This window comes from Theropithecus gelada, chromosome 10 (genome assembly GCF_003255815.1).
Source record: "Theropithecus gelada isolate Dixy chromosome 10, Tgel_1.0, whole genome shotgun sequence".
In the NCBI taxonomy this organism is placed as follows: Eukaryota; Metazoa; Chordata; class Mammalia; order Primates; family Cercopithecidae; genus Theropithecus; species Theropithecus gelada.
In genome coordinates, this window is record NC_037678.1 from 51589937 (window position 1) to 51700460 (window position 110524).

The 110524-nt window shown below is 44.4% G+C and overlaps 5 protein-coding genes and 1 pseudogene across 13 annotated transcripts in view; 2 read left to right on the forward strand and 4 right to left on the reverse strand.

The window, feature by feature from the left end:
- Positions 1 to 16734: 16734 nt before the first annotated feature.
- MOCS3 (molybdenum cofactor synthesis 3) lies at positions 16735 to 19935 on the reverse strand. The gene has a single exon (XM_025399562.1). The coding sequence runs from the start codon at positions 19866 to 19868 to the stop codon at positions 18372 to 18374; it is 1497 nt and encodes a 498-aa protein (XP_025255347.1). The 5' UTR covers positions 19869 to 19935; the 3' UTR covers positions 16735 to 18371.
- Positions 19936 to 20036: 101 nt separating this feature from the next.
- DPM1 (dolichyl-phosphate mannosyltransferase subunit 1, catalytic) lies at positions 20037 to 39484 on the forward strand. 4 transcript variants are annotated; one of them, XM_025398340.1, is made up of 10 exons: positions 20037 to 20234; positions 23250 to 23349; positions 27144 to 27177; positions 28875 to 28951; positions 29037 to 29062; positions 32257 to 32352; positions 33084 to 33164; positions 33360 to 33428; positions 37746 to 37860; positions 39107 to 39484. In XM_025398340.1, the coding sequence occupies exons 1-10, from the start codon at positions 20074 to 20076 to the stop codon at positions 39209 to 39211; spliced, it is 864 nt and encodes a 287-aa protein (XP_025254125.1). In that variant the 5' UTR covers positions 20037 to 20073; the 3' UTR covers positions 39212 to 39484. The 4 variants fall into 4 exon arrangements, with proteins under 4 accessions (XP_025254125.1, XP_025254124.1, XP_025254126.1 ...); XM_025398339.1 differs by having other exon boundaries at positions 20041 to 20234; positions 33084 to 33188; XM_025398341.1 differs by lacking the exon at positions 33084 to 33164 and having other exon boundaries at positions 20041 to 20234.
- LOC112632595 (circumsporozoite protein-like) lies at positions 29646 to 43497 on the reverse strand. The gene is made up of 2 exons (XM_025398343.1): positions 42886 to 43497; positions 29646 to 30410 (listed from the first exon to the last, which is right to left on the reverse strand). The coding sequence occupies exon 1, from the start codon at positions 43429 to 43431 to the stop codon at positions 42982 to 42984; it is 450 nt and encodes a 149-aa protein (XP_025254128.1). The 5' UTR covers positions 43432 to 43497; the 3' UTR covers positions 29646 to 30410; positions 42886 to 42981.
- Positions 43116 to 85881, forward strand: ADNP (activity dependent neuroprotector homeobox). 5 transcript variants are annotated; one of them, XM_025398336.1, is made up of 6 exons: positions 43116 to 43503; positions 45536 to 45710; positions 70281 to 70366; positions 71143 to 71255; positions 73028 to 73120; positions 80423 to 85881. In XM_025398336.1, exons 4-6 carry the CDS (start codon positions 71148 to 71150, stop codon positions 83531 to 83533), a joined length of 3312 nt encoding a protein of 1103 aa, XP_025254121.1. In that variant the 5' UTR covers positions 43116 to 43503; positions 45536 to 45710; positions 70281 to 70366; positions 71143 to 71147; the 3' UTR covers positions 83534 to 85881. The 5 variants fall into 5 exon arrangements, with proteins under 5 accessions (XP_025254121.1, XP_025254120.1, XP_025254123.1 ...); XM_025398335.1 differs by lacking the exon at positions 70281 to 70366; XM_025398338.1 differs by lacking the exon at positions 45536 to 45710.
- Positions 60246 to 62665, reverse strand: LOC112632465 (annotated as a pseudogene).
- A 12127-nt stretch (positions 85882 to 98008) lies between the features above and the next one.
- Positions 98009 to 110524, reverse strand: part of BCAS4 (breast carcinoma amplified sequence 4) — an 89755-nt gene continuing 77239 nt past the window's right edge. For both annotated transcript variants that reach the window (XM_025399711.1, XM_025399710.1), the window contains one exon: positions 98009 to 98704. In XM_025399711.1, the coding sequence (XP_025255496.1) occupies positions 98582 to 98704 (123 nt within the window). In that variant the 3' untranslated portion in view covers positions 98009 to 98581. The remainder of the gene's footprint in view (positions 98705 to 110524) is intronic.

Here is a 110524-nt window from a genome sequence, read left to right on the forward strand (position 1 = left end):
AGGGGGAGGGGGGAGGGGGAGGGGGAGGAGGGGGAGGAGAGAAGAAGAAGGAGGAGGAGGAGAGGAAAAGGGGAAGGAGGAAGAGGAGGAGGAGGAAAAGGAAGAGGAGGGGAGAAAGAGGAGAAGGAGGAAGAGGAGAAGGAGGAGGAAAAAGAAAAGAAAAGAAAAAAGAAAAAGAGAGGGGTCAAGAACAATTCCAAGATTTGTGGCCTCAGCACCTGAGAGGATGGAGGTGCCACTTTCAGAGCAGGGGATGGCCGTAGGAAGAGCGGGTTTGGGAAGGTGGGCTCAGGGCAAGTTTAATGTATCAAACCAAAATTCTTTGGACTCATAAAGATCAAGATGATCCCAAAATGATTATTCACAGAAACCCAAACATCAGCCCAGCACCAGGGGAAACTGCTCAAGTGGTCTGCAAGCAGAAAGGGAGAAATTTTAAATGGGTGTGCAGAAACTCATGCCGGAATGAAAGAAGAGATTAAAAACCAAGCTGCTAGAGAAGAGAAAAGAATGTGCCCCAAGGACAAGAGTATTGCTGGAGGAAGGTAGCGCAGGGAGCCCTCCCTCCCCGCACGGAGTCCGGGACAAGCACAAAACCTCCTTGCTTAATCAGCTCCCACTTCTGGTGCCATTAAACCACAAAACCAGAAAGGAGGCGTCTTCTACTCCGCAGCTTCTAATGAATGCCCTTGGGAAGGATCCCAATCAATAAGGAGTTGGGAACAAAAAGGGCAAAGTCCCTTAAACAGCCCAGAGTGTCTCAAAGCCTGACAGTCTCCGCTCGGCAGAAACAGTCTCAATGGCAGCTGCCTTGAACGGATGTCTCTCACATCGTCCAGCGCCCGCCCTCAGAGGTGACTAACGGTCCCGTTAAAGCCTGAAGACAAGCATCTTACATTGTTCGGATTAGCCCCCGCTCCTAGCGACAGCAGGAACAGTTTCTGGACAGTTTTAAATAAAAACAAGAGGGCCTGGTGCCAGGGGAAGTGAGAACTGCAATCCCTGTCAACTGTCACTTTTCCCGACAGTGATGTGGAATGAATGGGTGGCAGCAGATGCGGCTCCTCAGACCCACTGACCTGGGGCAGAGAAGCCCAGAGGGGAGCTGGACATATCGTCAGAGGTTCCAAGATGGGACTGACCAGGAGGTGTGTGGGTGCCACAAATCCCAGGGACAAAGAAAGATGGTCCTTCTGGGAGTGTGAGGATAAATATGGGCAAAGTTAGCAGAGTCCTCCCTTGGGGCCAGAAGCCTCTAGAATTGCATTTCTGTATGGGGACATCTTTTGTTTCTAGCTGCGCAGAGTCTGCCTTGACTTCTTCTGCACATACAACCTGGATTTTAGTGTGGAGAACTATGTTAATCATGTCTTTTTATTATGTATTTTTGCTGCTTTGACATCTTGGGACCTTGTTGACCCAGAAAGGACATTTCCTCCCATGATTAGCCAGTTCCTAGAGATAGTACACAATTGGACTGTGAGCATGTATTTCAAATACAAACCAACCAATCCAGAGCCCGCACCCGAAGCACCTCCTCTACTGGGCTGTCACACTCCTAGCACTGTCTGCCTGCCCTAAGGTCACTAACACCCCGAGCCACCGGACAACGAGGGACCAACCCAACACCCCCAGAGCTCACTGAAATTATTCAGATGAGCTGATCCTAAGCCTGCCTACCCTGCGTCATCTATTCCTTCCCACAACCACAGCAGGAAGCTTTCTGCCCCTGTTTTTCCCTGGAAACCTCTGCCTCCTGACCAACCATGATACTTCCAGGTGTGACTTCTCCATGGTGTATCATGCCCCATCCCCTTGGGATCTGTGTATACAACACTCTTTTCTTTCTTTCTTTTTTTCTTTTTTTTTTTTTGAAGACAGGGTCTCACTTTGTTGCCCAGGCTGGAGTGCAGTGCAGTGGTGCAATCACAGCTCACTGCAGCCTCAACCTCCCAGGCTTAAGTGATCCTCCTACCTCGGCCTCCCGAGTATCTCAGATTCCAGGTGTGCACCACCATGCTTGGCTGATTTTTTTTTTTTCCAAGAGGCAGGGTCTTGCTATATTGTCCAGGCTGCTCTCAAACTCCTGGTTTCAAGCAATCTTCCCACCTTGGCCACAATATTTTCAGTAACAGGCATCTCCTGATCTGTTGGTCTCCTAATTTCTAAATAATAATAAAACCTACATTTTAAAACAAGAACCCCCTCTCCCCAACTTGCAGTCCATAGGACTGGATCGTGCTGACCCCATTTACCCAACCCCCAGTCCAGATCCAGGGGTGGGCATGTGGCTGAGGCCTGGCCAATCAGAATACCCCAGCCCTGCTCGCTAGTTTGCCCAGTGAGAACCCATCCTGGGCCCATAGTTAGACCAGCTGGGAAAGGGTGGCTGCCAGGATGGGCTCCACTCTGCCCCGCTCTCAGCTTCATTCTCAAGCAGGCGCTCCCGGGGGGGCAGCCCACAGGCCCACTTGACTGAACAGCAACATAGTCAACTGGTGTTGTTTCTCCTGCTGTGCTGAGCTGCTCAGGTGCAGGAATAGACTGGGAAGTTGGGTTTCATCAAGTCTGGGGTTTTGCCAAGAAACAAGGGCACAGAGTGAGCAAGGAAGGGATCCCAGCGGTGGGTGATGAAATCTCAGCTGGAATAGAGGAAAGTGAAAGCATGAGCAGGGTGCGGTGTGCAGGAAGTGGGATCAGGGATTGTAATGGGAATGGGCAGGGTGCAGTGTGCGGGAGGTGGGATTGGGGATTGTAATGGGCAGGGTGCAGTGTGCGGGAGGTGGGATTGGGGATTGTAATGGGCAGGGTGCAGTGTGCAGGTGGTGGGATTGGGGACTGTAATGGGAATGGGCAGGGTGCAGTGTGCGGGAGGTGGGATCGGGGATTGTAATGGGAATGGGCAGGGTGCAGTGTGCAGGAGGTGGGATCGGGGATTGTATTGGGCAGGGTGCAGTGTGCAGGAGGTGGGATCAGGGATTGTAATGGGCAGGGTGCAGTGTGCAGGAGGTGGGATTGGGGACTGTAATGGGAATGGGCAGGGTGCAGTGTGCGGGAGGTGGGATCGGGGATTGTAATGGGAATGGGCAGGGTGCAGTGTGCGGGAGGTGGGATCGGGGATTGTATTGGGCAGGGTGCAGTGTGCAGGAGGTGGGATCGGGGATTGTAATGGGCAGGGTGCAGTGTGCAGGCAGTGGGGTGGGGGATTGTAATGGGCAGGTGGTGGGATCAGGGATTGTAATGGGCAGGGAATTACAATGGGAAGGGAAAGTCTAGTGTGCAGGTGGTGGGATCGGGGATTGTAATGGGAATGGGCAGGGTGCAGTGTGCAGGCGGTGGGATCAGGGATTGTAATGGGCAGGGTGCAATGTGCAGGCAGTGGGATTGGGGCAGCAACGTCTTAGGTCAAGATGTTGCTGGAATGAATGCTATGGAGGGAATTCATTGAAAGGCTACGGGGTGGGCACAGTGGCTCACACCTGTAATCCCAGCACTTTGGGAAACCAAGGTGGGTGGATCACCTGAAGCCAGACATTCAAGACCAGCCTGACCACCACGGTGAAACCCTGTCTCTACTAAAAATACACAAATTAGCCAGACACGCTGGCAGGCACTTGTAATCCCAGCTACTCGGGAGGCTGAGGCAGAAGAATCACTTGAACCCAGGAGGCGGGGGTTGCAGTGAGCAGAGATTGGGCTATTGCACTCCAGCCTGGAAGACAAGAGCAAAACTCTAGTTCAAATAAAAAGAAAAAAAAAAAAGGCTAGAGACAGGTAGATCCAGGCTTGAGGACCCTGAAGCTTAATACTGCAAAGACCCCCTCTGGGAAAAAGATTACAAAACTATGAATATAAGATTGAGGGAGGCTAAGGCAGGAAGATCATTTGAGCCAGGAGTTAGAGGCTCCAGCCTGGATGACAGAGCAAGACCCTGTCTTAAGAAAAAAAACTCAGTCCTGAATGTGATCCTGCTGCTAGATCTAATTACCAGTTTATAGGAAATACAGAGGACAGAAGAACATGTTAAGCTACACAATGGAGCTGCAAAATCCAGACTGTGGGAAACGCTACAGGACAAACAGCCACATTTCTTCAATAAACATACGTCAAGGGAAAAGAAAAAATAGAAGGGAAAGTCTAGAGATTAAAAGATACATAAAAGACAAAAAAAGTTTAAAAAATAAAGATATACAGAAGATGTATCAATCAATTGGAATGTGTGGACTTTAAATACTCATTCAAACAAACAAGGGTTTTTTGGGTTTTTTTAATCTTAATATGGAGTCAATTGGAAATTTGAGCGCTGACAGGATATTTAATGTCATTAAAAAATTATTGTAGGCCAGGCTCAGTGGCTCACACCTGTAATTCCAGCACTTTGGGAGGCCAAAATGGGAGGACTACTTTAGCCCAGGAGTCTGAGACCAGCCTGGGGAACATGGCAAGACCCCTTCTCTATGAGAAATACAAAAATTAGCCAGGCATGATGGCATTTACCAGCTACTTAGCAGGCTGAGGCAGGAGGATCTCTTGAGCTGGAGAGGTTGGCTGGAGAGGTTGAGGTTGCAGTGAGCCGTGTTCACACCACTGCACTCCAGAGTGAGAAACAGAAGGAGAAGCTGTCTCAAAAAATAATAAGTATTATTCTTCATTTTTAAGGTAGGTGCAGGAATTGCATTGTGATAGTTGCTTTTTTTTTTTTTTTTTTTTTAAGAGTCTTGCTCTGTAGCCCAGTGTGGAATGCAGTGGTGTGATCATGGCTCACCGCAGCCTTGGCGTCCTGGACTCAAGCAATTCTCCTGCCTCAGCCTCCAAAGTAACTGGGACCACAGGTGTGCACCACCATGCTCAGTTAATTTTTAAAATTTTTTGTAGGGGGAGGATCTTGCTGTGTTGCCCATGCTGGTCTCCAACTCCTGGGCTCAAGCAGTCCTCCCACCTCAGCTTCCTAATGTGCTGGGATTATAGATGTAAGCCATGGCACCCATAGATAGTTGCTTTTTAAAAAAAAAAAAAAATCCTGGCCAGGTGCAGTGGCTCATCCCTGTAATCCCAGCACTTTGGGAGGCCAAGGTGAGCAAATCACCTGAGTTCAGGAGTTCAAGACCAGCCTGGCCAACATGGTGAAACTCCGTCTCCACTAAAAATACAAAAAATTAGCCTGGCGTGGTGCCAGACGCCTGTAATCCCAGTTACTCGGGAGGCTGAAGCAGGAGAATCACCTGAACCTGGGAGGCGGAGGTTGCAGTGAGTTGAGACTGCGCCACTGCACTCCAACCTGGGCAAAAAGAGCGAAACTGCATCTCAAAAGAACAAAAAATCCTTGTTTTAGAAATATTTATGGGTAAAATTATGTGGCAGTCAGAATTTTAAGATGATTTACAATTGCCCGTGCCCTTGTGTGGGTGAGAATAAATAAATAAATAAATAAATACATAAATAAAAGCAGGGCAGTAGAAAGGCTCATTAAGCCAAAGATGAATTAAGATCTTTCCCTAGGAAAAATATCAGCATCTTAGAAGATAGCTGGACCAATAGGAAGAGGCAAATAAGCCAAAAGACCAAAATCTTAAAGGACAACAGATTACACCCAGGTCTCTTGGCTCCTACAGAGTTATCTGAAAAATGGAGAACACCTGACTGCTACTGGGACCCAGGGAAATCTACCAGAGGAGAAAAGGTCAGATCTTGACAGACTGGAGCAGCCTCTGAAGATGGAGGCAAGATATGGAAAACTCTAAAAGCTGCAGAGAGAGCTCAAATAAAGAGCCAGAAGAGAGCTGCACCCTGGAGCTAGCTCAGTTCTGATTGGAGAGAATATCACAGTAAAATATCAAAATTATTATTGGATGATTTCCAAGTGACGATTTTTCAGATGAGGACACAGGACTTGCCTGTGTCCAAAGAGAACAGGCTTGAAAACCTTATGCAACCCCAGCTCTAATGATAGGTTCAGTAAAGATAAGACAAATCAAAGAGGAACCACAGACTGAGTCGAAGCCTAGTTCAGAAGCGGGTCTGATGGGCTAGGCACAGTGGCTCGTGTCTGTAATCCCAGCACTTTAGGAGGTCAAGGCAAACAGATCACTTGAGCTCAAGAGTTCAAGACAAGTCTGAGCAACATGACAAAAGCCCATCTCTACAAAAACTACAAAAATTAGTCGAGTGTGTTGACACAAGCCTGTGGTCCCAGCTACTCAGGAGGCTGAGGCAGGAGGTTAAGGCAGGAGATTGAGCCTGGGAGGTTGAGGCTGCAGCGAGCTGTGATTATGCCATTGCACTGCAACCTGCAAGACAGAATGAGACCCTGTCTCTAAAGACATTTATTTATTTTATTTTATTTTTTTTTCAGACGGAGTCTCACTCTGTTGCCCAGACTGCAGTGCAGTGGCGTGATCTCGGCTCACTGCAAGCTCTGCCTTCTGGGTTCACACCATTCTCCTGCCTCAGCCTCCAGAGCAGCTGGGACTACAGGCACCCGCCACCACACCCGGCTAATTTTTTCAATTTTTAGTAGAGACAGGGTTTCACCATGTTAGCCAGGATGGTCTTGATCTCCTGACCTCGTGATCCGCCCACCTCAGCCTCCCAAAGTGCTGGGATTACAGGCGTGAGCCACCGTGCCCAGCCAAGAAATTACAAAAATTTAAAAAGTAACCTGTTCGTGGGAGATTTCTCCCAATTCAGGGGTCAGGCAATTACAGGCCCCCACCCATTTTTTAAAATAAAGTTTTATTGGAACACAGCCATGCCCATTTGTCTAAGTATCGTCTATGGCCATTTTCACAGTGTAGCCATTGAGTTGTGTCGTTGCAGCAGAGATCATATGGCTCACAAAGTTGAAAATATTTTTTTTCTGGCCCTTTACAGAACAAGCACCCTGACCCCTGTTCCAACTGGATTTACATTCATGGATTGTGGATGTGTGGACACGAAACACAGGCTGCCTTGCATCCTGATGAAGCTGGAACCAGTATTATTTTCTGCTTTTATCTTTAGCAATCATAACATGGGCCTGGATTATACCAGGAGGTGGGTTGTGGGTGTATCATTTTGCCTGTGTTTGGGGAACAGGGTCTTCTCAGGGCTGAAACTGGCTTATTTAGAAAAAGCCGTGGGTACTGGGCTGGGGCTGCTATTTCCTCCTTGCATGATCTCTCTTTCAACCTTTAAGAAGGCTCCTGGAGACTCATTCGGCCTTTGAGATCCTAAAGGAATCACACCTGTTTAGGGTAAACAGCTCAGGTTGCAGCTACTGAAGGATCCTCTACCTGGCATCATAATGAGACTCCACATGGCTAAGACTGAACAGACAAGAAATTAGGGAAGATGAATTTGGACTCTAATTGTATTGGTCTTACAATACATAAGGGTAAGGGGGGCCGGGTATGGTGGCTCACGCCTGTAATCCCAGCACTTTGGGAGGCCGAGGCAGGCAGATCACGTGAGGTCAGGAGTTCGAGACCAGCCTCCCAACATGGTGAAACCCCATCTCTACTAAAAATACAAAAAAAATAAGCCAGTCGTGGTGGCACATGCCTGTAATCCCAACACTTGGGAGGCCGAGGTAGGAGAATCGCTTGAACCCAGGGGGCAGAGGATGCAGTGAGCTGAGATCACGCCATTGCACTCCAGCCTGGGCAAGAAGAGCAGAACTCTGTCTCAAAAAAAAAAGGGGGGGGCAAGGGGATTTTAGTTCAGCCTTTAATTCCTTTGGAGTACCTTCAGTTACAAGGAATCTGGATATTAATTTGTCCCAGGGAATATAATGAAGACTTTATATTCAAATATGAAATATACTGTTGGTTTTTATTATGAGAGTATATTTAATCTCATTACTAAACCTCTGATGAGTCACACTGGACAACAAAGCTGCACATAATTTGAGATGAGAAAGAAAGAGGGAATTAATTGTCAGTAAAGAGCAGCCTTTGGGTTGAATGAATAAGCATGCCTTTCCAAGCCCACGGCTGGGCCACTCCGTCTAGGAGCTTCCGCAAGGAGCACTGACTGGTATTGGAGTTCAAGAAGGCAAGGCCAGGAATGGCTTCAGAGACCACTATTACCCCATGGAGGCAACCCTCCCTTGGGTGTCCATAGGCCTAATAGCTATACCTAATGGGTCAAGAGAACCAAAGCTGGAAGGGAGAGTGTGGAAGGAGGACACCTATTTCCCATTCTTCCTATTTCCTTGGAGAGGCACTTCCATTAAAACAGCAGCACTCAACTCCAATATGGCTGCACACTGGGCTCATCTGGAATCATGGGGCCACCTGATTTAGCAGCAATAAATATAAGACACCCAGTAAAATGTGCATTTCAGGTAAACAGCAAATAAATTTTTAATATAAGTATCTCCCATGCAAGTTTTGGGACATACTTGCATCGAGGAAAAAAAAAAGGTGTTGTTTATCTGAAATGCACATTTAACTGGGCATTCTAAGGTTTATCTGACAACCTTGGCAGGGGGGACTCTTTAGAAAAAAAAAATAGCAATGTGGCCAGGTACAGTGGCTCATACCTGTTATCCCACTACTTTGGGAGGCCAAGGCAGGAGGGTGGCTTGAGCCTAGGAGTTCGAGACCAGCTTGGGCAGTATAGTGAGACCTCATCTCTACAAAAAACAATTTTTTTAAATTAGCTGAGCATGGTCGGAGGTGCCTGTAGTCTCAGCTACTCGGGAGGCTGCTGTGGGAGAACTGCTTGAACCCAGGAGGTCGAGGCTGCAATGAGCTATGATTGTGCCACTGCTCAATCTAGCATGGGCAACCAAGGGAGACAGTGTCTCAAAGAATAAAAAATAAATAAGTAAATTTTTAAATACCAATGTTTGACCCCTGAGATTCTGGCTTCATTGGGCTGGAATGCTGCCTGAGCAACAGGACTATTCAAAGCGCCCCCAAGTGGCGGGGCGCGGTGGCTCATGCCTGTAATCCCAGCAGGCTGAGGCGGGTGGATCACCAGAGGTCAGGAGTTTGAGACCAGCCTGGCCAACATGGTGAAGCCCCGTCTCTACTAAAAAGACAAAAATTAGCCGAGGATGGTGGCACAGGCCTGTAATCCCAGCTACCTGGGAGGCTGAGGCAGGAGAATTGCTTGAACCCGGGAGGTGGAGATTGCAGTCAGCCCAGATAGCATTACTGCACTCCAGCCTGGGCGACAAAAGTGAAACTCTATCTCAAAAAAACAAAAAAACAAAAAAAAAAGCGCCCCAAGCCATTTTGCTCTGCAGCTGAGGTGGAGTGGAGAGCGCTGCCCCAGAGTAAGTCCTGGCGTCTCTCTGCTTTGCTCCACCTTCCCATGCCCATTCAGGAAGAACGACTATGTGGCCAGCTGGTGAGTTTGAAGGAACTGGGCATGTGTGCTCTGCCTTGCCTCTTTCCTCTTTTTAAGATTGGCCTGGGGGTGGGGGTTGTCTGCTGAGCAGCCGGGCAGCTCTGTCCCTCTGGTGGTCCTGCAGGCTGGGACAGTATGTGTGTGGGAAAGGGTGGGACAGCATGTTAGCAAGACTGGCCATACCTAAGCATAGTCCCCAAATATTAGGTTGGTGCAAAAGTAATCGTGGTTCTTTCCATTACTTGTTTTTTGTTTTGTTTTGTTTTGTTTGTTTTTGACACAGAGTCTCATTCTGTCACCTAGGCCAGAATACAGTGGTGCCATCTCAGCTCACTGCAACCTCCGCCTCCTGGGTTGAAGAGATTCTCGTGCTTCAGCCTCCTGAGTATCTGGGATTATAGGCGCCTACCACTACGCCCCAGCTAATTTTTGTATTTTTAGTAGAGACAGGGTTTCACCATGTTGGCTAGGCAGGTCTTGAACTCCTGGCCTCAAGTGATCCACCTGCCTTGGCCTCCCAAAGTGCTAGGATTACAGGCATGCGCTACCACACCTGGCCCATGTTTTTGCCATTACTTTTAATGACAAAACCACAATTACTTTTGCACCAACCTAATAGCTTTCTTACTCATAAAGGTAGAATTTTCATCATTGTCTTCCTAACTCAAGCATCTTTCTCACTTGGTTCTGAACCCTCAGTATGAAAAAAACGGATGCGAAGCAGTGGCCCTTGAAAACCCCAACATCTGCTACCTCCTTTCCCTTTTTGTGGCTTGGCTAATTCGCTCACATTCTTCACGTCTCAGCTCAAAGGTCCCTTTCTCCAAGAGGCCTTCCCCAGACAAAGAAAGTCCCCTGGCAGTATGTACGCTTTCATAAAACCCTCAGAATTTTTTTTTTCTTTCTGGCCTACATTGAAACTGTCACTGACAAAAGAAGAATATCTCAACCTCAACACAATTGATGTTGGGGGTCCAGATAATTCTTTGTGGTGGGGGCTGTCCTGGACATTGTAGGATGTTTAGCAGCATCCCTGGCCTCTCCCTGCTGGATGCCAGTAGCACCTCCCCTCCCCCACCCCAGTTGTGACAATCAAAATGTCTCCAGACGTGGCGGAGTGCCCCACACTATATTATTGTGTTCCAGGTCAGCTGCATGAGTGCATGGCGTATGCAGTCACAGGGCCCCGTGCTCAGAGGGCCTTGTGCTTGGTTGAATGCTCTGCTGCTGTTGTGATATTCTTTTTGTTTGGTTGTTTTTGGTGCAAATCTAATTTTAGTAAAGCAGCCTCGATGACACCTTGATTTTAGGACTTCCGACTTCCAGAACCATAAGACAATAAATGAGTGTTGTGGCATATCATTTTCAATTGCGTGACACTTTATTAGCTGGCAATGAAATTATTAATCGTTTTTGAACAGGGAACCTACAAATTATCTTGCTAGTTCTCACTGTATACCTCATTTTTTTAACGCTACTCTCCTCATTTCAAAGCAACGATGGCGGCTTTGGAAGAGCAAAGAATGTGTCTACCTTATTCACAGTGCTGTCTTCCAGGTGCTGGCGAAGGGAGGGTGCTCAAAAATATCTGAGGAAGGCGGGGAGTGATGGAGAAATTCAATTTAGGGCCTGCAGCTACCCCTGGCTGAGAAATAGAAGGAAAGAATCACCTCGGTCCACTGGCGTAAGCTGCTCTATTCATCAGCTAAGGCTGCAGGAACATTCTTCCAAACTCCTCAAGCGTGTCAAACGGCAAGTGTCCCCTGTGTGGTCTGTGGGCCTCTCCTTCAGCTCTCCATATGCCATGTCAGCTAGGCCGAGCAGAAATCCCCAGATGTAATAAGATAAGACCGGGTGAGAGCCTTAACACTGAATTTCTGAGCTCGGCTCATTCAAGGCAGCCTTTCACTTTGCATTAATTCTGGCCAATTTAGCTTGTCCTCTCATCTGAAAATCAGTCTACCAAGATGCAATTCTCATAGCCAGGGGAGCTAAGGTCAGCTAGGCAAGTATCTCTAACAGCAGGAAAATGCCATTTATAGTAAAGCCATTTACAGTGGGGACCCAAATTTCAAACTAAATAATGAAGGGGAAAAAAATGTTTGATTGGGGCTGCATCTTGAAAACTGACACTAAAATTTCTAAGAACAAGCTTATTTCCTTTCACGGCTTCTCTAAGTTCACAGTTTGTAGGGCTTCCCGGGGGATGGGGTGGGGGATGGGAAAGAGCACGAGGAAGGCTCTGCGTTCCCCTATCATTATGTTTCTTGGTCTGGGAGGGAGATGGTGACAAAAGTGTGTTCAAGTTATGAAAATTTATCAAGCAGTACATTTAGAATTTGTGCATTTTTCTTTTTAAAAAATAGAGGCAGGGTCTCAGTATGTTGCTCAGGCTAGTCTCCAACTCCTGGGCTCAAGTGATCCCCTCATCTTGGCCTCCCAAAGTGCTGGGATTACAGGTGTGAGTCACCACAGCCAGCCAGGATTTGTGCATTTTTCTATATATAATTTCTTCAATTAAAGATTTTTTATAATGGTTCCAAATTTCAGGAACCTTGAATTACTCGCTTAATTCAAGAAGAAAGAAAAAGAAGAAGAAGAAGAGGGAGACAGGAGAATGACAGAGTTTGTGACGGAGAGTTGGACTGACGGCATCACGAGGGAGTCAGGGGTTGAAAGTGACATACCATTGGCTTCGATGATGGAGGAAGGGTCGAGAGCCGATGAAGGCAGGCAGCCTCTAGAAGCTGGAAAAGGCCAGGAACGAATCCTCTCCCAGAGCCTCCAGAAAAAAAGCAGCCCTGATCACACCTTGATTTTAGGACTTCTGACTTCCAGGACGGTAACAGGATAAACCTGGGTCAAGCCACTTCGTTTGTGGTAACTTGTTACGGCAGCAATACGAAACTGACATACTTAGGTGCCATCACTTTTCATCTGTGCCTAACTGATCCCCTGCCTTTGTCCTTGCCCCATAATCTCCCTTTTTCACAGAGGCGCTGTAAGAATCTTGGTAATATAGAAACAGGGTCCCAGCACATTCTCCTCTTTTTTCGTTTTTTTATTTTTTTTGAGATGGAGTTTCGATCTTTTGACCAGGCTGGAGTGAAGTGGTGCAATATTGGCTCACTGCAACCTCTGCTCCCCGGGTTCAAGCAATTCTCCTGCCTCAGCCTCCTGAGTAGCTGGGATTACAGGCGTGCACCACTACTGCCCAGCTAATTTTTGTACTTTTAGTAGAGATGGAGTTTCACCATGTTGGCCAGGCTGGTCCCAAACTCTTGACCGCAGGTGATCCACCCACCTCGGCCTCCCAAAGTACTAGGATTACAGGTGTGAGCCATCGTGCCTAGCCACATCCTCCTTCTTAAAACCTCCTTCTTAAAACCTCCCATGGGTTTCCATGATCCTTAGAATAAGATTCAGACTCCTTAACATAGCCCACGATGCTTTGCACCTTCTGGCCCCGGCCTCCCTCTTCCCATTCATTGTGCTCTGGCCTTAGCTGGCTTCTATGTGTCTTCCAACTCGAGATGCTCTTTCCAGCCTCAGAACCCTTGCACTTGCTGTTCCCCTTGCCTGAATGCTCTTCCCAGCTCATCTCGTGGCTCCTGCCATCTCCTTCAAGCTTCTTGGCTGAAATGGCCCCTTGCCAGCGGTCTTCTCTGGCTACCATCCCAGCCCCCAGCCATTACTCCTTCTTGCAAATCACAATGTGTGATTGTATAACTGGTTATCTGTCCTCTTTCTCTTCTACTAGGATGTAAGGTTGTGTGGACAGATGCCCAGTCTGTCTTGTTCATGGTTGTGTCCCTCTGTGACAGGCATCGGTACCTGACCATTTGTAATAAGCACTAAATATTTCATTTTTTTTTTTTTTTTTTTTTTTTTTATGAGAAGGAGACTTGCGCTGTGTCACCCAGGCTGGAGTGCGGTGGCGCGATCTTGGCTCACTGCAAGCTCCGCCTCCCAGGTTCACGCCATTCTCCTGCCTCAGCCTCCGAGTAGCTGGGACTACAGGCGCCCGCCACCACGCCTGGCTAGTTTTTTGTATTTTTAGTAGAGACGGGGTTTCACCATGTTAGCCAGGATGGTCTCCATCTCCTGACCTCATGATCCACCCGCCTCGGCCTCCCAAAGTGCTGGGATTACAGGCTTGAGCCACCGCGCCCGGCCACTAAATATTTCTTAAATGAACCCGTTGTGTTTCCTTGGCATGACCGAAATGACTTCCCCATTGCATGTCCTCTACTTATAATAAGCACTCAGGTTCTAGTTCTGATAGAACAGAAGCAAATAAATGGGAAACTTGGGCCTCTGTGCAAGGTCAGGGTTGTCAAGCCGACAGACATGGGCAGACATTTCTCTACAGAGCAACGGGCATGAGGATAAAATAAATAGCAGCTGTTGATTAATTAAATAGTCCTAAGCTGAGGCTGCAGTGAGCCAAGATCACACCAATGCACTCCAGCCTGGGAGAGAGAGAGAGAGAGACTCTGTCACCAAAAAAAAAAAAAAGCAGCAGAAACACAACACCTAGATAACTCACAACTTGCTGTTTTTTAAATTGTGAATAATTGAACTAAAGATTGGAAACCAGAGTCAGTGTCAGTCCACAGTACTTCATAATAAACTATCCTATTTTTCACCCAAATTCTGGGCTTGCTTTTTGTTTGCTTGTTTGAGACGGAATTTCACTCTTGTTGCCCAGGCTGGAGGGCAATGGCACAATCTCAGCTCACTGCAACCTCCGCCTCCTAGGTTCAAGTGATTCTCCTGCGTCAGCTTCCTGGGTAGCTGGGATTACAGGCGTGCACCACCACACTTGGCTAATTTTGTATTTTTAGTAGAAATGGGGTTTCTCCATGTTGGCCAGGCTGGTCTCGAACTCCTGACCTCAGGTGATCCACCCACCTCGGAACACTGCCTGTGTAATACACCAGTGTCACACAGAGGATTCCCCAAGATTTCACTCTGGAGTTCCACACCTAGAAAGAAGGAGGCATACCAAATGTCTCAGAGTACATTTCTATTGTATCTGGAATACACTTCTGTGATTGTCAGAACATAGATTGCTTTCTATGCCCTGACAGGGCATGAACACGTATGAAGCAATTACAAAGTTTTGCTTAGAGTCAGTAAAGGATGACACTTAGGGAATGGGCTCTTCAACCAGAGCATCTGGATTCGAATCCCAAATAACACAGTACACGCTCAAAATATTAGCTATTATTGTATTTAGAATAAAAACCAAACTATTATGGTCTACAATGTTTATGATGTTCTCTGCTTCTCAAACCTCACCCTGTCCCACTCTCCCTAATTGTTCGCAACCCAACTTGCCTCTGCAGTTTCTTGAATGGAACACTCCAAGTTTATTTGCCTTGGGGTCTTTACAGTTATTTTTCTCCCAGTATAGAATCGTTTCTTCAGATCTTTTGTAACTGGCTCTCTCTCACCTTTCAGGTTTTGGGTTTAATGTCATCTCTGAGGCCTTCCATAATTAAGCTATTCAAAACAGATCCCCTCCCCCACCCTAACGTGTCACTGTTTCATTTCTTTTATGGCACTTATCAGTAATTTACTTGATTTATCTCTATTTAAATATAAACTCCTCTACAACAGGAAACCTTTTGCTCATTTTTATTCCAGAACCTAGAATAACAAGTACACTGAAGGCATCTGATGTTTGTTATGAAAAAGAAAAAAAAAATCAAGTTCAGGCTGGGCATAGTGCCTCACACCCGTAATCCCAAACACTTTGGGAGGCTGAGGTAGGAGGGCTGCTCGAGCCCAGGAGTTTGAGATCTGCCTCGGCAACATACTGAGACCCCCATAGCTACAAATTTTTTTTTTTTTTTTTTTTTGAGACGGAGTCTCGCTCTGTCACCCAGGCTGGAGTGCAGTGGCCGGATCTCAGCTCACTGCAAGCTCCGCCTCCCGGGTTTATGCCATTCTCCTGCCTCAGCCTTCCGAGTAGCTGGGACTACAGGCGCCCGCCACCTCGCCCGGCTAGTTTTTTTGTATTTTTTAGTAGAGACGGGGTTTCACCGTATTAGCCAGGATAGTCTCGATCTCCTGACCTCGTGATCCACCCGTCTCGGCCTCCCAAAGTGCTGGGATTACAGGCTTGAGCCACCGTGCCCTGCAGCTACAAAAAATTTTAAATTAAGAAATGGCTAGGCATGGTGGCACACACCTGTAATCCAAGCTACTTGAGAGGCAGAGGTGGGAGGATCACTTGAACCCAGGAGGTTGAGGCTGCAGTGAGCCGTGATCACGACACTACACTCCAGCTTGGACGACGAAGCAAGACTTTGTCTCAAAAAAAAATTGCGTTCAAATCCTATCTCACCATAAAAACCTAGCTACAATCCCCAGAGAAAACCAAATTTCAAATATTAACATATGCCAGGCGCAGTGACTCACGACTGTAATCCTAGCACTTTGGGAGGCTAAGGTGCACAGATCACCTGAGGTCAGGAGTTCAAGACCAGCCAGGCCAACATGGCGAAACCCCATCTCTACTAAAAATAGAAAAATTAGCCAGGTGTGGTGGCAGGTGCCTGTAATCCCAGCTACTCGGGAGGCTGAGGCATGAGAATCACTTGAACACGGGAGGTGGAGGCTTCAGCAAGCCGAGATTGTGACACTGCACTCCGGCCTGGGGGATAGAGCAAGACTCTGACTCTGTCTCAAAAAAAAAAAAAAACAAAAAAAAACAAAAACCTGAAATATATCTGGGTTGTATACTGGGTAGTTGTTATATTCTTAACAGCCCATCTTTTGAAAAATATTTCACTATTTGGGAAAATCCCACATCAGGAGTTCTATCTTCCTATTGTAGATATCAAAACACAAATTCCCAGCCTCTCTTGCAGCTAAGATGTAGGCATGTAATTAGACTCTGCCTACCAGACACCATCATAAGGTTTCACTCAGAAAATAATATAGTGACTCTGCTTCTTGACACATGGACTGTGGCTGAAGTGTTGGGCTTTCTGGGACAGCAGGGGGGCCACGTCAAGTGAAACTGGTGAGACTGTAGTGGCAGTTTCCTCCGGTACTTGATAAAGTAGTAAAACATAGACACTATTCTCCTAAGGCCAGTTTTGTGCATGATTTCGGGCATCATTCCTAGAAGTATAGGCTTGAATCTATCCCCAAAATTCTCAAAGCACCTCCTATCACTTTAGTAAATCCTTTTCCCACTTAGTCAATCAGCTCTTGCCTGTCCCCAGTGACAACCAGGTTTATAGGAACTACAACTGTCTATAACTTTAGGACAACAGTCTTTAGAATATGAAATCATTTCTGTGTCTCGCTATTTGTTTCCTGATATGTATCAGAATCAGTTGTCCCTGGAAGGAAATGAAAAACACAGGCCAGCCATCTTCGTTCTCCACTCCAGGTCTCAGTCATTTACTTCCATAAGTTGTTGGGAGGAACAGTCATAAGAGACCTGCTTCATCTTTATAAAAGAAGGGCATACCATACTTTAGGTATACCTGTTCAAAGAATTAGTTACAATGTTTCACAGTTAAAAAGTGATCACTAATTTTGAATTTGTTAAATACCACCCTCTTAAAACAAGATTCCATATCACAAATTGCAAACTGGTAAGTAAATCTGGTCTGCAGAGGGTTTTTCTGGTCTATGATGCATTTAAGCTTTTAAAAAAAAAAAAAAAAAGGTTAACAGAGATACAAAGATTTTGTAGTTATATCTGTGATTTCTGCCATTCTTTAAAAACAACAGCAGCAGCAACTGATGATTATGAGCCTGCACGCAGCAGGCAGTGAAGGAACAGGCCCCCTTTTGACAGGCCATCAGTTCAACCGGCCACTGATAGGCACTCACAAATCAAATTTTTACTTATAATGTTGTTGTCTATATTGAAAGTTGGGGAGACTACCTACTATTTTATGAAAATGTTAAGTAAACAAACACAAAAACACATTTTACATTAGTATAAAATGGTGGAATAAAAAAAGATTAAATCAAAAGAGAAAAGGCAAATTAAAGGGGGAGAGGCAAAGGGTTGGGACTTCGACTTGGAGATTCCAAAGCAAGTCAAACCATAGTATGCAATTTACACAATGTTATATGTGTGCAACATAAGGTGGACCGTGAAACCAACTTTAAGAAAACAGTAGCAATTTATAAGAGGCACTGACAGACTACAAAGGTGGTTTCCTTTATTTTGGTAAACTTTAAAGATCTATGGTGGGCGTGGTGCTTCACGCCTGTAATCCCAGCACTTTGGGAGGCCAAGGCAGGCGGATCACGAGATCAGGGGTTCGAGACCAGCCTGACAAACCTGGTGAAACCCCTCTGTACTAAAAATACAAAAATTAGCCAGGCGTGGTGGCGTGCGCCTGTAATCCCAGCTACTCAGGAGGCTGAGGCAGGAGAATCGCTTGAACCTGGGAGGCAGAGGTTGCAGTGAGCCGAGATCGCATCACTGCACTCCAGCCTGGGCAATAGAGCAAGACTCTGTCTCAAAAAAAAAAATAAAATCTCATTTTGATACTAATTCAAAATGCCAAATAAAAGGACCCCCTTTCTGAATAATTAAAACAATTTACATTTTAAACATGTATTTCTGTAGGATGTATTCTATCATCTGAAATATTAATAAGATCCAAGAATTTCTTAACTAAACAGTAAACAGATCCTAAGTATATAATCTGTGAAAATGATTTAGAAAGCACTTTGATGGGGGAGGTGGAAAATAAGGACAGGTAAATGATCTGCAGTTTAAAATACAAATTCCTGTCACGTTACATCTCACATGTCCAAGACACCCTCCGTGTGCTGGAAAAAAAAATGATGGTTCTCAGAAACAGTATAAACCATTAATAAGTCACACAATACAAAACAATTTTTAAAACTCCTTATAAAAAAGGAGTCCATGTATTCACAGATACTGTAGAATCCCCAGCTCCTATGCATATTACTGAAAAATTCAAATAAATGTATCTTTGAGGCATTACAGCAATCCACATCTTTCCCATCAGACTATACCGGTCACCTTAGTACTGCGGAAATGTTCCATCGATTTTGGCAGCCCAGGCCATGAGGCCCCCCACAACATCCCGAACTGTTAAAGAGTCTAACTCTTGAGCTGCTGCTAAGGACTGGAGGACCTTCACGGCTTTCTGTGAGTCATTTCCCAGTTTGCAAATCACATAAATGGGGACAGCAGCCTCTTCTTGTGTGCCCTGCTTCCCTTCCCAGATTGCTTCTTTTAAGAGTTTCAGGCTCTCCCCATCCCTGCGTTCCAAATGTTTCAGAGGGATGTGTAGGGCATGAGGCAAACGACAAATGTCCACCTCCACCTGAGGCCTGACGTCCAGCAACAGGTGGGATGCCCCAGAATCCAGAACTCGCTTATAGTCGGTGACAGAAATACGCTCCTCTGGGCTCAGTAACTGCAGGGAGCGGCATTTATCAGTGGCTGAGGAGCCACAGAAGGCTTCATAGTCCAGCAGATCAGTCACAGTGGGCCGTTCCCCGCAAACTGCACAGTCGAGCCTGCGGCTCCGCAGCCGAATACAGCGGAAATGCCCTCGCAGGGCATCAAAGAGCAACAGACTGCCACTGTAAGAGGGGCCCAGACCCGCAGCGATTTTCAGCACTTCCAAGGCCTGCAGGCAGCCCAGGATCCCAGTTACGACACCAAACACCCCGCCGTCCGCGCAGTTGGTCACTGTCTCCGCTGGGGGTGGTTGGGGGAATATGCAGCGATAGCAAGGCCCACCGTCATAATGGTAGACTGTGATTTGGCCCTCGAAGCGCAAGGCACTGGCAGACACGAGGGGCCGACCCGCCAGCACACATGCGTCATTAATCAGGTAGCGAGTGGGCACGTTGTCCGAACAGTCGGCCACCACATCATATCGGCGGACCAAGTCTAGGGCAGTGGCTGGCGTAAGGGCCTGAGTGTACGGCACGCATTCCACTGCCGAATTGAGGCGGCGCAGCGAGGCGGCGGCCGACAAGGCCTTGGCCTGGCCAGCCAGTGCCTCTCCATGCAGCACTTGGCGGGCGAGGTTGCTCATCTCTACCACGTCATAGTCCACAAGGCCAAGGCGACCCACGCCGGCCGCTGCCAAGTACTGCGCCAGTGGACAGCCAAGCCCACCGCAGCCCACGACTAGCACGGACGCGGTCGCCAGGCGCAGCTGTCCGTGCACGCCCAGCTCCGGCAGCACTAGCTGCCGGCTATAGCGCAGAATCTCATCTCGGGAAAGAGTGGCCTTCGGCGGCAGCGGCGACACAGGAACCAGCCGTTCTGGCCGCGGTTCCTGCTCCGCCAAAAGGGCCGACGCCAGTTTCTGCTTCAGGGAATTCAATTCCTCCTCACGTTGCGAAACTTCAGCCTGTAACGCGAGTACCTCCTCCCGGGAAGCCATGGCGACCTCTTCCGGAAGTTGTCGTAAAAGGCATTTCCGCTTCCGGCTTCTGTTTCCTAGCGACTGGGATAAACTAAAAAATTTTATGGAGCTTGGGAAAAGATGATAATACATATTTACTTCCTGAAGAAATCTTCAGATTAAGCTTTAAAGATGCATAAATCCTGAATATTTGTAATTGAACCACACGATAGCTCTAGAAGAACTAGCGCTCAATCACACAGATCATCCCCCGCTTCCGAATTTGGTACGGTCCGACCCGTCCTTTTCCGCGGCGCATTTACGTAATTCCGCTTCCGGCGTCTGGCTCAGTTCCGCCATGGCCTCCTTGGAAGTCAGACGTAGTCCTCCCAGGTCTCGGCGGCAGCTGGAAGTGCGCAGTCCACGACGGGACAAATATTCGGTGCTTTTACCCACCTACAACGAGCGCGAGAACCTGCCACTCATCGTGTGGTTGCTGGTGAAAAGCTTCTCCGAGAGGTAGCGCACCAGGTCTCCCTCCCCGAGGAATGAGATGAGCTGGCTTCCCCGGCCCGGGTGTCTGCAGCTGGCTGCGCGAGGCGGCCCTGTCCAACCTTCTTTGCCTCACGCAGGAAGGCCCAGGGATAGGGCCACCCTGTGAGGGAAGCAGAGACAGATGCTTCTTGGGTTTTCTTCGTGTCCTGGGTTCTCATTCCTGCCCTTGGGTTTTGTGAGACACTCATTTATTATGAAGTATTCGCGTCCCCCGCCTTTTCGTAGAAAGGTTGGCCACTCTTTTACTTGGAAGCGAGGCTGAAAGCGTGACCCCACTCCTCCCTCTAGGCGGTCAGGATCTGCGGCAAGAGCCAGGAGTCCAAGCGAGAGCGTTCACTCTCCACTCCGGTGCCGAGTGCTTATATAAGCATGAGGTTTGGTGTGTGGGGGTTAGGGAGCTATTGCTGGGCACGATAGCCTTTCTGGAAAGGAGAGAGCAGAAGGGCATCTTCGCTGATCACTGGTGGATGTTTGGTGTGATTGTTAGAACCGGGATGGGGGGGTGGGTGGAGTTCGAATTTGGAAGTGTGTTAATGCAGTGTTTTTAAAAACTGCAAAAAGTCCTGGAGTCAGTACGGAGTAACTTGTTTTACGATTGCACAAATGGGATCATGCTGTGAAATCTTTGAATACTTTTTTTCATATTAATATATCGAAACATAGCAAATTACTTTGGAAGTTAGGTAACATTCCATATGGCTGTGTTATTTAACCAGGTCATGGCAATGAGCTGGATTATTTCCAGCGGCTTTAGGTTGTTTTTGTTTTTTGACTTTTGCTTTGCAAATAAGAACAAGGACTTTGTTCACACCATATTTTCCAGCTAAATTTAGAAAAGTGCTTGACACATAGCGGTGCTCCTTTATTGCATCAATGTTGGCAGCAGACACACACATACTTTTACTTGTGTACTGGGGATAAATGATTCGAGGTAGGATTGCTAGGTAGACAGAAATGTGCTTAAAATGGACAGTTATTGCCAAATTGCTCTAAAGAAAAAAAGGGTTGTACAAGTTAGGACTCTCCATTCTTCACAATTGCTCTAAAGAAAAAAAAAGATTGTACAAGTTAGGATTCTCCATTCTTCAGAGTGCCTGTTTTCCCATCAGCCAGCCAGCCTGAGCATTATTAAACTTGACATTGCTGGAAGTACCCGTTTGTGAAAACCATTGCTGTTTTGATTGTATTTCCTTGCATAACTGCCTGCACATGCCTTGCCCCTCAAAGTTTTAAAGTTTTTGTTTTTCCTGTTTACTATTTTAATTTTTATTTTTATAAGTGGTAAATTAAAGAAATTAACTGTCATACAACCGATCTCGTTCAGGGCTTGTATTCTAATTTTGCAAATTTTTTTGTTGCCTTAATTTTTTTATGTAGTACAGTTTATCTTTACTTTTAATGGTTTGTGAATGAATCTTTTAAGATCAAAATGGAGTTTGATAAAGGAAACAAAACTTTTCTTGTCAGATGCAATCAAATTACCTGAAGTTAGCCCAGCTTGGTATCTTTAAGCTGCCTCACCCTCAAGTGGTGTAGCTGCTTTGAAGTGGTAGGGGACAGTAATTTGCTTTTAACGACCCCATTTTGTTTATGGAATTTCTCTTTCAGCACGTCTATTAAAATCACCTTACATATTTTGGCATGTAAAGGCACCAGCGCCCAAATTTAAGGCACAGTGGGAAGCCAAAGTCATTGTGTCTACTCTTGGAGAATAGATAACACAGGGTTTTGCTTTCTTGTCTTAAAAGTTTGCTGGGGCTAACTTGTTAAAGCCTTTTAACAGTGGAATATGTTTTCTGGTTGATTTTCTTGCATATGTTTCTTAGAGCAGGACCAAGAGAAAACGGAATGTTATGTCGTAGGTATTGGGCTGTGTCTCTTCTTCTTTCTCCTTAACTTTTCCTTATAAAATTAATTTTTAAAATGTCTTTGAAAAGGGAAGGAGTAGGGGTGACCGCATGTACAGCCATGTAGTATTTATCCACCAAGTATTGTGTTGGTTTGTTTTTAGACTAGAAACGTACCACCTGAGGTTAATGGGAAGTAACGTGTTAATTCTGAAGCGCAGTGGAATCTTTTGTAATGCTACTCTGCTTTTGTTTTTTTAATTTGATAATGTGAAGTAATAGGCACAACTATTTGAAATTGTGGTTTAAGATTGTGTCACCATTCTAAAATAGGTTTTTTTAAAAGGTGAAATTAAATCAGATTGATATTTGATTATTCTATTTGGATCAAATTAACAAGAATAATCACTCAGAGTTACTCAGTTTGGTTTGAGTTAACGTGTAAAGTACTTTTGAAATATTTTATGTAACTAAGATTTGCTATTAAGGTTCAGAATTCTATTTCCGAAGTAGGTAATAAAATTTCATATAGCTAGGCATGGAGGCTCATGTCTGTAATCCTAGTACTTTGGAAGGCTGAGGCGGGCAGATCACGAGATCAGGAGATCGAGATCATCCTGGCTAACACGGTGAAACCCCGTCTTTACTAAAAATACAAAAAATTAGCCTGGCATGGTGGCGGGTGCCTGTAGTCCCAGCTACTTGGGAGGCTGAGGCAGGAGAATCGCTTGAGGCCAGGAGACAGAGGTAAGCCGAGATTGTGCCACTGCACTCCAGTCTGGTGACAGAGCAAGGCTCCATCTCAAAAAAAAAATTTGAGACTCCATCTCAAAAAAAAAATTTCATGTGATACATGGGTCATTACCTGATTTTCTTTTGAACTAAAATGTATGTTCTCTGGGTAAGAATTCTTTAATATCTCAGGACATTAGCATGTTTCAGCAACATACTGGGTTTGCAGGTAAAGTACTAAATATTTGACATTTATTTCATTTGATAATTGAAGTTTTCCTCAATGATCAATATAGCAATAAATCTCCACTTATACGTTTAAGGAATTAGTAATTTTTAAATTACTTTTAAATTTGAGAACACTGTCATCAATTATTAATACAAATTTAATTTTTTTTAGTGGAATCAACTATGAAATTATAATCATAGATGATGGAAGCCCAGATGGAACAAGGGATGTTGCTGAACAGTTGGAGAAGATCTATGGGTCAGACAGAATTGTAAGTTATACGAACATTTTTCTGTCATATGAATTGTGATTATGTAGGGGAAAGATGAGACATGAACAATGCTTAAATTCAACCTATTTGTTTAGAAACTGAAAAGATAAAGAGCAACTTAACACAGTTGGGATTTAAATGCATTTTCGTTGTCCGTAAAATTTTACGTATCTTTGGTATGTTGGGTCAATGGTCATTTTACAGCAAAGAGTGTGCTTTTGGATAAACTCTGTTTATGACTAATTCTGCAGGTAAATATTCTTGAAGGGCAAAAATTAAAGCATGATACTGAATTGACAAGGAATATTATAGAATTGGGTTGTAATTGGTAGTGTGTGTTTTTTAATCTTTCTTGTTCCCTTTCGGTAAGTATTCTCATATTTTCATTAGAGAATACTGCCTGAAATTAAGAGCTTGTAGGTAGAAAAAGTTATTGTTTTCTTGTGAAACATTAATGACTTCTCAGAGTACTTGGCATTTTTAGTCTATAGAATAGTCTTGTGGAAGTAGATTGACTTCCTTAGTTCTAAACTTTAGATTTTCCTACTGCACCTTGAAACTTGTTATTCTAATATAGAAGTTACTTAGGCAAATACAGAGTTTATTTTATAATGGCTTCATGAATTTTATTTTTGGTCACAGGTTTGGATTTATAAGTGTTTATGTATGCTTGTGAGTGCTTTTATAATTTATATTCATAAATAATTGCAGACCAGAGTTTTTCAGTCTTGGCACTATTGACGTGTGGACAGATTAATTCTTTACTGTGGGGGTTGTCCTGTGCATTGTAGGATGTTCAGCACCATATCTGGACTCTCCTCACTAGATGCCATTAGAAACCCTCCTCCCCACTTGGCAACCGCAAATGTTTGGATATTGTCAGATATTTCCTTAGGTGAAAAATTATCCTTTGCCTCCAGTACAGAACCATTGGTATAGAGAAAGAAGTTCCTTTGAGAACCTTTATTGTTATTTACAATTCAAGAAATGGTAAATTAATCATCATTTTTAAAAAACAGTCATCTGGTCTTGATAAATCTCAGTAATAGAAATACTTTCTACTTAGAGGTCAGTGTCAGTTGTATGAGGTCTTGGTGGCAAAAGTTCTAAAGGAACTGTGTTACTCACTACATGGTAAATCTATACTAGAAATTCTTTCAGTCTGTCTCACAGATGAGTAACTCAGGTCTGTCACACCTCAAGTCTTCTCTGAAAATCTTCTAATGGATAGGAATACAGAAGGAGGTAAAAAGTTGACAAATTTTCAGGCTTCTAGCAGAGACTTTCGGTAATGCTAGGTTCGAATTTCTGGCCAGTAGCTCCCCAGGTTTTCTTTTAGAAGCCCAGGGTGAAGGCCACTGATTCACAACATTCTGAGTTATGTGCTGCCATTTAATCTGGGACCATCAACTAGACAACATTTTGAATACTTTTGTCATAAAACCTCAGTCTTAGGATGTGATCGATTGATTTTAGGGAATGGTTACTAAACCTTTCAAATTTTGAAACAAGGTTGTCTTCAAAGACATTTTTCCTATCAACCTGATAAAATTCAAAATGAGAAAAGAATTTGCATTCACTGTTGTGATTTCCCTCTACTACCAGATAAAATTCCTTATTCATTCATTGTTTTATGATACTTAAATAAGTTAAAAAGAAAGTGACTTCAAAAAAAGAAAAACAGTATTAATCCATGCTAGGGATGACACTTGCTTTCAGTGACATACGTATGTTTAGTTGGGAAGATGAGGGATTATGGAAACCATGTTAGAATACCTCAGATAAAGTATTCACCACAGATGCTTTGTCAGCCTTTCAAACTGGCTGAAATGAATCTTTCAGAAAAGAAGCCAAAGAAGATATTTTTTTAAATTCTGTAAGTGACACAACTGAAGCAAGAGGTTAGGTCATTTTTAATGACCTAACTAGGTAGGACCATAGAGAAATTTGGGGCACTTACTCTGAACTATTCACAATGCTTACAAGGCAGAGATCTGAAATTGTGAAGGACTTCAACTGCCCTATGTTGATTGCTTCTCTTATGTTTGGTTTATGTAGTTTGTTTTATCCCCCAACTTGAGATCAGATAAAGTCATTGATATTTTGTCATATTTTCTTGCAGCTTTATTGAGGTAAAATTGACAAAGTTACATATATTTAAAGTATATAATGCGATGGTTTGATACACGTATACGTTCTGAAATGAATACCACATTTGGAGAATGAATCTGTCCATCACCTCACTTAGTTACCCTTGGGGGCGAGTTGACAGTAATGAGGACGGTTAAGATCTGCTCTCTGTAAATTTCAAGTATATAATATGATACTATTAACTATAGTCACCAACCTCCAAACAACCTATGCCAAGACTACACCAGCCAAAGCGCAACACACAATTGACCCAATAACTTGACCAACGGAACAAGTTACCCTAGGGATAACAGCGCAATCCTAGAGTCCATGTCAACAATAGGGTTTTATGACTTAAAAATTTTTAAATATGAGGACAGTGCAGTAAGTGTAGAGGATTTTTTTTTAGCAGTTAGAGTTAGATTGTTACCAGCTTAAAATAGCCTGTTATCACTATAAGATGGGTTTTGTAAGTCTCTTGGTAATCATAAAGGAAAAGCCTAAAGTAGATTCACAAAAGATAAAAAGTAAGGAATCAAAGCATGATAGTACAGAAAATAATCATAAAGGAAAGGAGAAAGGGACAGAAGCAAAAGATCTACAAAACAACTAGAAGCAATTAACAAAATGGCAGTAGGAAGTTCTTACATATTAGTAATTACGTTGGATATAAAGGGATTAAATTCTCCAAAGACCTGGAGTGACTGAATGGATTTTTTTAAAAAGAGCCAACTATATGCTTCCCACAAAAGACTTGAGTTGTAAGGACACACATAGACTCAAAGTGAAGGGATGGAAAAAAACATTCCATGCAAATAAAAACCTCCAGCAGATTGCATGTAGTGAAAAAAAAAAAAAATTCATCCTGCTTTAATTGAAAATGCTTTGTTGAGAGATTTGCAGTCAGAGGCAACCTGCTTATATACTGGCAAGTGTAGAAGGGGACAAGATAGACAAGACATGCTCACTAATGAGTCTACCTGAACCCCATACCTCAGAAACATAGGGCACAGTGAGAACTTTGGCATTCGACTTTTTAAGTGTCCAGCCAAAAGGAAAAACTAAATAAATAAAGTCAGGCTCCAATTATTAAGCAAAAATATTAAGAAGGACTAAATAATTGACAAATAAAAAGAGAAAGAATTTAATTAGGAATATGACATGTCCTTGGACCAGTAGAGGAGATGAGGTCATCCAAGCATAAGATCAAGATAAGTTAATAGAGGAAGAGTGATATTAGTATTCAAAACCCAAAGGGAGTTGAGAGAACAAACATCAGATTTCCCAAGAAGGTGTGAAATAATGAGGTAAGTCCTACATTTTTCTAGGAAGGAATCAATAGGTTTAAAAGGAAATTCAAGTATAGATGTAAGGACATGTTATTTAAAATAGAGTGAGTGACACCAGAAAAAAAAAATTTTAATTTTGATTGTAGGGTCGGGGTTAAAGAATGTTGCTTTGCCTCAGAAGCTATGTTAAACTATTTGGTTTGTTACCAAATGCTTTTTTTTCCCTTTTGGCAAAAAAACATTAACCATACTCTGCTTTAAGTTCTAACAAGTGCAACTATATTTCTATTAAAATGAGTATGCACTTTTGAATAAAATAAAATTTAACATAACATTTCTGTTTCTTTGTGTAAAATGCTGTTTCTTATTTTACAGCTTCTAAAACCACGGGAGAAAAAGTTGGGACTAGGTAAGTCACGGAACCTCTAACCCCTCATACCTGCTACTTGCCTGGTGACATGATCCAGTGTGTATTTGCCCAGTTTGGAATAGGGCCAAAATACAGTAACTTACTGTGATGGTTTTTAATGATCTTAATGACATTTAAATGGTATAACTTGGGTTGCCTGTATAAGTCAAGGCCCACTCAGGACAATAGAAACCACTGTAAGTCTTTCGGTGTAGGGAATTTAATACTGAGTCGCTGGTTACACTGGTGAAGGAGTTCCTGAGAAACCAAATGGAGCAGTGAGGCTACTAAGATTAGTAACAGCTGGAGGTCACTGCCACCCCTAGGGATGGAGCAACAGCAGGAAGAGATGTTTTAAGAGCCTAAGAACCTGGGCTGCCCAGAGGGAGCTAGAATGATGGGGTGGGGGCTGCCTGGCAGGAGCTAGAACTGTGGGAAATTCCCAGTCAGAGGTAAGGGTTTCTCCATGTTGGTCAGGCTGGTCTTAAACTCCCGACCTCAGGTGATCCACCTGCCTCAGCCTCCTAAAGTGCTGGGATTACACACGTGAGCCACCGCACCTGGCCAATTTTTTGTATTTTTAGTAGAGATGAGGTTTCACCATGTTGGTTAGGCTGGTCTTGAACTCCCTGACCTCAAGTGACCACCCATCTCAGCCTCCCAAAGTGGTGGGATTACAGGCATGAGCCACCACACCCAGCCGATATTCACTTCTTAACAAAATAAGTTAGAAGAGTTCAGCCTTGCTTATAAAACACCTGTGAGGTGTCTGGACTAGAGAATGCAGGAATCCCCAAGTCCTGCTCCTGACCAGTTAGCCTAGCCTGCCAAGTCCCTGTGGGACTTTGAGGCATGGAGCTGGCTAAGTAATTATCAGCAAGGCCTTTGGCCCCAAATACCAGAGCAGGGATCTAGCGTACCAGGCGTACGGTGTAAAAGACAGTGTGTGGCTTTTGTGGAAGTGGACTTAGAGGTAGGAAGAGCAGAAGCAGGGAGGCTTGTTAGGTAGTCATCTAAGCATCAGAAGGTAGCACCTGGAACTAAGTGACGATCGACAAGAAAGAGGGAATTGAAATGTTTTGGGTGGTGAATCAATAGGACTTAATTATAGTTTAGAAGTTATGGTTAAAAGTAGGAAATCAAGAGTCATCTCTAGACCTGTGGATGGAGCAATTGGATAGTTGGTGCCATTTCCTGGAGAGGTGGCCTGTAAGAGAGAGGTAGAGAATTGGAAGATGATTTTGCGATGTTATCTTTGAGATTTCTGAAATACCCACAAGGAGATGTTAAGTAGGAAGCTGATTTGTAAATGTGGAGCTCTAAGGAAGGGTCTGACTTCATCAGTCTCTTAGGGGGATGCTAAGGAAACACCAGATGGGTTTTTAAAGCATGAGAATGTGATAATTGCTACATAATCTCAGACTTTTGAACTTATAAACTATTTGCTCAACTGAAATAGAGGTATGATCTTTTCTATTAAATTGACATCTGAATGGGGGTGTGTGGCCAGCTACCTTCTTGATTATATATGTAATATACATGAACCTGTGTACTTAAGGTGAAAAATACCGATTTATTAATACCACTTTTAGAGGACTAATGTATGCTCTTCAGGTGCTGAACAGTTTCCTCCATGTTCAAATGTATATGTTAAGATTTCTGTTGACTTTCTTGAATGGATATACTTTCATTTTTAGGAACTGCATATATTCATGGAATGAAACATGCCACAGGAAACTACGTAATTATTATGGATGCTGATCTCTCACACCATGTAAGTGGTATGTTTCTTTATTAGCTATTTATGATAATCTTAGCCTATTTTACTGACTTTACTGTTTATTCTTTCCAAATTTCAGCCAAAATTTATTCCTGAATTTATTAGGTAGGTACTATTTCTAATATTTGAAAGAAATATGACTGGAACCGTTTATCTTACTGGTTTTGGGCTTATTTTCATTTTTTATTAAGCAAAAATATACGTACTATTTTTTTCTATCAAAAATATAAACAAAGCTTGGGAGGTCAAGGCAGGAGGGTTGCTTGAAGTCAGGAGTTTGAGACCAGCCTGGGCAACAAAACAAGTCCTTATCTCTACAAAAAAAATAACAAAAATTAGCCAGGCACAATGGCATGCGCCTGTAGTCCAGCTACTCAGGAGGCTCAGGTGGGAGGATCACATGAGCCCAGGACTTGAAGGCTGCAGTGAGCTATCATCATGCCTCTGCATTCTAGTCTTGGTAACCCTGAGACAGAGTGAGACCTTGTCTCTAAAATATTTATCTGTATAGATAGTAGACACACACACATACAACACACATTTGAGACTAAATGATGTACTTTAGGAGTCCTGAGGAGCAAATCAATAGGTAGTTCCTTCATTAATCTGAATTCTTTCAGACCACAGAAAAAGGTGGAAGACGGCTTCTTTGATAAATGGAATTAAGCCTTGAGTTATTAGAGTAAAACACCATGAACAAAAGAGTTTATTCCAGGAATGCCAGAATGGCTCATTATTGGTGATCACTCATAATTCATTCATTATCTTAACAGAGTAGTGTGGTTAACTCTGTAGATGCTAAAGGAGATATTATTTACTACCATTTTCTAGTTAAAACTTTAAGAATAGAAGGAAACCTCTTAAGCATAATAAAAATAACCCAGTCCTAATACAAATATCACACCAAATAGTGAAATGCTGAATCATTTCCAGTAAATTCATTAAGATAGGCATGCTAGCTATCATTAAACATGGAAATGTTAATACAATAACACAAGAATTTAGTTAAATATTAGTAAAGTATACATAATTTATTTGTAGGCAATATAATTATATTCTTAGCCCAAAGATCACAAAACCTCTGTGAATAAGATTTTGGAAGCTGTTCTGAGTTTAAGCTAGATACACAAAAACAATCAGATTATTGGCCCTCCAGTTTAGAATAGTTCAGGGAGTTCCCGCTAACATCTAGGGAAAAATTCAAGCTCATTCCCTCGTCCCTCAAGCCCCTATGTGTTTGTTGGCCTCTGCCTCCCTTTCTGACCTCTGTCTTGTGCTCCTTCCTCTGTCTTGTGCTCCTTCCTTTCCTTTCCATGCCATAAGCATGCTTCTCTGCCTGAAATGCTGTTTCCATGCTCCTTGATGACCGTCTGCTGCTCATCCTTCGATCTCTGCATAAAGTCACCTTATACCTTTTTTGCTTATATCTCCAGTGCGCAAAAGCCTCTTTAACCTGTAGAGTAGAAAATGGGCAAAAAGATACAAACAGACCATCTATAGGAGAAATCCAAATGGCTAATAAAAGAAGACGTTCTTCCTGGGATGTAGTCAAGGAAATAAACACAAAATAACTGCGTGTTACCATTTTATTATCCATTAGTTTAACAAAATTAAAAACTTTCAGAGCAGTAATATCCAGTACCAATAAGATGGTAAAAAATGGACATACAAATATAAGTTGCTATAACCCTTTTGGAAAATATGTGTTCGAATTTGGGAAAACACGTGTTAGAATTAAAAATACTCAGGCTTCATTTGGGCAATTCCAGTATATTCCATTTTGGGGAGTCTAAGCAGTTTATAAAAATGTTTATTGTGGCCAGGCACAGTGGCTCATGCCTGTAATCCCACACTTTGGGAGGCCGAGGCAGGTGGATCATGAGGTCAAGAGATAGAGATCATCCTGGCCAACATGGTGAAACCCCGTCTCTACTAGAAAAACAAAAAATTAGCCAGGCATGGTGGCACTTGCCTGTAGTCCCAGCTACTTGGGAGGCTGAGGCAGGAGAATCACTTGAACCCGGGAGGTGGAGGTTGCAGTGAGCCAAGATCTCGCCATTGCACTCTAACCTGGCAACAGAGTGAGACTCCATCTCAAAGAAAAAAAAGAAAGGTTTATTGTAGCACTGTTTATTGTGGTTGAGAGGGTGGGGCACCATGAAGACAACCACAGAGGTGTGTGAGTTGAATATTCTATGAAGTAGTTTTGCAACTATTAAAAAGAATAGGAAAGAGCTCTCTTGACCTATAGGGATGTCTATGATTCCATGATTGCATTGTTTTTGTTTTATGATGGAAGCTCGATCTGTCATCCAGGCTGGAGTGCAGTGGCACAATCTCAGTCACTGCAACCTCCACCTCCCAGGTTTAAGCAGTTCTCCTGCCTCAGCCTTCTGAGGAGCTGGGAATACAGGCACGTGCCACTAAGCCTGGCTAATTTTTGTATTTTTAGTAGAGATAGTTTCACTATGTTGGCCAGGCTAGTCTCGAACTCCTGACCTCAAGTGATCCACCCACCTCCCAAAGTGCTGGGATTACAGGCGTGAGCCACTACATCTGACTCCATGATTTGTATCGTTAACTGACAAAGGCCAGGTCACAAAATGTACTTTTTTTGCATTCCAATTTTGTAAATGCAGACAAAAATCCTAGGGGTATATGTGTGTCTTTATCTTTCTGTAGGCAAAGAAAAGTGTGGCAGGACATCAGGCTGTTTTTTAGTATTATTTGCTTCAGAGAAGGCAAGAACAGAATGGAAGGGTATTGGGGAAATTGAAAGACAAGGTCTTCCATTGTCACCCAGGCTGGAGTACAGTGGCACAATCACAGATCGCTGCAGCCTCAACTTCCCTGGCTCAAGCGATCCTCCCGTTGCAGCCTCCCAAATAGCTGAGACTAAAGGCATGTGCCACTGTGCCCGACTTTTTTTTTTTTTTTTTTTTTTGAGATGGAGTCGCCCAGGCTGGAGTGCAGTGGTATGATCTCCGCTCACTGCAGCCTGCCTCCTGGGTTCAAGCGATTCTCTGCCTCAGCCTTCTGAGTAGCTGGGATTACAGGTGTCCGCCACCACGCCAGGCTAATTTTTATATTTTTAGTAGAGATGGGGTTTCACCATCTTGGCCAAGCTGGCCTTGAACTCCTGACCTTGTGACCCACCCGCCCCGGCCTCCCAAAGTGCCGGGATTACAGGTGTGAGCCACTGCACTCAGCCTGTGTTGGCTTCTCTTAAAAGTTTTGTGTAGCTCATGAAAATGACATTGAAATGGCTTTTTCTAATTGACAGCTAATTTATTCTACAGGAAGCAAAAGGAGGGCAATTTTGATATTGTCTCTGGAACTCGCTACAAAGGAAATGGAGGTGTATATGGCTGGGATTTGAAAAGAAAAATAATCAGGTAGGTACATGTGTTACAACTTCTTTATTAGTATAACTACTGGAAGTGTATTCATAGCAAGTATTTGGATTAGCTATCATGCTGCCTGGGATTTGTGGGATCAGGTTATAATTTCCGGTAAATATTCCCAGATAGTTTCTTACAGTTTTTCCTGTGATTAGAGCCTGGATGTTTTTTATTAAGGAAAAATCAGTATAAACCTTTGGACCTTTGGTAGAAACGGCCTCATTCAGCAAAAGTTACTATACTGGACCTCCAGTTTTAATTTATGTGACCTGTTCCATACTTGTAGACTAAATATGTAGGGTTTCTCTCCATAATTATAGTGTTATTTTAATTAAGATCGATTTCAGACAGACCTGGGTTAAAGTCTCAGCTCACTGCAACCTCTGCCTCCTGGGCTCAAGCGATTCTCCTTTCTCAGCCTCCTGAGTACCTGGGACTGTGGACACGCGCCACCATGCCCGGCTAATTTTTGTTTTTGTAGAGATGGGGTTTCACCATGTTGCCCAGGTTGCCCTCGAACTCCTGAGCTCCGGTGATCCGCCTGCCTCAGCTTCCCATTAGCTGGGACTACAGGCACGCACCACCATGCCCAGCTAATTTATGTATATATATTTGTGTTTTTATATATATGTATTTAGGTTTACATATGTATTTATATATATATATATATATATATATATATATATATATATATATATGTATACCTTTTTTTTTTTTTTTGGTAGTGATGGGGTTTTGCTAAGTTGTCCAGGCTGGTCACTCCTGGGCTCAAGTGATCCACCCATCTTGGCCTCCTGGGATTACAGGTGTGAGCCACCGCACCTAGCCAGGTCTCCTTTCATTGACCAAAAATTTCTCTTTTGTTCTAGATAAATAACATTTTTATGAAATTAATGTTACATTTATGAAATTAGTATAGCATTTTAACACTGTTCTTCAATGTGTTTCTCTTGTTTATAAATTGTATTTTGTAAAGAAAATCTGATTGTTTTATTTGGCAGCCGTGGGGCCAATTTTTTAACTCAGATATTGCTGAGACCAGGAGCATCTGATTTAACAGGAAGTTTCAGGTACAGTGAAAATTTCCACAATTTTTATATAACTTCTTGGCTGACTTCTTTACAATGGATATTTTAAAGAAACACTTTACATTTCCACCTTGTATGCATACTGGGATACTAAAAAGGCAGACTAAAATTCCTAAAAGTTGCTAATGAAACCTAAACATATCGGGAGACATATTGTGCTTTTCCTTGAAAAAGTTGAAGGCAGTTAGGTTTGTGTGCTTTTTAACATTAGTATTAAGGCTCAACTGCTCTTTGGAATGTTGCTATTACTGATAATCTGTTCCAAAGAACAGCACATACTTCAGTAATTTTCTGCATTTCATATGAATACTAACAGCATTGTCCACAGAAAAGGTTAAACTTTTTAATATTTATATAGAGCTCTCTCACTTACCTTGTTCTCCATGTTTAAGGAAATTTTTGTTGTTGTTTAATTTGGTCAAAGCTTCGGTCCCTCTGAGTTCTGTGTGTCTGTTTCTGGGTGTATGGGGTGGTGGTCTAGATTTGCTGTAGTAGATGTGAGCTGCTTTGTGTGACTGACCATGGCAAATGACAAAACTTGCCAGATTTTTTTTTAATCTCTGAAACTATAAAATGCCCCTGCATCTACTTTAGTGGCCCCAAGCCCCCCATACATTACTTAATAATTTATATTCGTTGATACTTTTTTCCACTAAATAATGTTGATTGTTCGGTCCTTTGCTTGATGCAGGAAAATTTAAGTCCTTAAATGTGAGAATTGACACGCACACACACAAATTAGGACCTGGCTGTTGACAGTCAAAAAGAAAAATGAAGCCTCTCTGGAACGAAAAAGCAAATAGACTGGAGAGCTGAACTTGGGGATGAAAGAGAGGGGAGGCTATACCCTAAGGCTAAAGAGTCATTTGTGATATGATGAAGATCTCTGATTGCGGATGGGCGGTGGCTGGTGGATGGGCAGTGGCTTGCGCCTATGATCCCAGAACTTTGGGAGGCCGAGGCATGTGGATCACTTGAGGTCAGGAATTTAAGACCAGCCTGGGCAACATGGGGAAACCCTGTCTCTACTAAAAATACAAAAATTAGCCGGGTGTGGTAGCGTGTGCTTGTAATCCCAGCTACCCAGGAGGCTGAGGCAGGAGAATCGCTTGAGACCCAGAGGCAGAGGTTGCAGTGAGCTGAGATTGCGCCACTGCACTCCAGCCTGGTGACAGAGGAGGACTGTCAAAAAAAAAACAAAACAAAAAAAAAAGGCTGGGCATGGTGGCTTATGCCTGTAATCTCAGCACTTTGGGAGGCTGAGGCGGGTGGATCACAAGGTCGGGAGATCGAGGTCATCCTGGCTAACAGTGAAACCCTGTCTCTACTAAAACTACAAAAAATTAGCCGGACATAGTGGTGTACCTGTAGTCCAAGCTACTCGGGAGGTGGAGGTTGCAGTGAGCTGAGATCGCGCCACTGTACTCCAGCCTGGGCAACAGAGCAGGACTCCGTCTCAAAAAATATATATCTCTCTCTCTCTCTCTGATTGCCACGTGGCAACAATGCAAAGAATAGTGGCACTCACAAAATCTCTCTACAGAGGGAAGGGCCAGTGTAGATTTCACAGGCCACAGTTTTGATGGTTTTGAATAAAAACTCAGGGTAACTGGTTGTGGAGATAGAGGTTGTGAAGAAAAACCCACACGGAGAGGAATGGGGTGAGGGTGCTTTGCTGCATCAGAACCTTACAAGGATTAGTGGAGGGGATGGGGTTGAAGGATGGCCTGGGAGTTCTGGATTTTCATATATTGAGAGCAGTGATTAACTGTGTTCTGTATAAATGACAGAGCAGCCAAACAGACAAAAATGAACCTGTTAATTGCAGAATTTTTTTTTTTTTTTTTCTTCTGAGACAGGGTTTCGCTCTTGTTGCCCAGGCTAGAGTGCAATGGCACGATCTTGGCTCATCACAACCTCTGCCTCCTGGGTTCAAGAGATTCTCCTGCCTCAGCCTCCCGAGTAGCTGGGATTACAGGCATGTGCCACCATGCCCGGCTAATTTTGTATTTTTAGTAGAGATGGGGTTTCTCCATGTTGGTCAGCCTGGTCTTGAACTCCTGACCTCAGGTGATCCTCCCACTTCGGCCTCCCCAAGTGCTGGGATTACAGGCATGAGCCACCGCACCTGGCCCAAAAAACTTTTTAAATAGTTAAATCTCATTGTCTTCTCATTTGAGTGGTGGTTTCTTAAATACATGCATTAAAGTTCACTTGTCGGTAGACAAAGTTCATTTTTGTCGTTAAATCCCTAGATTTAGGAAGCAGGTGCTTTTTACTAAATAAGAAAAGGAATCCTGGAAAGGCTGCAGTCTAATATAAAGCCATTTAATAGCATAGATCACCTGGATCCTAATCCTATTTATGGGATTATATGGCTTCATGTAACATTTTACTTTACTGGCCGCAGTGTTAAATATATCATGTGGATGGGGAGGAGGGAGGTGGCAGTGAAAAGAAATCTTAGAAAATGATTCTTAAGGGGAATAAAGCAACTCTTAAAGTCAGGAAATATTTCATAGCCTAATCCCAATTTTAAAGTAATGCTGGCTGGATGTGGTGGCTCACACCTATAATCCCAGCACGTTTGAGAGGCCAGTGATGGGAGTATATCTTGAGCCCAGGAGTTCAAGACCCCAGCTCTGGCAACATAGTGAGTCTCCATCTCTACAAAACCTAAAAAAAAAAAAAAAAATCTAAATTATTCTAAATTATTTAGCAAATATTTAGTGACCTTTCTTGCTTAGGATAAATATTTAATGGCCTTTCTTGCTTAGCATGGCACGGTGGCACGTGCCTGTAGTCTCAGCTATGTGGGAGGCTAAGGTAGGAGGATCTTTTGAGCCTGGAAAGTTGAGGCTGCAGTTAGTCATGGTTGTGCCACTGTACTCTGGACAACAGAGTGAGACCCTGTCTCCAAAAATACAAATATATAAATAAAGGTAATGCGGAAACATTGTCCCATCGGTATCATAGTTCTTCGCAGCCCACCATCCCAGTGCTCACTCCCCTAACAGCATCTGACATATTATATATCTTTATTGAGTTTTTAAGTTCACTCCCTAACACCAAAACATAAAATAGTACCTGATACTCAGTACATTGGTCAATAAATATTTGTTATTGAATAAATACTGCTACCATCAGATTCTCCTCTCTCCATATTTATTCCAAATTTATTCCTTTGAATCCTTAAGGAAACTATGTGGATAAAGGAATGCACACACTAAGCTGTTATGTTTTTCTAAGGGCTGTACTGTCCTATACCCACTTCATAGTCAAAAGATAAGGTCGCGTTAGAAGTCTGAGGGAAAAAAATGTGGATTCAGAGTGAAACCCTGAGGCATAGTAGGTCCAGATAGCCTTAACTTTGAAGAGAACAAAATTACACCAAACTGCCTCTTCCTGCTTTCTCCCCTCTCCCCACAAAAAAAGGTAGAAATCGCTGCCTCCCTACCAACTGAAACACTGATCTTTTAAAACAAACAAACAAAAAAAAAGTAAAGTGTCTGTGACTCTGAAAATAGGGAGCTCCCTGCTATTTCGTTACTGAAGAAAGTGCTTGGGTTTACCCCTGGACTGCCCAATTCCGCTATCTTTGTAAATCTGGTGTTTGGCCTGCAGTCCATCTAAAGTTAGGCTGCACATTCACCCGCTGTTAAGTGTCTATCTGTGACCTCAATTGGTGATAGGTGAATCCACCAGGATTGTTTCTATCCTGTGATGCCTCGTTCCTGTTTTAACCAAGCTTCCCAAGCTCATCCTAGAGCAACTTAAGTTTATCCTAGGGAATTTATAAAGGAAATCATGAGAAATTGAAACTCATCATAAACATTTATTGGGAAATGACTGTTAATACGAGATTCTTTCTTGTCATCTAATACATATTGTTGCTTCATCATCATCTGTCCACCCAGTTGTTTCAATATTTGGAACAGTTTCTTTCAACTTTAAATTTTAGGAAAATCTTAAATAATGATGGTTCTGCATCAAATGATTCATTTTACTGTATTTCACTAATTTCTGATAGTATGATGGGAAAATAATTCTATAAAAGATATTGATAATTCATTTTCAAAATTATTCTAAGTTATTTAGCAAATATTTAATGACCTTTCTTGCTTAGGAGAAATGTATCATAATCATCAAGTGTGCAAGCTTTTCTGTTTACCAATGGCAAGCTTTTCTGTTTACAAAGTTTTAGGCTTTATACATACCAGTGAACTCTTTGAAAGGTCAGGATACATGTAGGCACGTGTATTTATCCAGATGTTGATATATATTTTTGATTTCTTACAGATTATACCGAAAAGAAGTTCTAGAGAAATTAATGGAAAAATGTGTTTCTAAAGGCTACGTCTTCCAGATGGAGATGATTGTTCGGGCAAGACAGCTGAATTATACTATTGGCGAGGTACGCAACTGATGCTAAATAGTATGTCATGTTCCTGGTAAAGGAGCAGTAAGGTTTAGAATTTTTGTAATAAAAAGTTTAACTTCCATAACTGCTAAATTGTAGAGGTCTTCTAGTTGTTTAGAATATTCAGGCACAAAGGGTAAAAATTTACATTAGTACATTTGAACAGTAAGATTTAAAACATTAACAGTCAGCATTCTCTTTTAAATAATTAAAAGTTCCTAGGCCGGGCGCGGTGGCTCAAGCCTGTAATCCCAGCACTTTGGGAGGCCGAGACGGGCGGATCACGAGGTCAGGAGATCGAGACCATCCTGGCTAACATGGTGAAACCCCGTCTCTACTAAAAAATACAAAAAACTAGCCGGGCGCGGTGGCGGGCGCCTGTAGTCCCAGCTACTCGGAAGGCTGAGGCAGGAGAATGGCGTGAACCCGGGAGGCGGAGCTTGCAGTGAGCAGAGATCCGGCCACTGCACTCCAGCCTGGGCGGCAGAGCGAGACTCCGTCTCAAAAAAAAAAAAAAAAAAAAAAAAAAAAAAAAAAAAAAAGTTCCTGGTACTTTCTCAATCCTAGCCCTTTCTTCTAACCAGTCAGCATTATGGACTGAGTCTCTTTGCTTCTCTTCTTTTTGTCACAGCCAATGGCCACCATACTTTAAAATGAATGATGAGTTCTGTATGTCCATTTCCTGTTAGTCAGTGAAGATCAGGAATTACAGAGCAAGGGAGTGGTGATCTGTACTATTTAGGGCTAGTGAGTGAGCTCTTAGGGTAGGGAAGACTCTCCTCATTTAATAGTAAAACTCTTACTCAGAGCAAGAAAATACCTAACCTGGAATGTCACTTTTCTTGTAGAAGTTACAAGCTATTTTACTTAATGCTAAACCATTATAGCTAAATTTGACAACTGAAAAATCTGAGCAAAAGGCCATTTTACTTTTGGAGTATAACTTTTCCTTGAAATGCCAACTGAAACTTGAGTAAACCAAGATAATACCTAGAATCAGTGCTTTTTAAACAGTTGTAGGTTTGGTTCATATGACCTATCTTTAGATAATGCATGTTTAATTTTAAAGACTTGGAGATACACACAGTTGCTTTAAGAATCCCCTAATTTTATACTTACTTTAAGGACCTCTGTTATAGTACTAATCCTATTTCTGTTGTGTTGGTAATGTGGTATACCTGCTAAGCTGCCTAATTTTTTTTTAAAAGACTAACGTTAATTTTATTTTTTTTTTAACTAGGTTCCAATATCATTTGTGGATCGTGTTTATGGTGAATCCAAGTTGGGAGGAAATGAAATAGTATCTTTCTTGAAAGGATTATTGACTCTTTTTGCTACTACATAAAAGAAAGATACTCATTTATACTTATGTTCATTTCAGTTTATACATGAAAGAAGCCTGGTTACTGATTTTTATAAAATGTACTCTTAAAGTATAAAACATAAGGTAAGGTAAATTTCATGCATCTTTTTATGAAGACCACCTATTTTATATTTCAAATTAAATGATTTTAAAGTTGCTGGCCTAATGAGCAATGTTCTTAATTTTCGTTTACATTTTGCTGTATTGAGACCTATAAATAAATATATATGGTTTTTTTTTTTTTTGCATAAAGTATTGCTGCCTTCATTAGAGTATGTGAATGTAGAATTTTTTACATGGGGAATAATTTGAAATAGTCTTTATTAAAAACTGGAATCATAGACCTTTATACCTAATAGGTATCAGAAGTAAGATAATGTTATCTGATGAAATGTTTGTGGCTGTGTCTGTAGGAATTGAAAAAGAAATACATACCTCTGCCCTTTCCTTAAAAATGTATCTCAAATTTCTTAAACTAGAAAATGCATTTAGAGCAGGCATTTACAGTTGGGTTCTTTTCAGCTGTTGAATTGATTAACCATTTCATCTACCAAAGCAGGTCTATTTAAAATGCATATTGTGAATTGGGAAACAATTTGGCAGCAGTTGATTACATAGCCATTTTTTTCTCTTTTGAGCAATAACCTCTATCAGTAAGGAAAAATATTAATGACACTGAGGCAGAAACTTTAGCTGCTACAGTAATTATTAAACATCTTACTGAATTATATAACAATTTTTTCCTCAAAAGACTTGTTTTCATATTAAAGACCCTCAGCAAAGCTCACATCCCTACTAATTTGAAAAATCTCTGCCTTAAGCTCTTCTCTCCATTTAGAAAAGTGTTCTGCCAGTTAAAATTCAGGCTAAGCTATCCAGTAAAGCCAGGGCAAATATTACGTTTACCCACTTTCTCTAAAGTAGGTGTTTCAGAAGAGATCAGTTAATTTCTAACTGTAGCATAGGTTATGGTCATGTAGTATCTTTTAAAATTTGAGTAAGGGCGTGCTTTGAGCAAGTAAGTTTAAGTTGACTTTCTTCTGGAAATAAAAGTAAGAGGTGTCTCTAAATTATTTATTGAACAATATTCGTAATTACTAGATTTTCCTGGCTTAATTTGGCTGCTGAAGAAATTGAGGCCAGGCACAGTGGTCCATGTCTGTAATCCCAGCACTTTGGGAGGCCAAGGCAAGAGGATGGCTTGAGCACAGGCGTTTGAGACCAGCCTAGGGAACATAGGGAGATCCTGTCTCTACAAAAATATAAAAAAATAAGCTGGGTGTGGTGGCACTCACCTGTGGTCCCAGCTACTTGGGAGGCTGAGGTGGGAGGCTCACTTGAGTCTGGGAGGTCAAGGCTGCAGTGAGCTATGATCATGCCTGGACAACAGAGTGAGACCCTGTCTTTTTTAAAAGAAAAAAAAATTGAAAGTCTAATTTTTCATTTGCATTTCTGACAGATTCTACCAGAAATGAATCCCAGACTATAAAAGCTCTGGTGTCGTTTTGAACATTAAAACCACCCGTTGAACCCATAGTACACATTCCAATAAGGACCACTCTTGCTCTGTTTCCCTTATGTCCAGAACTGTCCAGCTGGCCGGTGAGGGACCTGCCTGCCTTGGGGAAGAGACTTCTCTCCTTCATAACAAGAAAATTCATCAGTGCTTGATGTGAAATTAGTTTTAAGCTAAGATAATAGAAATGTCATCTTCTCAGGTTTTTTGGAGTGGTTAGATTTCATTGTTTCTTAACCTAAACTCAAAGTTGAGTTCTCAGTGTCAAGTATGTGGAGCAGAAATTAAGTAACAGCCTTAGAGAACCTACTATAGAGATAGTACTGCCTTCTCAGATACTCACTAAGTAGATAATGTTTGCCCTTTAAATCTTTTCAGTTATTCCCACAATCATTATCACAACACTGTCACTCTTGGAATTTACCATAGAGAGTATTTGAGCAGTGAAGACTCAAAGCATTTGGAAGTCATTTAGAAAAGAATCTGGAATATTTAGATGCATTTTTGTAGTAAATCTGGTGCTGAAACACTGTAAAATTAAATATTTACATCTGAATTCAGCATCCCATTTTGCTTTGTAAATGAGGCCAAAGATGAAATCCAGATGTTTTCCCTTTGTATTTGTATTATCACTATATGGAAATCTACGTATATCCAAGGAAAACTAAACTTAAACTTACTTTATTTCATTAGTTTTTGTCTGTCTTCTGCAGTGTGTAATTAGATTCTTTATCTTAGTTCTCTGAATCAAATGCTTTGCCCCAACCCCTTTTTCCACGACTTTTTTCAGCTGTTTTCCCTTGAAGTACTGACTTGGTTTTTAAAGATACATTTTATCACAGTTGCAGAAATGCGTTGTATAAAAGTTTGTTAAACAGGGCTAACTGAAGTCTTAGGCGTTGAACAGCTATGTGTAACCACAATTTATACTACTTGCAGCGAACTCAGATTATTTTCGGATGTTAAGTATGGCCTGAAACTGTGTTAACTTGAAATGTAAAGAAACAGCAAAGGACAGGTGTATTTACGTAAAAATCAACATATTAAGGAAATAGGCTTGGTTAATTCTTCAGTATTGACATCTATTACTTGTCAATACATTTAACCAAGCAGTGATACTTTAAATCATAATGATACTTTAACCAACCTTTTAAGGTTGGTTCAAACGTGTTGAGGAGATAATGTATTGGTTGGGATTGACCTAAATATACAAGGCAACCATGTGCTGTTTTATGCTACCCAGATTGCGGGAGGACCAAAAGCTATGTCCCTGGGACTACAAAGTGTGTTGTTTTAAGGATCGTGCAGAGAGCCAATGCGCCTGTTGGCAACATCACTTCTCATCCTGAAGTTTCACCAGTTGGGTGGCCTCAAGGCACTAGGATTCCTTTTTTTTTTTTTTTAATTCAGGTCAAAGAGAAGAGTCCATCCTGTGACTGGGAAGAATGTCAAGTCACAGGGTAACGGCGGACCTTAATAAAATCTCGGCCCCTCTGCACCGAATACCCCACTAGGAAGGGCTAAGGCATCCATGGGGTTGTGTCTCATCTCAAGTCGCTGTGTGAAGCACGAGGCCCTCACACCTCATTTAAGGAAGGAGGCGTCAGGGGCGACCGGCCAGGTGTCCCGGCGCCTTCCCGCCGCTTCTCAGCCGTGGAAGCACGGGCATCTGAGCACGTGGAGCCGCCCCAGGCCGCCCCGCACACCCCTCCCGCCAGATGTAGTCCAGGCCCAGCTGGGCCCGCGCAGGGATCCCCAGCACGGCCACCTGACTGAGTGCTGGGCGTGCTGCGGCCCGCTGCTTCTGCCTCCGCCGCCGGCGCTGCGGCCAGAGGAAGGCGCCCGCCAAGCACACGGGCCCCGGGAGCGCACTGCGGCCATTATCCGCGGCGCCTCCTAGTGGGTCAATGGCAAATCCGCCTGGTTCTCGCGAGAGCTCCCCCCTTCAGTGGGGATTATATAATTTCCCTCAGGCGGGGGTGGGGGTGCTGGGAGCACCCTCCCTCAGGAAAAGTTAGGTGCAAGCACAGGTGGGAGTGAGAGGAACCCCCCCTGGGGAAAAAGGGGTTAGGGGTGCTGTCTCCACTGCCCCCCCTACTTAGCTGGACAATGAGTCCTCTTATGCTAATGAGGTACTTACGTCACTTCCGCTCTTTCTCGGCCGCCATTTTGGCTAGGGCAGGTTCGGGGACTCGGTCCGAGGCGCTTGTATTGTCTGCTGAGGGGAGACGCGGGATCAGCCCCCTCCCCCGCCCGTTGCCGCCGCCGCCGCCGCCGGCCCGGTCTCCCCTCCGCCGCCCGCCGGGATCCATGAGCTGAACTCCCGCCCCCCCGGCCGCCGCCATCTTGTGCCCCCTCCCCCTCCCGCAGGCAGCGCTAAGGGGGATTTTGGCGTCTTCTCAGACACAGCTCCCTCTCTCGGTCCCCGCTGCTGAGGAGCGAGAGGAGCGCGGCCGCCGCCGCCCGCGCCGGTGAAGCCGCCTCTCCCACACCCTCCGTCTCCTCCCTCCGCCCCTCCTTTGTCTGCACCGCTCGACGACGCCGCCGCCGCCCGCCGCTCTGCTGCGCCCGCCGCGCCCCCCGGCAGCACCCGCGGCCGCGGCGCGAGCCGGAGTCCGCCGAGCCGGAGCGCGACGAGGCCCCGGGCGCGCCCTCCCCGCTGTCGCCACCGCTGTGCCGCCGCCATCCGCCCGCCGCCGCCGCCGCTGTCCGGCCCCCGAGCACGCCGGCCCCGCGCGCGCCTCGAGGCCGAGTCAAGGTAAGCCCGGCGCCGCCGCGCGCGGACCCGCGGCCCTGCCCTGCCTCCCGACCCCGGCCCGCGCGGCCGCTAGCCCAGCCCGGCCCCGGGCGCGGGCGCATTGTTGTTCGCATCGCCGCTCTCCAGCCGCACACACGCTCCTTTGCACACCCCGGCGCGGACCGGTCGCCCGTCCCGGCACGGACCGCTACCCGACTCTGCTCTGGAGGTCCAGGCGCCTCCTCCTGCAGCCCGACCCCCTTCTCCGCTCCGTGAGCCCACCGAGGCCAGCAGCCTGCCTGGCCGCCGGGAGCTTTTGCAGCTAAGGGCATCTCCCCCACCCCGCCCCCAGCCAGAACCGAGCTTCTCCCATCCCTGGAACTAATCCTGTCCGCCCCCCACCCCCAAAAGGAGCCCCCCCACGCACACCCCCATGCCTGGAACGAGCCTTCTGCCGGGTCTGCCCACCCTTACCTGGGGGAGGGGGGACGGGGTTGGGGGGGGCGGGGAGCATGCATGGCATGGAGTGAAAGTCTTTGCCTCCCCTGTGCAATCCTTCCTCCCCAACCTGCCAGCTTCCCTCCTATCCTGACCACAGTTCACCACCATCCCTTTTCCCCAGTCTCAGCTGCCTGGTCAGCACCTCTTTCGAACATTCTGAGCCCCAACTTTGCAGTAAGATGGTAGAAAATGGAAATCCAGAGAGCTGCAAAAAGATCTTCTTTTAATGTAATGAATGGGGAGTAGTTTTTGTGAACACCCTCGTATTCACCTCTTCTTTCCTCTGGGCGGCCTGCCTGCCTTCCCCTCCCCCCCAACCTTGATCCCTGTCTGCTGGAAAAGGCGCGATTGCTTCTCTTCCTCTTCTGCCCAAGACCAAGACTGTAGATCTGATATCCTTTTTAGCCACACACACCCCCCACACACCCACGAGTCTTCTTAATCTTCTTGCATTTACCAATTCCTCTGGACACTTCTTGCCATAACCCCATTTCACAGACAAAGGCTTAGGAGGGAAAAAGAACCAAACTGTTTCAGTGTTTGCCATGTTAATGATGTCCATCCCCACACACCCAGTTCCCATCCCTGATGCTTCTTGTGCCTGTATCTTGAACCTTCAGAATGAAAAAAAAAAAAAATCTCTTGGATAGCTTGATACAGTTTCTTTAGAAATCTGCATTGTTGCTTCTGGTTTATGGCCATGGAGAAAATACCAGCCCCCACCCAAAATGCACCGCAGCCAAGTCGGCTAAAGGCGATGAGTGTTGGAGTCAGTAGGGGGCGCATTCTCTGCACTGGGTAAGGCTGCAGAGGGGGGAAGGGCCCCCGAGCTAGAACAGGATGTGCTTCACAGCGCCTTCTACAGACCATGGGAAAATGGGCCCAGCAAGACACACTCGCACTCTTAGTTGGTGAGCTGACAGCAACATGGCGAAGGATTAAGTGAGTCAAGAGCAGTGATTTTACTTCTTTTAAAGAGCCCACCCTGCATTTCAGAAGTTTTCTCCTTTTACTTTTTCAAAACTGTTGGCCCCTAGTCCATACTTGTTCTTGACGAATCACCTTGGCACATCCTTGGTTCGGATTCCCTTCTTCTGGAATTCTTCCACCTCAAGTTTTGAATGTGTCACCATATCTTTCCTAAGTCTGGTGGTAAAGGAGGTTTGAAACCTGAAAGTAACAGGTTTGGGGACATTGCTGGTTAACTCCCTTCTTCATAGGCCACATCTTTCTAATTCTTTGAGAATTAAAAATCATTCTTGAGAGATGTTGGATTTTTGTGGGGTAGTAATAGTTATAAGAGTGTAGATGGGTGTCATGATTTGCAAAGCCTTGTTGGTAAATATCAAGCCCATGTTGGGTTCTTCATTGTCGAACTCAAGTGTTGATTGTAAAAATTTCGTTTCCCTCCAAATTTGGACTTGTAATTGCCATTCATTATCCCAGCAGCCAACCACCTTTACAAAAATGTTGATACCAGTCTTCTGTGAGCACCCACCTTCTTAGGGTGTGTTGATTTCTATAGATTTTACTCCTCTTGTTATTTCCATAGGTGTGAGATGCACAATGCGAAACCTAGGCCCCAGCTTTTACGCCATGATGCGCAGGGTTGTACTTTTTGTACTGAACTGATAGGTGGCCTAGTGGTTATGCCCTGTACTACCATTTTGAGGATCTGGACTCCGTTTCCTGCCTTGCTCTTTGGACCACATTGTCAATTCACACCGGTGGGTATATTCATTTTGGAGGGTGGGAACTGCAGCAACAGGGAAGCCAGAGACTTCCTCCTCCTTGGTCACCACCAAAACCAACACTTCCAAAATTTCAGCCTAGCCACATTCCTCAAGGAACCGGTTAGAGCTGGTTGCAGTAGTGGGTTCTGAACACTTATTAACATAAGAAATGATTTACAGCTTTTTAAAGAAATTTTTACAGATGCTAATATTGTAATCATTTGCATTCTACACCCTTGTGTATAAAGTATTCAGTTACTGTTATTTTGATAACCCAATCTCTAGAGTTGCTAAGCTTCTAAAAGCCTTAAATGTCTGATGAAAACCTGCTTTTCCATGAACCTGTTCTTACTGCCAAAGATTGACAGTGGTTGATGTTTGTGGGTACCTTTAAGATTTTGTTACAAGTATGTTACATAAATACACCAAGATAAGTTTATGGGGAATGGAATGGGTGTATTCTTTGATACCTAGTTAACCACTTGGTGCTTAACAGGAGAATTTTTCATTGGAGAATTGCTACCAAGTAACATTTTGGTGAGTGAAAAGGAGGGCCTTTGGTACAAGTATTTGACTAGAGACATTGCTTCTACAATTTCTTAATCATTGTGAAAAATCACATATTTAAATGGAATTATTTTAATTTTTAAATACTGTATAGTATTTGTAGACAGGTATAGTTTTGATCTTTATTTGGTGTTTTATATGCAGTTATTTAAGTTCTGAAAATGAGCATATAATTTGAAGGCAGCTTATTTGAGGGAATGTTTGAAATAAAGATTGTCGAGGGGCTTTTGTTTGATTTGGCAAATGAGATACAGTGTTGAATGAAGTCCTAAGTGGTAACAGCTATTTTCCCTTAAAGGAAAACTTGCTGTGAGCTCTTAGAAAGCATGTATTCTACAGTTTCAAAGGTTTCTTGGTTTTAACACTCAAAAAATAAGGTGAGGCCAGGCAAGGTGGCTCACGCCTATAATCCCAAAACTTTGGGAGGCTGAGGCAGGAGGATCACTTGAGGCCAGGAGTTCAAGACCAGCCTGGGCAACATAATGAGACCCCGTCTCTACCAAAAAAAAAAAAAAAGTGAGACAATTGGGCTTGAAGACTGGAATTTATAGTAGGTAAACTATATACTTCATTAAAGTATAGTAAAAGACTCAGTTAACTAGAGTGTGGGGAATGGGTATTCTGTTTAGCTGAACTTTAAGCAGAAATTCCTTCTTTATCTTGGCCTTTGTTGAAAAATTTCCTGAGACTAGCTTATCAGGAGCTGCTATATATTGAAACTAACCTCTTTGATTTTGGTTCTTATAGTCCCTGTATAGAAAATGTAGGAGATTGGGCTGAAAATCTGTTAATCATCCCTGGCCCTTCCAACCTTGGAAGTCGTAGATTTTAGACATGCCTGCTGTGAATTTGCTTTGCTTTGCTTACGTTTATCTTACCTTTTTCTCCTTATGCCAGAGTGCAGGAAGAGTTTTAATACTATTTATATTAAAATAAGAACTTCACAATGTTGAACAGATTGTTTTGGTACCACTTGCAAGTAACCAACCAGTAGACTTTTATCAGGCGAAAATGGCTTATTATTTATATTTGATTATTAAAAGCATAGGTATATAAAGCATACTGTGAAGTTGTTGCTTTCCTTGTAACTACTTACAAGTTTTGAAAGTATTAAAAAGTTAGTACTTTTTAATAAAAGTACTGAAACTAAAATACTCAGCAGTATATTGGTTGAATAGGATGATGTTGGCTACAAATTTTATTTTGAAAATTGCAACTTAGGAAGATAGAACTGTTTTGTAAAGGAGAAAGTAGGGATTGATGCTTCATAGGGTAAAAAAAAAAGAAAAACTTCAGCATTTGTGTTTCTTTTGAGAATCATACATAAGTAACAAAATTGCATAAATTGTAATAGACCTCGGCCAGTTGATTTCATAATTGGGGTGTGTGTGTGTTTGTATGTACACATACACATAAAATACATGTGGGTTTTCTAGAGCTGGAAATGATTGTCATATTATTAAATACAGATGAAAAGTTCAAGTATCAGGTGTAGTTTGGGAGAAAGTACACCTAGTTTTGAGATGTAGTTTGGGGACAATACATCTAAGTGTAATAAAAAACATACCAGAATTAAACTTTCTATACATATTTTTTCCAAGTAACCTATTTAAATCTTAGTGAAATAAAGATTTTTAAAATGATATAAAAGAAAAAAATTGAAGTTTTTATTTTACAACATTAGAAGCATTATTGTGGTTTACACCAGAGTACCCATGACTGTTGTGTAAATAAGCTACTTGTTCAACCTGGAGTTCCAAAGGACTTTTACTTTAAATGAGTGTCATAAAGTCTGTTATGTCTTACATAAGGTAAAATACTTTCAGTGGGAGTTTAACCTTCATTCTCTTGCCTGAGAAGCATGTACATTAAGAGAAACATTGCTCCCCTATGTGTAAATAATTTAATTATAGTTAGATTCACAGAGCTTGACTTGTTATTAGCATCAGATAAACTTAAAGGTTTTCGTCTCCTAGTTTTTGTGTTTTTTGTTTGTTTGAGACAGAGTCTTGCTCTGTCTCCCAGGCTGGAGTGCAGTGGTGCGATGTCAGCTCACTGCAACTTCTGCTTCCTGAGTTCAAGCGCTTCTCCTGCCTCGGCCTCCTGAGTGGCTGGGATTACAGGTGCCTGCCACAATGCTCGGTTAATTTTTGTATTTTTAGTAGAGATGGGGTTTCGCCATGTTGGCCAGGCTGGTCTTGAACTCCTGACCTCAAGTGATCCACCTCGCCTGCCTTGGCGTCCCCAAGTGCTAGGATTACAGGCGTGAGCCACCGCGCCCAGCCCCTCTCCTAGTTTTGTAAGAGCTTGTGATATTAACTGTGGAGCAGTTGTCGTAGTTTGCTCATGTACATTACTGTCAGTTTGGAAACTCGGTGTTTGAAACTGGTATAAACCAAAGCTCCATGCTAATTAATTGATATTTTGAATGTAAAAGCTGTTTCTTGTTTTTACATTGGCACTTTCCACTTTGATTCTTGAGATACTTTATTAGATAAACCATCCATGCTTTGCCCATCATAGGTGGCCATTGTGACTTCATGGTTTTTTGTTTGTCTGATCCTGTTAATTAGAAAGTGAGGAGAGAATGATTGTGTTCTTTCATCCTCTCAGTGTCTTAGTACTCCTTACACCTGCGTTACATTATGACCTACCTTTGCTATCTGCCAGTTTTGGGGTCATCTTAAGTCAGAATTCATATTCTGCTTCACTGGAGTGAGAAGGGTCTCCTCACGTATTATCATGCTTCTCAAGTTGGTATATATAAGCCAACTTGATTATGGAGAGTGTGTGTGTGTGTAGGAAATCACTGATAAATTTGAGCCAACTATGGAAAGTGACAGTTTTGATTGCAGGGCACACGTTTTTATTCTAGTCAATAAAAAATGCAAAATTCATATTACTGTTTTAGTCCTGGGTCTTCTCATCTCTGTGTATTAATTCAGTCCTCTGCCTTTAGGAGTTCCCTGAGATTCACTCACAAGCTTTGGTATTATTGATCCCTACCTTGGTTCCAAGACAGCAGCTAGAGAAATCCTGGAACCCTTCAAGAATTTCAACAGTGTTCTAGAAATAAAGATTTAGAAAATAAGAGGAAAGTATAGACAACGTTGGATAGAGTTTACAAAGGGAAGGCTGCTCTGAATATATGCCACAGTTTTAGATTTCAGTTAAAGATTTAATTTAAATACATACACATCTAAAAGAGTCATGCATTATTTGACCAGCTGTTAGAATTAAAAATGAATCTGTATATGCTAATACCCTCTTCAGTAGGGTATAGATTTGTAATTGAGTCACTTAGCTGTGGGTTGTGTTTATATGTCACTTCTCATGTGACTGTGATGGCTTTAATAAGGATGCGCTGTTTAAGTGTAAAGGCCCCCTCACTGGCCTTTATGGATGATAGTATTGATGGCTTGTCTGTTTTATTTTCCAAGCACTTTATAAACTATTCCCAATTCTGTCAGGACTATCCTTGTTTCACAAATAGGGAAATCAAGACACTACCACATACAATGATGAAATGAGCCACAGAATGTCTGGGCTGGTTCCCAGGCCTGTGCTTGGAACACAAGCCTTTATGGTGCTCTTGTAAGCTGTTTGGCTAAGGGGGGCTCACATGAATGCTTCCCATTTCATGGTGAGGCTTTATGCTTCCACGTGAGCTTACACCCAAGGATCTCAATGGCGTCTACATTTAAATAAGCTAGCCACACCCCCAGTAGGGAGAGTCTGGGTATAAATTGTGCAGTTGGCAGTTAATTGGAGTAGCATATTTCTGCTTTGAAGTTAACTGTATATGGATTGAAAAAGAAACTTTATGTTCCCTTTTCCCAGTTTTTTGGTTTAAGACAGTCTCTCCTTAGCAGTTTTTTTTTTGTTAGATAATTGCTGGCTTTTACACTTTCTTTTTCTGAATCCTTCGTGCTCCATTTAAGAGCTTGTCGAAGGCTGTGCTTCAGTTGACGATCTGTAAAGCTCTGCTCTTCTGCTGGAAGCTGGTGACTTGAGAACTTTTTGAGTGGTCTCTTTTGAAGAAACTCCTGTCTAGTGGAAATATGGTGGAATTTATTAAAATTTTAAATTGGAATTATAAATTTAGGTTGACAGAATCCTTGCTCTTGTGAAGGAAGTGAGCTAAGACTGGGAGTATCCAAATGCAAGAAGTGCTCAGAATCCTGCTTCAAGATCAGTTACACTTAAAAACAGCAACAAGAGGACAGGTGTGGTGGCTCACACCTGTAATCCCAGCACTTTGGGAGGCCAAGGCTGGCGGGTCACCTGAGGTCAGGAGTTCGAGACCAGCCTGGCCAACATGCTGAAACCCCGTCTCTACTAAAAATACAAAAATTATCCTGGTGTGGTGGCACGCACATGTAGTATCAGCTACTCGGGAGGCTGAGGCAGGAGAATCGCTTGAACCCAGGAGGCGGAGGTTGCAGTGAGCCGAGATGGCACCACTGCACTCCAGCCTGGGCGACAGAGTGAGACTCCGTCTCAAAAAAAGTAAAAATAAAAACAGCAACAAGAAAAATGCAAATAAAACTTCTCTGGGGAAGTTGTAAAAAAGTGAGCCATCAAGTGGCAAAACCTGGTACAAGAATGCTTTTGAAAAGCTGCCTTTGGTGAAGCCTTGATCCTGGGAGATGGCTTAGAAAAACTTGAGAACATAGTTTAAATAAATTGTTACTCAAGAATGGTGAAAGAAATATATTTCCTATTGTGAGAAATTATTTCTGAATAGTTTTGGTAGAGCGTAAAAAATGTATCATTAGGGGATCAAAATAACATTTTATGTCGTTTAGATAGAAAGACTAGGCATGCATTTTATGTCATTTAGATAGACTTGGCATGCTTCTGAAATAATTTATAAATGGATGTATCTATGTGTCCTCTCGTGGTGGTGTGATACATACTGGTTTTCGTCCACCACGGTTCCTGGCTTCCCCACCCATAACCCCATTACCATGTTGTGTTATAGGGTGTGTTAGGTCTCAGAAAATAATCTCTGACCTTCTGCTCTCGCTTTACACCTGCCCCAAGGCAAGACTCTAATCTTCACCCAGCTTTCTGATTGTAAGTCTTGAGACCCTCCCTAGAGAGAGGGTGTTGCCCTATACCCCAAGGAAGGGAGGTAAGAAGAGATGACTACATTATGAAGCTTTTATAAAAACCCAGGAGAGGCCAGGCACGGTGGCTCACGCCTGTAATCCCAGCACTTTGGGAGGCCAAAGGCGGGCAAATTGTGAGTTCAGGAGTTTGAGACCAGCCTGGCCATCATGGTGAAACCCCATCTCTACTAAAAATAAAAATAAAAAAAATTAGCTGGATGTAGTGGTGGGGGCCTATAATCCCAGCTACTTGGGAGTCTGAAGCAGGAGAATTGCTTGAACCCAGGAGGCAGAGGTTGCAGTGAACTGGGATTGTGCCACTGCACTCCAGCCTGGGGGACAGAGTGAGATTCCATCTAGAAAAACAAAAACAGAACTGGGGTCAGAGAGCTTCCAGATAGTTGAACACACCTGGAGGGTAGCGCCCCCAGAGAGGGCACGGAAGCCCAGTGCCCCTATGCATTTCTTTATCTGTATTTTTTATAATAAACCGGTAAACATAAGTATTTCCCCAAGTTTTATGAGATGCTATAGCAAATTAATAGAACTCAAGGAGGGGGTCTTGGGAACCCCAGCTTGAGGCATCAGTCAAAAGTTCTGGAGGCGCAGACTTCTAATTGGTGTCTGAAGAAGGAGAGAGCAGTCTTGGGGTTAGACTAAGCCCCCAACTTGTGGAATATGACACTATATCCAGGTAGACAGTGTCAGAACCAAATTAGGACACTCAGCTGGTGTCCGCTGCTTGGGAAAAAAACCCACACGTTTGGTCACAGAAGACGACTTCACGACTTCTGTGTGGAGTGAGGGCAAAGGAAAAATGCAGTTTGAGAGTCTTCCCCTAAAACACTCCTTAAGGGCTGCGTGTGAATTATTTCCCTTTTTTACATTGATCTTAAGCCAAGTTGTCCGCTTACAGTGACAGCAAGTGACTGTATCCCTGTGGAGTTCTTATGTAGGCAGTGGAGTGCTAGAATCACTCTGTGCTGTGTCCCTGCCTTGCTGCAATACCTGTTTAGAGTGAAGTAAACTGAGAAGTGGTCCTCACCTCACACTCTTCCTAAATCTAGATCGGTATATTATAAAGGATCCTCAGTCTGTTTTTCTTGTTTAAGTACTGAGGCATCTTCCCCAGCTTTCAAATACAATTTTAGGTGAACTCTTAAATTGATGAAGGGTCACCTCTGACTGCCCAGTTGTCGCCTTGTCCCTCAGGCATCATCTTCCCTCTATTTGTATACATATCTTAAACTCTTAGAGGAGTTCCACCTGAAAACAACTGGTTCTACTGGTGTGCTGGAAATTCTGGTGGTCAGTGCTAGAATTCTTGCCTGAAATCTGAATACGGAAAGCATCAGGATAAGCAGCAACACAGTAGCAGTTTTCTGGTTGTGGGCACCGGTCTTGTAGTCTGCAAATCTTCCTAAAAGACCAGTGACTCCACATATTTTTTAAAACATAAGATATGCAAAATCGAGATGACAGCTTTATGTTTCTACGTAACTGTAAGTCACCTGGGTTTGTTTAAGATAGTTGCAGATGTTCTGTTGCATAAATATTTTAAGTGTCACTGAGCTTGTAAAGTTAGGAATACGCTAACCTGAGTATGAATGGCTCACACAGATGTAAAATATTATATAAAAACACTACTGTGCATGTAGCACATTGTAATGTGTACAAGAACAGATGTTGTTATGGCAACCACATCTGATTCTCAGTCATAATAGTTTGAGCTTTTTGGAGAGGTTATGCCCTGGTGTGAACTCAGAATTTTCAAAGTGATTATTTTAGTATCTCATCTGGTTTAAGGTAATAATGGTAACTGCCTTAAGCATTAACTTGCATCATCTCATTTAATCCTTCTGACATTAAAACAATTAGACAGTGTCCTTCTGCTTATACCATAAGAAAACAGACCTCTAGAGGTTAAATAACATGTTTAGGATCACAAAGCTAGTAAGTGGCAGAGCAAGGATTTAAATACAGATCTGTCCAACTGTAGGGTGGACCACTGCATCCTATCTTTATTTCATAACGAATAAAAGCTTTACTGTGCTATGTCATCCTATCTCTTGTTAAGGAGGTTTGAAGTTATAAGGTGTAAATTTTTTTACATATGGCTGATCAGTAAATTTTTGTCCATGAAAATAGTATTATTGGCACAAATTTTGACTTAAGGCTATAAGCTTCACCTGTGAACTTTTTCTTTTCTCCTCCTTTTGCTATCACTCCAGTATCCTGTTATCTCATACCTAAGGCAGTGATGGTTTCTCAGACCTCTCAGATTGAGAAGATGCGGCATGGGTATAAGCTCCCTCAGGTGATTCTGAGGGTTGGGTAGGGCTGGTATGTACTCTTACCTAATTGACTTCCTTCGGGCCTTTTTTTTTTTTTTTTTTTTTTTTTTAAAGATGGAGTGCAGTGGCACAATCTCGGCTCACTGCAACCTCTGCCTCCTGGGCTCAGGAAATTCTCCTGCCTCAGCCTCCTGAGTAGCTGGGATTACAGGCACTGGCCACCACACCCAGCTAATTTTTTGTATTTTTAGTAGAGATGGGTTTCACCATGTTGGTCAGGCCTCCCAAAGTGCTGGGATTACAGGTGTGAGCCACCACGCCTGGCCCTCTGGACCTTTCTTAATGGAACCTGCTGAATACAACCAGATTCATGCTTTTTTTTTTTTTTTTGAAATTCAGTCTGGCTCTGTTGTCCAGGCTGGAGTGCAGTGACTGCAACCTCTGCCTCCCAGATTGAAGCAATTTTTCTGCCTCAGCGTCCCAAGTAGCTGGGACTACAGGCATGCACTACCACACCCGACTGATTTTTGTATTTTTAGTAGAGATGGGGTTTCACCATATTGGCCAGGCTGGTCTCGAGCTCCTGACTTGGTGATCCGCCCATCTTGGCCTCCCAAAGTGCTGGGATTTCAGGCATGAGCCACCACGCCCGGCCCAGATTAATCCTCTTAAAGTGCCATTAGAATCATGTCCCTTCTGTACTTTGATATCTGCAGCATCTCCTCGGTGCCTCCCAGACATGGCAGCAGACCAGCTTCACGTTCAGGGTCCCCATCCTATCCTCACCCTGCCTGTCCAGTCATGTCGTTCCTTGTTACTCAGAAGTTTGACATAGCAACCATTCTGACTCAGTGGAGTTGAGCAAGGAGTTCCTAGAACACCTTGCTTTCCGGCCTCTGGAACTGCGCCAGAAGCTTTTTGCAGTAAATGCAGATTCTCCACCTAAGTTAGTGGCCCCAACTCAGCAGCTGTTGCCACCCTTCCTGCTGAGAATGAACTAAACATGAAGCCTCTTAGGATTTAGTTTGGGACACATCTGATACATTGCCTCTTTTACTGCAAATATTTATTGGATGTCATGTCTGTAAGCCTTTTCTAGGCAGGGATTCATTCATTCAGTCTGCATTTATTGAGTGCCTGCTTTGTTCTAGCCACTGACATAGATGTTAGAGATACAGCAGGGAAAAAAAACAAAGTCCCAGGGTCTCCCTTTGTAACCCAGGCTGAAATATAGTGGCACCATCATAGCTCACTGCAGCTCTAACCATCCTCCCGCCTCAGCCTCCCAAGTAGCTGGGACTATAGGCCTGCACCACCACACTTGGTTATATACATACATATATATATATAGACACACACACACACACACACACATATATATATATATTTTTTTATTTTATTTTTTTTTTTAAGTAGAGGTTTCACTATATTTACCCAGGCTGGTCTTGAAATCCTGGGCTCAAGCAGTCCTCCCACCTCAGCCTTCCAAAGTGCTGGGAGCTGGGAGCCACACGTGTGAGATGGCACCCTTGTCCTGCTGCATATTTTAAGGGTTCTGTTTAGTCCATCAATTGAGGTTAGGAAAATGAATGTGCTAAAAGATAATATGTAATGATAATAATTTATAGACATAAATGCCGGCCGTATCTGTTAACTATTTCAGGTTGTATTTTGCTAAATCTCTGAGATCACCTGTGATGAGCTTTTAAAATAAATAAAACTTTTAAATCACAGTGTGATTATAATTTTTGTATAATTGGTAGGTAATGTGATGAGCCAGGCTGTTTACAGTTAGATTATTGGTTTGCTATTAATGAACTACACCAGCATGAGAGAAAACAAACTTCCTTAAAGTGCTAAAATTAAATTTTTCATCATTCTGTTACCTTTCAAAAGCTTTCCATTTTATTTTTCCCAGGACCTCTTCTCTTGCACTTCTGCTTTTGTAGCGGAAACTTAAGGTGATTTGAAAATTTAACGTGGGAATTCTCTGAAGATCTTTTTTCTACTGCCACACGCTCAAGTTTGCGAAACAAAGTAGTTGAATGTCTCACTGAAGGAACCCCAGCTGTATTAAATCTATTAGTTAAGCCAGGGTGAATCAGGGCCTTCATTGCCAAAAGTAATATAATACACTGTCCCTGGCCTCTTGGAGTGGAGCAGATTTGCCAATAACATGAACTCTCTACCATTTTTTTTTCTTTAAGTACTTAAAGGTTTTGGAGCCGCCTAGGTTCCATTAATGTATTACTACTCATATTAAATGATTATAGTGTTAAAAATGGTCTGGAAATTTGTATAGACCTTCAAAATGCTGTGTTACATCCACGGTTTGTTCTAGAGGATCTGTCCTTTACTGGGGAGTATTAACAAATGCCTAATACTCACATTTTGGTAAAGAGACCCATCAGTGAGAAATGCCCCTGATTTTGAACCCAGACTACCCTGCTGTTGAAATTATAAGCAGACTTTGTCTGCTTCCCTAATCAACACTGCTGCCTTAAATTTCCCAGTAACCACTTTAAAAAAAAAAAAAGAATGTGTTTACTTTTAATTGTTGTAAAGTATACATAAACTTTACCATTTTAGCCTTTTTTAATCTTGCAGAACTGAAACTCTACACCTGTTAATAACTCCGTTTCTTCCTTTACCTAGCCCCTGGCAACCACCATTTTGCTTTTCTATTCCTATGAATTTGTTTATTCTAAGTACCTCATGAGTGGAATCATACAATATTTGGCCTTTTGTGGTTGATTTTATTCACTTAGTATAATGTTTTCAAGGTTCATGTTGGAACATGTATCAGTACTTTATTCCTTTTCGTGGCTGAATCATATCCCATTATGTGGATATAAACACGTTTCATTTATCAATTGTTTTGAGTTGTTCCTATTTTGGGGGTATTATGAATAATGCTGCTGAGAACGTTGATATACAAGTTTATGTGTGGTCCTGTGTTCCCACTTCCCAGTTGCTTATGTAACTTTTTGGACTTTTAACTGTTCTCCCAGTTTGACTGGAGCCTGGAGGTAGTTGAGAACAGACAAGCCTCCTATCAACTCCCTCCTTTCAAAAAAGGAAGCCTCTAGTTTCCCAAGGGACTTTCAGAAGAACATGCTTAGAGGATTAACAATGGGAAAATAATAAAGGGGAGACATAGGATAATCTGTTTTTTGAAAAGCTAGCCTGTTATTTAAGGATATCAAGGTTGTGGTTTTCATTTTACAAGATATTGTCCTTATGATTTTGATAGAATCAGATTATTCCGATGTGACTATCTAGTGACTCTTGACCTCCATGGTGATGGTAAGAGTGATTTAAGACAAGTGTCCTCAGAGCTGAATTCTTTCTTTTCTGGATGTGATAGAACCATCTGACTGACTTGAGATGTGTACAGATTCTTAATCTCTGTATTATTGCTTCAGCTGGTTTGGCTGAGCCTTTTAATTTTTGAAGACCATTTCAACCTTGGGTATTGAAGTTCTGGCACTTTCAGATGTATGTAGGGAATATGCTGCTGTTTGTTTTTAGTGAATGTCAGAGATAGAGTTCAGTCTGCATGGGTAATGAGAGGAGTGCTGCATCTTAGGTATGGAGGGTGGCCTTGAGACCCAGCTCGCTCATGGGCAAGCAGTTGCTTCACCTCAGCTACTAATTTGTAAGATGAGAAGAGTTTAGATTAGGCAACCCCTGGGTTCAGTGATTCAGAGTGCTGCTTTTTCATAACAGATTTCAGTTGATGGTGTGATTTGGAAGATGAGTCTCAGTCTTTTGACTTTCCTAAGGCCTGTACTGGACATTTGCTTTTTCGTTTTTGGTTTTGTTTTTCCAACCCTCATTTCAGAAACAGAATGCTTGTGTTCCTGCAGTTGAGGAGACACTGAAGACTGGTGATTGTGATTTAGATTCAGTCCAAACTATCTTTTTCCTCACCAGCTGAACAAGCTAACTCTGAAAAGGCACTGCATATTTTTAAAAATATTTTTTATGTCATATGTATGAAATGGATGCCACTGACACAAATGCACTTTTCAGGGGCATTAATTGAAAAATAATGTCCAGATTTAGGGTAGTGTTGTATCAATTGACATCTCCTGAATATGTCACATCCGAATAACAGTTTATTCAGGGAACTGGGGAGACTGACAAGCTGGAGCATAACTTTGGAGAGTGGCCTGTGAGATCACGGAAGGAATGGTGAGAAGAACTGATCCTGGTTCACTGGGAGAAGAGGGGCGTGTCTTAAAGTTTTGAAAGGCTGTCATGTGACTGGGGAATTTATAGCCTAACTGAGAGCTATGGGCAGGTTACACAACATTGTAAAGCTGTCCAGTGTGGAATGAGCTGCCTGGTGGGATTTTGTGCCCCCTCTCACTTGAGGTGATCAGGCAACAATCTTTTAGAGCATGTTTTTTTTTGTAGAAAGGATTCACACATGTTGATGGAAAGTGACAAAAAATATTACTTTGACTAAACATTTTTGTATAGAATGCTGTATTTAGATAAAATGTCATCTTTCGCCTTGCATAAATTTACACTAAAGAAATGGTTATAAAAATTACAAAGAATAATTGAGAACAGTTAAAAACTTGAAGAAAATCAGTGTTTATTTTTGGAGGCAGTTTTGTATTTGGTTATCTTTTATTATCAAACTGGGAGAATAGTAAAAGTCCAGTGAAGCTAGTAAAAATAGAGGAATACAGAAACCGCTTATCTTTATTAAGAGTATTATAATACGATTATCCTAGGCAATATAATTGATGTTCATTGTTCAAATCTAGCTTTCAGTACGTAAGTGTCGTCATTTGCAAAGTAGTTTTCTTTCTAATCTTCCTGGTTCTCTAACTTCCTCACCCCCCTTTTCAGCCTCAGTACTACTGTACATTTTCCAGTAAGCTTAAGGAAAGAGGAGACTAAACTTTATTTTCTTACCTCTCTCTTGCTGCACAGTTTTATCTGCTAATCCAGAAGATCATTCTGCCCTGGATAGTCAGAATTATGTGTTTTATGGATGGGGGAGGGAGGAGAAGAAAAGGAGGAGGCATCAGAGCTGCCTTTCTGTGAAGAGTTTCCGGCATCTGGAAGCTCTTTTGCCCAAGCTTATAGGAGAATGGAAATCGGCTACCTCTGTTCAGGGCTGTGTATTTTGGAAAAAGATTGAGTGGGGTGATTATTTCCAGACTGGCTGTAGGCTCTCAATCTTAAAGCAAAGCTGTATAAGATTAATTTTTTAGGCCGGGCGCGGTGGCTCAAGCCTGTAATCCCAGCACTTTGGGAGGCCAAGACGGGGCGGATCACGAGGTCAGGAGATCGAGACCATCCTGGCTAACGCGGTGAAACCCCGTCTCTACTAAAAAGTACAAAAAACTAGCCGGGCGAGGTGGCGGCGCCTGTAGTCCCAGCTACTTGGGAGGCTGAGGCAGGAGAATGGCTTAAACCCGGGAGGCGGAGCTTGCAGTGAGCTGAGATCCAGCCACTGCACTCCAGCCTGGGCGACAGAGCGAGACTCCATCTCAAAAAAAAAAAAAAAAGATTAATTTTTTTAAATTGCAAATATATAAACCTTTTTGCAACTGGTTTAAATGTAGGGCTTAATGGCACATGTAAATAAAGTATGCTCACTAGTTCAGATGCAAATCCTAAAATAGAAACAATAAAGGCTTATTGGCTATAAGAAGAAATAGGGTTTTACTGTGACCACAGTTTTTGATTCAATGAGTGATATAGACAGGTATTAAATATGTTGCTGAGGGAAAGGTAGGAAGGAAAGACACTGTGTAAATACAAGAATGATGGTTTTTTCTTTCAACATTTTATTTTTTAGTTTCTGAAATACAAATCAATATATTTTGTTACATATCATTTTAACAAGCTTGACTTTTTTTCAATATAAGATGACTTGATATAGGTACTTTAAAACTTTCTTTTTTAAAAACCATACATTTTATCTTGGGAAAGCTTATCAAAAAAAAAATACACGTGTACATGAGAAGTTGTTTTTCATTACTTTAGAGCACAACCCCCAACTTAAAATGTGGTCTACTAAAATATGTAAATATTCCTCCTGTCACAAAAATAAAATCTCATGGTTGGGGAAAAATAATATTTGGCATAGGCCTGAGTGAGCTTGAAAAAAAAGTTAGGATGTTTAACTGTATGGAGGAACATCACGGAGGGAGTCCATCTAGAACCATCTAGCAGAAGAACTAGCCTGTTGCTATTGGAGCTAATCTGTTTCAGAGACTGATACAAGGTGCATGCTCGGGGGGTACTGAAGATTCACAACAGCCACGGAATCACTTACTCAGAATTAGCCGAAATTCAGTATACAAGAATATATGACAACAGTAGAACAATGTCAATAGTTATTCAGTGCCCGGAAAGCAAGCTGTAAGTTTAGAACAAGAACCTCAACAGGAACAATAGTCAACATGTTTATAAGACTTTGAAGGTGAGAAAACATTTGCAGATGATGTCTTGTGCCCAAGTACGTTATTTTCCAGCACACTAGGGACAGCATCACAACATATAAAGTAAGAAGAAATCCAAGCTGTTTAATCTTCTACCATTCTCTTGAGTATTAAACCCAGGCCACCTTTGGCCACTTGCGGGGTTTCTTTTCTTCTTTATTCTCTATGTAAATATTGCTTCTTGGGACACCAGCAGTTTTGCTTCTTCACTCTTATCACAGGCTAAGTGTGGAGGGGTGTTACCCTCAGTGTCTTGGATGTTTGTGGATGCTTTGTAATACAGAAGGATATGAATCATCTTCAAGTTACCCTTGGCTGTGGCCCGGTACTTTGCTGTAGCCTCATAATGATCCTTACCATCTGGATTAGCCTCACCTTCTAGTAACATGACAGCAATCTCATGCCTGTTTTTGGAAACTGCATGATGTAGGGGAGTAGAGCCATTTTGATTGACAGCATTCACTTGAGCACCTTTTCCAGAAGGGCTTTTACAGTCTCATTCTGGCCAGCACAAACAGCAATCTGAAGAGGAGACCAACATTGCATAGTATTTATCATTTACTGGCACTCCAAGTTGAAACAAAAATTCAGCAATTTATGTATGTCTGGTTGAGCCTGCCCAATGCAGTGCACTTGTGTCCTGGTCAGTTCTCATAGCCAGGGATTTATTAGCCAGAATCCTCTCCTTCACCTCCTCCAGCTTTCCGCTGTAGGCCCAGTTGCAGACCGTTAGGTTAGACACACACCCTTCTGTTTTGTTTTCCCAGGATTGATGTTTTCTTTCTGATTAGTTTTTTTCTTAACAGGTACTGAATGTTTCCACAGAGACATAACAAAATCTGTTCTTTAAATAGAAGTGTCGTCACAGGTAGCGGTTAACTGATGCTTTGATTCTGTTCATGAGAATCAAATGCTTGTCCCTCTTAGAAAATTGCCAGCATAACTTGACATTTTTTAGTTAGATCATTGGTTTAAAGAAACTTCAAAAATCTTCCTCTTAAACCCCAGTGGGGGTTATAAGATATATGTAAAAATTCTTGCATCAGCATCAGTTGGAGTAATTTAAGTATCAAGGGTCTGAAATTCTTACATAGTAACTTGGGTTGATGTTATCAAAAAATGAAATTGTTTATATCGTAGTAGCCTGATTGTCTTCCTCATTTTTATTAACTTAGAAAATACAGCTACCCTTTTTTTTTTTTTTTTGACAGAGTCTCACTCTGTTGCCCAGGCTGGAATGCAATGGCGTGATCTCTGCTCACTGCAACACCCACCTCCCAGATTCAAACGATTCTCAGGCCTCAGCCTCCCAAATAGCTAGGATTACAGGTATGTGCCACCATGCACAACTAATTTTATTGTCTTTTTAGTAGAGATGGGGTTTCACCATGTTGGCCAGGCTGGTCGCTAACTCCTGGCCTCTAGTGATTGCCTGCCTTGGCCTCCCAAAGTGCTGGGTTTACAGACATGAGCCATGGTGCCCATCCTGACGCTGCCGTTTTCTTCACTAGTGATAGCATCATTTCTAGCCCTTGATTCCACACTCTTCTCTTCTCCCAACCCCAGGTAAAAGATAATCCCAGAGAGACTGTGTTTTTCTTTACAACTTTAGGGTAGAAATGTTTTTTTAAAAAATCACACTGTAAACTTTTATTTTCTGATCCTTTAGGTGTACTGTGGATTCCCTATCACTTCATACTTTGATCAGACTAAAGTTATTTGGTGAAGATTTTCAGTAAACTGTCAGAATTCTTCTGTAGCCATCAAACTTCATGCTTTGGTTTGATTGCCCACTAGGCCCAGATTCTACATTTCGGTAACCTGCCACTTTTGCATAAATTTGCATCACAGGCTTAGTTTAGATTAGTGACTATTTCCTGGAGGTACTGGTGGCAGGGAACCTTTTTTTCTCTCTTTCAACCTTAGCACTGCTAGTTTTTATCTTTTTTATATTTCACCTAAGATTCCTTTGGAAACAAGGATTTCACAGCTTTTAAAAAAAAGTTTGACGCTAGGTGCAGTGGCTCACACCTGTAATCCCAGCGCTTTGGGAGGCCGAGGCAGGCAGATCACTTGAGGTCAGGAGTTCGAGACCAGCCTGGCCAACATGCCGAAACCCCATCTCTACTAAAAATATAAAAAAATTAGGCCAGGCTGGTGGCACGTGCCTGTAATCCCAGCTGCTCGAAAGACTGAAGTGGGAGAATCGCTGGAACCTGGGAGGCAGAGGTTGCAGTGAGCTGAGATCACACCACTGCACTGCAGCCTAGGTAACAGAGGGAGACTCCATCTCAAAAAAATAAATGAGGTTTGAAAATCACTGGTTTAGGCTAAGTGCAGCTTATGTTTAGGTGTTAACCAGGAAGAAGTAACGATCCTTGTGTAGTTCTCAGTGAAATATTAGAGATTCTTTTCCTAGTGGAAATGAAAGTTTTGCATTCACTAGTGTAACTGATACATTAATCATCACTTTGGGATATGTTCAGGTTTGGGTTCCCGAACATTGTAAAGTAGCAAAGTTATACCTGCAGTTGAAGGAAAGTAGGACACACTATGACATACTAGATCCGCACTTGAAATAGTTTAAAATGTGATCTGGACAAGTTTGGACTTGGAGGCTAGCTTTTTCTTCTGGCTCATCTGTGCCTGTTCAGAGGTGTTCGGCTGGGTTGTCTTTTGCTCATCTAAAACAGGTTTATCTTTTTGTTTGTTTTGTCTTTGTTTTGTTTTACTTTCAGATGATACTAGTAAATGCTTTTCTGCTTTTTTTCTTCCCCTAAAAATACAGACTATATGGTGCCATCCTTGATGTGGTAGCTCTGCAGAACTACCATAGACAAGTTCCACTGATTCTTGGTGTGTCAGATCCTGCAGACCTTACCTTGAGCCTGCTAAACTAGGACTGTCATCTGTTGGATGATTATCTGTCTGCCTGACCCAGAAGAAGCTGAGTACAGCCTCTGACTAGATCCAGGGCTTTTGGCAGAGCAGTTGTTTCATAAATGATTGTGATTGTTGGTCAGTTAATTACCTCTTTGCTTAAAGTTCACAGTTACCGATGTTATGTCATCATCCTTCCACTATACAGTGAGCTTACAAATATTTTTTCCTCGTGAGCCAGGTTCTCTGTACCTCTTAGTACATGGAGTAAATGTTTTTACTTTTGATACTTGGAAGAGAGAGAGGATCAGATTTTTTTTAATTAAAAATTTTTTGTGTGTATTAATTTAAGGGATACAAGTGCAGTTTTGTTACATAGACATATTGTTCAGTGGTGAAATCTGGGCTTTTAGGGCTGGGTGTGGTGGTTCATGCCTCTAATCCCAGCACTTTGGGAGGCCAAGGTGGGCAGATCACTTGCGGTAAGGAGTTCAAGACCAGCCTGGCCAAGATAGCGAAACCCCATCTCTACTCAAAATACAAATACTCGCTGGGCGTGGTGGCACATACCTGTAATCTCAGCTACTCAGGAGGCTGAGGCAGAATTGCTTGAACCTGGGAGGCGAATGTTGCAGTGAGCCAAGATCACGCCATTGCACTCCAGCCTGGGCAACAAGAGTAAAACTGTCTCAAAAAAAAAAAAAAAGAAATCTGGGCTTTCAGTGTATCCATCACCCAAATAATGTACAAGGACTCCTTATTCAGTCAATGTTGCTAGGAAAATTGGATTACCATGATGCAGAAGAATGAAACTAGACCCTTATCTGTCACCGTATACAGAAATCAGCTCAAGATAGAAAAAAGACTCAAAGTGAGACCTGAAACTAGGGAAACCTAGGGAAAACTCTCGTGGACATTGATCTAGGCAAAGAATTCATGACTAAGACCTCAAAAGCACAACCAACAAAACCAAAAGAAGATGGGACTTAAACTGAAAAGTTTCTGCACAGATACATATATCATGCATATGGTTTTACTTTATCTGTAGCCTAGGGCCTAGATGAATCTCAGATTTTCATTCCAGCTGTCTGACTCTTGCTTTGTAAGAAAGCACATGAATAGGATTTGGGCCTGGATTAGTACAACTTTAATGTTTGGGCCCTAATCAGTAGATGTGGGTATAATTTGCAAGGGCTAATAGGAATGAGTATGTCTTGTTCACTCAACAGTGTTAGTCTCCAAAATTGAATGTTGGCTGGGCACAGTGGCCCATACCTGTAATCCCAACACTTCACGGAGTCGAGGTAAGAAGATCACTTGAGCTCAAGAGTTGGAGACCAGCCTGGGCAGCATAGGGAGGACCCCTATTAAATTTTTTTTTTAATTAGCTGAATGTGGTGGCGTCTACCTCTAGTCTCATCTACTTTTGAGGCTGAGGCAGAAGGATTGCTTGAGCCCGGAGAATTGAGGCTGCAGTGAGCTGTGATCATACCACTGCAGTCCAGCCTGGGTAACACAGAGTGAGACCCTTTCTCAAAAATAATAATGGTGGAACGTTTACATGTAGTTCATCAGGTGGCATGTGCTTACCAAAAAGCTAGTTACTCTCATTTATTTTAAAGGCAGGACCTTAGTCTGTCACCCAGTCTGGAGTGCAGTGGCACGATCATTGCTCACTGCAGCCTTGAACTCCTGGGCTCAAATGATCCTCCCACCTCAGCCCCCTGTATCTAGGACTACAGGTCCACACCCTTTTCTACATAGGTCTTGCTGTGTTGCTCAGTCTGGTCTCAAACCCGGCCCCCTAACATGCTGGGATTATGGGTGTGAGACATTGTACCCACACCTAGTTACTTTCAGTTGTAAATAAAACACTTGAAAATGTTAATTCTATTATTAATAGGTCATTGAGCTTTCTCTGAATCATTTATAATTTAGGTTGTTTAACTCTTTTCATATAGTGTTTTTTGTTTTTTCACTTGATGAAATCAGAGCCAAAGCATTTTTTAGAGTAACTTTCATCTTACAAACTCCTATTCTTTTTACTAGACCCAGTTCACAAGTGTAATTATTTTGCATAAATACCCTATCTTGGTCGGCATGGTGGCTCACGCCTGTAATCCCAGCACTTTGGGAGGCCGAGGTGGGTGGATCAAGAGGTCAGGAGATCGAGACCATCCTGGCTAACACGGTGAAACCCCATCTCTACTAAAAATATAAAAAATTAGCCAGGCATGGTGGCAGGCACCTATATACTCAGGAGGCTGAGGCAGGAGAATGGCGTGAACCGGGGAGGCGGAGCTTCCAGTGAGCCGAGATCGTGCCATTGCACTCCAGCCTGGGCGACAGCAAGACTCCGTCTCAAAAAAAAAAAAAAAATACCCTATCTTCCCTCTTAATTATTTACTTTCTCTTCTGTGTCCCACTGCCCAGTGGGTCTGTCAAGACTTTTGGTTGTGAGTGACATGAACTTAGGCAGAAACGATAATGTGTTTGTTTATATATATTGGAAAAGGCTGGCGTAGGGAAGTGCTGTTCTTCAGGCACAGCTGCATCGAGGACCTTAAACGATATCAATAGGGATTGTTCCCTTTGCTTGCTTCATGTGATGGCAGGTCCCAACTCTTGTTTTCAGTGTCAGTGTCAGCCCTGTTTAGGGGACATGTCCAACTCTACTGGTCATTATCTTACATAGATGAAATATTCTTAGCTAGTCAAACTGAGTCATGTATACTCTGCTCTGCTGGAAAAGCGACTTTCTCTCTTCCATCAATTGTGGCAGAGGCGGCTCCAAGAGGAGGCTGGGCAGGCAAAAACAAATGTCTAAACCCTACTGACTGAGGGCTGGCTGGCTATGTGTATTCCATCCTGGAAGAAATGGACTGTTGAAGGGGAAGAACCGTGTCTTATTCATCTCTCTATTCCTAGCACAGTTGAGTGGCTAATTGCAAGTGCTTTAAAAATGATTGTCTAACAGATGAACAATATATGGGTTTGTTAAATTGGATATTTTTCCTTTTTTATGTCATGAGCTGAAAGGTTTGGCTAAAGGGAGCTACTTCTCCTTGGTATTGGAATAATGATGCTCCTCTGATTTTTGTTTTGTTTTGTTTTTTTGAGACAGAGTTTTGCTCTTGTCACCCAGGCTAGAGTGCAATGGCGCGATTTAGGCTCACCGCAACCTCCGCCTCCCGGATTCAAGCGATTCTCCTGCCTCAGCCTCCCAAGTAGCTGGGATTATAGGCATGCTCCACCACACCCAGCTAATTTTGTATTTTTGTTAGAGATGGGGTTTCTCCATGTTGGTCAGGCTACTCTCCTGACTTCAGGTGATCTGCCTGCCTTGGCCTCCTAAAGTGCTGGGATTACAGGCATGAGCCACCACACCAGGCAAATTTTTTTTTTTTTTTAATGGCCATGCTGATAAGGAGGCAAAAGAGAAAGGATTAGCTATCAAGGGGCAAATCTGGGGAGACAGTATGCCCATCTTTCCACATGTCAAAACCCATCTCTGGGACAATTTTTGGCATTAGTGTTAAGGTTTCTTTCTCCCTAAGAGTAATAATTATCTATATTTTAGTTTTTAGCTCTCTTTGCATTCAAAAGTGAGGAAAGGACCCTGAATTTCAGGCAGAGACAATTTCTTATCTATTCTGTTCCCACCCCTCAGTTACTTAAATATAGATCCCTTGTCCAGACTTGTAAAGGAGAATCAAATAGATAACATTAATGAACCCTGGAGCCAGCTATTGATTTGAACTTATGTTTCTTAACAGCAAGCAGTAGATGCAAAGAAACATAGGGTCCTTCTGTTCTTTTTCTTATCATCCATAATGATTGACTGATAGAGTTTGATTGAAACTTTTTCCAAGGAATTGTTTGGCTTGTTATAGTTCAAAAAGCCCACAAGAAAGGGTAACGATGGCCCCTTCTGGGATAGGGAGCTGCGTGGCTGGTGGGATAGGAATGAAAAGGAAGCCTTCTTTGCTTATATTTCTGAATTGTGTGCTTGTTTTATCTCCTGAGAAAGTATTTAAAGCAAAAAAGAAAAAAAAAAAACAAAAATATTTGCAAATGCTTTTGAAGGTGCCAATGTATATGATTGTTATTTCAGCTCCAAATGGAGAAAATCTTAGAGAAATGACCTCCATGAGCAAACGCATGGCAGGCACACACTTATCTGGAGAAAGGGACATTATGGAATTTCCAAGGTTATTAGGAATGTCAGAAATAGGCATATGAAGAGCATTATAATCTTTACACTGAAAAGATGTAGAATGTTCTGAGTTAATGTGAACATAGATTCCTGGCCAGGCATGGTGGTGCACACCTGTAATCCCAGCACTTTGGGAGGCCAAAGCCAGCAGATCGCTTGAGCTCAGGAGTTCAGGACAAGCTTGGGCAACGTGGCAAAACCCCATCTCTACCAAAAAACAAAAACAAAAATATAGCCAGGCATGGTAGTGTGCACCTGTAGTCCCAGCTGCCTGGTGGGGCTGAGGTGGGAAGATGACTTGTGCCCAGGAGGTCGAGGCTGCAATGAGCTGTGATTGCACCACTACACTCCAGCCTGGATGAAAAGTGGAACTCTGGCCAGGCGCAGTGGCTCACACCTGTAATCCCAGCACTTTGGGAGGCTGAGGCAGGTGGATCACCTGAGGTCAGGAGTTTGAGATCAGACTGGCCAACATGGTGAAACCCCGTCTGTACTAAAAATACAAAAATTAGTGTGATGTGGTGACACGCACCTATAATCCCAGCTACTCAGGAGGCTGAGGAGGAGAATTGCTTGGACCCGGGGGGCAGAAGTTGCAGTGAGCCGAGATTGTGCATTGTACTCCAGTCTGGGCAACAGGCAAAACTCCGTCTCAAAAAAGGCCGGGCGTGGTGGCTCACACCTGCAATCCTAGCACTTTGGGAGGCTGAGTTGGACATATCACGAGGTCAGGAGATCGAGACCATCTTGGCTAACACAGTGAAACCTCATCTCTACTAAAAATACAAAAAATTAGCCAGGCATGGTGGTGGGCGCCTGCAGTCCCAGCAACTGGGGAGGCTGAGGCAGGAGAATGGCATGAACCCGGGAGGCAGAGGTTGCAGTGAGCCGAGATCCCGCCACAGCACTCCAGCCTGTGTGACAGAGCGAGACTCCATCTCAAAAAAAAAAAAAAAAAATACAGATTCCTCTTAGTTACTAAACCTACAGCAAAATAACATTTTTTTGGTACAGCATTTCCCAGTAAGCAGTGTCACTGCTTTATTTATAAACCTTTTAAATTCAAAATAGATAAGTAAACCCAACACCAACTCTGTGGCTGAAATACCGCTTTTTATAAATTACAAGTTTCTTACAACTAAGTTCCCTTATGGGCATACTCACTTTTTCAGAAAAAAATACCTACCAGGCAGTGAGATGCTTCATCTTAATGTCTTAAACCAACTTTTTAAGCTGTGGGTAGGCACTTAGGAGAATGGGTTTTTCTTTCCCCCAAGCTACCGCTTGATTCTTCTTAATGTTTTCTGTAGACTAATGACCCCAGTAGTGGCTACATTTCCAAATCTTTATGTCTTTGTTTTTCTAAGATTGTTGAGCCACTGATCCAGGAGGCAGGGAAACCATTAATGTCTGGCTTCTGGACACATCTCTTATGAAGTGTGAAGCAGAGTTAACTCAGGAAGTTCCCAAAGAACTGAATTTTGGCCCAAAGAGAGTTTATGAAATGAATAGAGAAACAAGATGTCTCCTCCCAGTCTTAGGTATCTGTGGGCATCCATTTTAATACCTGGTTTCTTCAGAATTAGCCTGTGACACTTTTCTGTATTTCTGAAATATTTTTCTAGCATGTGCTTCTCTCTAAAAGACCTGATTTGTAGTAACTGTGTTTGTTTTTTGTTTGTTTTTGAGACAAAATCTCACTCTGTCACCAGGCTGGAGTGCAGTGGTGTGATCTTGGCTCACTGCAACCTCCGTCTCCCAGGTTCAAGCGATTCTCCTGCCTCAGCCTCCTGGGACTATAGGCAGGTGCCACTATGCCTAGCTAATTTTTTGTATTTTTAGTAGAGATGGGGTTTCACCATGTTGGCCAGGCTGTTCTTGATCTCTTGACCCCTCGTAATCTGCTCTCCTCAGCCTCCCAAAGTGTTGGGATTACAGGTGTGGGCCACCGCGCCCAGCGTGTAGTAATTGTTTTAAAGGAAGCAAGTGATAAAGAATTTGCTGATTTTAAGCCACCACAAAAAGATGGTTTAAAATAATTTAGCAATACAATTTGGACGAAAAATAATTGATTTGGTCTTAATTTATATCAGAAGTGACTTCTAAGTCTGTAGTTGGCTTCACAATAGTCAGATTATTAGCAGAGCAGAGAGGGCAGGGGACATCACAGTCATTGCTTCATAGTGAGCAGCAATTCTATCTTGAGTATGATAAGGCTGAGAAGGTTTTTTCAAAATACTTTTCATTTTTGGCCCCAGTTATTCTTTGGTACTTTATATAGAATATTTTGAGACTTCTAAGTTAGAGTAACATACCCAGTTTGAAAATTTCTAGGGGTTACTGTTTGATTTTGGTAGATTTCACGCTCTCCTTTTATTTCCCATTTTTTGTAGTTAACGTTGATTTTGGATTAGAGTAATAAATGAGGCAACATTTTATTACATTTGGATTAGTTGACTTGCCATTTACAGATAATATTAGTATTACAGAGTAACAGCCTTTATTAATTAGAAAACTGGATTTGCATATATTAAATTTTAATTCCTGGTGCTTTGCCTTTTGTTTTTGCTATTTTGGGTTTTAGAACTTGACATCCTGTGAAATTGTGTTACATTTGGATTATTGATAAATTTTTACCATATTATGGAAAGCATTTATGATCTCATTAGAAACCATACATATTCTCAGTTGCCCAAGTTTTACTGATTTTATTTTCTCATTAAAGACAAACTTTTGTTTTAAGAAACTTGGGAAAGTTGATCTATCTAATTTAATGTATGAGGTCATTAAAATAATTTTTCAGTTCCCTCACATACATACAGGCTTTTCATTTTTTCAAAAGGATCCTCCTTAAAGTCTGTAACAGTTAACATTTGTGAGTGCCTTTGCCCAGGTATGTTGCCCAGGTATGTTGCAGGAGTGGGGGCATGTGTTGGTCGAGTCACATATCATTACTGTATTTAGTTTGGGAAGTATACAGAAACTTAAGGTTTTTAGTTTTTGTTTGTTTGGTTTTTTTTAAGAATACCATAGCAGTAGGCAGGACAGTTCCAATTCAACAAAAACCTCTTTACCCTGGCACTCAAAACTGTATAATGATGATGAACTGGTAAACATTTTTCTGTTTTCAGATGTTCAACATCAAAAGGAGAAAAGAACACTTGATTTAAAAATAATTGATTGCTATTGTTTCTCTAATTTTCAACTTGAAGTTCATTGCTGAACTGTTTTTTTAAAGTCTTAGAATTACGCCAGATTAGACTCATAGTCAAAATGTCCTATTAAAAACTGGGAAGATCAGAGAGTACTTATTTTGCCTGCCTGCTTTAAGTATTCAAAGTATAGTAGATACGTGCCTGGCTCAGTGGCTCACACCTGTAATCCCAGCACTTTGGGATGCCAAGGCGGGAGGATGGCTTGAGTCCAGGAGTTTGTGACCATCCTGGGCAACATAGTGAGACCTAGTCTCTACAAAAAAATATTTTTTTTAATTAGTTGGGCGTAGTGGCGCACTCCTGGAGTCCCATCCTCTTGGGAAGCTGAGGCGAGAGGATCACTTGAGCCCAGAAGGTTGAGGCTGTGGTGAACCGTGAGTGCACTGCAGTCATGAACCATGAGTGCACTGCACTGCACTCCAGCCTGTGTGACAGAGCAAGACTCTGTCTTAAAAAAAGGATGGATGGATGGATCATGGATGGATGGATGGATAAGTCGAGCCATATGCACATGCAAGCGTGTGTGTCTGTGTGTGTACACACTAGATGAGGATACCTGTGCACCTTTTTTGTCAGATGGGTAGGGTTTATGATCTTGTCATCAGTGGAATTAGTGAATATTACAAGTTGTACGTGTTTTGACTTTGACTTAAATTTTTTTTTCCAATAGAAACTATGTTCCAACTTCCTGTCAACAATCTTGGCAGTTTAAGAAAAGCCCGGAAAACTGTGAAAAAAATACTTAGTGACATTGGGTTGGAATACTGTAAAGAACATATAGAAGTAAGTAGCATGTCATTTTTAAATTTTAACATGACTCAGCTTCTGATCCATTACTTTGTGTCAGTGGCCATGATGGCTAAATCTTAGATGTGATTCTGAATTTCAGCCACAGCAGTAGCTCACGAAAGCATTCTCAACAGCGTAACTTGTGCCTTTCTCCCTAAAATGGGCTTTTTCATTTTTGCATCCTGAAGCAAAAGGCTACCATTGAGGACTTAAGCATGTCAGGCATTGAACTAGGTGTCGTAAAGTTGTCTATACGTTTAATCCTTAGAACAACCATGGAGGTGGGAGGCAGTGTAGCAATTCTTATCTACACTTTACAGATGAAGAACTAATAAATAGGCCCAGCCTTGCAACTGAGAAAGTGGCAGTGTCTGTGGGACTCAAAGCCTGTTCTCATTCTGATACGCTTGAATGTTCTGGTTGACCTTCTAATTGTTGAGGCATGCTTGTGTGGGTGCTTGTCGTCTCTTTCCTTAGGATTTGAGCATTTGTTGCCCCTTTTGACCCATCATAGACTATTACTTTCCCCCTTGTATAACAGTTTGGGCTTTATCAACTGTTTTTCAAGCTGTTTTATTCTATGAGCTTTATAACAGCCCTGTGGGATAGCCATGCAGTGGTCTCCTCCTTTTCAACATCTCACTGTTTCAGGTCTTACGGTTTGTTGGTCAAAATCCCTGAATGAAAAGAAATGTTTGAAGCTGTTTCCCCTACTAACCTTTAAGTTCTAGCTGGCTAGGGACCATAGCTACCTTGTTTATCCATTTAGCCCCAGCACCTAGTACAGTGTTTTGCACATAATAGGTGGTCAGTAAATGTTTGAATGGAATTGGAAGTAAAAAAGCAAATTCATTCATGCAACAGGTTTTCTTATTTTGAGTTCCACTAATAACACTTGAAGAGTATGTCATGGAAACTGAAGCTGCTCAAAAGTCGACTTCTCTAGTTATGTTGTTCCAAGTGTGGAAGTAGCCCGTCTCCAACCCCAAAGTTCAGGTAGATCTGCCCAAATGAAACAGTCCATTCACTTTGCACTCTGTGGGGTCATCTTCATAGAAATAATTCCAACATCACAGTACATTTTCTATCATGCATTTGATTTGTTCCTCCTATGATTATTTATGTGTAGACTTCATTTTCCACCTTGAACTGTGAACTTTTTAGGAACAAGTGGGATTTTACCCTAAGACTTTCAATCTTCCTAGTCTGGAGGGAAGTGGACCATTAAATTTTTTCATGAGAGTATAAATTTAACATCATACTGCTTAACTTTCTTTGAATAGCTTTCTTTCTGCCTTTTTGGGTTTGAAATTTCTGAGTTTTCTTTCTGATCTGATCTCCTGCCCCCTTCCCTCAAAAAACTTTTTTTTTCTTTTGCACAGAACCAGAAATATCTGCAGTGCTATAAGCAAACATTGCTATTTTAGATGTGATTCCAGTACTGTAACTGACAAGTTATAGTACTCTAATGAAAAGTGCTTTGATATTAGTGTGTGGCTGAATTTTTTTACTTAATTAGAACTTCCAGCAGTTTCCTTGGAAACCTGGCTGACCATCAGGAAAGTGGTTGGTTGATACAAAATGTAGACTGCAACTTCCATATGCCTTTTTATATTTAAGAGCCTCATCACTCCTAGTTTAAGTCCTTGTTGACATTGGTTTTCCTGTGCCTCTCCCCATCTTAGTTAAGAGGTGGGATTTACATGTAAGATGAGGTTAGCATTTATACCACTATGTTTTTGTAAACTTCTTTCACTGTTTTCTAGGATTTTAAACAATTTGAACCTAATGACTTTTATTTGAAAAACACTACATGGGAGGATGTAGGCCTGTGGGATCCTTCACTTACGAAAAACCAGGTAAGTGGCACAGGAGGCCTCAGGTAGCAGCTGCTTGGTGTAGTGGCACAGGAGGCCTCCTCAGATGGCAGCTGCTTGGTGTGGTGGCACAGGAGGCCTCCTCAGATGGCAGCTGCTTGGTGTGGTAGCACAGGAGGCCTCAGATGGCAGCTGCTTGGTGTACTCCTCTCAGCTCTAGGCCTTTGATAGCAATGCAGTGATTGTGGGCAAATGCCAAACATCAAAAGTATCAAAATTGCATTTCATATTTTCCCGACCAGTGGGAAGACTAAGAAAAACTTTTTGTTTGTGGTTTTTTGTCATTGGACTGAAACTTGAGGTGTAAGAAGAAAAGGAAATTTTGTTACTTAAAAGTTACGAAGCCTGCTGTATCCCACCATTTCCCCGAAAAGTGCTCTGGCTCTATTTTTCTGCATCTGTGTTGCTATTCTTATTTTTTCTGCACAGAAAAAGACAAGACCCTTCCTTATATTTAAGCTTTTTTTATTTCTCTATGTTAATGGCACCCAACTTCTATGGGAGGCCTGGGGAGGTGACTCTGTAGGATGTCAGTGACAGAGAAAACTTTTTACAAATTGACATTAAAAACAATATTAGCAGTGCCAGCAGGTGTCAGTAGATGATGATGATGTCATACAGATAGAGGGAGGTATAGGTGGTATTTCCTTTTGCATAGAGAGAGGTAATTGTCAATTTAATTTTTACCATTACCTATTTTAGGAGTGGTTCTCATTCTGCATTAATAATCTGTTCATCTATTGGAACATACTCTTCATGAAATATTAGTACTTTTAAACTTTACCTCAGATATTTGACTTTTTTTTTTTTTTTTTTTAAATACCCCAGGCAGAGGTACTAACCAGCAGTCTTAGAATGAGAATGCTTTCCAGTGGGACACGGCATTTATTTCAGTTTTATCAATCTGAAAGCCTCATAGCTGAATACTAAAGAAGAGTTGAGCTTTGAGGAGAAGCAGAGTATTTCATCTTGGTTCAAACCAGTATCTGAAACAAAGTAGGTTTCTAGGGAGAAAAGATCTCTTGCCAAGCATGTGTCAGTTCACCTGTCTTCATCGAAGGACTGACTGCATAAGTGTTAACAGTCATAATTCTGAAAGTTACTCTTTGATATCAGTATATTCTATAATGTATTATTGGCTTTTAAATACCACACCCTCCTCACAGTCTGTAGGACATTTTTATTTAACTTCTTGATTTGAATCAAAGCAGCTGTTACTTCATTAGCTCTTTTGAAGCATTCTTGGTTGAGAAGGAACAGCAAGGCTTATAGAAGAAAGCCAGCTTTTCAGATCAGTCTTTCTTTTGATCAGCACTGAATCTGATACTACACTGTACTTTAATCAGAGAAAAAAATGGAGATTTGCCTTTTATCTATGAAAATTTATCCATAATGGGGAAAGGAACAAAAGATACAGCTTTATCTCTTGTAATTGTCTAATTGCACTAAAACATTCTGGACCCTGAATTTTACCGCAGTCGTTTACCACATGACGACATTTTGGTCAGTGATGGACTACATCTACAACAGTGGTCCCATAAGAATATAATGGAGTTGAAAAACTTACTACCTAATGACATCATAACGCAACATATGACTCATGTTTGTAGTGATGCTAGGTGTAAACACACCTGTGCTGCCAGTCATATAGAAGTATAGCACATACAGTTATTTACAGCACATAATACCATCATGCATTGCTTAATGATGGGATGCCATCTGAGAAATGCCTTGTTAGGTGATGTCATTGTTGTACAAACATCATAAAGGGTACTTACACAGACCTAGGTGGTATGGCCTAGTATACCCCTACGCTACATGGTGTGGCCTGTTGCTCCTAGGCTACCAACTTGAACAGCATGTTACTGTACTGGATACCCCAAGAGTGATTAACACAATGGTAAGTATTTGTGTTTCTAAACATAGTGAAGCATAGAAAAGGTGCAGTAAAAATACAGTATAAAAGAGAAAAATTGGTACACCTGTATTGGGCACTTGCGGGAATGGAAGTTGCTCTGAGTGGTGAGTGAATATGAAGGGACATTATTGTACACCACTGTAGACTTTATAAGCACACTTAGGCTACATAAAAAATAAAACTTTAAAATTTTTAACTTTTGAATCTTTTGTAATAACACTTAGCTTAAAACACAAACACGGCAACCTGCTTGGGTCCCCCTTCCACACTGTGGAAGCTTTGTCCTTTCACTCTTCACAATGAACATTGCTACCGCTCAAAAAAAAAAAAAATTGTACAGCTATATAAAAATATTTTGTCTTCATATACTTACAGACTTTTTACTAGTCTTAAACTTAGTTTTTAACAGTTCAAAAAGTTAAAAAAAAAAAAAGACACAAACACATAATTAGCCTAGGCTAATTAAACACAAAAATTTGCTGGGCGTGGTGGCAGGTGCCTGTAATCCCAGCTACTCGGGGTTGGAAGGGGTTAGGGGTGGCGAGGCAGGAGAATCGCTTGAACCTGGGAGGTGTAGGTTGCAGTGAGCTGAGGTCGTGCCATTGCAGTCCAGCCTGGGGAACAAAAGCAAGACTCCATCTCAAAAAAAAAAAACCTCATTACCAAAATCCTTGCATACTTAAGTCCCACAGTTGGCCCTGTGGAACCTGCATATACCAAAAGCTAGCCCTCTATAGGAGATTTGAGCTTCCCGAGAATATTGTATCTTTGATCTGCATTTGTTTGGGAAAAATCCACATATAAGCAGTTCAAAGCCATGTTGTTGAAGGGTCAACTATGTAGTAAATACTACGTGACAGAAATTTTTCAGCCCCATTATAATCTTGGGGGAACATAGTCGCATATGCGGTCTGTACTAGACGGAAACATCAGCACATGACTACTTGACAATGACAATTAAAAACTTACCAAAAACTGTATTTATGTATTTACTATATATACTTTTTTTTATTTTACAGTGTACTCCTACTTTTTAAAACAGCTTTTCATGGTAAATTGGTAGCAGCCTCATATAGCTTGTGTTTACTATGTCTCTTGATTGCATCATATTCTTGTGCTTGGTTTAATCTCATGGTATTTTGTTCATCATGGCCCCTAAGCATACAAAATCCATAATGTTGCCGGTAAGAGGCCATGTTGAGTGACCTGAAAACAGAGTTAGAAGTGATTAAGGACTACGAAGGTAGAGAATCAGTGATGGTTATTTCTTGCCAGTCAGGCATGTCCCATTTTACCATAGCTATGATCTTGGAAGAACAAGAATAAAGTGACAGAAGCTGTTAAAGCATCTGCTTCATTGAAGGCAATGAGACTAACAAAAATTAAAGAAGGACCTTTATCAGACACAGAGAAGCTTCTGATGACTTGGAGTGAAGAGCAGACACAGGTGCACATGGTGCTGTGTACCTCTCCGCACCACGATGATCACAGAGCAAAAACTGTGTGTGTGGTGTTGAAAGAAAAGGCTGGACATGGCTGTGATGTTGAATTTACTGCTAGTTCTGGGTGGTTTAAACAATTATAAAAAGAATAGTTTCATTACATAATGGGAAAGTGGTGAGTTTGTGAGTGCTGATGTGAAGGCAGCTGAAGAATTTTGGGAAACTCTAGATAAGCTGAGTCTGGAGGAAAATCACTTGCCAGAGCAAATTTTCAGTATGGATGAAACCTTTCTATTCCGGAAACAGATGCTGAAAGCACTTTCATCCATAAGGAGACCACAGCAATGCCAGGCTTCAAGGCTTTTAAGGACTGGATGACAGCCTTGCTCGGGGGCAATGTTGCAGGCTACAAATTGAAACCCTTTGTGATTTGGCACAGTGAGAACCCTAGGGGCTTCAAGCATATCAATATACACACACTTGGCCAGTGCATTGCAGGAGACATAAGTCGTGGGTGACCCAGCTCCTCTTTCAAGATGCTGTCCTGAATTGATATGCCTGCAAAATTGAGAAGTAGTATTGAGAGAATAACATACCCTTCAAGCTTTTGCTTATTGTCGATAATAAGCAGATGCCTCCTTTAAGTGGCATTTTTCATCCCAGTATCAAACACCACCTCTTTGATCCAACTGATGGAGTTACAGCAGCTTTTAAGGCCTACTATCTGAGAAAGGCCTTTGTCCTGTCATCGCAGCTGAGGAAGACACTAAAGATTTACGATTCTGGAAGGATTACAATATCTGTGACTACATTAAGAATCTTGCTTGGGCTTGGGGTGATATCATCAAGGAGTGTATGAATGGCATCTGGAAGAATACACTCAAGAGGTTTGTCCATGACTTAAAAGGATTTGCATAAATCACAAAGTCTGTGGTTGAGATGGCAAACAACTTTAACCTGGGTGTGGATGAGGACGATATAGAAGAGCTCCTAGAGGTGGTTCCTGAGGAATTGACTAGTGAGGAGCTGTGAGAACTGGAACAAGAACGCATAGGTGAAGAGGAAAGAGAAAAAGGAAACTGCAGGAAAAGCAAAAGAAGAACTCTTAAGAAAATTCAGAGTGAAGGATTTAGCAGTGCAGACCTCAGCAAGCTCCTTAAGTTTGAAAACATGTGGCTGGGTATGGTGGCTCGCACTTGTAATCCCAGCATTTTGGGAGTCTGAGGCAGGTGGATCATCTGAGGTCAGGAGTTTGAGACCAGCCTGGCCGACATGGTGAAACCCTGTCTCTACTAAAAATACAAAAAAATTAGCCAGACATGGTGGTGGGCTACTGGGGAGGCTGAGGCAGGAGAATCGCTTGAACCTGGGAGGCAGAGGTTGCAGTGAGCCGAGATCGTGCCATTGCACTCCAGCTTGGGCGACAAGAGAAAAAAAACTCCTTCTCAAACAACAACAACAAAGTTTGAAAACATGGATCTCAATACCAAAAGCTTTTCGTTAATAGAGAAGAATATTCATGGTTCATTATCTGCTTACAAGCAAATCTGTGATGAAAAAAGGAAACAAAGCACCTTGGACTTACTCCTGATAAGTGTGACACGGCCTCAAGAAGAGCCTAAGGCAGGTCCTTCCACAGTTATCCAGAAGAAAGCATTGTTACCATGGGAGGTGGCAGTTCCATGTGTATTACTGTTCCTGAAGACCCTCCAGTGGGACAAGATGTAAAGGTGGAAGGTAGTGATACTGTTGATCCTCATTCTCTCTAGGCCTAATGTATGTGTTTGTGTCTTAGCTTTTAGGAAGAAAATGTTTTTTTAAGTTTTTGGGTTTTCTGTTTTTTTTGTTTGTTTTTGTTTTTTTGAGACAGAGTCTTGCTCTTATCGCCCAGGCTGGAGTGCAGTGGCACGATCTCAGCCCATTGCAACCTCAGCCTCCCAAGTAACTGGAATTACAGGCACCCGCCACCACGTCCGGTTAATTTTTTGTATTTTTAGTGGAGATGGGGTTTCGCTGTGTTGGCCAGGCTGGTGTCGAACTCCTGACCTTGTGATCCATACCTGCCTTGGCCTCCCAAAGTGCTGGGAAAGGTTTTTTGTTTTTTTGTTTTTTTTTAAAGCTTATAGAATAGGTATATGAAGATAGAAAATATTTTTGCACAGCTGTACAATGTGTGTTGTTTTGTTTCGTTTTTGAGATGGAGTCTTGCTATGTTACCCAGGCTAGAGTGCTGTGCTCTGATCTTGGCTCACTGCAACCTCTGCCTCCTGGTGATTCTCCTGCCTCAGCCTCCCGAGTAGCTGGGATTACAGGTGCCTGCCACCACGCCTGGCTATTTTTTGTAGTTTCAGTAAAGATAGGGTTTCACCATGTTGGTCAGGCTGGTCTCAAACTCCTGACCTCAGGTAATCCACCCGCCTGGGCCTCCCAAAGTGCTGGGATTACAGGCGTGAGCCACCGTGCCCGGCCAGTCTGTTTGTGTTTTAAGCTAAGTATTACTACAAAAGAGTAAAAAAGTTAAAAATTGAAAAGTATATAAACCCCAGCAAGCTGAGGTTATTATTCAAGAAAAAATATTTTTTAGGGCTGGGCACAGTGGCTTGCAGTCCCACCACTTTGGGAAGCCAAGGCAGGAGGATTGCTCAAGCCTAGGAGTTCAAGGCTAGCCTGGACAACAGTGAGACCCTATCTCTACAGAATTTACCCTAGTGTGGTGGCACACACCTGTAGTCCCCAGGACTGAGGTGGAGGTGGGAGGATCGCGTGAGCCCAAGAGGTTGAGACTGCAGTCAGCCGATTGTGCCACTGCACTCCAGCCTGAGCAACAGAATGAGACTTTGTCTCAAAAAAATTGTTTTGTTTTTAGTAAATTTGTGTAGCTTAAGTGTTCATAAAGTCTACAGTAGTGTACAGTAATGCCCCAGGCTTTCATATTGACTCACCCAGAGCAACCTACAGTCCTGTAAGCTTTGTTCATGGTAAGTGCCCTATATAGTTGTACCAGTTATCTTTTATATCGTATTTTTACCATACTTTTTCTGTACTTAGCTATGTTTAAACATACAGATATTTACCGTTGTGTTAATCATTGCCTATGGTATTCAGTACAGAAACATGCTGTACAGGTTTGTAGCCTAAGAGCAATAAGCTGTGCCATGTAACCCAGGTGTGTAGTAGGTTGCACCATCTAGGTCTGTGTGAATACACTCTAGGATTTCACACCATGATGCATTTTTCAGAATGCATCCCTGTGGTTTAGCAACACATGACTGTGTAGTAAACCTGAAGTCTTTAGCGACTTCCTTCATTTAGGTTATTGTTATTTCTAGCTGCAAAATGTTTATCTTGAAGTCATTTGTCTTTGGTTTGGCTAAAATGTGACTTTTTTTTCCTAAACATTGGGAACTTAACATTGACTTTTTAATTTACACTGACAAAAATATTTGGTTTAGGATAGCTTTTTTTGAGTTTCAATTTTATAAAGTTACTATACAAAAGGAAAAAACATAATAAAATCTGTGGCTTTTTTTTGTTTTGTCTTTTGAGACAGTTTTGCTCTTGTCACCCAGGCTGAAGTGCAATGGCGCGGTCTCGGCTTATTGCAACCTCCACCTCCCAGCTTCAAGCGATTCTCCTGCCTCACCCTCCTGAAGTAGCTGGGATTACAGGCGCCCACTACACCCAGCTTATTTTTTTGTATTTTTAGTTGAGACAGGGTTTCACCATGTTGGCCAAGCTGGTCTTGAACTCCTGACCTCAGGTGATCCACCCACCTCGGCCTCCCACAGTGCTGGGATTACAGGCGTGAGCCACCGTGCCTGGCCTAAAATAAATGCATTATTAAGAATGTCTGGGGGGGATCTGGAATCTGTTAACTGCCTATCTGAAGTGGCATTCTAATTTTAGTTTTTGTGTTTACTTTAGGACTATCGGACAAAACCTTTCTGCTGCAGCGCTTGTCCATTTTCCTCAAAATTCTTCTCTGCCTACAAAAGTCATTTCCGAAATGTCCATAGTGAAGACTTTGAAAATAGGATTCTCCTTAATTGCCCCTACTGTACTTTCAATGCAGACAAAAAGACTTTGGAAACACACATTAAAATATTTCATGCTCCAAACGCCAGCGCACCAAGTAGCAGCCTCAGCACTTTCAAAGATAAAAACAAAAATGATGGCCTTAAACCTAAGCAGGCTGACAGTGTAGAGCAAGCTGTTTATTACTGTAAGAAGTGCACTTACCGAGATCCTCTTTACGAAATAGTTAGGAAGCACATTTACAGGGAACATTTTCAGCATGTGGCAGCACCTTACATAGCAAAGGCAGGAGAAAAATCACTCAATGGGGCAGTCCCCTTAGGCTCAAATGCCCGAGAAGAGAGTAGTATTCACTGCAAGCGATGCCTTTTCATGCCAAAGTCCTATGAAGCTTTGGTACAGCATGTCATCGAAGACCATGAACGTATAGGCTATCAGGTCACTGCCATGATTGGGCACACAAATGTAGTGGTTCCCCGATCCAAACCCTTGATGCTAATTGCTCCCAAACCTCAAGACAAGAAGAGCATGGGACTTCCACCAAGAATCGGTTCCCTTGCTTCTGGAAATGTCCGGTCTTTACCATCACAGCAGATGGTGAATCGACTCTCAATACCAAAGCCTAACTTAAATTCTACAGGAGTCAGCATGATGTCCAGTGTTCACCTGCAGCAGAACAACTATGGAGTCAAATCTGTAGGCCAGGGTTACAGTGTTGGTCAGTCAATGAGACTGGGTCTAGGTGGCAACGCACCAGTTTCTATTCCTCAACAATCTCAGTCTGTAAAGCAGTTACTTCCAAGTGGAAATGGAAGGTCTTATGGGCTTGGGTCAGAGCAGAGGTCCCAGGCACCAGCAAGATACTCACTGCAGTCTGCTAATGCCTCTTCTCTCTCATCGGGCCAGTTAAAGTCTCCTTCCCTCTCCCAGTCACAGGCATCCAGAGTGTTAGGTCAGTCCAGTTCCAAACCTGCTGCAGCTGCCACAGGACCTCCCCCAGGTAACACTTCCTCAACTCAAAAGTGGAAAATATGTACAATCTGTAATGAGCTTTTTCCTGAAAATGTCTATAGTGTGCACTTCGAAAAAGAACATAAAGCTGAGAAAGTCCCAGCAGTAGCCAACTACATTATGAAGATACACAATTTTACTAGCAAATGCCTCTACTGTAATCGCTATTTGCCCACAGATACTCTGCTCAACCATATGTTAATTCATGGTCTGTCTTGTCCATATTGCCGTTCAACTTTCAATGATGTGGAGAAGATGGCCGCACACATGCGAATGGTTCACATCGATGAAGAGATGGGACCTAAAACAGATTCTACTTTGAGTTTTGATTTGACATTGCAGCAGGGTAGTCACACTAACATCCATCTCCTGGTGACCACATACAATCTGAGGGATGCCCCAGCTGAATCTGTTGCTTACCATGCCCAGAATAACCCTCCAGTTCCTCCAAAGCCACAGCCAAAAGTTCAGGAAAAGGCAGATATTCCTGTTAAAAGTTCACCTCAAGCTGCAGTGCCCTATAAAAAAGATGTTGGGAAAACCCTTTGTCCTCTTTGCTTTTCAATCCTAAAAGGACCCATATCTGATGCACTTGCACATCACTTACGAGAGAGGCACCAGGTTATTCAGACGGTTCATCCAGTTGAGAAAAAGCTCACCTACAAATGTATCCATTGCCTTGGTGTGTATACCAGCAACATGACCGCCTCGACTATCACTCTGCATCTAGTTCACTGCAGGGGTGTTGGAAAGACCCAAAATGGCCAGGATAAGACAAATGCACCCTCTCGGCTTAATCAGTCTCCAAGCCTGGCACCTGTGAAGCGCACTTATGAGCAAATGGAATTTCCCTTACTGAAAAAACGAAAGTTAGATGATGATAGTGATTCACCCAGCTTCTTTGAAGAGAAGCCTGAAGAGCCTGTTGTTTTAGCTTTAGACCCCAAGGGTCATGAAGATGATTCCTATGAAGCCAGGAAAAGCTTTCTAACAAAGTATTTCAACAAACAGCCCTATCCCACCAGGAGAGAAATTGAGAAGCTAGCAGCCAGTTTATGGTTATGGAAGAGTGACATTGCTTCCCATTTTAGTAACAAAAGGAAGAAATGTGTCCGTGATTGTGAAAAGTACAAGCCTGGCGTGTTGCTGGGGTTTAACATGAAAGAATTAAATAAAGTCAAGCATGAGATGGATTTTGATGCTGAGTGGCTATTTGAAAATCATGATGAGAAGGATTCCAGAGTCAACGCAAGTAAGACTGCTGACAAAAAGCTTAACCTTGGGAAAGAAGATGACAGTTCCTCAGACAGTTTTGGAAATTTGGAAGAAGAATCCAATGAAAGTGGTAGCCCTTTTGACCCTGTTTTTGAAGTTGAGCCTAAAATCTCTAACAGTAACCCAGAGGAACATGTACTGAAGGTAATTCCTGAGGATGCTTTAGAATCTGAGGAGAAGCTAGACCAAAAAGAGGAGGATGGTTCAAAATACGAAACTATTCATTTGACTGAGGAACCAACCAAACTAATGCACAATGCTTCTGATAGTGAGGTTGACCAAGACGATGTTGTTGAGTGGAAAGACGGAGCTTCTCCATCTGAGAGTGGGCCTGGATCCCAACAAGTGTCAGACTTTGAGGACAATACCTGTGAAATGAAACCAGGAACCTGGTCTGATGAGTCTTCCCAAAGTGAAGATGCAAGGAGCAGTAAGCCAGCTGCCAAAAAAAAGGCTACCATGCAAGGTGACAGAGAGCAGTTGAAATGGAAGAATAGTTCCTATGGAAAAGTTGAAGGGTTTTGGTCTAAGGACCAGTCACAGTGGAAGAATGCAGCTGAGAATGATGAGCGCTTATCTAACCCCCAGATTGAGTGGCAGAATAGCACAATTGACAGTGAGGATGGGGAACAGTTTGACAACATGACTGACGGAGTAGCTGAGCCCATGCATGGCAGCTTAGCTGGAGTTAAACTGAGCAGCCAACAGGCCTAAGTGCCAGGTCCCTTGGCATTGGTGACATGCTGCAGCCTGGAACTCTGATCTCCATTCAGTGTGACTGCAAAGCTGTCTTCTCACTGGTACTGCCTTGTGAGTACTGGTTGGACTGTGGGGCATGTGGCCGCTGCAGTTCCAGTGGTTATTTCTAAGTCTATGACACGACAGGCTGATCTTGCTTCAGAACCTTCTCTGACAGACACGGTAACTAAATGTGAAAAACCAATAAGCTGGTGGCTCATGAATACATACGAGGAAAAGCAGAGGTTTATTTTATCTGCCTTTTCAGCATTTCTTTCCCTCTGTGAAATGATTGGTCAGATGTCTTTGAGAAGCGTTAACCTAATTCACATGGTAGTGTAGGGCCAACATACAAGCTACCAGTCTAATGTGTATAGTAGACTTTGGGAAAAGCGATTTTTTTTCATGTATTCATTCTGAATAGTTGAAATGTATATTTGTACAGTCTTTTAGACCTATTCAAGTGATGCTCATGATACTGTTATTGTGTGCCCATCATAGATTTCTTTTTTTAGTGTTGCCCTTGCTGTGTAATAAACGCTATATCTAGTTTACCTAGCAAAAGCTCAAAACTGCGCTAGTATGGACTTTTGGACAGACTTAGTTTTTGCACATAACCTTGTACAATCTTGCAACAGAGGCCAGCCACGTAAGATATATATCTGGACTCTCTTGTATTATAGGATTTTTCTTGTTCTGAATATCCTTGACATTACAGCTGTCAAAAACAAAAATGGTATTTCAGATCTGTTTTCTGAAATCTTTTAAGCTAAAATCACATGCAAGAATTGACTTTGCAGCTACTAATTTTGACACCTTTTAGATCTGTATAAAAGTGTGTTGTGTTGAAGCAGCAAACCAATGAGTGCTGCATTTTGGATATTTAGTTTTATCTTTAGTTCAACACCATCATGGTGCATTCATTTATACCATCTAATATATGACACACTGTTGTAGTATGTATAATTTTGTGATCTTTATTTCCCTTTGTATTCATTTTAAGCATCTAAATAAATTGCTGTATTGTGCTTAATGTAAATATTTGCTTTATTACCCATGACAGTTCTGTGTGTCCATTATATCTTTTGCCATTTAATGCCATAACTCTTTCATCAGAGATGGCAGCCACAGTCACAGAGGAAACTTGTGGAAAACCCAAGATCTGTCATCTGCATAAAGAATGCTTTCTCTTGAGGCACCTGGTACAAAATCTGTTTTGCGTTTTTGTTTTTTGTTTTTCTCTTTTAACTGAAAAATAAACACCCTTGAGTTTTTCAGTTCACCTTTTGTTAAGGAGCAGAGCCTGGATATATATGTAAATGTCTCAGTGATTTTAAAAAAAAAATGTAAACATGGATTGGCATTAATTTGCAAGCAGAATCTTAATAGCCTTGATGGGTTTTTTTTTTTTTCCCCCTTGTAGATGAAGTTAAGTGTTCGTTTTCAACTTACAATGGGAACAATTGTAGTGTAGGCAGCTCTGCCTCTGTTGCCACTCTTGGCCATCTTGCTATTAAGGGAAAGGCTTTGAAGAGCACACACTTACAGGGCTGTAAAGATGGAAGGAGCTGGTATTTTTACCGTGCGTAGATTCCCAAGAGCAACTTGTACTAAAAAGCAGAAAGTTACAAGGAAGCAGAATTAGGCCAACATTTCCAGCAATTAAAACAATGATGGGATGCTCCAGTCCATGAGGAGGCTGGTCAGTCATCTGTCAAGGATACTGGTGTAAAGAAGTCGGCTGATGTCCATAACTTCTGAGTCCCTTTCCAAAAGACTCTTGTTAATGCTGTTACCAGAGAGTAGAGATTTGACCAGCCTCTCCCTAAAATGTTAAGCTTCTCAACAACAGTACAGGAAGAAGTGCAAGAATAGATTAGAATCTTTAAGGAATTTGGGGCTGGAATGGAGCTATGTTACATCTGTTGTTATACAGGTAGATTATAAATTCTACATGCGCCAGCCAAAACTTAGGACAGGATGTCCCCAAATTAAGATGCTGTAGATTACTGAATCAGAAATACCAGCTGGATTTAGGCCAGCTCACATTTATTTGGAAATTACCCTCCCTGATTAACAGGCTTCTGAGTTGTACGTGGAGGACTAATGAGACTCGTACAAGACACCACGGGGCTTGGGGTCCAGGTCCCAGTTGGATATCGGAGTAGAGACAGATAAGTGTGTTTCCTCATTAAGGTGGTGGGAGTGTGCCTTTTGGCATTCAGAAAAGGGTTTAGCCACCCTAAGAGTTGGAAATAAAGATTCCCAACTGGAAATGTTGCAGAATCCCTAAAAGTGTCTCAATAAAAGCCATTTTAAAAGAATATTGTTGCTGCTGTCTGCTTTCCAAATAATGTGAAGATTGTTGGCTATGGCAACATGGCACCTCCTAATTACAGAATGCCTATAAATGTAGGCTGAACAATTCTAACATGAGAAAACCTAAGTATCCTAGAGAGTTCTGGTGTTTGTTTTGTTTTTTTTTGCAGGAGGGGGTGGGGCGTGTTTCTGGCCCTGCAAGTTTTCTTGTGGGAATGAGTTCCATAGTCAGACAAGCTAGGACTGTGGTTTCTCTCCTTGTTTATCACATAGAGCATTTTCTCACCCTATCTTTGGTTCCTCATCATTGTAGAGTATAGGGAGAGAACAGCTTGGTTCCCTCTTGAAATTCAAGCAGAAAGGGTATCTGCCTCTCATACTGCTTTAGAGTTGTATGTCAGTTTGATCCCAATGCCTGCCCCTTTGTAACGACATCCATTTCTGGCATGAACAAAATGTGCCAGATTTGAAAACTGGATGTATTAAACACGGGAGTTTCCCATCTGAGATGCTTCACGCTAGAAATGATTAAACCTGCTTATTGCTAAATAAGTACTGCTATATAGACATGTAGTTCCTTTACTACTTAGACCTCAGACTAGCACTGAGCCCTTGAGATGAGGCTCAAGAATTATCTGTAGGTGGCTCGGGGTTTTGTTTTGTTTTTGTTTTGAGATGGAGTCTTGCTCTGTTGCCCAGGCTGGAGTGCAGTGGCACCATCTCAGCTCACTGCAACCTCTGCCTCCTGGGTTCAAGTGATTCTCCTGCCTCAGCCTCCCAAGTAGCTGGGACTAGTACAGGCACTTGCCACCCTGCCTGGCTAATTTTTTGCATGTGTATTTTTAGTAAAGATGGGGTTTCACAATGTTAGCCAGAATGGTCTCCATCTCCTGACTTCGTGATCCGCCCGCCTCAGCCTTCCAAAGTGCTGGGATTACAGGCATGAACCACCACTCCCGTCCATCTCTAGGTGGTTCTATGCCACTAGCATTTGAGAACCATTTAGCTTGAGTGATGGAAATTTTATTTCCCTAATGAAATTAAGTAGAACATGTTGAATACATGGATTTTGCAGAGTATCAGGCAGTTTTTCTTTTTTTCCTGCCTGTTGTGACCCTTCTAACCCCCCTGCTGAGCAATAATGAGGTGCCAGTTGAGGCATGTTTCACCAAAATGTCATGGAAGAACATCTCAAAAGCTTCCGGAAGACTAGAAGAGGCCGCTCCCACCATTAGGAAATGGCATTCCAACATACCAATTATCAGTGGGTCACCATGAGGTAATCTAGAAAAATAACATCTTAGCTGATAGAAACTTGACAGGCAGGTTTGAAACTAAAAGGCATTTCTCCCAGCTGCTGGAAAGTTGGCTTGAAAACTTGACCAAAGGAAGGTCCCCGTTTGCTAATTCTTTGCATCCTGCTTCCCACCAACTTGTATCACTTTAGTAACAAAGACTACTCACTGTAACTTGAATGCAGTGGAGCTACAATATAGGTGGGGTTGTGTTTTAAAGTCAGCACATAAGAGTTGCATATAGTCAAAATCACCCCCTGAAATTCTTAAGTCATGATTTCAAAGTGTTCCAACCAAGAGGAGGCGACGTGGGAAGGAAGGTCCCTAGTCATTTCCAGGACAAATATTCCACGCTATTTAATGAGTTTGGTTGCATGTGTGTGTTTTCAGCATATGGCGTCAATGCATCTGTGATGCAAACCCCTTCCCCATCTAGGACACCACCTATCCTTAAGGTGTAAGACCATTTAAACCTGAACTGGTTTTTGCAATTAAAAATCCTTATTTTAGCCGGGCATGGTGGCTCATGCCTGTAATCCCAGCACTTTGGGAGGCTGAGGCGGGTGGATCACCTGAGGTCAGGAGTTTGAGACCAGCCTGGCTAACATGGTGAAACCCTGTCTCTACTAAAAATACAAAAATTAGCCGGGTGTGGTGGCAGGCGCCTGTAATCCCAGCTACTCGGGAGGCTGAGGCAGGAGAATCACTTGAATCCAGGAGGTGGAGGTTGCAGTGAGCCAAGATCACACCATTGCACTCCAGCCTGAATGACAAGAGTGAAACTCCATCTTAGAAAAGAAAGAATCCTTATTTTATGTGTGTACCTTTAATAGTGTCTTATTACTACAAGTGAAGCAAAATGGATACTCTTAATATGCAGACCAGGCACCTTTTAGGAACCGTAAAGCAGTAGAAGTAAAAGGGCTTTTCCAATATACTTGATGTGAGTGCTGTACTGGCTGCCATCCTAGACTGCAGTGGGACGTGACAGCTGTGTACATGAAGTAGCCATCTGCAAGTCTAGGAATCAAAAGTAGAGATCCCGCCTTGGAGACACAGAGGAAGAGACAGTGGCATGGCTTACCCGATGCCACTCCGTCTGCCAGCAAAGCTGGATCAGCATCCCCTGGGGAAGCTCAGCTAGAACCCTCTCCCCCAAGGAGAGGCCTCTGGATAAGGGGCTTCTCTACACCCTACAAGGACAATGTTCCTAAAAACACCTGAAGCTCAGGCATCATGAATATGCAGCTACCCAATGGGTATTTTCAGAACGGATGTGTAGTTCCTGGGACTAATTGTAGAGCGCTGGAATCCAAGGTATTCTCAAAACAGTCCAACCCCAATCCTTCCGCACTCCTCCAAAAACCCCCAAACCCTGTAAAGGGTGTAGGAACCCCGGGTTTCAGGTGCTGACATGAAGGTGCAGAGAAGCTAACTTGTCCTGACATCGCAGCTGGCAAAGGGGAAGCTGCTGACTAGGATATGGGATATCTGAGTCCCCAGCCACTGGTATTTCTGGCCACACCATGCCCTTGGGCCTAGGATAGAGATTGGCCTCGGAAGCAAGGTGGCTGCTGCTGTGAATGAAAAGATGTGTGAGCCCCACCCTCACGGTGTTCAGTCCCTGGCTTAGCGTTCCCCAAACTCACACTCCACCACCGTTGTCAGTTTTGCCACATCTGCCCCACAACTGCTTTATGTTCCTAGTATGTCTCAACTCCTGCCACCACTTTTTTGGGGGGACAGGGTCTCCTTTGTCACACAGGCTCCAGTGCAGTGGCACGATTACAGCTCTGCAGCCTCAACCTGCTGGGCTCAAGTAATCCTCCCGCTTCAGCTTCCCGACTACTAGGAACACAGGTGTGAGCCACCGTGCCTCGCCCTCACTCCCCCTTTTAAAGGAAAACGATGTCACCAAAAAGCAAAATCAGCATACTTTGCCACAAATTCAGATAACCATAAAAGTGACTATGAAAGTAAATACAAGACGAACATTAGATTTTTGCTACCTGTTATTGCATGCTGAGGCTGCAAGCCTGAGACTTGTGCTATTAAAAAGGAAAATCAGGCCGGGCGCCTAGCTCATGCCTGTAATGCCAGCACTTTGGGAGGCCGAGGCAGGTGGATCACCTGAGGTCAGGAGTTCGCGACCAGCCTGACCAACATGGAGAAACCCCGTATCTACTAAAAATTAGCCGAGCATGGTGGCACATGCCTGTAATCCCAGCTACTCAGGAGGCTGAGGCAGGAGAATTGCTTGAACCCGGGAGGCAGAGGTTGTGGTGAGCCAAGATCACATCATTGCACTCCAGCCTGGACAACAAGAGCAAAATTCCGTCTCAAAAAAAAAAAGAAAAATCAGAACAGGGTTGCAGATCCATGAGCACCAAAGTGAGCCTCGGCCCAGACCTGCCTTATCCCAGGATGACTCTGCTACCTCTAGCATGCCGAATAGCGCTGAGCTAGGGGCTGAGAGACGGGCTCCAAGCCCACCCTGGCCTCTGGCTCCGAGAGCTTCTCAGGGAACTCTGCTTCCTTTAGCAGTGATTACTCACTTTGCTTTACCCAACCTCAGGCCCTTTTATATTAATTAGGATTCTCACTGGCAGGTAACAGGAAATCCAACTCAGACTGGGCTTAATAAAGGTGACAAGGGGGCAACTGGCTGTATCTGGGGAGGGCAAGCTGCTCAGGGACATCAGCAAGGGTTCAGGTTTTCTGTCTCCATCCTGCCACCCACAGGGACACTTCCTCCTAGGCAGGCACCCCGGTATTCATAGGGTGTCTCCCACTTACCTAACCTGAGAGGTTGCCCTTCATTCAGTATTGAGCAAGAATCCTGAATTCTGAGCCAACTGGACCATTCCAGAACATCTGACTAAGCTGATGGGCTTAGTCCAAAGCTACCTGGTCAGTCACTGAGCTAGCATCACCCTGGTTGGCTTAGACCAGTCAGGACCCATCTCTGGAGTTCAGGTGAAACCAATTCAAACCCAATTCCATGCTACACTCAGAAGGTGCAGAGGGATGCTGAGGACCCAGCACTTCAAAGGAAGCCTTGTGCCGTATGAAAACCAGATAAAAGGTGCAGTTGCTCCAACTCAGAAGACGAAGCAAATCCTGAAAAGTCTCTTAACTGGTATTATTTGGAAGCAGTGATTCCCAGCCCTGGCTACATACTGAAATCACCTGGGGAGCCTTAAAGACAGGCGATGCTAAGGTTCCCCCTCCCCTGCTTGGAGATTCTGATGTAATTGGTTTGAGGTGTGGCCCAGCTGATTCCCAGACAGAACTGATGGTTTAAAGAGATGCGCAGTGAACGTGGGCTACAAGCTGGAGCCTTTCCCTGAATAGCATATCTGCTCCAGGCAGTTTCCTTTGAGACCATTTATTCTCTTTCCCCGCCATTCAACAAACACCTGCCAGCAGCCTAAGAAGAAACTGTACACTCAGAGATGCAACCTGACTCGCCCCAATATCTCCTCCATTCATCACGGCAACAAGGAGACCATGGCCTAAGCTGGAATCCTTACCTTCTGGGTGGAGTCCCCACTGCAGCAGCACTAGGCTTGAGGATGCCAACAGAAGACCCACTCCTCCAGGTCTCCTCCCTTTCATTCACCTCGGCCTGGCTCCTCCGGATGAAACTCTGCCCGTTACATCTACAACGGAGCATCTCCATGGAATGCCCAGTGAGAAACCCCTCCTCATTGAAGAGGCTGGCCCCAGGCACTCAGGCTTCACTGGTTTGGTTTTTCAGAGGAACCGTATGTTCATTCTGACCAAATGTAATGCATATGTCCCCTGCAGTCCTCCCTTTAACTACTTCTCCAAATCCAGCATCATGAGCAGTCCTTAAAGCACTCTGCCAGAAGGCCCGGCAAAGACTGCAGAGGCCAGCCTCAGACCTGCTGTCCTCCACTCCCTCCTACTGCTGCAAGCCTGAAATGCATCAAGCTGATGATCACCTGTAAGAATTTCCAGGCTTTTGAATCCACAGCGAGCTCAGGGAACTCAGAGAGGCAATTCTGTGACAGCTGCTTGAAATTAGAACTACTCTGAACCCCTTCCAATGATGTTTGCACTCTTGACCATAATGCAAAGTGGGATTTAGTGGGATTTTGCTTTAAGATGGAGAGGAAGATTCCTGGACACCTGTAGCTGCCTGGGTCAACTAAACATCTCCAGGGAGTTAGTAAACCCTGTATGCAGACATTGTGGGGTAGCTTCTAACCTTCTCAAGAACTCCCCTTTTTACCCCAAGAAGGAGAGTTTTTATCATGAGTAGGTGTTGGATTTTGTCAAATGCTTATTTTCTGCATCCGTTGAGATGATCGTGTGGTTTTTGTCCTTTATTAATACGGTGTGGTACACTGATTTTCAGATGTTAAACCAACCTTGCATTCCCAGAAGAAATCTTGCTTGGTTATGGCATATAATCCTTTTTTATATGTTGCTGGAATCTGTTTCCTGATATTTTCTTGATTTTGCATTTGTATTCATGAGGAATATTGGGGTAGCTTTCTTACAATGTCTGTCCTGGTATCAGTCACCTCCCAAAGGAGAGCCCTGGACAGCACACACTTCTCTAGTGGGACCCCATGCCTCATCCTCAGGGAGTTTGGAATTGGGGTACAGAGGTGCTAGCTAGACTGCCAATTGCTTGAACTGCAGTGACCATCCAGCTGCCATCCTCTACCACATGAAGCTGAGACCAAGATGCATTTCTTCACACACTCCATATCCTTGGAATAAATTTCCCCTTGTCTGAGTCTCTGCTTTTATGGATCTCAAATGCAAATGCCCACAGGGGCTAGGCAGGTGAAATAAATTAGTGAAATAATTTAGGTATAAGAAAAGCCTGGAGAAGGCCGGGCGCGGTGGCTCAAGCCTGTAATCCCAGCACTTTGGGAGGCCGAGGCGGGCGGATCACGAGGTCAGGAGATCGAGACCATCCTGGCTAACATGGTGAAACCCCGTCTCTACTAAAAATACAAAAAAACTAGCCGGGCGTGGTGGCGGGCGCCTGTAGTCCCAGCTACTCGGAGGCTGAGGCAGGAGAATGGCCTGAACCCGGGAGGCGGAGCTTGCAGTGAGCCGAGATCGCGCCACTGCACTCCAGCCTGGGTGACACAGCGCGAGACTCCGTCTCAAAAAAAAAAAAAAAAAGAAAAGCCTGGAGAGCAGGACCCCCCAAAGCAACTTGACTTTATTTAGCTCATTGTTTTAAATTAGAATATCTAGCACTAAAAACAGTGCACTCACATTCTTAAGGCAACAAGCAAACAGGAAATTCAGTTATTTATATGCATTCTCCTAATTTTTAATTGGTGGCAACTGATTTTAACCATTTTTTGAATAGGCAAACACCAAAATATCAAAATTTTTAAAGTACAGTGAAAAGGATACCTCTCACCCCAGATATCCACCATTCTCAAATCTGTATTTATCCTTCCAGAGAATGGTAATGCCTTTTTCACATAGATAATAGCATGCCACATACATTTTTCTGCATTTGGCTTTCATATCTTGGCAATGTTTCCATACCAATTCATAAAGAACTCTTAATCCATTTTTACAACATTATAGTGTTCCATCATATAGTTGGGCTATAAAGGAATAAACCCCAGATCAATAAACACTTGGGTTCTTTCTAATCTTTTGCTATCTCACTGTGCAGTGACTAACATTGTACATTTATCTTTTATTTCTTGTGTGTGTAAACTCGATTCCTAGGGGTGGAATTACTGGGTCTGAGGACATTCCCCCTCCCCACCCCCTTTTTCTTTTAAAGAGATGGGGTTTTGCTTTGTCATTCAGGCTGGAGTGCGGTGGCATGATCACGGCTCACTGCAGCCTCAACCTCCTGGGCTCAAGCGATCCTCCTGCCTCAGCCTACTGAGTAACTAGAACCATTTCTAATTTTGATAGGCATGCCAATTGCCCCCATGAGAATGGTGTCCCACCATCAATGTACAAGAATATGTTTCTTCAAAATGTCACCAACAAGACCAGGCACAGTGGCTCATGCCTGTAATCCCAGCACTTAAGGAGGCTGAGGCAGGTGGATCACTTGAGGCCAGGAGTTTGAGACCAGCCTGGCCAACATGGCAAAACCCCATCTTACTAAAAACACAAAAATTAGCTGGGCATGGTGGTACACACCTTTAATCCCAGCTACTTGGGTGCCTGAGTTGGGAGGATCGCTTGAGCCCAGGAGGCAGAGGTTGCAGTGAGCCGAGATCATACCACTGCACTCCAGCCTGGGCAACAGAGCAGACACTGTCTCAAAAAAACAAAAACAAAACAAAACAGAATCAATAGTCTCATCAAAAATTTTAATCCTTGCCAGCCTGAAATGTGAAAAATCTCAGGGTATTTTTCCATACTTATTGGCATACATTAAGGCTGAGTATCTTTCCATGTTTTGCATTTTCCGTGAAACTCCTGTTTATAGCCTTTGCCTGTTTTGCCACTGTTTCCCTTTTTTGTAGGTGACATTTATTATGGAGATTATCCCTTTGTAGCATGAGATGCAAATATATTTTCCCAATTTGTCATCTATCTTTTGAATTTGCCTAGGATTTTGTGGTTTTGGGATCTTTTGGTTGCGTTCTCTGTTGGTTTTGCCATGCAGAGGTTTAAAATTTATATATATATATATACACACACAAAATCAAATTGACCTCTTTTATGGCTTCTCGATTTTGTACACTTCTCCAATGTGTTTACCTATTTCTTCAATAGATTCGTTTTATTTTACTTTTTAAGACAGGGTAACACTTTGTCACTCAGGCTGGAGTGCAGTGGCTGCACAATCTCAGCTCACTGCAGCCTCAACTTCCCTGGCTTGAGCAATCTTCCTGCCTCCCACCAAGTAGCTGGGTCTACAGGCAAGAACCACCATGCCTGGCTAATTTTTGTATTTTTTACAGAGAAGGGGTTTTGCTATGTTGCCCATGCTGGTCTTGAACTCCTGAGCTCAACCGATCCACCCACCTTGGCCTCCCAAAGTGGTAGGATTCGTGTGTGAGCCACTGCACCCGGCCAATAGATTCATTTTATACATCAAACTTCTAATTGATTTGCAATTTTGGAATTGTTCCAGGTGTGCTGAGTGAGGTATGGAGTTCTATTTTTTCAGGTCACCCAATTGTCACAACATGAAAACATCTTAGAACAATTCAGGGCAAACCACACATTTCTGCCAATCAGATACAACCCCATGGGCTGCTGTCTTGAAACCTCTTGCTTTGGTGAGCACGAAGTTCACATCCGCTGGCAAAGTGGGAAAGGGGGTTGACCGAAGAGCCTTGCTCTTGGGAAAAAATCTGTAGTGACCTTTCTACTGGTGTCCCTGTCCAACATCGACCACAAAAGAAAAAGACTGGCAGGCCTTGGTGGCTCGCGACTGTAATCCCAATAATCTGGGTGGCCAAGGTAGGAGGATCACTTGAGCCCAGGAGGTTGAGACCAGCCTGGACAATATAGCAAGACCCCATCTCTGTTTCAAAAAGAAAAAAAAGATCAGATCACCCTTTCCTAGGCTGCAGTTACCCTTACCAAGGGGTTAGAGGCCATCAATAGTCAGCAACTGAGGACATCATTGACTGGACAATGGAAACGTCAGGCACTTTGCTTTAATGAGGATGCACACGAAGTCACCTGGCACAAGGACAGTGCAGCCGCTCAGAGGACTGAGGTTGGGGGTTCGTGGCAAGGCGCAGTGTCCCGGCCTTCCTTCCCAGGTGTCTCCAAGTGTCCCTTAAAGCTCATTGTTTGGCAATGCAAATCCTAGGAACTTTGGAATGGCTACTTCCAGTTCATTTGTCACCTTTTCCCCGCAGATTTCCCTGTGCAACCTCACCCCTCCTAACAGGACAGAGAGAGCAGCCTCTACTCTCCCATGACTTCTAACTCTGACACGTAAGGGCAGTTCCTGAGTCACTCACTGTTCAGGCCCTCGGATGCCGCTGGTCAACTGAGAAATGCAGCACAAACAACCCTTTCCCCATCGCAGCCGGGGCCCTGCAACAGCAGCCTCCCATTACTGAGAGCCCCTCACCAGTGTGCCCAGCACGCACACAGCTCACCTCGTGTCACCCTAACCACAACCTATCAGGCCAGAGCCATCCTCATGTCTTACCGCAGGGGCGGCTGGACTCAGAGCAAGTGAAAAGCCCGGCCCACACAGCTAAGAGGCGTGGGAGTGGACAGTGCCGCCAGGCAGGCTAACCTCAGGGCCATGCTCCTAGCTCTCTGCTTTAGGACACTCAACGTTGCTATGGCTTAATCACATGGGATTTCCTTCCAACTCTCCCCGGCCCCTGTTTCAGGCGCGGGGAGGAGAAAGAAGCCTGGGAGTGCCCAACACTCAGCAGATACTCATCCTTCTGGAAATGAGTGTCCTCAACCGCTTGTCTAAAAACTTAACATTAGCTTCCTCCTTTTTCTTTTTTTTTTTTTGAGACAGGGTCTCGCTCCATTGCCCAGGCTGGAGTGAAGTGGCACAACCTAGGTTTGCTGCAACCTCCACCTCCCAGGTTCAAGCGATTCTCATGCCTCAGCCTCCCGAGTAGCTGGGACTACAGAGGTACACCACAGCACCTGGCTAATTTTTGTGTTTTTAGTAGAGATGAGGTTTCACTATGTTGGCCAGGCTGGTCTCGAATTCCTGACCTCAAGTGATCTGCCCACCTCGGCCTCCCAAAGTGCTGGGATTACAGGCATAAGCCACCGCACCCGGCCAACTTTCCATCCAATGCATGCTCTCCCTGAGCACACTGGGGCATGCAGAGTGTCCAAGCTCCCTTCGATAAAAACAGTCCCAGCCAATACAACACAGGCATGAGAATGAATGATCTACAGTGACACAGCAACAGGGACACCTCCCAAGGTAACATCAAGCCAATGACTCCAGAGACAAGAGATGACACAACATAGGTACACATCCCGTGTGTCCTCTCTATACAGCGCACAGAAACTAGAAACTCCAGCCCATACAGTTAGATGTCAGTATGCTGTCAGCCTGGGGTGGGGGTGGGCATGGGCATGGACCAGAAGGGGGCATTAGGGGGCTACTCAGTGCTGATAATGTTGGTTGGTTGGTTTCTCAGTCTGGTGAGGCTTAAATAGATGCATTCAGTTTGTGAAAAATTTAGTGAACCACTTAGGCACCCCTTTCTGTAAAGTAAATTATACTTCAATAAAAGTTTCTGCCAACACAACATTTTGGGAGGCCAAAACGGGAGGGTCCCCTGAGCCCAGAAGTTCAAGACCAGCCGGAACAATATAGGGAGACCCTGTCTCTACAAAAAATAAAACAAACGTGAAAAGTTGCCAGGCATGGTGGTGCACGTCTGTGGTCCCAGCTACTTGGAAGGCTGAGGAAGGAGGATCACTTGAGCCCAGGAGTTTGAGGTTTCAGGGAGCCGTGATCACACCACTGTACTCCAGCCTGGGTGACAGGAGTCTCATAAAAAAAAAAAAAAAAAATTGCAAAAGTTACCTCAATAAAAAATTGCTGGCCGGGCACGATGGCTCACACCTGTACTCCCAGCACCTTGGGAGGTCAAAGTAGGAGGATCACCTGAGGTCAGGAGTTCGAGACTAGCCTGGCCAACATGGTGAAACCCCGTCTCTACTAAAAATACAAAAATTAGCTGGGCGTGGTGGTGGGCTCCTGTAATCCCAGCTCCCTGGGAGGCTGAGGCAGGAAAATAGCTTGAACTAGGGAGGCGGAGGTTGCAGTGAGCTGAGATCGTGCCACTGCACTACAGCCTGAGTGACAGAGTGAGACTCCATCTCAAAAAAAAAAAAAAAAGAAAGAAAAATGCCGACTTTTCCAGAAACAAGGGGTCTACCTATATCTTTTAATTCCAAAAATTGTCCTAAACTATTTCCCTGCTTTTCTGTTTTTAATTAAAAAAAAAAAAAATTTAGCCAAGGTCTCACTTGGTTATCCAGGCTAGAGTGTAGTGGCACAATCATGGCTCACTGCAGCCTCAACCTCCCAGGCTCAAGCAATCCTCCTGCCTCAGCCTCCCAAGTAGCTGGGACCACAGATGTGCACCAACACACCCAACTAATTTTTGTATTTTTGGTAGAGACATGGTCTATGTTGCCCGGGCTGGTCTCAAACTCCTGGGCTTAAGCGATCCACCCACCTCAGCCTCCCAAAGTGCTGGGATCCCAGGCATGAGCCGCTGCACCTGGCCTCTACTCTCTCTTGCCAGATGCAACATTTTAGGCTTCCTTGAAAAACTTTTTTGGGGGGTGGGGGACAAGGTCTTGCTCTGTTGCACATGCTAGGGTGCAGTAGAATAATCACGACTCACTGCAGTCTTGACCCCCTGTGCATAAGCGACCCTCATGCCTCAGCCTCCCAAGGTGCTGGGATTACAGGCATGAGTCACCTTGGTCACGCAGATTATCTTGAAATTCTAATGCAGGTCTACAGTTCAGTCCTGTATGTGCATAGCGGACTTGGCTGTATGTATGTGTGTGTTCTTGGCTCTTCGAGGAATTCCAGAAATACCCATTACAGGTTGAAGTCACCGTGAGAAATCTGGAGTGTTAGGACAATTGCAGGAAACTCATCTGCATGGGAAGAAATGCGGGTAAACAAGCCTTTGAAGACCCTGGGGGTCCTAATGACCTCTGCATTCTTGCTGGGAATCCAAAGGCCGGGACTATCCCCTCCCCTCAGCTAGAGCCTCATAAACAGATGCCCAGGATCAGGCTCTCACAGGTGACACACAGGAGGAACCTTCTGGAAAACATTGCCCAGGTGAAAAGGAAACTATCACTCCCCATCATTCTCACACCAGACCAGGACTGAGCTCTCGACACCTTTATTGGAAGGATCCTCAAGGCTGTGGGCACCGAGGTCTAGGGGCAACACAACCAGCACCCATCCACCCATCCACCCACCACAGTGGCAGAGCGCACCCCGTGCAAAACCCCATCACAGAGAGGACCATGGAGCCGCTGCAAAGCCATCATGGAGAGAAGGAAAGTCCCCACTGTCCATCAGCCCCGGCCAGGCCTGGCCCCTCAACCCCTGTAGAACCCCAGGCAGGCCAACGTGGGAGGCACCACACGTGGGTTCCAACTGCTTCTCCAAACCCTGTAGTCTCACATGAGGCAGGGAGGAAATCTGAAAATGGCAGCAGCCTGGGCGCGGAGGCTGCTGCCCGTGATCCCACCACGTTGAAAGGCCAAGGCGGGTGGATCACTTGAGCCCAGGAGTTTGAGATCAGCCTGGATAACATAGTGAGAGCCCATCTCGACATTTTAAAAAATGTCTTTAAAATATAAAATAAACAGCAATACAAAGAAAAAACCCCCCAAGCTGCAGCATGTACACAATGTCACTTTTCCAGCGCTCCTGATGGGAAGACCACAAAGCTCACAGAGGCCGAGGGCAGGTGCGGGGGTGGTGCTGTGCCTCCCTGGCGTCCGCAGGAAAATAGTCCTCCGTCCTGTACAGTGTGGGCAGCTCATACGTCACGGGTACTGGTGCAGGCGACTTCTGGAATGACAAGAAATGGTGCTCTATCGGCAATTTGGATCCACTTGTTCCATGACCCAGGAATTCCCCGTCTACAAGTTCATCCCGCAAGACTCACACATATGACCAAAGACTCTGAGCTCCTCTAACAGCACTGCCTGTGACAGCCAAAGCTGGCCACCCAAAGGGACCAAGACATCCATGTCATGCCCTCTCCATAACGGAATACCCTGTAGGCATCAAGAAGAGCCAGGCAGCCCAGGCGCAGTGGTTTATGACTGTAATCCCAGCACTTTGCGGGGGCCAACGTGGGCGGATCACTTGAGGTCAGGAGTTTGAGGCCAGCCTGGCCAACATAGTCAAAGCCTGTCTCTACTAAAAATACAGAAATTAGCCAGGCGTGGTAGCGCACACTTGTAATCCCAGCTACTTGGGAGGCAGAGGCAGGAGAATCACTTGAACCCGGGAGACGGAGGTTGCAGTGAGCCGAGATTGTGCCACTGCACTCCACCCGGGCAACAGAGTGAGACAATGTCTCGGAGGGGGGAAAAAAAAAAAAGAGCCAGGCAGATCAATATGTTCTGGCAGAGAAGGACTAAGAAAACAAGGTGAGAAGGGCAGACATGTGACAAAGGGACCTGTACCGACACGTGACAGCTCTGCAGGGCCATCCCAGAGCCTGGGTACAGTGGCTGTGGTTGGTGACATGATTTTTTTTTTTTTTTTGAGACAGAGTCTTGCTGTGTCACCCAGCCTGGAGTACAGTGGTGCCATCTTGGCTCACTGCAACCTTCGCCTCCTGGGTTCAAGCGATTCTCCTGCCTCAGTCTCCCAAGTTAGCTGGGATTATAGGCGTGCGCCACCACACCCGGCTTTTTTTTTTTTTTTTTTTTTTTTTTTTTTTTAGTAGAGATGAGGTTTCGCCATGTTGGCCAGGCTAGTCTCAAATGCCGGGCCTCCAGTGACTCGCCCGCCTCAGCCTCCCAAAGTGCTAGGATGACAGGTGTGAGCCACCGCGCCTGGCCAGGACTGATTTTTCTTCCACTGTGTACCCATCTGTGCTGCCTGGAGTTCCTGCCATATGCATGTGCTACTCTTTCAAAAAACAAAACCATTTTAAGAAGTGCTTCCTCATTTCTGGTGAGGATTTTTGTGGAGGGAGGCGGGGAAGGGGAGATTTCCCATTGAGCCGCTCACTGCGCGCTGGCTGGCGGGCTCCTGCAGGCTGCCAAGCATCTCCAGGAAAAACCAGGTTACCAACAACCACCCGGAATGACGGCTCTCAAACTTGGCCATGCGCTGGAATCTCCTGGGAGTGTTATGAAATACTGATGCCCAGGGCCCACACCAGGGAGTCGGATGTCACTAGTCTGGGGCATGGCCTGGGGGTGGGACATTTCACAGCTCCCAGGTGATTCTCGTGCAGAATCCAGGCTGCAAGGACCGTGGCCTGTACCAGAGGAAGGAGAGGGCTCCTGGGCTGCTGTTCCTGGTTGGAGCTGGTGGAGATGAGCAAGGATGCAGGGCCAAGGGGGACAGAGGGAGGGGACCTTCTCACCACCCCCGACCCTGTCCCCCAGCTCTCTGCACTGTCTCATCTCCTGGCTACCTCTGCCCACTCTGGCTGAGACCCAGTTCTGGCTACAGCTGAAAGCTGGGTGTCAGTGCAGGGATATGGGCTCCAGACTGTGGCCAATGACAGCTCCCCAACTGCCAGACACCTTTGCAGACCCCTTCCCGTGCTCCCTGCTTCCCTTCCCTCCCCTCCCTCTGCACTTGACACCACGACCCCAGTGCAGAGGGGGAGATCAAGGCTCAGGAGGTGCCCTGCCCCAAGTCACACATCCTCCAAGCATCTGTCCACCAGCAACTGACTTACAGGGCACCAGGCCAGCCCTGTCCTGTGCGCTGAGGAGACAGCCATGAACAAGACAACCATCCCAGCCTTCATGGGGCATGGCACTCACTTAGTGGGGACACAGATGAACCAGGAGAAACAATGCTACCCTATGATGTGGGCTAATGGCAGGATGGGCACAAAGGCCTGGGGAACCCAGATGGGGCCTCAGCTCATCCTAGAGGGTTGGGGGAATTTTGGGGGCTGAGCTGTCTAGAACCTTCACAGCCTCAGCAGCAGCTGGCCAGGAGTCAGGAGAAGTGGGGTATAGCGGTGCCAAGGGCCGGTGTTCCAAGCCAAGGGAACAGCCTGCGCTGAGTGGCTGGGGTGTAGGACTGTGGGGATCAGCGCGTAGACAGGGAGGAAGCCAGACAATGGGCCGGGGCCACCTGTGCTCACTCTTGCAAGCCAAGCTATAACCTTGATCCCAGGAGCACTGGGGGCCTTTAAAGCTCCCAAGCGGGAGGCTGTGTGTGTGATGAGGTCTGCGCTTCAGGAACAGCAGGGAGAGAATACACTCTAGGGGCGAGAGTGGAGCCACGAGGAGGCTGTTGCATGTGTCCCCCGAAAGTGAGAGTGGCTAGGTAATCACGTCTGGGCTCCAGGGCCTTGGCTTCCCACCATACCACACCGAGCCTGTTACAGAAGGGAGCCATCAAAGGATCTTACATAAGGTGCAACACGCTCTGACGTCTAGGGACCTCATCCCAGCCTGCGTCACCACCTCCACATCTGGAAAACCAGGACAAGTGACGCAACTTGGCCAAGGGTGAACCTCACACACGGCAAATGGAATGTTCTGCCCAGCCAATGCTCAGTCAGCCACTCTTGGCTCAGCCTGCTCGGGGATGACTCGGAAGATGAGGCCTATTCCCACCTGCCCCTCTTCTCCTAGCACGTTCCCGAGCTATCCCTGCCTCTGTGGGTCAATGGACACACGTCCCCCTGATGGCACTGCAATCAGAACACAAACAGGAGCTGAGCCACAAGATACATCTCCAGCCAGAGGGCTGCGGCTGGTGGGTACCCACAGGTATGGGTACCCACAGGTGTGGGATTTCACCCTCTTTCTTTTTAATGATGGCCTGAGAACTGGCTGTCATAGTATCTAGAAAATGCAACATTCGGCCGGGCGCGGTGGCTCAAGCCTGTAATCCCAGCACTTTGGGAGGCCGAGATGGGTGGATCACGAGGTCAGGAGATCGAGACCATCCTGGCTAACACAGTGAAACCCCGTCTCTACTAAAAAATACAAAAAAGTAGCCGGGCGAGGTGGCGGGCGCCTGTAGTCCCAGCTACTCGGGAGGCTGAGGCAGGAGAATGGCGGGAACCCAGGAGGTGGAGCTTGCAGTGAGCTGAGATCCGGCCACTGCACTCCAGCCTGGGCGACAGAGCCAGACTCCGTCTCAAAAAAAAAAAAAAAAAAGAAAATGCAACATTGAAGTGAATCATGGGAGTTCCAAGCCCGCCCCTCTCATCCTGACACGTGACTAGGGCCAAAGAGTGTTCTGTGATCTGAAAAGAAACGGCCCTTCTTCTCCTGGCCCTGAGGACCCAGGCAAGGGTCAGTGACCAGGCCAGGCCAGAGCCAGTGTCCAGCCCAGCCAGGCGGCCTCTCCTAGGCCAGCTGGGCCTCATCCCAAATCCCTGTTCCTTTTTGAAATGGTTCTATGAAGAAGGATGGAGTTTCTGTCTCCTCCCTCAAGGAGATGGATTCTAAAAATGGAGGAAAAATCAATATCCTTATGAAGAAGCCAAAGAGAAGGAGTGGTGAGAGGCTGCTGGCAGCTCTAGATGTGATCGTATCTTCAGGCCTGGAGAGAACTAATGCAAGGAACTCCCAACAATCACATCCCTCCTGGTGACAGAGGGGAAAGGTCCTCCCTGAATTTGGACAAGGGGGTCGCAGGGAGACAAGCTCTGTCGGTGTCTGGCCAAACGTCACAATGGATTACTGAACAGCTGCTTCCTGTGCACTCAGAAAGGAAGTCAATCACTAGGAGCCCCCAGGGGCTCCACGGAGAACAAGCATGCTTTCCCTTTTCAGGAGGGCCACTGCTCTGGAAGACCAGACAAAAGGCTGCAGAGGCTGGTGCCGCTCCACATCCACTCAGGCCCAAGCCTCACACCTGGGAGGACATGCTGGAGACACGTGGGTGAGTAACCACAGCTCTTTGGAGAACGGGGCTCAAGTCAGCCAGGCAGGGGCAGAGGGGCATGAGCCAGGCAAGGGGCAGAGGGGCATGAGCCAGGCAAGGCGCAGAGGCGCATGAGCCAGGCAGGGACAGAGGGGCATGAGCCAGGCAGGGGCAGAGGGGCATGAGCCAGGAAGCTCAGGTGTTTCCTCTTCAGACCAAAACACAGTCTTGGAGAACGGTGGGCATGGGTGGGCGCTGTATCAGCCTGTCTGTCCACTTCCCCTTGGGGTGCTAGCATCTTGATTTTATTTTATTTTTGAGACAGAGCCTCACTCTGTTACTCAGGCGGGAATGCAATGGCACAATCTCGGCTCACTGAAGCCTCCGCCTCCCGGGTTCAAGCGAGTCTCCTGCCTCAGCCTCCCGAGTAGCTGGGATTACTAAAGGCGCCCACCACCACATCCGGCTTATTTTTTTGTATTTTTGTAGAGACGGGGTTTCACCATGTTGGCCAGGCTGGTCTTGAACTCCTGACCTCAGGTGATCTGTCTGCCTCGGCCTCCCAAAGTGTTGGGATTACAGGGGTGAGCCACCACGCCCGGCTGCATCTTGATTTTTCCAAGGGATCCCCTCGTGCCCAACTCCCCATCTAAGCAGATCCCCACCCCCTCCACAGCTCAGGTTGGGGCTAAGAGCAGTCCCAGCCCATGTGAGCAGCTCACCCTCCACCCACGGAGGTGAGTCCAGGAGTGAGCATGTGACAGGGCCACTGCGATTCTTGCTACTGGGACAGGGATGCTCTCCCCAGAGGTTCCTGGGAGTTCAGGTGACGGGCCACTCCTGCTGCCCCACCAGGGGCCCGCCTGAGAATGAAGCCGGCGCAGAGGGATGCAGAGTTGGAAGACAGGGCAAGACAGAGTCCTGCCAATATCACTTTGAGCACGTGAACCCTATTTTGCTGAAGACTGGAATTACCCTGGGGCTTTTCCTGTTCATGAGCCTCAAAATTATCTTGTTCCTTTAAGCCACGCTGACCAGGGTTGCTTGTAACTAAGAGTCCTGCCTGAAATAAATAATAAACCCCCCGGGGTGGCAGCAAGTGCTTTGAAACCAGCCGCCTGAATCAGCAGGTGAGGGCTGGTGTGTGAGGCTGAAAACAACCAGATGCCTGCAGGGCTGTCAGGCTGCAGACGCCCCTGGCAGATGGACAGGACCACGCCCCGGAGGCAGACCCCCTCACTGGCACACCCGCATGCCACGGAAACCACTTTCACACCCATTCTCTCTTAGATTCTCATGGCAGCCTGCAAGGGAGGAGTCACTGTGTCTCAGAGGTCCGAGGAGGGAGACAGCAGTGGAGCTGGGGTCCACTTGGGCCTGTCCAGCTCCAAGACCAGCCCTTGCCCATCACGCTACAGGGCTCCTTGATGGAGCAGCAAATTCAAACCCTAGGGTTTTCACCCTTGAAAATCTCCGAGGGGACTTCAGAGCTCTCCACCTCCCGCCCCTCGCCCTCCGGCTGGGAATGAGTCCCCGCTGGGGTCCACGGGGTATGTCCAACCCTTTGGAATCCGGCTCCCCACCCCCTCCTCCCGTGCCGCAGGCAGGAATGTTCTCTGCTCTGGGATAGGATAGGTCAAGACACAGAAACCTGACTCGGCTGTGAGCTCCTCCCCAGCCTACCCCAGACCAAGGCCCGCCTCTGCCAGAGGGAGTGCTGGGGCGCAGGGCCTGGCTGCTTTCTGAGTCTCCCCACACCCCCGCAGGTCCCTGCGTCCACCCTGCACACCTGAGTTCCCAAACCTGCAGTGCACAGGCCAAATGCATGTGTGCTGGATCTGCTTCGTGATTTTGTAAAAATGGAATTAACTTCAAACATACAAAAATCAGATTTCCCGTGAAAAGCAGACTGCCGGTTTCTCTTGGAAAATCAGACCGTCGGGCGGCTCCGGGCCCACAGTCCCTCGTGGCTGAAAGTGGCTGAGCTGAGGAGCCCCAGCCCCTGAGATCCCCACAGTTCCTGTGACCTGCTGCGTCTGGCCGAAGTCTCAGAGTTAGCCCCAGCAATCCGTACCACCCAGCAGCTCCTTTTCGCACAAAGACCTCAAACGTTTGTCACAGCATGTGATAGGATGAAGCCTCAGGCCCCGGCTGGGTTCACAGCCTCTCTTCTGAAGCCCCCCAGTCAGAACAAGCTCTGCTCTAAAGCCACGCCCACCACCTCCGGGCCTCCGTTTGCCCTGTGCTGCTCTGTTTCTACAAACCTTCCACAGCCCCTCGCCAGTCCTGGCCCACCCGCATCTCCCTCTTGGGAAGCCCTAATCGCACATCCCTGACCCTGCATGGTTTTCAGGTCAGGGTCAGCAAATGTTTTCTGTAAAGAGCTAGACAGTAAATATTTTACGCTTTGCCAACCACAGTCTCGGTCACAACCACTCAACTCTGCCCAGGTAGTATAAATGCAGCCAGAGACAATATGTAAACAGAAGGCATGGCTGTGTGCCAATAAAACTTTATTTACAAAAGCAATGGCAGGCTGGGTGTGGTGGCTCACGCCTATAATCCCAGCACTTTGGGAAGCCAAGGTGGGCAGATCATCTGAGGTCAGGAGTTCGAGACCAGCCTGGCCAAAATGATGAAACCCCATCTCTACTAAAAATACAAAAAGCTGGGTGTGGTGGCAGGTGCCTGTAATCCCAGCTACTTGGGAGGCTGAGGCAAGAGAATCACTTATACCAGAAGGCGGAAGTTACAGTGGGCTGAGATCGCGCCACTGCACTCCAGCCTGGGCAACAGAGCGAGGCTCCATCTCAAAAAAAAAAAAAAAAAGCAGTGGCAGGCCAGATTTGATCCCCAAACCATAGTTTGCTTCTGAATTAAATCTGTCCTCCCAAATAGAACAGGAATGACAAACCCTTGCCTATACCTCCCTACCAAGCCAGGTCATCAGACATGGCTACCCAGTTGCAGGGCCAGGCCTGCCTCGGTGACCGTCCTCGGGCCTGACTTTTATGTGGTTGGTTGTTCTTGGGTGATCACTGCAGCCCCAGCCAGTGCTGACTCGCCCAGAACAGGCAAGAGGCACAGGTCAACATGGCTGCTGGGCCCAGCATCCTCCACCCCAGAAGGAGGGGCGGACACACTGCACCTGTACTCGCAGGCTGGGATCCAAAGTTGTCCAGGGTCTGCCCCAGCCACCCACAGCCCCCCCAGAACCTGGGCCAGCCCCTGGGGGCCTGAAGCCTCAGGCCAGCCAAGTGGAGGAGCTCAGGTGCCTGCTGTCAGAGGCCCACCTTCATCCCCCAGGGCACTGGGCACCCCCAGTGCCAGGGAACTTGAGAGAGGCCCATCCTACTGTGAAAACAACCATGCCTACTACACGCCAGGTGACACTACTTCTAACCTCACAGCACTCTTTAAGGCAGGGTTTCTCATCCTCCTCAGCCTCACTTTCTTCCTCTACGAAACAGGGATAACGCCGTCAACTTCACTGAATCCTGCCTGGAGCATGGCAGTGAGGCTGGAGGTGCTGCAGCTACCTTGAGACCAGGAAGACAAAAGCCACATGCTAAGGATGGCACAACAGCAGCCAGGAGAAGCCTGGGTCCCTGACTACTTCCTTGAGACACCCTGTCAGCTCAATGGGCCACCTCAGTACCTCTTGTCACAAGTAGGAAAAAACAGCAACCTATTTGCTCAAAGCACCACGTGCAGCCTGATGTACACATCCTCTTGTTCTCATGATCCCTCTGTTCATAGCAAGCCACCCAGGTCACACAGAGAGTAAATGCACTGAGCCAGGACTCAAGCCCGGGTTGTTCAGATAATGAAATCAAAGGATCAGGCTGAGCATGGCAGCCTGCAATCCTGGCCTTTGGGAGGCCAAGGTGGGAGGATCTCTTGAGTCCAAGAGTTCAAGGCCAGCCTAGGCAACATAGCGAGACCCCCCACCTCTACAAAAACAAAAACATTAGCTGGTCGGGGTGGCACATACCTGTAGTCCCAGCTACTCAGGAGGCTGAGGTGACAGCATCACTTGAGCCCTGGAGGTCGAGGCTGCAGTGAGCCGTGATTGTGCCACTGCACTCCAGGCTGGGCAATAGAGCAAGACTCTGACTCAAAAAAAGAAAGAAAGGATCACCCAAGAAGCGACAACTGCTAGATGCAAAAGCAAGCAGATGAGGAGGAGAAGCAAATCTCAAAATCATTCCAAAACAATTCCAAATTGCCTGCGTCTGCCCCTCCTCCCTTGAGTAGGGCTGCACTCCAAAGAGCAGGGTATGGAAAGGGGGGAAAGCAACTGCACAGTGGAGAAACCTGGCAAACATCACTTGGGCCAGGTGACCCACCTCCAGCAGCATCAGTGCTGAGCCATGCTGAGGTATCCCTGCTATGATGTGATGAGAAGGGCGCCTTACCTCTGTGGTCTTCCTCCCCCAAACCCACAGCCCTGATCTAAGCATGAGAAAAACATCAGATAGGCCCTAATTAAAGGGTATTGTTCAAAATACCTACCCGATATTCTCAAAACTGTCAAGGTCATCAAAAACAAGGAAAGTCTGAGGCTGGGGCATGGTGGCTCATGCCTGTAATCCCAGCACTTTGTGTGGGTTTTTTTGTTTTGTTTTGTTTTGAGATGGAGTTTCTCTCTGTCACCCAGGCTGGACTGCAGTGGCATGATCTTGGCTCACTGCAAACTCTGCCTCCCGGGTTTAAGCGATTCTCATACCTCAGTTTCCCCAGTAGCTGAGATTACAGGTGCGCACCACCACACCTGGCTAATTTTTGTATTTTTAGTAGAGACAGGGTTTCACCATGTTGGCCAGGCTGGTTTGAACACCTGACCTCAAGTGATCTGCCCACCTTGGCCTCCCAAAGTGCTGGGATTACAGGAGTGAGCCACCATGCCTGGCCAATCCCAGCACCTTGGGAGGCCAAGGCAGGAGGATCCCTTGAGCAAGGGATTTCAAGGCCAGCCTGGCCTACATAGGGAGACCTCATCTCTACAAACAAAACCCAAAAAATTAGCTGGGCATGGTGGCATGCACCTGCAGTCCTAGGTACTTGAGAGGCTGAGGTGGGAGGATCACCTGAGCTCTGGAGGTCAAGGCTACAGTGAGCCATTATCTTGCCTGCACTCTAGCCTGGGCAACAGAACGAGACCCTCTCTCCAACATAACAACAACAACAAAAACCCAAAACCAAAAACACCAAACCAAACCAAACCAAACCAAACCGAACCGAACCGAACCAAACCAAACCAAACCAAACCAAACCAAACCAAGAAAGTCTGAGAAACTGTCAGAGGAGAGCAGGCTGGGGAGACATGATGACTGAATGTAGTATTGGATCCTGGAACAGAAAAAGGCTTTAGGGAAACCGAAGCAACTGTGTTCATAATGTGTCAGTGTTGGTTCCTTAGCTGTAACAACGCACACAGTAAAATGTTAACAACAGAAGCAGCTGGCCGAGGGGTACAGAGACAGTCTCTGTACTATTACAGCAACTTCGCTCTAATTCTATAATTTTTTTTTAAAGCCAACAGAAGAAACAGATCAGTCTCACTCCATAAACCAAGCCCCAGCCTCTCTTAATTCAACCTCAGTGACCAAGAACGGAGCATTTACAGAGTGCCCAGCCCACGATGGGACCTACAGGGTCACAGAGCATTTATCCTCACAGTGGCTGGGAGAGGCAGGGATCCTCCATCCCACTTTGCAAAAGGGGAAACTGAGGCTCAGGGAGTCACTTGGCCATACCCAGTCAGCCGGGAATTGGCAGAGCTGGGGTTCGACCCCAGGCCTGCCCAGCTCCAGCATCTGCACTGTCCCAGCACACAGGCACCCCCGGAGCTGTGTGGAGCTGGGGGTGAGCGCTCAGTCAGGAACCAGGATGTCCCTTCAGCATCTGCCCTCCAACCTCAGGACCCTTAGGGGTTGCTCGATCTGGTCCACTCAGAGAGCACAAATGGGTCACCTTTGGTCAGCATCCGGCTTGCAGACGAATTTAAAAATGAGTTCGTTGCCAACAGTGAAGAACTGGGATGTTCAAATAAACACTGAGTGCCTATTTCTCTAGAAAAACTGAGCTATCTGGCCACCGTGGGCCCGCATTCCCGCAGGGTGCAGTGAGCTGCCTCATCAACCAGGACACGTGCTGTCTGCTTTGCCACTGTCCCTGCCTGGCCTGCAGGACCTGTGGAGCCCTGTGGGCATCCAAGCTGGCAGTGGCTCCCAGCTCACAACGCCAGGCCAAGGCTCCATAAGGTTGAAGAGGATGCCAGTGGAGAGGCCTCTGCTTACCCTGAGCCCTACGGGTAAGGGACTGCTGATCTGGGGCCACCACCATGGCCTGTGGCTGCTGTCCCTCCCTTACTGTCTCCTCCAGTGCTTTTTTTTTTTTTTTTTTTGAGACGGAGTCTCGCTCTGTCGCCCAGGCTGGAGTGCAGTGGCCGGATCTCAGCTCACTGCAAGCTCCACCTCCCGGGTTTACGCCATTCTCCTGCCTCAGCCTCCCGAGTAGCTGGGACTACAGGCGTCCGCCACATCGCCCGGCTAGTTTTTTGTATTTTTTAGTAGAGACGGGGTTTCACCGTGTTAGCCAGGATAGTCTCGATCTCCTGACCTCGTGATCCACCCGTCTCGGCCTCCCAAAGTGCTGGGATTACAGGCTTGAGCCACCGCGCCCGGCCGTCCTCCAGTGCTTTCAAGAGCCATGAGTGAGGACCTGTGATGATGCCACTGTACAGATGAGAAAGCGGGCTTGGAGACAACAGGGCTAGGCCATGTGCCCAGGGTCCCAGCTGGTCAAAGGCTGAGGGGAGACTCAACTGGGCTCTTCCAAGCTCTTGGTGGCAGCCCCCACTACCGCCGGCCCCCAGGGCCCGTCCCCTAGGTCCTGGGCACCCTGCTGTGTCCGGGCTCCGGGCTTTCTGTACCTCAGCCTGTCCTGCCTACAATGTCTGTGTCTGCTCCAGAGCCCTGAGTCTTCCAGAACACTGACAGCTGTGAGCAGAACCCCTCCCATTTCTCTGTAGGCAGCCCCTGCGTGTCCAATCCTGCCCTTGGGGTTGGGCTGGACAGCCTTGCAGAGCTCGTGCAGACATCGGCCCCTTCCCATCTGAATCCTCCTGCCCAGTCCAGCCCAGCCTTGGCCCCAGCCTCTGCCGGCCCAGTGACCACAGCAGCTGGTGGACATGGGAGGCTGCCGAGACCCTAGTGACAGAAGCACAGGGTTTGGGGCTGCTAGAGCTGGCAGCCGGTGCCCAGGGTGAGCCAGCAGCAGGGACAAGCTGCGGCAATCTTGTTAAGGTGATGCTGACCCAAGGGGGCAGCTCTGGAAGGTTCCTGGATGCCCACGAATTCTGCTGTTAGCTGGAGGAAAAGTGTTAACATGGAAACCAGCAGAGGAGTGGCCCCAGAAGTCTTGCCAAGCTGCTGGCTACTAAATCCAAGCTCGCGCACAGGGACAGCAGGTCGGGGTGTCGGTGTCACAGCACCCTCCAAACCCAGGGCTCCATGGGGCACCAGCTCCTGATTGGGTCTGGTCCCTCCAAACTTGGTCAACAAACTCTGCTGTCCATGGGCCAAGTCCCCTCTTTCCTCCTGCCCCTCCCCATCCCTCTGTCCTAGAGTCCTGACTCCCTCCTTCAATTGATGGTTTGTGCCAGAGTCATCCTACTTGAGCACCAAGGCACCTGGGCTTTGCTCCTGTCACATGGCCACTGACTGTATAGGACACACAAGTATATATATATATATATATATATATATATTGTTTTTTTTTTTTTTTTTTTTTTTTTTTTTT

Excerpts from the sequence above, each read along its gene's own strand:
- LOC112632595 (XM_025398343.1), bottom strand. The coding sequence starts at position 43,431 with ATGGCGGCGGCACAGCGGTGGCGACAGCGGGGAGGGCGCGCCCGGGGC.
- MOCS3 (XM_025399562.1), bottom strand. The coding sequence starts at position 19,868 with ATGTATTATCATCTTTTCCCAAGCTCCATAAAATTTTTTAGTTTATCC.
- ADNP (XM_025398333.1), top strand. Across the intron at positions 71,256-73,027 it reads ACTGTAAAGAACATATAGAA|GATTTTAAACAATTTGAACC; the intron begins GTAAGTAGCATG and ends ACTGTTTTCTAG. Across the intron at positions 73,121-80,422 it reads CTTCACTTACGAAAAACCAG|GACTATCGGACAAAACCTTT; the intron begins GTAAGTGGCACA and ends TGTTTACTTTAG.
- DPM1 (XM_025398339.1), top strand. The coding sequence starts at position 20,074 with ATGGCCTCCTTGGAAGTCAGACGTAGTCCTCCCAGGTCTCGGCGGCAG. Across the intron at positions 28,952-29,036 it reads ATGCTGATCTCTCACACCAT|CCAAAATTTATTCCTGAATT; the intron begins GTAAGTGGTATG and ends TCCAAATTTCAG. Across the intron at positions 33,429-37,745 it reads GATTTAACAGGAAGTTTCAG|ATTATACCGAAAAGAAGTTC; the intron begins GTACAGTGAAAA and ends GATTTCTTACAG.